Here is a 144179-nt window from a genome sequence, read left to right as displayed (position 1 = left end):
TAATGTAATCCGGCCCTTGAGACTATTTTTAATTGCGACAAACAACGATAGACCTACTGATTAAAATAGACGATAGTTCCAAGTACGGTGACAAATGTCATTTGTACTCTGCTCCACTATGTGCTAGACATCCAGAGCTTCATTCAAACCCAAAATCGCTGCGCAAAGTTTTCAGGAAATACTTGTATTACACGCGCGAAACACAAAGACGTGCATTATGATGCGGAAGCGATGCAGGCCATAGTGTAGCAGAAATTGAAGCAGAAATTAAGCAGAAATAGGCCTACACCAAATGTTGAAAAACGTTTACGTGTAATGAAGTCTTAGGGTAGGCTAATTATTCACCTATTCTAAATCTGAAGGAGAATAGCCTATCCTTTTGGAGATTATGATCGATCGTCTATTGAATGGAGGTGCGTCTGCGTGTATACGACGGTGTCCACTAAGCATACTTATTTCGACCCTCTGCCCAACATAGCTTGGAAGTTGCAGTGGTAATCGTGATGATAGTGTCCGTAATGGACGTGGTACAGACAGCAGGGATAGTAGAAATAGGGCTCTAACCTACAAGGTCATGCACCGCAATATGATGCGAACTTCTGGGTAGGCTACTCAGATTACCCGCGATAGGAACTGATTTGACCAGAATACTTTATTGTAGGCCTTGTGGTTTAGAAACCATATACATCTTAGGTGTTGGTATACATCTTAGGTGTTTTCCTGTTAATTTGTTATGTGGGTAATATGAAAAAAGGAAAGTAAACCTGCTCAAATATGTTCATCCAGTATTTACTGAAAGGTGCATAATTTGGTGCTTGCCATCCAGTGGCAAATTAGATGGGTAAATTTACCCCCTTCATAAACTTTTGTTTTACTCAAAGATTTTTACATTTACAGTAGGACTATATCTCTGACCACTTTCAAGCCATGGACTTTTGAAATTTTGATATAAAAATCCAATGGTGTTGCTTTTTTTTAACCCTGAAGCCTATAGTTTGCCAGGTTTAAAAAAGTTATGAGAGGAAAATATTTTTATTTGGTGTAACACACACATACTTTTTATGCTTTTCATTTGTTTTATAATTTGTATTAATATTTATTTTATCATTATTTTATTTATAAGCTAAGGTTGCAAGCACAGGTGTCTAAAACTAGATAAAAACACTTGCACTTTCTGTTTGCAGTTTTGTGTGGTATTTGAAAAAAAGAACATTGCATTTTCAGAAATAGCCGGCCCTCCAATCAGATGACTTTGGCAGAATTGGCCCCAAGCTCATTTGAGTTTGAGACCCCTGGTCTAAAACAACTGGTTACCCAGGCGGGTTCGTGCAGACAAAGCCAGTTTACATCCAAGCAGCAGCTCTGGGAGGCTATTCTGGCAGCTCTGGGAGGCTATTATTCTGCAAAGACATTAAAGCTGAAACTCTTCAAGAACTCACAAGTTCAATGGATGCAAGAATTGTGAAGGTGATCAATGAAGGTGTCCTACTGTATGTCAACATGTAACTTGGCCTGTTAAGATGTTTTTGATTGAAATAACTTTTGATTTAATTTATACAGTTATGTGCAAAATAATAGTAGTCTAACATCACTAATATGTTTAAGTACTGATTTTGGCAGAACTTATGATACAACATGGGAACAAATTCATGACTAAGTGCAGCAGAGCAATGGCCAACCAACAGACTTAACAGACTTGGTGCATACTGCTGATTGGGGGTAATTGACTCATTCAATGAAATGAGGGCGTGGGGGGGTGTTCAAATTAATAGCAGTGTGGAGTTCAATAGACCTCTGAAGTTCGCCTACAAAAAAGAACCAAAACGGCCATCTTTCCCCATTTAAGGAGATCCGGTTGTTAATTGAAGCTAACTACCTATGGTAAGCATTTGGTTGCATTGCAAGTTAGCGCTGGGGTAGCAAAAATCTAAGACCCCGTTTACACGAGCATGTGTATTTTTATAAACTAAGACATTTCCCTACGTTTGAGCCTTTCATTTAGACGCAAACGGAGAATTCGCCCCGTAAAACGGTTATCCAAAAAAACTCCGGCCAAAGTGTTTTTTTTTTTAAACTCCGTTTATTCGTTTGGTTCTAAACTGTGGTAAACGGAGTTTTGGGCAGCCAACGTCACAGTATGCGACAGAAGTACATCAAATGTGCGACCAATGTTTACATTTACATGTTCTCACGTGCGACTTTTCAGGGTTCTGATTGTTAATGTGAGCTTGAGCTTATCGTTAGACTGCCACTGTGGTTTGGCGTGCTCATGACAGCATGTATGTACACAGGTTCGTGTAAACACATTTTAAAAATAAACAGTCTCATGTAAATGCAGTTTTATTTGCAAACGTAGATGGCCAGATATTCGTTTATAGACAGGTGATATTTTTGAGATATGTGCTTCCTACAGGCATTTTTTAGTAAAAGTTGGGAACAGGACTTTTTAACATAATTAAGGTGTGCTGAATCCAACTAGCCCTGTTCCCAAGCTGAATTTTGAGTTTATGACCATCGAATTAGCATAAACAAAATGGTTGCCAAAATGGCGATTTTGGGCACTTTCATTGGGGCGGATGTCATTATACCATGTAAATTAATTCATATTGTTCACAGAAATCTTCCTTGGCCAATAGATCAAGGATATAGGCTGTGAAAAAAAGAAAAAAAATCTAGTATTATGCCCATGTTAATTACCTGAAAAAACCTTTGAAAAATGTAATTGTTAAAATTTTATAACTGAGCAGACACACGGTATTTGACGAATGAAACTTATGTTTTTTGAGGGTCAAGAAAGATGTGTAGTGATGAAATGTAAAGTTTAAAATTGTGGCCTACTGGTTAGGTCTTCGGGCTTGAAACCAAAGGGTTGCCGGTTCGATCCCCGACCAGTAGGAAAAATGTGGGTGGTGGAAAGGTTGAGCACTAGTCTCCCATGCCTACATCCACGGCTGAAGTGCCCTTGAGCAAGGCACCTAACCCCTCACTTCTCCCCGAGCATCACTGTAGCAAGGCAGCTCACTGCTCCAGGTTAATGTGTGCTTCAATGTGTGACCTGTGTGTTCACCAGTGTTGGTCAAGTTACTTGGAAAAAGTAATTAGTTACTGATTACTGATTACTTATCCAAGAAAGTAATCTAGTTACTTTACTGATTACTTATTTTCAAAAGTAATTAGTTACTTTACTATTTACTTTACTTAGTTACTTAACAAAAACACACTAGCTATACACAACCTGAATACGCTTTTTTAAAACGTGGTTTTATTAGTTTCAATCTTAACTTTTTGGTGTGTATACTCCTTCATTCGAATAGATGTAAATAAAATACAGCAATAAAATATTAAAACCAAAGTCTCTATTAACATTTACATCTTTTAACAGTTGCAGTGCAGAGAGGAGTAATGCATTTACCAAAACAGAAAATTATGTTGCATGCCACATTTAGGCTGTTCTAATGTCAAGAAGAGTATGTGTTTGAACTGTGTGTGTGCAGTGCCGCTGCTGGCTTTTTTGGTGCCCAAAGCAGAACTGTTAGTTTAAAATTTTTCTTAAGAAATACTACTAATTTGATGCAGTTTAACTCGTTTATAAATGGTGCACTGTCACTTTAAGAGCATCTATACAACTCTCATAATGATCAGCTCCATTCAAATATAAGCCTATGGCTAGTCCACAAACTCCACATTTGGCACTATATTAGCAATAGTCATGATATTAAGTTGGTATAAACAGCTAGCTAGACATTTTCTGTTTGCAATTAAAAGTGATAGCCTATATGAGCCTGGTAGCACCTATCTGAGTGGAATGTTTTTCAATCGGCATAGGCTACTGTGCTTCATGTAAATGCTTAGTTTAAGGCAGTGGTTCTTAAACTTTTTCTTTCATTCCCCTCTTTGATCAAGGGGGCCTTTTCGAGCCCCACCTGTCCCTCATTGCTCTAAGAAAGTGGTAGGTCAAGCTTAAAATTGTCAAATGTATTGAAATAATGAAGTTCTAAATATATCCTTTTCAGCAGAGTTAAAAGCAGCTGGTGCTGCAGATATAATAATAAATAAATACATAATGTGCCATTGTAAATTAAACACACATATTTCTGTTTTCCAGCAACATATTAGGAAGCATAAGCCAATATTTTACAGCATTGTACAATATATTCAATGAAATACCAACATGCTGCATTAAATGGATCCATAATCCAGTCATACTGAGCACTGCTGGTTGGGAAATATTTTTGAAATAAACTTTGCAGGGATGTGATGTAGGCCTACTGTTTAATACATGGGATCACAAGAGTGGCTCCCGAAGCAGACGTTTCAGCGATTTCACTCAGATTCTCAAAGGCATCGAGGCGCCTGTCCCATACCTCAAGTTTTTTGGTGAATGCAGTAATCTTATCTGCTAGGTGAGGTAGGTGGATATTTAACTCATTGAGCTTTCCAAATATATCGCAAAGATAGGCCAGCTTCAAGAAATGTTCATTAGTGAACGTGCTTGCAGATTCAAACATGCGCTCACGCTGCCTTGACACGAGCGCTTCCCTATGAATAACACATGCGTCCATTGCGCATCGGTTGCTACCTGGGCCTAGGCTACAGATAAAAAAATAAATAAAAAAAAACTCCTGTTTTTCGTGCCCCACCTGGCATGTCTCCGCGAACCAGTAGAGAAACGCTGGTTTAAGGGAAACGAATTGAAGACTTCAACACTCACCAGCCCCATTACAAAAAGGCAAAGACCACATTATATTTTTGCCCATTTTCCAAACCACAGTGAATGCAGCCAGAATATTATAATGCCCTGGCTCCTGTTATAACGGGCCAGTATAGGCTACAGGGAACCCGCGACGTCCTCTATTTTCACCTATTGCTGCAGCCTTCATGTCGGGATTTGGGGGTGACTCAATGAGTTTCACAGTTCTGTGCCGGCTTGCTAGGTGCTTGCTCAGATTTGAGGTGGAATTTTTCGCTGTAGACAACATGTTTCTTCCCATGAAGAGTACAGTGTTAATGTTTTTTTCGTAATGTCTGAACTGCAATGAATTAAATGCTCCATGTTCGCGCTCTCTCCCGCACTCCATGTCTTGCACACGTGTGTCTGTTGTTTACATCTATATCACGCAGCTATAGCCTACATCATTGTCACGAGTTAGTCTCACAAAATCCATATGGCAAAATCCCAAATTCTTTTACTGTCTATGGCAAAATCACGGTTTAGTAACGCAGTAACGCAGGCTGCTTGCAGGAAAGTAAAGTAATCTAATTACTGTTTTTGCAATTGTAATCCCTTACTTTACTCATTACTTGAAAAAAGTAATTGGATTACTTCTAACGCGTTACTGCCCATCACTGGTGTTCACTAATTCACAGATGGTATACATGCAGAGACCAAATTCCTTGTATACCCAAGTATACTTGGCCATAAAAACTGATTTACATTACATTTACATAATTGAAGCGAATTGGGTTGGTAATGTATGTAGTCTCGGAGTAAGTTACACAGGCCTTTACCCATTTCGGTAACACTTTACGGTAAGGGTATATTAACTAGATGTACCGCATAGCGGTACAAAATATGACCGCCGCTCAGTCCTGTACATCCGTTCCGCGAAAATAAAGCACACTTCAATTTGTCTCCATATTTTACTCCATCCCCCACTCTTGAAACTTTTGTGTATGCTTGTTTGGCATGCCTGAGTGTGTGTGTGCGGCTGCACAGAAAGTAGCCTACTGGTGCTGAAAAGGTGAATAGATTGTAGAATAGCCAAAGAAGATGTAGCATTGTTATAAAACCTTTAAAATCTCTAAACAATCACAAGTAGGGCAGTTCATCACAGTTCATCCATTGCAACTGGATTGATGAAAGGTCACTTACACCTGTAGGCTACATTGTATTTGGGAAAAGCAAAAGGTATCAGCATAATGTTATTTATTTATTTATTTGTTTATTTATTTATTTATTTACAAAAACATCTCAGCCGTTTTCAACAGCTATCAAAAACAAAGGTCATTTTTGGATGGATGGATTTTTTTGTGAATGTTTCTTCTTCTACATAAGATTTTAGTCATCTTTAGTTCATGTAATACTTTATTGTCAATGCACAAATTAAGTAACAGTAGTCTGAAACGTTATTGTTAATGCACAAATTAAGTAACAGTAGTCTGAAACGAAATGCTGTTTTACTAGTGGTGCAAATAACTGACATGTCCAAATGGGCCTTGATGAAATGCGTCGCTAGACTGTTCATACACATTTTAACGGGCCAAAGTTGAAGAGCTGTTGTCCGTTATTGTTCGTGCAAATATAGGCTGATTCATGTTCCCTTGCATTGTGTAACTGAGGTCCATGGCTAGTCTGGCTTTCACCAGACCAAGCTCAATCTTTTAAGAAATCAAAAAATAAATAGCGGGCAGATCAGGCTGGGTTCACCAAGCGAGCCTAGTCCATAGGCACCCGATATTGTTCACGCTCTGGCTATTCTAAATGCAAAAATGACAAAACTGTAACTAACAAACTAGATCCTAATAGAAAGCTGTTAGCTTCCTTAAGCTACAGGTAGGCTTATAATGTAGGCCTATTTACAACATAAATTGTCAATAAGCTATGCTGGCGACACAAATAAAATCTCCTTTGGAAACCAATGGCTTAAGCCTTACAGTATCAAGCGGACTTAAATTGCCATATCGTGGCGAAAAGTTGTAATAAAATTCACGCAGCTCCATGAGTCAAGGAAAGCGCGAATGAAGTAGCCACCTCTAAATGGGACCCACTAGCCTACACAGTAGCTTATGGTGTGTTGCTAAAGCAGCCATAATGAAATGAAGGTGTCATTGTTTGGATACTTCACACACACGTGCTTTTTAATTTCACAGACTACAACTACCAAGCTGGAATCAAAGCACATCGATTCCCCTCTCACACCCTGCACGCACTTCAAACAAAATAAACAGGCGTCTCAGTCTCACGCATGTAGGCAAAACTGTATCAGATCGGTGTAACGTTGGTAAATCTTCCATTGCACAGAATGATTTTTGTAGCACGTGCAACAAATGACAGTCGAAAGATACAATTACAGTGCTGTTATCAATTTGCTTGGTATAACCGCATTTATAGTTTTCTACAAATGCAATCAATCAAATTGGCCTCCATCACTCAACCAACGCTAACGGTAACATTGCCTAGGTCCTTATTGATATTATAAGATTAACGTACCTGCAGTAAAAACCAAGCATGTCCGATAAACATCCTCAGATTTATTTCGGCTTCAAGAAGAAATGGGAATTACATTTCATGTGAACATCATCCTATCCTTATTAGACGTTCTCTGCGGTAAACTATAGTCCTTGTAGGAAGCGGCCATTGTATTCCAACCCACGTTTAACTTCCAACAAAATTACGTCTCACTGCAACGATGCGCCATCTAGTGGACAAACGACTACTTATCGCCAATACTGGAAATGCAGCCATGATGATGATGATGATGAATATTTATTTTGGCTTTCTTTTAATCCTACTGAATTTGTAATTATGTATCAGCCGTTCTAATACCGATAGTATGTGGGTGCCTGTGTGTGTGTGCATGTGTATATGTGTGCACCGCCATCTACAGGCCAATGAGTGTACAGTCACTAAATGTACACATAATCTATTTTTTTAAAGACCCCCCCATGGATGAAATTCTACGAAACTTGGCATACCCCCAGAGAATGCCAGGTCAATCATACACATAAAATTTGGTGCAGTTCTGAGCATCTTAACTGAAGATAGGGACGATTAAAGCAGAATAATATTGCATTTTCATTTTTTACCGGGGGGGTGCAAATCACAAATGAGTGATTATGGGCCAGATTGATGTGGGCCCTTGAGACCAACATACCATAAAAGATTCTTCATCCTCGGTGCCACGGTTCAGGTAGTTATTTAGGAAAAACTGCTTTTTTTGCGGTTCGGGGGGCCCAGCACGGGGGGGGAGTGGACCCCGGGGACGAAACGAAATTTTTCCGTAAAAGTCTAGTGGGGCTACATACCCACCAAATTTCATGTGCCCCGGTGGTTCGGTGTCCCGGGTATCGTTGACCAAAAATTCAGGAAGTAGATGACGGGGAAAAAAAAAAAAAAAAAAAAAAAAAAAAAACTTTCACAATCCCTATATGACCGCTTCGCTAGCTTCGCTAGCGGCGGTCATAATTAATTAATGATTTATGTATTCATTCATTAATATCTAATTAATCATCAGGAATTTACTGAGTTCATAGTTGTGACCTCATACATGAACACATTACTAAAGTATTAGGTACGGTGGGCACATCATTATGAACTAGATGTACCGCGTAGCGGTACAAAATATGACCGCCGCTCAGTCCTGCACATCCATTCCGCGAAAATAAATCATATTAATGAATTTGTCTCCATCTTCTACTCCATTCCTCACTCTTGAAACTTTTGTGTATGCTTGTTTGAAATGTGTGTTTGCACACATTCCGCACACAAAGTAGCCTACTGGCGCTGCAAAGGTGAATAGATTTGTTTCTGGGCCAAATAATCTGTAACATTGTTATAAAACCTTTAAAATCTCTAAACAATCACAAGTAGGGCAGTTCATCACAGTCCATCCATTGCAACTGGACTGATGAAAGGTACACCTGTAGGCTACATTGTATTTGGGAAAAGCAGAAGGTAGCAGCATAATGTATTTATTTATTTATTATTAAACAAAACAATCCCTGTCAGTTCCATGCAGTTTTCAACAGCTATCAAGAAGAGAGGTCATGTCATGGATTTTTGTGAATGTTTCTTCTTCTACATATGCATAAGTTTAGTCATCTAGTTCAAATGATATTCAGCTTTATTGTCAATGCACAAATGAAATACCAGTAGTCTAAAACAAAATGCCGTTTTTCCCAGTGGTGCAAATAACTGACATGTCCAAAGGGCCTTCATGAAATGCGTTGCGAGACTGTTCATACACATTTTAACGGGCAAAGTTGAAGAGCTACTCTCCGTTATTGTTTGTGCAAATAATATGCTGATTCATGTTCCCTTGCATTTTGCAACCATGAGGTCAATGGTTAAGCTCAATCTTTTGACGCAATCTTTTGATTTTCACCCAGCCTAGTCCATGGTAGGCGCCCGATAGAAATATTGTTTAATTTTGCGATTGAGATATCCACGCACTGGCGCCCCCCCTGCGACGTGTTCGCCCCCCGGTTTTAGAGCTATTCTAAATGCAAAAATGCATAGAGGGAGTTATGACAAAACCGTGACTGTTAACAAACTATAAGCTATATAAGGTAGGCCCTATGCTAGGCCTATTACACAACACAAATTGTCGCTAGGCAATGCTGGCGACCCAAATAAAATCTCCGTTGGAACCAATGGCTTACACCTTACAGTATCAAGCTGCCACCTCTTGGCGAAAAAGTTAATAGTTTTGCATATCAGTAGTAATACATTTCACGTAGCTGTGAATCACGGAAAGGGCGAATGAAGTGGACACTTCTAAACGGAACCCAACCCACTGTACAGTAGCTCAAGGTCTGTGGCTAAAGCAGCCATAATGAAAGCGTTATCATTGTTTGGATACTTCACACACACGTGTTTTTTAATCGCATAGACTACAACTACCAAGCTGGAATCAAAGCACATCGACTCCCCTCTCACACCCTAAACACGCACTTCGAACAAACAAAAAGCGCCTCAGTCTCACGGAATAGCCATAGGCAAAACTGTATCTGACCCTTGTAACGTTGGTACTAAATCATTCATCGCAAAGAATGATTTTTGTAGCACGTGCAACAAATATGTGTAGGTACAGCCCTGCCCTGAATACATCTCAACGTGCGCTCTAAAACATCTGGTTTAAATGGAGATTGTAGATCATCACGGGATCATAGACAGGTTATCTTTCAGGTAGCCTATATATTTTCCATTAAAAAACCATCACGTAGCGAACGTGTTGTGGCTAACTCACTTAGCTCCTGTTAGTAGCCTAGGTTATGGTCATAAGCAAATGAGATGACAGTCGAAAGATACAATTAGTGCTGTTATCGATTTGCTTGGTAGCTTATAAACGCATTTATGGTTTTCTACAAATACATCAATAATCAAATTGGCCTCCATCACTCAACCATGCTAACGGTAACATTATTTTACCTACGTTCTGCTATTGATAGGATTAACGTAGCCTACCTGCAGTAAAAAACAAGCATGTCCGATAAACATTCTCAGATTTATTTCGGCTTCAAGAGGAAATGGGAATTACATGTCATGCAGAAATCATCCTACCCTTAGACGTTCTCTGCGGTAAACTACTGTAGCCTACAGTCTTGTCCTTGTAGGAAGCATAGTGTCTTTCCAACCCATTTAAGATTAACTTCCAACAAAATTACGTCTCACTGCAACGATGCGCCATCTAGTGGACAAACGACTACTTATCGCCAATACTGGAAATGCAGCCATGATGATGATGATGAATATTTATTTTGGCTTTCTTTTAATCCTACTGAATTTGTAATTATGTATCGGCCGTTCTAATACCGATAGTATGTGGGTGCCTGTGTGTGTGTGTGCATGTGTATATGTGTGCACCACCATCTACAGGCCAATGAGTGTAGAGTCACTAAATGTACACATAACTTAATTTTTTAGACCCCCCCATGGATGAAATTCTACGAAACGTGGCATACCCCCAGAGAATGTCAGGTTAATCATACACATAAAATTTGGTGCAGTTCTGAACGTCTTTACTGAAGAGAGGGGCGATTAAAGCAGAATGATATTGCATTTTCATTTTTTACCGGGGGGGTGCAAATCACAAATGAGTGATTATGGGCTAAGTTGATGTGGGCCCTTGAGACCAACATACCATAAAAATTTCTTCATCCTCGGTGCCACGGTTCAGGTAGTTATTGAGGAAAAACTGCATTTTTTGGGTTTCGGGGGGCCCAGCGCGGAGGGGGAGTGGCCCCCCGGGGACCAAACGAAATTTTTCCGTAAAAGTCTAGTGGGGCTACATACCCACCAAATTTCATGTGCCCTGGTGTTTCGGTGCCCCGGGTATCGTTGACCAAAATTTCAGGAAGTAGATGACGGGAAAAAAAAACAAAAAAAAAAAAAAAAAAAAAAACTTTGACAATCCCTATATGACATGTATTTACCATGATCATGACTTTATTTTTCTGCCAAAAATGTGGTCATCACTGCTCAAATTCTGATTTGAACATAACTTTGGAGTTCTCTAAACACATGTCATTATTCAGTACTTTATTTGAAGGGGCCATAGACATGATAAATGCATGAGCAATTATCCTAAATCCCATCACACCTAATGCTTTAGTTGATGTGTTGTTCATACATGAGGTCATCATGAATGAGAGTATATGAATTCCTGTCAATTCCTGATGATTCATAGGATATAAAGGAATGAAGTAATGCATAAATCATGAATTAATTCATGCATGAATTCATGATAATTCATGTACCTTTACCATAAAGTGTCACCCATATTTCTTCATAACATTTATGTTAGTAAAATAATTGCATGTCCTGTGAATTAATAGCTAGATGAATAACTTTATAACTAGTGCAAGTTCAAGTTTAAGTTACTTTATTTGCACCCAGAGGTAGATTTTGTTTGCAGTATAGAATGCTTCAAGAGAATTTGCCAGAACAGGAGCACAGAGGATGCCATCTTTACGGAAATTCACTCTGCCCTGTCCCTCCTTGACAATAGCAACACCTATGTGAGAATGCTGTTCATTGACTTCAGTTCAGCATTCAACACCATTATCCCCTCCAAACTGATCACCAAACTCAGTGAACTGGACATCAATACCTCCCTCTGAAACTAGATTCTGGACTTCCTAACCAACAGACCGCAGTCTGTTAGATTAGATAACCTCACCCACTCAACCCTCACCCTGAACACTGGCGTGTGCTGAGCCCTCCTTTGCTCCCTCTTCACCTACAACTGCATACCTGTACATGGCTCTAACACCATTGTCAAGTTTGCAGACAACACTACAGTGATTGCTCTAATCAGCAACAATAATGAGACAGCCTGCAGGGAGGAGGTCCAGCACCTAACATCGCGGAGCACCGACAACAACACCAAGAGGACCAAAGACCTCATTGTGGACTTCAGGAAGTCAAAAGCTAGCACACAAAGCCCCACCCTCATCAACAGGACTGAGGTGGAGCATGTCACCAGTTCATGTTTCTGGGTGTCCACTCTGGACCTCTCTTGGACCCTCAACACCTCTACCTTGATCAAGAAGGCTCACCAGCATCTCTTCTTCCTGAAGAGACTAAAGAACACAACCTCTCTCCTCAGATCCTGGTGAACTTCTAAACCTCTACCGCTGCACCATTGAGAGCATCCTCACCAACTGTGTCACAGTATGGTATGGCAACTGCTCTGCCTCCGACTGGAAAGGACGGCAGAGGATGGTGAAAACTGCTCAACGCATCACTGGTTCCTCACACCCCTCCATCAACCACCCCCCCCCCACCCCCCTCCGGTGCCTCCTTGCCTGTGCCTGTTGAGGTGTCCATGTCGATGCCAACCTTCACAGGGACAACAAGGAGGCGAACATTTTGCCCCTATCCCACCCATAGTTATCTATTTCAGTGTTTTTCAACCTTTTTTGTGCCACGGCACACTTTTGACACTTAAAATGTCCTACGGCACACTAACATCCTGTGTGAAGAAAAAATAAACATACCATAGCCTAAAATCTCAAATAATACACAGATATGGCCTTATTATGGCTTCTATGCAAGACCTGCTCAATAAAACAAGCGCCCTCTGTTTCATTTGTAGGTGACTATATCTAATTTAATTGTTATTATGAACTGGATATGTGATGATTCTGTGAATACTGGATATGGGGCCCCCGTTGTACAATGCCTGCATACCACAAATAGTGCAATCAATGAGAGCATGTGGCTATAAATTCTTTGATGCAACAGTTGCTTTTCTGGACCAGTGAGTGACATTTGGGTAATTTTCTGCGGCACACCTGGTGATCTCTCACGGCACACTAGTGTGCCCCGGCACAGTGGTTGAAAAACACTGATTTACACCGATGTATTATAACTCTTTATTGTAATCTCACAATGAAAAAAAATACAACCTTGAAGGAAAGCAAATTTATTTTGAGAAAAAGAAAAATCTCAAAGAAATAAATATTTAACAAAAACACTTTACTCACAACTATTGCCACCCCTACTTGTAATACCTTCTTAAGCCTCCCTTTGCCAATAAAACAGCTTGTAATATTCTCCTATGACGCCCCATAAAGTTGTAGAATAAAAAACAAGGGATTTAAGACCGTTCTTGGACTGAAGACAAGTCCTGCGATGCTAAATAGCCTTTCACAGGCCGCTGAGGCAGGTAGCGGGGTGTTCAGCTTCACAGTAGCTGCCAATGTACAGAAACATTTCTTGCAAATACGGACACGGGTGTATGACGTTAACTTCACCACGACCCTGTTCACCACTACCGTCGGGGTGGTCGTCTATGATAACGGGAGGTCCTCCAGTAGATGCTCGTACTCATGGCGGTTTCAGTTGTGCGTCCTCCTCCTTTAGCAACAAACACGCGCTGAAATAGAGCGCGCGGCCTGCGGAGCGTGCGTAATGCAATCTAGGAGCAGTGATTCGCCAAACCTCCCTTATTGCAATCGCACACATTTCTTCTAATTTTATGTTTTAGTAACGAGTAACGAAGATGCTTAGTGGAAATATAACGGAGTAAAAGTATACATTTTATCTAGGAAATGTAGTGGAGTAAAAGTGAAAGTTGCCATAAATTGAAATAGCGAAGTAAAGTACAGATACGTGAAATTTCTACTTAAGTACAGTAACGAAGTATTTGTACTCCGTTACATTACAACACTGCCTGCATGGATGCGCGATTGAGGATGCAACAATGGATTGGAATGGACATGGATGCAACAATCATTTGTAAGAGGCCTATAAACGGTAATTTCTGGCATTACTACTAGCATATGAATGCATTATTTATGTTGGAAGACGTGAAAAAAATGACACAGGCTTGCACAAATTCATCATTTAACCCTTACGAGCCCGACCGTTCTAATTTCGTTACAAAAGTAACGACGGCCAATCGTCTAATATCTCAGCTGTCCAATGACTGATTTTATTTCTGAAATCTTCCCCGTAATGCTGACAACATAAGCTTCAATTTGATATGATTGGTTTAAGGGGTTTATGGCGTGAAATGTTTTGGATACTTGAAGATGAGTCTTGAAAAAATATTTTCACTTGAGTCGGTGCATTTGACGTGGACAGCCGGATGCCACCTGCACTTAAGTTGGAGTTTACCTCGACTGGAAACCTATGGCAAGCGATTTTATCATTTACCCGCTAAGTTTGACTATCTGGAATTAACATTGTAGATATCAACAACGTCTTTCTGACTAGTCGCAATTACATTTTGGATAGTTGGAATTGTCATTCAAGATATCTGTAACGTAATTGTGACTAGTCGAAACGTCAGATAGAGATATCTGTAATTTAGTTTTGACTAGGCAAAACTGAATTACAGATATCTGTCATCACGTCATTGAAAACAACATTCAACTCGTCACACATCTTAAATGGCAATTGCAGATATCTTTAATTCAGTTTTGACTAGGCAAAATGAAAGGTGAAGGTATCTCAAACGTCATTATGACTAGTGCACATTATTGTGCAAGACGTTGCTCTTTAGTTCCGTAGCAGAGCCCATCTACTTATTAGACGTTCTCTGTCAGCTAATTTCCCCTCCCCAACATAATCGAAGAAAAAGTGGGCTTATTTCCTTATTTCTATGAATGGAAGAAGAATAAGCAGGCTGTAATGTCTTGTTGACATCTAAAATAACTAAAACTCAGGGACACCGTGCAGGTTTATTAGACTCTCTCGTTATCAACTTGATCTCTGTTTCGTAGCCTACATAAATTAGTAGGCCTAGGCTACTAAATGCACCAGCACCATCTACAGGAAATGGTGTTGGCTGTAATCGAAAAAATCAAAGCAACATTGAATCATCAATTCTTGCTGCCAGCTCCTGTCTTGCATAGGCTGCAGCATTAAAAAGACGATTAAAAACTCCTTCGCCCTCTGGCTGCTCTGACATGGTGCTAATTAGTGCTAATTACAAAGTTAACAGGTGCTATGTGATTTGATGATTTGAACAACAACATGCTCTTCTCCCGCCTAAAGTGGGATGCGGGCCTAATTTGCATAGCAATACAGATATCTCTAACATCATTTCGCCTAGTCAAAACTCTAATTCAAGATATCTATAATTACATTTTGACTAGGCAGAATGAAAGTTATAGATATCTCCAATTTCAGATATCTCTAATCAAAACTCATTCAAGATATCTATAACTTGATAATAGATATCTACAATCAAATTATGACTATCCCTAACTCCAGTTTGAGATATCTACAACGTCATTTTGACTTAAGGTGACCAGATTTCTGAGACAAAATCCGGGGACATTTTCATTTGAGAAGCGTAAAACATGAATATTTTAATCTTTGTCAACTTAAAACGGGGACACTGTCCCGGGCGTCACTAGAGCTGCACTAGTCCACAATCCCCCTAGGGGGGTTCGTGGGCATGCTCCCCCGTAAGAAAATTTGGTATATTTTAACGTTTAAATGCATCAATCTGGTGCACTTTGAAAATAAATTCAGAGGTTAGACTTCATTATCTATGGATGGAAATATTTGTGCTGTAGCCTAAACTTGCATTTCAGAATTTTAACCATGCACATACAGGTGGAATAATTATAATATTGCAGTAAGTTATGATATTGCCCAACCACAAAGCATATTTTCTTCACAGTTTCACAGTTAAAGGTCCAAAATAGTATTGGCTACATTTCAGCACTCCATAAAATGATATCCTAGTGGCCGTGTTGTTCAGATAGTTAATCTAGCTGGTTATCTTGGTCATTGTAATGCCAATTCTTTTTTTCAGGACAGTCTGTGATCTGAGAATGTATGATAATATTTGTCTTAGCCTAATAGGGCCTATGTGTTGTCAGTCTTATATCAAGAAAAAATAACTCTCGTCTCATGATTTTTCTTTCCTTTATATTTTTGTCACTAGGAAGCATACCAGTAGAATATAGGCTACATTGATATTTGTAGGTGATTGTCTGGAATCTGGCAAATGACAACCATTATGGTGGGATAGGCCTACTCTGGCTAAACAATTTACAAAAAAGTTTGTACTGACATAAATAGTTTACATGAGAATAGGTATACATTATAATTTTGGCCCAAAGTTGGAGACCATGTAGAAATTTGTTGCAATTTCAAAACCGGACTACTCAGGAACCGCTTGTTGTAGGCATAGCCTACGCTAGAGTTGTTACATAAGTTCATAGTTAATTTTCTCGCAAACCATTTATCACAGCAACTTGGCGCTAATATCATTGGAAAGCTTAGATTCCGACCGTTCACGTGATATCTGCGTATGATATGTAGCCTATGCTATCTGTGTGACGAGTACTCCGCAATTTTAGTTTAACCTGGACTTGAGCAGCTGGCACGTTCGTGATGAATAGTTTAATAAGTCCCCCGCACAAGTGGTTTCATTTCAAAGATTCTACCTGCGCTGCTATTCCACCAATCGAAATAGCCTACCAGAAATATGGGCATTCTAGAACATCTCTGAGGTCTGAGCTGAGCGCTTGCTTTGACTGGCTTGAGCCTGTACGTGAAGGGTGCGCAACTGTACGTTTGGTCAGTGTTCTCTTTCTTTTTTTTATTCCAATTTCGGGTCTGTCAGTCACAGTGAAAACCGGGGACTTTTCCGGGGACAGCTCCAGCCGGGGACAGGTCACCGAAATCGGGGACTGTCCCCGGAAACCGAGGACGTCTGGTCACCCTATTTTGACTAGTCAAAATTCCATTTACAGATATCTACAATGTCATTTCGCCTAGTCAAAACTTAATTCAAGATATCTGAAAAGGAACATGTAGATATCTTGAATTGAAGTGAATTAAAGATATCTTCAACTGGAGTTATGACTAGTCAGAATCAAATTGTAGATATCTCTAACTGGAATTACAGATATCTACAATTCAATTGCAGATATCCGTAATTCACATAGTGGATATCTGCAACTGAATTGTAGATATCCGTAATGATAAACCCCATAGAAATGAATGGCAAATGTGGCGTCATTTGTCCTAGGAAGAATGTCTTTGTGGATATCTGAAATGACAATTATGGATAGGAAGAATTCAATTGCGGATATCTAAAATGTTCGTTTTGACTAGGCAAAACTGAATTACAGATATCTGCAATACATATCCAGTCTAGCGGGTAAATGTTAAAATCGCTTGCCATAGGAAACCACACAGCTGGATAAACTGAGGTAATATTGTTTTTACATCGGTACTAGTTATGGTTTATCTTAGTTTGAAGTCCTTAAATCATGTTATTTGACAGTAATATGCTTTCTCATCAGCGTCAACATTATGGCTTAGCGGGGGGCTAGTGCATCACCACGTAACTTTAGCTAACTGTATAATTCTGAACTGCTTGCAATTAACGTTATCGTTTGCTTTTGATGTCAGTTATTTTCATTTGAGAGTTTCATTTAAAAACCTGTTAGTATATAACCTGTGGGTAAGTTTCTTTTCTAGTACCAATTTGCTTGTTAGGTAAGCATTATATTGGCAAGACAGTATAGCAAATCAAAGCTGAATAAATCAATGGGCGCCGCGTTTCTAAGTTGCGTTCTCTTACATGAAATAAGTTGAGCGATATTTTTACTCCTCTCAATATGTAACGTTAGTTGTAGAAAATAAGATGTGAAATCACATATTCTGTCAGAAATGTAATTAACTTATTGCCTTTCCTCCGGTTGTTATCTGTAGTGCAGTCTGTAGTGAACTATTTTAGCTTGCTAACTTCTATATGACAAACATCAGACGTGCTTGTCTCAACATTTTCTAAGATGGCATGACTTGAAATAGATAAAGCACAACTCCTCTCAATATTTAGTTATAGAAAACATGATGTGAAATCACATATTCTGTCAGAAATGTCATTATTGCATTTCAGCAGTTTGTTACTAGGTGAAATGTAATCTGTCTTTATCTTGATGCCAGCCAGGCAATCAGATTTAGGGTAGCTAAACCCATGTGTAATACAATGACTTTTCATAGGCCTACTTAGAAATTTTTCGAGTATATTCTGAGGATGCTTCAATAGTTTAGGCTACCTCTTCTTTTGTGTTCATACATGCACAAATCTTTAGTTTTGTGATTTTATTTTTTACATTAATAAAGGTATTTGTATGATTTCGCTCTTGTTTCAGATGGAGGATGACAAGACCTACACAGACCTTCTCGCAACCTGAAGAGGTAGCTGACTGCTCATGAGCTTGCGCTCACAATGCTGAAGACCATGAGGGGATGGAGGAAGAAGGTATAGATTTATGTGCCGTGCGTAGGATGGTGCAGACTAAAAAACTGTGTGAAATAGACTTGTTATGTTCTTTTTTACTCACATTGTTGTCCCAGGCATATGTGGTTTTACCAACCGGAAGGAATGGGAGCTTGTGCTTAGTAGGCCATCGTATGCAAACAGTGCAGGGGCATGGGACAAAGACCCCAGAAGAGTTTTACAGGTTTCTGCGATTGATCATTTACATGGGGTTCACTTCCCTCCCTAATATCCATTGCTACTGGGGAACCAAGTCTTCAGGGATCAGGGGACATTGACCAAATGATGAATACATATTGTGTACTCCAAAAAACGCAGAATACCAGAAAGCACTTTTTCTCCATTGACATTGCCGTTGTCAGTAGCTTCTTGTTATTTCAAGTTTGACAATGCAATGCAGAATCTGGTGTTGAACCTAGGTTTGGTAGCTACAACCAGAAAGAATTTGGAGGAAATCTATCACAACAGCTGGTAGGCATTTCCGTTGAAATTTCAGCCTCACCTTCAGCTGCTCCAACTACTACTCTGTCGTCTTTCCATCAAGTACATATTCCTGTACAGCAGGAGCTTGTTATAAAAAACGTACATAATAAAACTAAAGTAGCTTGTATGGCCCTGGAGTGTAACGGTAGGCCAATTTGTTTTATTGATAAACAAATTGCTGTCAGATTTGGCATTCTGCAAAAGGGGATGCGTTTAGTAATGAGTCATAGCTCTTCTGTGTTCAACCTTCAGGTTCCCCACCCACCCCACCTTTCCCTATCCTCCTCTGTAAGTTTGTGTGTGTGTGGGTATGAGTTTGTGTGTATGTGTTTATTCTCCACAGGCTTGTTCTAAGTATGTAATCCACTTTCAAATGTTTAGAACACATTGAGTTTTGAGTGATGTTGATTGTATTCCTAGCTTTTCATGAATAATAATACATTTTATATATGTATATAATTTTCATATTATACTGATTTATATAAGGAAGTTGTATTTGTTGAATCAAATGTATTTTATGTCTCTTTTCCGAAATGGTCTTCAATGAATACAGTATACTTACTTCCTGTATTACTGGTAAGGTAAAGTATGTTTTTTTTTAATGTCATTCTTATTGACTGTAGCATTTGCTTATATACAAATAAATGGTTTATTCTTATAGACCAAATACATCTAAACCATTGTTTCTGACTTGATTATTAGTTTTTATGCATATTTTTATGTTGTTGGTGAGAAAGTGAATGTGAATTCTGTCAACATTCTAAATCTCGTTTCCTGCATTTTTTTACACTGATCACTAAAATTATCATAACTTGTGAAAGGTTAATGATATTCCAATACAGTCTTTTTTGTTAAATAGCCCACAACTTGCTGAACATTTCATACACTCTATATTTTTCTCTATCTTGTAGAGAAATATGATGAAAATTCATTTTTATGTGAATTAAATTAAATTTTGACAAAGACAGATATACATTTGGAGAGGATTTTCTAATACTGTTCATTACTATATCAACATTACCATATGTATTTTACATCATTTCATAGAACTGATCCTTCTGATTACAATGGTATGTATATCCCATTGATGGTATGTATTATACTCAAGAAATAAGGTTTTTTGTGTGAGGAGGTCATCCAGCACCAAAAATGGAATGTTCGGCACGGGCACGAAAGGGTTAAAATAAAACTTTTCACTTTCGCTATCATTGCGAGAATAGGCTACAATATGGAAAATGTTCCCTTTCGGTCTGATCGGCTCCAAACATGTATGGGATTTCCTTAGCATGTGCTACACCTTTTCAAGAAGTTTTGTGAAAATTGTACCAGTAGCTTTTGCGATATTGTTAACAGCCCTACCTCACCGCAGTAGGGTGCAGTAAATGGAAGCTTTTGATAGCGCACTCCATTAACGAAAAACGGAAAATCACCAGGACAAACCACTCAGGGTGTAGGCTACTCTGGAACCATAGGTCACTAATTTGTGCGTTATTTACGTTTGATTACATTTCAGATACAGTTCGTGTTGGTTTCCTGTAGGCCTATCAGTGTTGTGCGGTCTGCCCGAAATTAAGCGGTTGCCCGCGGATGACCGCGGTCACCCGCGGTTATGAGTCATAAACAAAATATTTTAATGATATTCGGGTCATTTGCGGACGGGTCAGTTAAAATTAATTAAATATATATTTTCTACAAATAGGCCTACTTAGAAAATCACGAGAAGGCTAGCATCAATACAGTAAAGCATCAATACAGTAAAGTCAACAGTAAAGAAGCTTAAGACGCGAGTTAAAATAATAAAGACACCCCTTCAGGGAAAGCGATATAGGCTATGGGAAATATTGGGAAAAGTTCTTAAAGAAGATGACAGTAGTACAAGTTATGGTCTATAGGCCTACTTCTTGCGAAGCCATTTAAAAGTATGACAGCCAAAACGGGCAGCCTGCAGGAATAAATGTTATGGTACAGACTACACAGCCATATCTACCGGTATGTATATGTTCGCGCATGCATAAAAGTTACCTTAGTTCGTTGTGTTTGTGACTTTAAACAGTGGATGTGCTTTAGTAAAGCTTTGTGCTTCATTCAGCATTATAAACCAGTTCTTACGCTAACGTTTTGACCAGCAATGTATCTCTCTTGCCTACCTTGCTCACATTTCTGTTTTCGAAAGAAAGATGTATGTAAGAAGGCATGGCCTTCAAATCTTATCCTAGTGTTCTAATCCTTGGTGGTTGCGTGCGTGCTTGCGCTCTTATTCTCATTCTCTCTCCTGCGCAAATGTCCTGCATGCCTACTGCGTGTAGTTCTACTGCATAAAGTTTCGCAAATAAATTAGTTTGATTTACAGAAATGGCCTATACTGTCACACTGCATGCAGGGTATAACCAAAAGCACACCTTTTGTAAATAAGCGGGTCGGATCGCGGGTCGGGTATAATTTTGTCCTAATTAATATTCGCGGTCTGAGTTGCGGTCGGGTTGATTAAAATATCGGGCGACCGCGGGCCGCTTGTGACCAAACCCGCGCAACACTGAGGCCTATATAGCGCTTTATTCTTTCTTTATTTTTCTATGTCCGAATATTGGGGGGGACATTTTGGTCATATTTGAATATTGGGGGGGACACGTCCCCCTCAATGTCTATGGTGACTACGGCCCTGGTCTACGTGCAGTAAATAGTTCGAGTATTTTTTTTAAGTGGAGTAGTACTACTAGGGCTATATCGCTGCTTGTTGTCATCTTATTATGTAGCCTATGATCGCTAAACTTATGATTATGTTTAATGTCGCAATCGGTTATCTCCATTCAGCAGCGCTTGTGGTTCAGCTGTGGGCACGCAATTAGCGGCAGTGACGGGCGGTCATGATCGATGTTTACGTATATGAAGTGACAGCTTAGTAAATTCCACGCAGTAGGCCAATGGCAAAACACAGCGTTTGCTGCATAGAAAAACTAAGTAGCCTATTAGCGCTTTCTTTGTAGCCTTACATCCAGCCCTGAGTGTTGGCCTGGTTGCTAGCTTCTTCAAACTTTGCAAACTCAGCTGGGTGTTGTTACATTTGCGGCGCACGAGTGTATTTGACCGGCCTAAAATCGGCATGTCTCAGACTGACCGGCCAGTCGCCGGTCATGGCCGATCACGTGAAAATCGTCCGATTCCGGTCACCAGCCGATCTATCGGTGCATCTCTAATCAATTATCAAAAATGACAAGCCAGCCAGAACCTGCCACTCTCTCATGTGTGCTCAGACGCGTTCCCAATTAATGAAGTAGCATAACGTTCAAGTTAGATCTTAATGGAGATTGAGAGAGAACCCAAAAGGTATAATTGTTATGTAGCATGCTGTTGGTGTATATTGCCATTGTACCCTATTCTCTAAACAGATTAAAAATCAGTTTACAGTAAAGCTATTTGCTACATTTTGGTGCCCCCTCTGTCCCTTGGTGCACTGGGCGTGATGCGTGTGGTGGTAGCGCTGACAAGTAGCGTCAATATTTTGGTCGTTAATGACTAGCATAAGCCTCTTTCATCAACCCACGACCCACCTGCAATGAATAATTTAGTTATTTTTCTTTACCCGACCTGCCTAATCCACGGTTTATCCTCAGCCAGTTACAAGTCATCCATGCAATAGTCAAATAGTCCAGTGTAGGAAATTATTTGTCCAGGGGGATTATGAGTTGTCATAGGGCAAGTAGCGGGTCTGGGGTGCCTTTTTGACACTAAATAGGATTCATGCATTATCATACTGGATATGTGGTTCCATGTAGTAGTATAATTTGTTATTTAGTATAATTTGTATGTTAGTATATTCTTTATCTTCTACTGTCCTTATTGCTTAGTTGTGTTTACTATATTATATACTTTTATTACTTTTTCTGCTGTGAATGTTGTGTGTGATGTCTGTGTAGACCTTGAAATTCCTCTTGGGGATCAATAAAGTATCTATCATCTATCTATCTCTATCTATCTATCTCCTATCTATCTATCTATCTAGTTATCTAGTTAGTCACAGGAGGACACAGCAGGATGGTCCATTCCAAAAAAACCTGAGGTGGTTGAAGTTCCACACTGCACCATACGTAACTATGGGAAGCACTAAAGAGGTATGTTTTAAGTCTAGACTTACAGTAAAAATAAGGAGGGTGTCTGCTAATCGAAGTGAGGGAGGGAGATTGTTCCAGAGGAGGGGTGCACGGTAGCAGAAAGCACTGCCTCCTACTGTAGTTTTTGAGATTCTTGGGATTACAAGAAGTCCAGTATTCTGTGATCGTAGCGTTCTAGGTGGGTTATATGGGACTAGGAGGATCTTTAATATATTCAGGTGCCCAGCCATTTATGGCTTTTTATGTTAGAAGTAATATTTTGAAGTCAACGCGACTTTTAACAGGTAGCCAGTGTAAAGATGCTAGGATGGGGGAAATATACTCATTTTTTTTGGTCCTAGTGAGTGTGCGAGCAGCTGCATTTTGCTTAAAGGGACACCAGGCAACGTTTTTGTGTTAATTAATCATCTTCGAAAGTCGGTATATGGTTAAATGACTCATTACAGGGCAAATGAAGACTCTCTCGCCCGCCCCTACTGCCTGTAGGAAGAATATCCCGCTTGCAAATTCGGTGTATCCGACCCGCCGACCTTCAGTCTCACAAAGTCTCAGACATCGCAAGAAGCAGGATCAGTTTACATCCTGCATCCCCAGCACAGATGTCACAGGGTGACTAGGTGGGGAACAAGTTACTGGGGATTTAGTTCTCTATGGGAAAGCTAAGGGTGTGACACCAAGATGGCGGCCCCCGAGCCGTTCATTGTTTACTAATGAGCCACAGGTGTGCTAGCTCAGTGGTGGTGGTGATTGGTGCACTGTTGGTGGGATTAACCTCTTAAGCACTTCATACAGGACCATAAGGAGAGAGGCCCGGAACGAAGACGTGCTCCACGGAAACGGATCGAAGCCAGGGACCCCGGATGCCGGCGTACTGGATCTGGATCGACTGAGCGCTGCTGTTGTGTTGACATACCGACTGGGCTGCGCCGCCGTGCGAAGGGCTATCTGCGTGAACGGATACGAGAGGGGTGGAATCGTCCGCCCCTCCATGAGCTAAGTGAACTCTCTAAAGCCTGTTTGTTATCGTGTAGCTCGTGCTATAACTGCGAGTGGTGCCCGACGTCTTAGGCTCTGGCCATTTGTATTCCTCCCTCTTCCAGAGGCCCGAGCTTCTACGTGGATGCGGACGAGATACCCGGGAGGTTTCAAGTAGCCTATACACTGCTCTGTGGACCAGGAGAGGGGTGAGGACGCTCACCCCTCACTAAGTTAAGTGACTTTTCTATAGCCTATTCCGGCTAACTGGCTCCGAAGCATTCTCTCGCTCGCCCTGCTGATCCCTCCCCTCGATCGTAGACCTACTGCCTAGGCTAACGACTGGACTGTCCTTGTTTAAACCCTCCCGCTGTCATTCTAGCCCAAATAGCGTCATAGTAGTGTGTTGTGTGATCTTGCTGTGCCTTATAACTTTAATAGTGTGCTGTGTAAACGTGGTGAGCCCTATAGCCTTAATAGTGTGCTGTGTAAACATCTGGTGGGCCCTATTACTTTAATAGTGTGCTGTGTAAACGTGTGACGAGCCTATAGCTTGAATAGTGTGCTGTGTAAATTTGCTGTGGGTTATGTTTGCTACTGCATAACTCGTACTGGGCTAGCTGCCCCCTTAATAGGCTTACTGCGAACTTGGATTGTGACAAGTGGGGGTATACTGTAAAAGGGCTGAATCGATGTGCCCCTCCATTCCTGTCGCACAGAAACCAACTCCAGTCGGAGCCCTGAGCCGTGGCTGGGCCAGTAACAACATCTGCCTGGGCCTCGAGGTTGGCGACATCACAACTGGAGGTGGCTCTACCTCAAGCGCGGGCGGGTGCAGCTTGGACTGAGCATTGGACTATGCATTGGACTACTGTTTGGATATATTGTTTCTATTGCATTGCCCTTTTTAACTTGTGTATTAATAAATCATATATTTTTTTATACTGTATTGACATATCCCCGGTTCATTGAAGGGCAAAGTGTACTCCCCTGGGTTCTAGTGTGGGGGAAGGAACATTTATTAGTGACCCCTGGTGGTGACACAGAGGCAGGCTAACAAAATGCTAGTGATTGTTGCAAACGTATGTATAATGGCAGAGCCAGCGAAGAAGTAGCGAAAACCCTTGACGGAAGATGCAAAGAAAAGGAAAAGAGCTTCAGACCGAGCGAGGGCTCGCACACGTATCGACACGTACAGACGCTAGGGGGAGCTTCGTAGAGAAAAAGCATCAGGCTCGCCTGGTGTCCCTTTAAGCTGTATGCTCTTTAGACAGGTATTACTGCAGCCAGCGTATAGAGCATTGGAATAGACAAAAGCATGGATTAATTTCTCAGCATCTGGTAAGGATAAGGACTTCCTTATCTTTGAAATATTCCTTAAATGGTAAAATTAAGTTTTGGTGATCTGTTTTATGTTATTTAGTGATAGGCCTATGTGTAAAGTTGTGTTTGTAGCCTATTTATTAGTTGAGCTGTTGGTAAAACGTTACGAACTTTAGCCTGGGTGAACCTATAACGAACCTGTTAGCAAATGTGTAGCAAACAGATTTTTCAGGATAATTAATTACCAATCACATTTCACATGACCTCTGATAAACGGGTCCGTACCACACACAATAAGCGGACCCGTATTGCATTAAAGTTATTTTATGGAAGAAAGAACAGTAGGCTATGACAGCAGTAGGCTACATGATCAACCTATATGGCTTGTTTGCTCAGAAGTGGGTGTAGTAAAGGAGCAAATCACCAAACAACAACATGATAGCTGACCCATGCAGAAAAAAACATGTAAACAATACAGTACTTCAATATGCCTCTTAGTGGAATTGTGGGATACATTTCAAATGCTTTATTTCTTTCTTCCTGTTTTTGTTAACTTATCAACCTATCCTTGTGGAATAGTGGAATATTAGCCTATAATAAAAACTACAGGATAATAAGAGCTGAAATGTTGCCTTATTTATCCAATTTCCACCACCACTAAAAAAGTGGGCCGATCTTGGGCCTGAAACTCCCGGGCTGAAAAGTGGCCCCACTCCGGCCCTGCTATCAATAGGCCTTCCTTATTTGGTGTACTTAGACATTATTGAACAAACATCTGAATTTCAGTATCTAAGTAGGTTAGGTTGGGATGTCTGCTATACATTGCTGTTAAAATGCACTTCCAGTATAGTGAGTATTGGCAAAACTGGTTATCATTTTTATGTTGAGGCGTTGGGGGTGTTGTCGGCAGCTGCTGAAAGTAACTAATAAAGTAACTTGTAATCTAACTTAGTTACTTTTAAAATCAAGTAATCAGTAAAGTAACTAAGTTACTTTTTAAAGGAGTAATCAGTAATCAGATTACTTTTTCAAGGTAACTGTGGCAACACTGCTCAAAGTCTACATAATAACAGGGGTGTAATCATTTACCCCAGAGGTCAGAGAATAATTAATTTGATAAAGTAGCCTATGCCGCTGGTCACGCATTGAACAATTGACTGAAATACAATGCACAAAATGCATTGTGCTGGAAATTAACTGACAGGAAAGTAGCATATAGATACATGATTAGCTAAGCAAGTCTGCAACCTTATTGCTATAGTATGCAATAACGTTACTTGCAAGCCCATGTCTACTTACTTAAAACAGTTTACTCAAATGGAGTGTCAACTTTAACTTTAGTCTACCCTGCATCTTGTCATTTGTGTGAAATGTAGGCTAACGTTAGCCTCCGTAATCATGGATCAAGTCTCTTATATATTATATAAATGATATGCTGAGTAATTAACATTACTACCCTATTTTACTTAGCCTACATATAATTTCAGTTTTTCCTCTTGAGCATAAAGATAACATTTGTGGCATAACTTCGTAACTTCATAATGCATGCTTCATATCCAAATGTCTAGCCTATTAATACTTAGTGCTAGGCCTATTTCAAGACAGAGCAATAGCCTACTTTATTGGCGTTTTAAATATTTATAGCTTTGAACTGACACATCACAAAAAAATTAGATGTCTCATGTACTACACACAGGAAATTGTCTGCTTTTCTCTGCCAAAAGTTAACCATTTTCAAGCACCTTCTGTCTTCTCTGAAGGAGAACACAAGGCGTTAACCAATGGGAATACATTCCATGATCACGTGATTGCACTGAAGTCCTCTTACAGGACCTGCTAAGGTTCTGTTGGCGCGAAACGGCTCGGCTATAATAAGCCGCTGCGGCCAACAACAGTCACTCTAGCCATTCTGAAGCGACGTAAACACAAGTCACACGCTCCAAGACTAAACGGATAGAAGGGTTAACGCCCAGGATGGACCGCCGCCACCCCTCTGGTGGAGTGTGCCCTTAGGCCGCCCGGCTGCCCGGCTCTTGCCACCTCATAAGCCGCTGCTATAGCCTGCACGATCCAATGGGAGAGCCTCTGTTCAGAGAGGGGTTTCCCTAGCGGTTGTGCACAAAACAGACAAACAGCTGCTCAGTCTCGCGCAGCGCACTCGTCCTTTCCGTGTAGACTCTCAGAGCACCGGACACAGGCTACAAAGCTACGGTTCTTTCTGCTGGGCCTCTGGGCAAAAAGCAGGCAGCTCGATAACCCTCGAGCTCACCAAGGAGAACAGAATCTTGGGCTGATAAAAGGGGTTAGGGTGAAGAACGACTTTCGAGTCATCCACTGCAAATTGTCACCCACCCGCTTCAACGAGGTCAGCACGAGCAATAGCGGCGTCTTATAGGACAGCCATTTCAGCTCAGTCCATACCAATGGCTCAAACGGCGCACCTGCCAGAGCCTTCAGCACCAAGGTGGAACTGTGACCGAGCGCAGAGGTCTGATGCGCTGTGCACCTCTGAGAAATCAAGACGCAAGGGGGTGAGCCCCAGGCGACATCCCTGCCCAACCCACATGACAAGCCGATATGACTGCCAAGGAAACTTTTAGCATGGACGGAGCTCGCCCCAGGTCAAAAAGATGCTGCAGAAACACTAGAATCTCCTCGATCGTGCATGTAAAAGCATGGAGCGCTCTCTCTCGACACCAGTCCGCAAACACTTTCCATTTTAGGGAGTATAGCGAGCGGGTTGACAAGGCTCTGGCACTGTATGTTTTCCACCACCGAGAGTGGCAACCCGGGCTGAGTAGCCTCAGCCTCTCAGGGTCCAAGCTGCCAGCTGCCATCTCTCCGGCGCCGGGTGCCTAATTGCCATGTCCACCTGGGACAACAGATCTTTGCGGGCTGGGAGCTTTCACGGTTCGTTGTGCATTAGAGCCATTAGCTCCGGAAACCGTATCTGATCTGGCCAATGAGGGGCTGTCAGGATAATCTTGTGCCTGCCTCTCCTCACCCTCTCTAAGACCGCTGGTATCAAGGCCTTCGGGGGAAACGCATATAACAGACTTCTCGGCCATTCGTGGGCCAGAGCGTCTACCCCCAGCGGAGCACCGCTATCCGTCAGCGCAAACCACTTTGGGCAGTGCGTCGTCTCGCGTGAAGCAAAAAGATTGACCTGCGCTCTCCCGAAGCGCTGCCACATGGCAGTGTCGGCGGTCCTCGGGCTGATGCTCCCTGGGTGCAAAGGTACGCTGTCAGCGTCTCCTCCACCTCAGGGAGGTGAGCCAGCTCCTGGTCCTCCAGGGCCGAAGCCCTGCACCGGGCCGAATATGGCTTTGCCCAAGACTTCTGAACCTCCGCCAGGAAGTCTGGGAAGGGGTGGGACCTCTTTTCTGGCCGATGCTCATAGAAAGAGCGACGTCGCTGAAGAATGAAAGAGTGATTGTTGTTTGCCGCGGCGGCTTATTATATCCGAGCCATTTCGCGCCAACAGAACCTTAGCAGGACCTGTAAGAGGACTTCAGTGTGATCACGTGATCGTGGAATGTATTCCCATTGATTAACGGCGAGTAGTTTGACTGAAAGAGAACCGGTCTATACATGTGTCAAGTTTGGCTAACGGGGTTAACCCTCTAGGCACCACGGTCGAGTTTTCTCGACAAGATGCAGCACTGAATAAAACGGCCGATTTTGTCAAATAAGGTGTCATATTTTGTATGACCTCCACTCCAGTAGATGGCAGACATATCATACGTCATCCCCGACTCAGAAAACGTCATGCTTCTAAACAAAATCTTTGAGCTAGAGCGCGTTGAATCAGTGCGAGCAATAGCGGAGCTAGTGTACATGTGAGCCATTATCAGGCCTTATCAAAGCGATATTATCAACGTCAGCGAGTATTTGCATTAGATTATCGTCTAATGGCATCAAAATCTGCCTTCAGAAAATTACAGTGATTCGTTTAGTGACCAGGCTTCAGATGCGTCCCTAGTTTAGCCCTACACCAAGCACAAACGTTGAATCCTTTGCCCAATGTAGATGATCCTTTGCCCAATGTCAGTGGTGGGAACAATGTTTCACATGGTCGGAGTGTTCATCGTGAAGTTAGAGTTTTTATTCCTTTTAGAACTGTTCTACAAGATCATGCCCCATGTAGATGTGCTCTATGCACAGCTGCAAAAAAGAGCAATGCAGTGGAGGCACACAGTGTTACAGACGTTACTGTAACGCACTCTATGCTGGTCTAACAAAACAGATGTTAAACAAACTTCAACTTATCCAAAATGCAGCTGCTAGAATACTCACTAAAACATCTAAATTTAATCATATCACCCCTATTCTTAAATCACTTAACTGACTCCCAGTAAAACAAAGAATTGAGTTGAAAATACTTCTCGTCTTTTGATTAAACGGCCTCGCCCCACCCTGTTTTTCCGATATGATCTCTTTTTATGATCCAACCTGTTACTTAAGGTCCTCCAGTAAATGTCTCCTCACGACCCCCAGAATAAATACTAATGCAGCACATGGTGCCTTTAGTTACTGTTCCCCAATCCTCTGGAATAGCATACCTCTGGAATTAAGGTCATCTCAATCAATGCTTTTAATTCATGACTACAGGTATTTGCTTTTAAAACACTCAATTTTATTATTATTATTTTTATTTATTTATTTTCTTTTTGTTTCATCTTTTCTTTTGCTACGTGTGTTTGTTTATTTTAGATAATATGAAATGTGCTATATAAATAAGCCTGACTTGACTTTAAATAATGGTGGCCACACAATAGATTGACTCTTTGGGCACAATTTGGACATTTTCACTTAGGGGTGTACTCACTTTTGTTGCCAGCAGTTTAGACATTAATGGCTGTGTGTTGATTTATTTTGAGGGGACAACAAATATACACTGTTATACAAGCTGTACACTCACTACTTTACATTGTAGCAAAGTGTTTCTTCAGTGTTGTCCCATGAAAATATATAATAAAATATTTACAAAAATGTGAGGGGTGTACTCAGTTTTGTGAGATACTGTATGTTGTCCTCATGAGTTTTACATTTTGTTGCTCACCATCCACCCTCCATGCTGGACTTGCTCTCTATTTTTCAAACATACACACACACACACAAAAAAAAAAAAAGCAGAAAAGAACAGATCTCAGCTTGTCAAGTTTTGCTTGCGTGTAACACACTGGTGCCATAATCACATACCTGACATCATACCTGCTAACCGTTTTTCCCGGGTTTCTCCCGTATTTCAAGGTCATCTCCTGGCATCCTGCCGTTTTGTTATTTCTCTCGGAAAATTCCTGTAATTTGCATGACCATCAAACTTAATTTTAAAATCACTGATTCGTTATTTTTTTTCTGTTAGTCTGACATTTCCTAGGTTGCCAAATTGTGTATGAAATACACCCTACACATACACAATCACTTACTTTCAATTTAAACCTTTTTGTCATAAAACCTGGCAACCCAAAACTCAAATAAGGAAGCAGGTGCGCACTGCGCAGCCACTAAGACTTGTAAGCTGTTGTAAAATTGTTAGGTAAAAAGTGTATGTACAGGGGCGGAGCTACGTGGTGGCCAGGGGGGGCCACGGCCACCACTGGTCAAAGCTTGGCCACCCTGCTGGCCCCCCCAGCTCCGTTCAGTGAAAAGTAAAAAAAAAAAAAATGCTGCCGTTTTCGATGGCACTTTGCCAACACTTTGCAAAGCAGCGACTGAACCAATTACTGCACTCTATCTACTACCATTGGCCCAGTCAGGAAGTGTAGCCCACATTTGTGATCAAATCGTGAGTAGGCTAGTGCAGCAGCAGGGACAATTCAAGTCATCTGAACACTTAGTAGACTAGCCTATTACTTAACCTCAGTAACAGCTGATGAGTTGGAACATTAATGCTAATAAGATGTTAGAATGTGTCACGAATCATAGCCAAGTGAGCTGCGTTGGGCTGTCCTTAGGCTCTGACATTGACGTGTGGGGCTGATCAGAAATAATCGGATGCCTGCGGTAACGCTTTACAAAAATATTTCGATAAAATTCGGGTGAAATGCAAGCATATTAGGCACATATCTCCGGATGGCTCCAATAGGCTAATAGGGCCTAGGCTAGGCTACTTTATAAAAAACATAATTTGCTGACTGCGTGTGGTTCTTGCCATAGCAGCTGGTCAGGCAGAGGCAGGCTGCTTTGCCTGAGTTCTTTGTTACATTACTCCAGAACTGTTCATCGCAGCGAGATGAAACCTTAATTGCGTGACAGGGCAGAAGTGGGGCTTTCCAACGAGACTAAACTCTTGCCTGTGCGATCAAGTATGAAAATAAAAAAAAATCATGAAATTAAATCAAATTGATTCATATTTATAGTTTACCTGCGCCCATTACTACTCTCGTTTGAATTACTCGCGAACCCGTGATCGCATAGATATGGCAAGCATATCAGAAGAAAGAGGAGACACAGGGCTATCTATTGGTACATCGATTGGTATATCGATGCTTCTGCGCTATAAAAACAGACAACGTGACTGCAAAATAACATCATGTACAAAAAACAACTCGTTTTTAGGCTACTCACGAACCCGTGATCGGATAGATAGGCTATGCCACGCATGTCAGATGAAAGAGGAGCTACCATTTGATACCAAGTACATCCTTCTGGGTTATAAAACTGAGAAATGACATCAAAATAATAACTTCATATAGCTCGACTTACCCCACGTTTTTGTGTGTTGTGGTGGCAAGGCATGTAGCCTACATAATCCAACGCTATCATGTGTTTCTCTATGGCAAAGTTCATAATGCGGTTTTGAGATCCCAGCAAATTCCTGCGTGGCATCCAATTCGAGACACACATTGCATCTTAATTTATTCGACAAAGAAACACCTTTTTGCCTTCATATGTTCATGACAGTAAAGTTGTTTTAGAATCATCATGAGTGTACACACATAATAAGACTGATTAAGTAAGGTGCATTATCATAATGTACTTTTTTATAGCATTGGCCTATTTATGGAAAACGATTTGGAGTGGACAACAAACTGACCTGTGTATCAGTGTTGGCTTTACACAATTTATTGCCATTATTAAAATAGGCTATCCTAATCTTCAAAACTTTTTGAGTAGTTTTCAAATAGTAGTTTTGATTCCCAAGTGCCACCCCAATAAAAAGTCTGGACCCAGCTGGCCCCCCCTATAAAATAATCCTGGCTACGCCCCTGTGTATGTAACATGTTAAATATGCAAACACTGATCCAGTGCCCAGTGGTTGTGAATGTGTTTGTGAGAGTCAATGTGCATAGATGAATGTGTGTGTGTGTGTGTTGACGGTGAGCAACAAAATGTAAAACTCATGAGGACCACATAACTACTATCAAGCCTGAGAAACTGCCTCCGACTACAGGAGGTGCCGCACAGCACTCTCTACGGGCATATCTCCAGACCAGAGATTGGCTACTGCTACAAAGTCCATCACCGGATGTCCCTGAGTATGGATAGAAACAAGAAGAACAAGGTTATGCACCAGTCCCTCCAACAGATCCCATTGCACCAGCTGAAGTCTGTCAGCTACTGTGCAGGGTACTGTAACACTCTCAAAGCAAATAGTCAAGTGTACTTGTGGGAACTGTCATGGTAACTCTTGCCAAAACATCAACCAGCCAGATGATAACAGGGAGATGCAGGGGAGTTTGATGAGGTTTGTTCAATTTTAAACTGATTAATGAATTGGAGTCATTTTTACTCAAAACTATTGGCTAGGATAGATTCAGCACCCCTAAAAAACATAGTTAGACATCTCAAAAGCTAATATTGGTTAAACAATTATTTTCTCCCAGACCCTCTGGGCACCCCAAACTTGATTGGCTCTCCAGGTGTTTCCCAGAGGATTTGGCCATGGATAAAATGGAGGTGGTAGACACCTATAGAAACACGTAGTAAAATAAAAAAAAGTTATTGATAAGATTTTTTTTGCAAAACTTTCCCTAACTAACAGTACGTCCTTTTTGAAAATAGCAGTAAATAGCAGTTTGACTCTGTATTAGCATTTCATGTGTTAAACATACTTCCATAACTTAGTCCTTATGACTCATGTATATTAATCTTACATCAGTTAAAGCATTAATGAGTGATTATTCATGCACCAGTTCTGTAAAGTGTTACCCAACGTTCTTTGGACACACCAAATGTCTTCAAATTCTGCCCATAGGTACAGCTGCCACGTGTCAATATCTCATGAACCATTAAAATCACCCATAAACACATGAAATTTGGTACACCTGGCATGATTTCCTCACACTTCATCACATTTCCTCATTTGTCTTTTGATTCAATCTTCAAAATGGCCGCCAACGGCCAATCAAATACAGTTGTCATATGCCATTGTAAATAGCCACTCATAAATCTTATGGTTTCTTCATAATAACACAGAGAAACAGTTCATCAAATATGACACAAATTTGCCACAAAAGGGCACAATAACATGCACATTTACATTTTAGCTCATATTTAAGGAACTGCAGGATATAGCACAAAAATAGTTTCCTGCTTCATTTCCTATTCTTAACTTCTAAATCTAACACATTTTTTTCCATTGGCATTGCAATTTCGCACATACTGTAGGGGTGGAAAAACTGCCACATGTCAATATCTCATGACCCAATTCACGTAGACATACAGATTGGTGTGCTTATACCCAGTGGCGTAACTATAGTAGGTGCAGCAAGTGCAGTCGCACCAGGGCCCGTGATCTCCCGGGGCCCGTCGCTACCCCCGCCCTGTCTCTTTAGAACTTTAGAATGTTAGAGCACGGAGAGTGAAGCGTCACTTTGACGATCTATCGGAAGATGAGCGCTTAACCAATGCAGAGAGATACTTCAAAGTGCAGGTATTTAATGCAACTCTGGACATCATAATCAGTCAGCTCTCCCAAAGATTTGCAAGTATGCGGGAAACTTGTCATGTGTTTGAGTCTTTACCTCCTATATGACCCTTCAACTCGCAGGTGATTGCACCGACATTCCCAAAACCAGCCTGATCTCACCAAACGGCGTAGAATGACACGCCAATTTCTTATGTCATTTAGCGTGTTATTCATACGCGGTTTTGCGTTTTCGCGTGTCATTTCACGCCTTTTAGTCCCAATTGATTTGTGCCAGCAGAAAGGTAGCGTGTAATCTTACGCGCAATGGGGATTTTTTCCGGGCTTTTCCGGCAAAAACGAAGACCTACGAAGGTTGGTTGCTCTCAGAGCGCTGTTTTGATCAATGGAATTTGACAAAAGGGGGTCACACAGAAAACTGCTTTGCCACCTTTTAAAACAAATTGTAAAACAAATATAACTGAAATACTGCCAATTCTACTCCATTAACACCTGTAGAAAATGAATCAAACAGGTGAATAGCGTGTGATAGGCCTATAAACTTTCGTTTGCATTAAAGTTTAGTCCATCAGATTAATTTAGCTAGAATAGAATAAATGAGTAGCCTTACACTGACTGACTTTTCAAGTCGTTAGTGTGAGCCTATACAATCAATGATGTGATCGATTATACATGTCTTGTGTAGGCTACAGTAGGCTACAATTCGCGCGGGAATGCCGTCATTGAGTGCAACAATTTTCATTCCGTTTGATCCGTCATCCCGGTAAGTCGCATTTATTTAGCCTACTCTTAGTCCAGTGTAAGCATGGGAAATATGACAAATTAGCATGACTAATGGCATATAATAAACTTCTAACCTTAATCGTAAATGTTATTAATGCTATGGACTGACAGTCTACATTTCTTTGTCTATGTCAGGCCGCTTTTTGTTATGAAACCGACTTCGATCTGTTTTATTATCCTCTTTGTAGACTAGGCTACTTATTTGACTTAGGCCTACTTATTTTCTTACAATAGCCTAGGCTACTAATATACTGTAATGACATTGCATTGTCAGTTTTAACAGGAGAAGTGTTTGATCAGGTGTGCCCAATTTTGCCGCTGGAATTTTTGTCCTGGCGGCTTTTTAGTGGTTACAGTTCATCATCTGACCACAGTTTTAGGGCAATTGGGATTAGGCGCTGTGGAGGCTCATACAACGTTATATGAGATGGCATGGCATAAAATAGGAGGTATGTCTGGTAAACCAGTATGTACATATACTGGTTTTACAACTAATAATGGTAGAATTCATGGCAATGAACATAAAAAAGTATAATTATAGGATACATAACAAAGAAAGAACTCAGGATTTATGGGCAATTGTTTTTAGCAGGTTACGAAATATCCCTATTTGACTAAAACTCCCATTTTAAGAGAGAATAAGAATGTTTTTACAGTTTTGGAGGGCTATCATTTTATCTTTGTTATCCCCCTTTGTTCTCTTTTAGTTCTCTTACACGTGTTGGATATTTTGGTCTTTTGAAGGAAAAAAAATGCTGGTGGGAGTTATAAGACTAAGTCTGTCTGAGGTGTTTATAGGGAATCAAAATCTGACAAGGATATTTTGCTTTCTGGACATGGCAATTGCATCAAATTTCATGGGCATCTTCCTTGCCATCCAAACATGTGCCACATGTGTTCAAGAGATATAGCTATTTGATGTGTGTGTTAGAGATTAGATGAAATCCCTATTTGGCTACTTTTTAACGCCCTAGCAACCATCTTAATTACCCTAGCAACCATCTTAATTACCCTAGCAACCACTTGTATAATGTCAAGCTAGCAACCACCATAGCAACCAACATAGCAACCGTGTTATTTTGCATAGCAACCACCATATCTACCCTAGCAACACCATAGCAACCATTCAAATTACCCCATCAACAACCTAGCAACCACCACAATATGACCATAGTAACTACCATAGCAACCACGGTATTTAGCATAGTAAACGCCATATGTACCCTAGCAACGCTATATATTTACTGACCTGACCAACATATGTGTGTTTTTTGGGTGTCTCAGAGATCCCACCTTTGGAACAGTTGTCAGGGGCCTCAAGTCGGTGTTGTGTGTCTTGGTCCCATCCCTCTAGCACCTAGCGTTACCACGCCAGAAGAGGGAAACCTTGTACGTTTCGAACCGTTTATCTCCTTCCGGGAATAATCCACCGACTCCAAACTGAGCCTGGCTTGTTTGTGATGTCCCGTTGTTCAACATATTCTGATTTCATACTGATCGGACCAACATAAGTGAGTTTTTTGGCTAAAAATGTAAAAATGGCTAAACGTTAGCAATTCTACTGCTTTGTTGTTTTGCATAGCAACCACCATATGTACCCTAGCAACACCCAAGCAACCACATTAATTACCCTAGCAACGCCCTAGCAACCATCTTAATTACCCTAGCAACCACTTGTATAATGTCAAGCTAGCAACCACCATAGCAACCAACATGCTTACTCTGACAACCACCATAGCAACCATGTTATTTTGCATAGCAACCACCATATCTACCCTAGCAACACCATAGCAACCATTCAAATTACCCTAGCAACAACCACAATATGACCATAGTAACCACGACAGCAACCACGGTATTTAGCATAGTAAACGCCATATGTACCCTAGCAACGCTATATACATTTACTGACCTGACCAACATATGTGTGTTTTTTGGCTAAAAATGTAAAAATGACTAAATGTTAAATCGCCAAAAAAGTAGTTTTTGCCAGCACATTGCTTTGCATTACAGCTAGAGGGATGAAACTTTGCATGCTCCATGTGGGTCATGTGCAGAAGGTCTGACTTGAATTTCAGCCTCGTAGCTCCATGCTACCACCCACAACTCCACCTCTGAAGTGGGAGTGGTCAACTTTTTTTATGTTTTTCCTTCACAGTTTTTTTTGTGGGTGTCTCAGAGATCCCACCTTTAGAACAGTTGTCAGGGGCCTCAAGGCGGTGCTGTTCATCTTGGTCCCATCCCTCTAGCACCTAGCGTTACCGCGCCAGAAGAGAGAAACCTTGTACGTTTCTAACAGTTTATCTCCTTCCGGGAATAATCCACCGACTCCAAACTGAGCCTGGCTTGTTTGTGATGTCCCGTTGTTCAACATATTCTGATTTCATACTGATCGGACCAACATAAGTGAGTTTTTTGGCTAAAAATGTAAAAATGGCTAAAGGTTAGCAATTCTACTGCTTTGTTATTTTGCATAGCAACCACCATATGTACCCTAGCAACACCCAAGCAACCACCTTAATTACCCTAGCAACGCCCTAGCAACTATCTTAATTACCCTAGCAACCATCTTAATTACCCTAGCAACCACTTGTATAATGTCAAGCTAGCAACCACCATAGCAACCAACATGCTTACCCTGACAACCACCATAGCAACCATGTTATTTTGCATAGCAACCACCATATCTACCCTAGCAACACCATAGCAACCATTCAAATTACCCTAGCAACAACCTAGCAACCACCACAATATGACCATAGTAACCACCATAGCAACCACGGTATTTAGCATAGTAAATGCCATATGTACCCTAGCAACGCTATATATTTACGGACCTGACCAACATATGTGTGTTTTCTGGCTAAAAATTGAAAAATGGCTAAATGTTAAATAGTCAAAAAAGTATTTTTTGCAGACACAATGCTTTGCGTTACAGCTAGAGGGATGAAACTTTGCACGCTCCATGTGGGTCATGTGCAGAAGGTCTGACTTGAATTTCAGCCTTGTAGCTCCATGCTCCCACCCACAACTCCACATCTGAAGTGGGAGTGGTCAACTTTTTTAATGTTTTTCCTTCACAATTCTTTTTGTGGGTGTCTCAGAGATCCCACCTTTGGAAGACTTATCAGGGGCCTCAAGGCTGTGCCATGTGTCTTGGTCCCATCCCTCTAGCACCTAGCGTTACCACGCCAGAAGAGGGAAACCTTGTACGTTTCGAACCGTTTATCTCCTTCCGGGAATAATCCACCGACACCAAACTGAGCCTGGCTTGTTTGTGATGTCCCGTTGTTCAACATATTCTGATTTCATACTGATCGGACCAACATAAGTGAGTTTTTTGGCTATAAATGTAAAAATAGCTAAACGTTAGCAATTCCACTGCTTTGTTATTTTGCATAGCAACCACCATATGTACCCTAGCAACACCCAAGCAACCACCTTAATTACCCTAGCAACGCCCTAGCAACCATCTTAATTACCTAGCAACCATCTTAATTACCCTAGCAACCACTTGTATAATGTCAAGCTAGCAACCACCATAGCAACCAACATGCTTACCCTAACAACCACCATAGCAACCGTGTTATTTTGCATAGCAACCACCATATCTACCCTAGCAACACCATAGCAACCATTCAAATTACCCTAGCAACAACCTAGCAACCACCACAATATGACCATAGTTACCACCATAGCAACCACGGTATTTAGCATAGTAAACGCCATATGTACCCTAGCAACGCTATATATTTACTGACCTGACTAACATATGTGTATTTTTTGGCTAAAAATGGAAAAATGGCTAAAAGTTTAATAGTCAAAAAAATTTTTTTTGCAGACACAATGCTTTGCGTTACAGCTAGAGGGATGAAACTTTGCACGCTCCATGTGGGTCATGTGCAGAAGGTCTGACTTGAATTTCAGCCTTGTAGCTCCATGCTACCACCCACAACTCCACATCTGAAGTGGGAGTGGTCAACTTTTTTAATGTTTTTCCTTCACAATTTTTTTTGTGGGTGTCTCAGAGATCCCATTTTTGGAAGACTTGTCAGGGGCCTCAAGTCAGTGCCGTGTGTCTTGGTCCCATCCCTCTAGCACCTAGCGTTACCGCGCCAGAAGAGGGAAACCTTGTACGTTTCGAACCGTTTATCTCCTTCCGGGAATAATCCACCGACTCCAAACTGAGTCTGGCTTGTTTGTGATGTCCCGTTGTTCAACATGTTCTGATTTCATACTGATCGGATCAACATAAGTGTGTTTTTTGGCTAAAAATGTAAAAATGGCTAAATGTTAAATCGCCAAAAAAGTAGTTTTTGCTGGCACAATGCTTTGCGTTACAGCTAGAGAGATGACACTTTGCATGCTCCATGCGGGTCATATTATGATATGGACCACCTTTGCCATTGTGGATTCCACTATTAAGGGACAGGTAATTCAACCACCTAAAGCATATATTTTCTAACAGTTTTGCCTTTACATCCTGCAGAAGTTCAAGAGGGATCTCTCGTATGCAGTGCTGCTCCTTTGCCTCATCAAGGTGAGACATGTGTAACCTACAGTATATTCCACCCTTATGTTTGCTTAATCTCATCCTGGCATATGGTTTTATTAAGCACTAAAAACTACCTGCACTCGTCACGTCACTCTGAACAGTGATGTCATCCTGGCATATGGTTTTATTAATCACACAGAAGGGAGGAATATAACTTATTATACTGTAGCTTAGATCACATCTCCACACTACAGGCGTTCAAAAAATATATCATTTAGGCTATCTACGATTATGGTAGGTATGGTTATGGATATGGTTTGCATGGCTGAAACTGCTTTGCCTTTGAGTTGGAGCTCAAAACGTATCATATGTGTACCTTGTTCGTCAATATACAAAATAGTGCCATGTATAGATTTATGTCCTCCAATGGTTGCAGGAAAGTGGGATATGTCCTATTGTATGTTAAATCATACCTACAACTGACCAGCTTTCAGAAAATATATGGTTTGCATGGCTGAAACTGCTTTGCCTTTGAGTTGGAGCTCAAAACGTATCATATGTGTACCTCGTTCGCAAATATGCAAAATAGAGCCATGTATAGATTTATGTCCTCCAAAGTTTGCAGCATGGTGACACATGTCCTATTGTATGTTAAATTACACCTACAACTGATCGTATCATATGCAAAAGTCTGCAGGAAAGTAGGTCAGGCTTTCAGAATATATACAGTGGGACATGTCTCAATTCATGTTAAATGTTCATCATTTTCTTCATAATTAAAGGTTTGAAGAGACAGAGGACGGTGGTGCAAAAGAGAAGGAGGGCCAGCCGGGCCTTGTGGAGTTCAATCAGTGGCAGGTTTTTTTTTAGCCTGACAGTGTAGCTGAAATGTTAAAGTTGGTGACTTTTTGGAGAGCTAGACAGTAAAGATGTGCACCTGCTAATATTGGGTGCAGTGAAGAAAGAAAGGGAGGGAGGCTGCTTTTAAAAGAGAGGGAAAGTATAATCTTTTTTATATTGTTTTCAGATGAAGAATTGGTGCAGTGGTGAGGCTGGAGCACCCCTGGCTTTTGCCGTATGGGTTGATTTCAGCAGTGAGTCACCCACCTTAAATTTCACAGGTATATGTAATATTTATTCAACAACATTTCAATGATGAGATCTATCGAAGATGACATTCAATGGAAGAACAATTATTTTAGTATGGTCACAATCTGGCCCTGAGTTTTGATAAAAATTATATTGACATGGCACCACAAACCTAATTGATAATGGATTTTAAGGGGGGGGGTTTCGGTTACGGTTCATTTAGGGCCAAAGTATCTTGAGGCCTTTTGGACCAATGACAGGAAGGCTGAGCTGCTGAACATGTACACTAATAGGGGTGTGTCAAGTGGTATGTATAAATGAAAGTGGTGTTAAGGTTTGTTTCTGTGTCAATCCTTTCTTGAAGTTCAGAAAAGGAACCTTAACATTTGTTTTTAATGACACTGAGCATACTGTCTTACAGATGCTTTGGGGGGAGAGGCCATACGTTGACCCTGATATCAGTGGCACACATTGCCGGATGGCAATTGGCCGTCTGATAAAAGAACATGGTATGACTGGCATTCTATGTTTTCAATTTCCTTATTTAAAGATCAAAATTATGCAGACTACTGAATCTGATTACACTTTAACACCCTTCTATCTCAGCACTGAGTCAAGGTTTGTCTGGGCCTGAATATCTGCCACAACACAGGCCGCCTTGGTGGCCTGAGGAGTTGCCCTTTGCCTCAGTCAGTGACGGTACGTTAATATTGAATAACCAAGTATTACTGTTTCAACTGCATGCACACAGCTGTTGCAACCAGGGTAGGAATTTCACGGCGGCCACGACGGCCATGGCGTTGGCCGTGACGCCCCTTTGAAAATCAAAGGTTTACAGGCCACGGTGGCCTTGGTGCCCCCTTCTTTAAATATTCTGCTTTGCGTCCTACTAATAGCGATATATATTTAGCCTATGGCCTGTCAAAATAATCTTAGCATTCACAGCGCAAATTACGCAGTGGAGAAAGTGACAGTGCAAGAAAGAAAGTGCGTCCAAATTAACCCATTCTTCTCAGTTGAACTACTCGCGAAGTAGCCTACTCATCACACAGACATCACAAGTATCACATGAAAGAGCTTTTTCTCAGCTTTTAAACGATGTTAGGCGGTAATTGCTGTGGCGAACAGTTCGCGAGAAAAGTAAATAATATCATTCAATTTAATCATACATTCTACTGAAGGTTTTGCGTCCATCTCCCTACCCATTCATCTCGGTGGAATACTTCACGAACCCTTCGTTTAACATATGACAAACCATATATCAGAATAAACAGCAGACCTTACCGAACAGAAAGGTGTAAAGCAGTCCACTGTACAGTTAGCCGTTCCAGACTAATCCCGTTTTGAATTTGCAGTAAATTTCAACATACATGGATGTCTCCAAATGTGGGATTTAAGTTTTACACTGTGTTTAAATTGTTCCACATTATTTCATAACGGGCCAAATACAAAATAAATATTACAAATGTCGCCTAGATATCGGTAAATCAGAGGCTGACTATAAGAGTTTGTGAAAGTAGCCTTAATGATCACAAAATGCTAACCATGCATCTAGGCTATTTGAGTTTCTCAAAGCTGAGCTGTGCTTAAATTGTTCAATACATGATTTCATAACAGGCCAAATATAAAATAAATGTTAAATATAGCCTAGATATCTGAAAATATTAGATGATCAGATGATTTACAGTTATATATAATATGTCATGTTTTATGTTTTTGTAATGTTTCATACAGTGATGCAGGTCTACTGCAGTGAATACAACTTTGATCATTTTTAAAGCATACTACTGTATAGTTAACTTTGGCCTTGGTGCCCTGACATGTGGCCTTTGTGCCCCCCACCAAATATGCCAAACTGAAGGCCAAGTGGCCTTGCCCCTAAAATGGTGAAATTCCAAGCCTGGTTGCAACATGATTTGACTTTAACTTTGTTCCTCACTATGGTCATTTTGATACACTTTGATGCATTGTTTGCCATTTTTTAAAGGAAAAGGTGAAGGGCGTAAAGCTTTCACTGCTGAAAAGCTGAGGCTTTTACAATACAATGCGTATTACAATCTCCAGGTATATATACAATTGTATGAACCTGTCTAAAACCTTTTGCATACCAGTGTGTTTTACAGACTAAAACAGATTTGTACATACATATCCCCCCTCAACCCCCACCCCACCCCATGAGGTAAAGACGCTGGGGCACAGCGCCTCTCACCCCCCCACCAGCCACCCCTCTCCCCCATGAGGCAAGGACGCCCGGGCACAGCGCCCCTCACCCCCCCCCCCCCACAACCCACCCCCATGAGGCAAGGACGCTGGGCACCAGCAGCAGCCTCACTACCAGCAGCAGCATCACCACTACCAGCCTTTAATGCAGATTTCAATCTCCAGGTATATATGTACAATTGTATCAAGCTGTCTAAATTGCTGTAGTTTTGCTTCATTCCTTAAAAACACAGAAAATACTTAAAAAGAGAAGGATGAATGATTTCAAGTGCAACCATTGTGTTTAAAGACATTTGTACATACATATCTAACAACGATGCGCTTTTCCCTTAGTCAGAGAATGTGCAGCAGTTTGTTGAGGCACCACCAGCAACAGTAGCAGTACCAGCTGTGTCAGTGGCAGGAGCAGCACCAACAGCAGCACAAACACCATCAGCACCAGCAGCAGCGGCAGATTATAAAGAAGGATCACAATGAATATTATGTCATTTTCTTTAATGTGTCAACATCTTTTGGAAAAGTAAAGCATATCATCCTAAAGCAATCTCACTTTTCTTTGTTTGTTGATAAGCTACGTGTTTTTCATCGTAATTGATTCAATATCCAAGTGTGACAGTTTTGGTGTATCGTAAACAGAACAGGACAATTGGAAATAGTTAGCCACCTACAGAGTCTAAAAACAAGCAGATTAGCACTAGCAGATTTAGGCCTACTTCTTTCCCAATGCAATAACATAAAAGCATTCATTCATTTACTCATTAGTCATTTCAGTTTGTATTATTACATTCATTATTATTGTTGTAATCTCACATGTACTATGACTACCATAATTAAAATTAGATACATACATAGATAATGTGTCCTAATAGGCCTATAGTGAAAATACATAAATATAGCCAACTGTTCCAGCAAGGAGGAAGATGGGGTAGGCCTATGGATATCGGGCATGCATATCCACTCCTAGGCCTATTCTCCTACACTCCCCCTGTAGTAGCCAGCATTACATTTAAATCTCTCACTTTGGCCTATAGGACACTGACTGGATCTGCTCCTTCCCAGATAGCAAGCAGAGGTTGGCCCAACGTTGGCTCAACTGCGTCAGAGACGTTGGCCTTACGTCACCCGCCAACAATGGGCCAACGTCACTTTGGCCGTCGGGGACACGTTGGCCCAACAGTATAGCAGCCGTTGGCATGACTTTGGGCCAACGTCATTTTTGACAGTCATTAACTCGGTTGGCTTATGACCAATTGCCAACGTTGGCTTATAACCAATTGCCAACTTTAGCCATGTTTTTTCCTTTTATAGTTATAAGCATGATATTTGAGCTTCTAGGATCTTACAGAAGTCCATTCATAGCTTAAATGTCATAAGGAATTAAAACAGACAGCAGTTATAACCTACAGGTAACAATATAATTTATTATAAACAATACAAACAAATAAATAAATAACTTAAAAGTCGTCATCATCCATGCTGCTGCTGCTGCTGCTGTCCCTGGACACTGTATCATCACCTGAAGTAAAGAAGATGTTCATTAGACCTACAGATCGGCAGACATTTGGCTGCAGGTAATGTTTGTTTATGCCTCCTAATAAAGGGAGTCAATTGACCTAATTTTCAATTGTTGGATATGTTTGCAACACCATGTTTGTAAAGACTACTGAATGATAAGGCTGCCATGATGCAGAGCTAGGGAAGTTGAGGACAGAAAACAATCATATTTGATTAGAATTTCTGTGATAAAAAGTAAAAGCGCTGTAGTTTTAGCTCCTAATGCAGAGCTATTAGACAGTCAGCGTGTGCATGCGTCCTGATCAGACCTGTATGATTCACTCATTTGGATAGCCTATTCAATTGAAAAATAATAATAACAATAGTCTATAGGCACAAACAAACAACTAAGTAATAATTGAATAATTGTTTTTGTATAATGTATTATTGCAGTGTCAAATTGTTTAGTTTTTTATTCAAATAACCAGTGCAGGAGTAATGCATTATCAGTAATTAAGTAATGTACTGCAACACCTGCATGTCATGACTCATTGTGTCTTCATTTCTTAAAAGCTGAAGGATCATGAAGCTTTGGCTGTGCATACCTCCCTGCTGTCTCCCAGCTCTCCTCTTTCTCCCTTCACTCCTGTCACCACTGTACTTTAGCCAGTTTTTTATGACTGCCTCACACTCACTGGCGGTTATTTTCTGAACCGCTGATGCACCTGAACAGGTAAGAGGATTTTTTTAACTCTTGGCAATGCAGTACAGCAGTACAAAACTCATTAGATGCACACTCACAAGATGCTTATGTCAGCAATAGAGTGATTTGGTTACACACCTCATATCACAGCAGTGATCTTAAAGGCTGAAAAAGCCTTCTTTCTCCCCCCTCGCCCCAGCCAGTTGAATTGCTGTGCGAATTCGTCATGCAGGATGTGGCGCAGCATTCGCCTTACCACATCCCCGGGGTTGCAACCTCCCAGTGTTGCGAGGTATGCAGTCTACAGATGAGAACAGAATGGATACTAGTGTTTTAGAAAGATTAGATTAGATTAGATTAGATTCAACTTTATTGTCATTGTGCAGAGTACTAGTACAGAGACAACGAAATGCAGTAGACAACGAAACAACTTAATGTGATTTACAGAAAATTAACATTGTTGGTCATTTGGTCTTTTGAATCAGGGCCCAGGGGGCTAATATTTTTGCTTATAGTGAATAATTATTGATAATTATTAACAAATTGTGACCATACCAGGGCTTTCTTTTGTGGTTTATCCAATAACTCCTCAACTCTTGTGAGGTCCTCATCACAGGTCATTGGGAATTTGTACTCTTCAGACAACTGGCTGGTGTTCTGGACCGGTTGTCTGCTAGTAAGAGCCTGTAAAAGCAGGGTGTTCTGTCGAACCTGCACCTTCAGCTCCTCCAGTGCCCGTAGTATGATGTGATCCCGGTCTGTAGGACGGAAACAATTCACAAGTTATTGTCTTTATGCTTAGCATACAGATTCTTAGTATTCTTGCTGAAATCAAGATGTTTGTGTACCAGATTGCACAGGGGTAAGGGCCCTTGGTGGTGTAGCCGATGTTGATGGCTGGACGTGGACAAGTACTGTGGATAAGAAGAGAAATGCTTTATTGGACAGTGGACATACTTGGGTCATTGTCTTGCTGAGTGGTTCAATGGCAATAACATGTAATGTTAATACACACCGCCTGAATGGCGGTTTTGTTTCATCAGACCAAAGGACAGACTTCCATTGTTCACTCAGTAACACATCATAGATTTAGTTTTGTCTTAGTGAAATTGCAACTGTTTTGTACCTGTGTCTTCATTCTGAGGCATATGGCGGGGGAAAACAGGAGGTGGCTGGAGCTGGGGCTGTGATTGTGGACGGGGTTCTGCACGGTTTTTTGCAGAGGGCCTGCATTGGGACAAAAAAAAAAAACATAAAAAGGCATAAACTACTGCAATGTTGGAGTTGTTGGAGAGGCTGTTTTCTAGCCTGATTATCTCTGTTATCTAGTGTGATATTAAAGAAAGAACGCTTTTGAACACCTCTTTTTGGACAGGTATGGAGACAACTCCTTCAGTTTTGTAGAAGGCCTGCAATAGAACAACAGAATTATAAACTATGTTGGACTTGATTTCTTTTTTGTCAGTGTACATAATGTATGCTGCACAATTCTTACATTCGCACTCGTTTGGCTCCCTCGTCCTCCGATGTAAGGGAATTTTTCCTCATAGCTTTTGGCAGATGTTGCCTGGCTGCTTCGTAAGTACCTGCATTTAAGAGAAGCATAAGTAAGTTACCTTGTTGAAGGCAAAGGTGGGAAATTTATTGCAAAATCACATACAGTAGGCCTACATGTAGGCTACTTCCAATGAAGCTATACATGGATTTTTTACTAGATGTCGGTACCCAAGCAGTCCACATAATAAAACATGTTTTGAATTATATCCATAAATTGAGTCATTTGTAAAAACACAAGGTGGGAAATATTGAACGTGTTAAGAAAAAGCAGTGTCCCAAGGCTACTGAAGGTAAAGAATCAGATTAACCCTTACCTGCCCTACCATTCTAATTTCGTTACAATTGTAATGATGACCAATCGTCTAATATCTCAGCTGTCCAATCACTGATTTTATTTCTGAAATCTTCCCCGTAATGTTGACAACATAAACTTCTATTTGATGTGATTGGTTAAGGGGTTTATCGCGCGAAATGTTTTGGATACTTGAAGATGAGTCATGCAACAATAAAGTCAGTCAGTTACAATTACAGCATAGCCTACATTTGACGTGGGCAGCCTGACGCCGCCGCACTTCGTTGGCGTTTACTATGACTGAAAACAATACAGCTGGATAAACTGAGGCAATTAATATATGTTTTTACATCGGTTATAGTTATGGTTTATTTTAATTTGTAGTCCTAAAATCACGTTATTTGAAAGTACGATTTCTCATCGGCGTCAACATACTGCAGGTTAGTGGACCGTCATGTTTAACTTTATAGCTTCATTAGCCTAGGCCTACTCTGAGTTGCTTGCAATATTCTCGTTTGCCTTCGATGTTCGTTATTTTCATTTGAAAGTTCATTTAAAAAGTTAGTTTAACCTGGAAGTTTGTTTTATAGTACAAATTTGCTTGTATTGCCAATTGTCAGCATACCAAAGCTGAATAGCTTAGCATTATCCATTGGGGCCTCGTGTTACGTTCTCTGACATTACAAAAGTTGATTGATAGGCTATGTTTTACTTTTTATATTAAAGCATCCGGCGTTTGATTTCGATAATGTGAGTGCATGCGTGCGTGCGTGTGTGTGTCAGTCAATCTAGTAGGCTACTCTGCATATTTTTTGCAGCCAACGTTATAATGTATCTCTGTAAACATTGTTGCAATCCCTCTTCATTTCTGCCTCGTTAAGGCTATGGGCTACACTACCACTTCAACACCATTGATTGTAACTGTTCAAACTGTAACGGTTCAACTGTTCAAATTGTAGCATAACGTTAACAGTGCTTAATGTGCGTGTGAGTTGCTACGGGAACATACACAGACACCAATTTTAGGAAAAGGGCTGATGCTGACAAAAAATAGGGTAGCCTAGCTTAACCCATGTGTAGTAAAATGACTTTTCATACTTACAAATATTTTGAGTTACTCAGAATGCTTCAATCGTTTTTAGGCTACCTCTTTTTGTGTATGTATGTGCATACACGCACACATCTGTAGTTTTGTGGTTTTATTTTTTATTTTAATAAAGGTATTACATTTGTATGATTTTTCTGTTGTTTCAGATGGAGGATGACAAGATCTACACAGACCTTCTTGCAAGCCTGAAGAGGAAGAGGTAGCTGACTGCTGATGAGCTTGTGCTCACAATGCCCAATGACCATGAGGGGATGGAGGAATAAGGTATAGATGGTGTGCGTAGGGTGGTGCAGACTGCCACTAAAAAAACTGTGTGAAATAGACTTTTTATGTTGTTTTTTACTCACATTATTGTCTCAGGTCTATGTGGTCAGTGGAACTACACAGGATGCACTTCCTTTAAGCACCAGTGGTACCATTATCCCCTGTGAGAGGAACATCACTCACCATTGACCAGCAATGCACAGAGCTCAGGAGCAAGATTTCTATTCCTTGCCTTCAGTAGCCCTGGAACACTACTTTTTCTTAGCTTGCTCAATACTTTCCCCCTGTGTCGTTATAGATTGATTGATTGATTGATTTGATTTAATGACCACACAGCCAGGCTGGTGGAATTTGTTTTCAGTACAGCTCTTTGGTATAGGTTCCAACATTACATTAAACATATACTATACTATATAAACATATAGTATATACTTACAGACAGACACATTAATACATTTTCTTGTTATTGGTTGCATTCATCGACAACCTTTTACAACAGCCCATGTCTGTTAAAACCTGAGTATATGGCACTGTATGCTGTTGTCTCACCATATTTTTTGATAACCTTCACCAAATATTCCCCCCAAGTCTCATCTGGCTCCTCCACAGTTAACACGGCCGCCTTCGCCTTTTCAGTTCTTTTGTATGGTGGCCAGTAGGCCACCTTTTCATCCACACTCAGCCAACATGATGGTATCACCTCCACCTCATTAGATTCACTGAATAAAACGACTGCAAACATCTAAATAAAAGGGTTAAATGTCATTGTACATTTAGAATTAAAAGATTGATTGATTGAATGATTGAATTAGGGCCAGATTAAATTTAATTGAATTAGGGACATGATTTTATAAGTGATTAAGAGGGTATATGACAAGTCTGGTTTTATATGGTATTGCCACCATCTTGCAGTCAATATCTTTTTCTGTTATTATTGATGTTTCTGTACACATCTCTTCTACAACAGCTGTTCCCATTTGAAGAGAGTTCACTGGGTAGTTGAAGAAGGGCTGCTGTTGTACATATTGTCGCACCACAAACGAGGTAACACCAAGAGTTGTTTGTATCTTCTCAATTTTGAAAATGGTACTGGCACACAATATTATGTTGTTACCCTCTTGAACAGAGAGGTTGAATCTGTCACAGGTGTAGTGAGACAGTGAGGCAGTGAGACGGGATGGAAGGGAACCTGATGGCAGACGGACTCTGCTGATGTTCGATTGTTCAGTTAGTCGTCTGACAACCTGTTGCAGTGATTGGTTTGGCTTCCTAATTTGTCTTTTCAATTTGTGTAAGAAATTTTCAAAGGGAAAGGCAGAAATTTGGGGCAATGGGCCAAATTTTCTAACATCACTTGCCAGGTGAATCAAATTATGGACATTGTAAACAACAAAATCACCATAAATGACTGGGAAATTCTGCACAAAAACCATCAGGACGTTCTCAGCATAATCGCAGTAATGCTTATGCAGACGGGGTGAACATAATATAGAAATAGCAACATGCAGCAGGAGGAAGTGGTCATACATTAGCTTAGGCAGTGTTTTCTTTAAAGCAATGGGGCCAGTGTACAGCAAGAATGTTCTGAACTCGGTGGCTTTCCACCGATCAACCTCCCTCAATGACCTTCCCTTTCTGCCAAACTCTTTAGGGAGATTTTTCCCCAGTCTTATCAGCCTATCTGATATGACCGTTATCGACTGGTTTCCTATTCTTGTTGGGAGTGGGCCTTTCATCCATAGCCATATTAGCTTTCGCACCACTCCCAGGCAGACAAGGTGCATAAAGTCCAAAACAAATTGAGAGACCATGCCTATATCAATTTGGAGCAGAGCACTCTCACCCTCTTTGTGATGGTCAGTTTGTGTTTGTGCTCTAAAGTGCTCATCTGTCCTCAGGACAGAATTGGTATCTGGGTAGTTGAGGCGGTGGTTTAACCAAGCACCCTCTTGAACACATCGCTCACATCCGTAGTAGGAGTTGTGGGCTTTTATGTTTTTAACAAAGGCTCTTGCCGGTGCATCACACACAAATGCTGAAATTTCGATCCTATAGAAATTGGACTGGTACTCTAAGCCAGATGCAAGCTTTCCCATCTCTGTGACAAATTCAGAGAGATACTCATTTGCATCTGATGGCTTGGAATATCCACAGTACAGAGATATTACGAATGGAATTCGGCAAGGGTCTTCTTCAATTAGTCCTAATATAGGCCAAAATTGTTGATTGCTGCTCTTGAAAAGAGGCAAGCCGTCAATATTAATTTGGAGATGAAGTGTGTGAGTGCTCTTTAGTATGGCGTTATCATCTATTCTTGCCCTGACCCCATTTGCTACCCCAAAATAGTGCATGGAGCCCCCAGCTTTTGACTGCACCTCTGTGGAAGTTGGAGTTGAGAGGAGAGTGCGGCCATCCTTTGGAAGGTTTACATTAGGCAAGTGCTTCCGAAGCACAGAGAGAAGACTTGAGAGGTGACTAATTAGGCTTATTCGATCTACGTAATAATCAGGTAATAACGTTCGCAGCGGCCATTTTGTTGATATAGAAAATGCATAGGTGGTTCTATTTAATGCAGCTGTCAATTGACAAGCGCGACAGCGCCGGTATGATCGCTGTAGGCTATTTATTTATTTGTACAAAATTTAACGTGATGGTAGGCCTATGTTGCAATAGGCCTAGGCTACAGGGCATGCCGTTCTAACAACAGCAATACAGGCCGTTCTAAAAACAGCAAATAGCCCTATAGAGTCACCCACTGTCAGAAACATACCTGTCAACTTTTTTCCAGCTGTCTTCCTGTTTTAATATTTTCCCGTAAAATATCCCATATTTTATTACTTTCGTAACATTAGCCCCATCAGACTTGGCCGTCTCTGTACTGTTGTCCTGTACCCCCTGCCCTTCCAACGAAAATATGTTTTTAAAGCATCGTTTTGCTTGCCTGAAGGCGACCTACACAGAACAGTGTGGGAGAGAGCACGATTTGACGCCAATCTCATTAGACCTGGCTTAGCTTCACACCTCGTTTAATTAGTGCAGCAGTTTTGTAGTAGGCCTACGAATTCTTGCTCTCAGCAGAGGGATAGCAACAGAAAGACGAATGTTGAAATTTAACCCGGAAAATCTCCCTTATTTTCGTTGCTCAATGTTGACATGGTCAGAAAACGAGAAAAGAATGAGACTGAGAAGTAGTCAGCGCAGGAGAGACTTGTGGCTACATAGGATAAATAGCCTAGGCCAGTGTTTCCCAAAGTCTGGGTCGCGACCCACGGGTGGGTCGCAGGAGATTTTATTTGGGTCGCCAGCACAATTTATGTTGTGTTATAGGCCTAACTGATACCATTTGTCATTTGATACCAGGAAAGCTAACAGTTTTCTATTAGGATGTAGATTGTTAACTACCACAGTCACGGTTTTGTCATAAAAGCTCATGAAACTGGCGCATGAAACTGGGGGACGAACGCATCGCAGAGGGGGTGCCTGAGCATGGATATCTACCTCTCAAAATGAAACCGTTCTGTGGGGGGCCTGCCATGTACCTCGCAGTTGCAAACTGCAAGGGACATCCCAGATAGCAAGCATACGTTGGCACAACGTTGGCACAACGGCATATCATCCGTTGGCATGACGTTGTTTACTGACGTTGTGCCAACTTCATTTTGTCCGGTGGGGTAACGTTGTTTTGACGTTGGCACGGAGAAAATCGTCGTGCGTCACAATAGGCCTACAAAAATCCGTTTATTGCAAAACGTTGGCTTATAACCAATTGCCAACATTTTGTTTTTATTTTCCATTGCTAGTCCATACCGTGAAAATGAATGAACATTATACTTTTATTATCATGAGCAATGACTTGTTCTCCAGTAGCCTACAAGCCTATATGGAAATGATTGCTTCCGCAATTGCGCATCATGCCTAACAGCTGTTCTAAAACCAGTGGCCTCTCGGGGCTTGTTGCTTAATTCAAGACAGGCAGGCAATATGTTATAAATGTTAATATTATTTATAATATTTATTGACAATAACAAAAATAACAAAGAAATAAATTAATAAAAAATGTTTAAAAAAAACACCAACAAGGAATTGGGGGGTGGGCTGCTCCGGTTCCTCCAGATCATGGAACTATTCTGGAAAAACAAAAGAGTTTGCTCATCGATCCATTTATCAAAACAATGCAAAGTATGTGGGGTTTGCCATATGTGCTACTTACTCGGAGTCAGAATCGCTGGAATCCGAATCACTGAATTCCAATTGACGCAGACGCTGGCGCTGAGTAGCTGTGGAGAAAAGGAGACAACCATCAGTGACAGATTGCCCATTTAGGAGGTTATCACTGAAACTAGGCCTAGGAGGTAAGAATGTTTTTTTTTAATTATTTTTAAAAAAATGTTTACTGTCCCCATCTATTATATGAAAATGCGCTTAACGTTGTAACGATCTGAATTGCGTTGTATTGAGGCATGCTAGGCTATATTTTTAGTTGAAAATGCATCTCCATTTGCAAATAGCATTTTCATATTGCAATCAATCGTGAAATGCACAGCATGCACAGGCCTAAGCCACGCGACAAAATGTTACCTGAGAATGAATGCACGTGATGTTTGCATGAACCACGCGACATTAGGTCAGTTTGGCCTAGGATTAGCCATAGCTAGGGCACTGGACACTTGGTGACTGTTTGACATGTGATAAGGTAAGATTTTTAATTATTGTCTTAAAATAAGGTTAGAAGACTAAGCTAAACTTGGTTACTTTTGTGTGAAGAAATGAAGAGTTTGGTTCCAAAACGCTATTTCCTTTTTTTAAAACATTCAGGTTATTTAATGTGTATTGTGTTGTTTTGATTGAGTAAAGATATATAAAATAACAACACCCAGTTACAGTTCAACTGAAATTATTTGGAAAACAAAATGTAAAAAAAAATATTTATGAAAATTCATTAAAATGGTGGCGTTTTGAAACTCTTCAAATGTAGCACATAGCTCGACATATTTTGTAGCCTATGCTACTTTGGAATAATTAAAATACATAGATATTTATGTTTTTGGTATAATACAGAAATATAAGCAACTGTTGTTGAAAGTCCCGAGTACCGCCATGTATAGGCTAATAGAAAATCGGAGAGATTTCTATTTTGGGTAGGACTTTTTGCCTCAGTATTTTCTGTCAGTCTAAAGCACAACTGATATTGCCATCTATGTACTGTAGGTAGCCTGCTTTGTTTAAAGATCGTTGTCTTTCAAAGAAATGTAGCTGGGCTTTGGATGATATAAAATCACGGTGTCTCTGCAACAAATGCGCATTAAGATTAAACGAGGTTGCATTTTTTGGTAATTGGTGGAGTAGCCTAGGCTAGGAACACGAACATCAGTGGGGCTGTTAAAGCGTAACTGGCCAGAATGCATCCTAGGGTGTTTTTGTGAATGTACCCTAGTCAAACTTTAGTTTAAAAGCATAATTATAGCCTACGTCCGAAGCGCCACTTTTAGCTTGTCGTCGTTTTCGGGTCAAATGGCTTTTTTAATGGAAATCGTAGGGGCACTACTATTTTGATACATGATGGCATCAAAATAGCTATTTTTAAAACACCAAGAAGGCTCGACACAACATGAAACTTTGATCGAAGTCATCTGTGTCTCTACACATGAACTTGAGCATTGTTTGTGTACACAGAGTTTACTAAAAGAAAGGTTTTTAAAAACTTAGTTTTTCTGCTCGCCGCCATCATGCCAGCCAAGGAGTGAGTTGTCCAAAACCTTTCTTTTTAGTAAACTGTGTACACGAACAATGTTCTCAATGCTCGAGTTCATGTGTAGAGACACTGATGATTCTAAATAGCTATTTTGACGCCATCATATATCGAAATAGTAGTGCCCATGAATAATACTTATCATAAATGCTCAAACATTGCTTCCTAGATAATGTGAATTCCAAGCTACAAAACTGAAGTAATTCTAAGGACTGACAATTATATGAATGTGATAAAGACAGGATTTGAACAGAAATATTTTACAGGCTTTTGGTTTTGGGACCCATTCTTGATTAAGACAATGTTTTAACAAAATATGAGATGGTGCAGCAAGAACCTTAGATGATTTAACCTGGAATGACCCATTGCATATACTTAAATGTCTGCCACTATGTCTTTGGATTTCCCTCTTCTTATTCAGGTCTGTAACATACCGATTACAGGGCTCTGCGGTTCTTCAGCTCTCCTCTTCCTTCCTCCACTGCGGTCACTGCTATACTTAAGCCAGTTCTTAATGTGGCTGTCGCACTCGCTGGCAGTGATATTTTGCGCTGCCGCAGCACCTGAACAGGTAACAGTTCTTGATCATTGAAAATACAATGCACTATTTCCAGGAGAATCAAAAAGTGTCTATTAAGCACACTGTATTTAATTTTTCTTTTACAATGACAGCAATGCAGTGGCATTCAGACACCTCTTATAGCTGCAGTGATTTTTAAAGCTGCAAAAGCCTTCTTTTGGCCTCCTCGGCCAAGCCAATTGTATTGGGTTGCCAGTGTGTCTGTGATGAGGTGACGCATTATTCTCCTGACCGCGTCCCCAGCATTCATCCCACCAAGTGCTGTAAGGTGTGTTGTCTACAGATAAGAACAGAAATGTACAGATGTATATAGATTTTATACAGTTAAGAACAAAATTATTCATACCCCTGGCAAATATTAATTTAATGTTGATTTTCTCTCGACCAATATGTTTGTTCTGACTGAAAATGAAACTGCCACATGTCAAAAGGTTGCTTGACAATGTGGTAGAAACATGGAAATAGAAGCATTTTCATCTTTTTTTTTACATATGTATGAATTTTGTGTCCAAAATTATTCATACCTTTTTTTAGATAATGACTGGAAAGCCTTGTTTGGCTGTATGTTTTGGATCATTGTGTGGTTTAATGGCCCGATGCCGCCTATTGGGACGGGTTTCTCGGCAGACTGCCTGATTTTTTTTCCTCCAAAAATCTTACTGTAGCCCCTTGTTTTAGTGTTACCATTTACTTTGAGAAGGTCACCAGGTCCCATTGTCTGGAAAAAAACACCCCAAGCTAATACATTTCTATAATAGCTATTCTGCACTGTGGATATGGTGTTTTGATGGTTGACATTTGCAGCACATCCCAAAATGGACCACTTGGTCATCATGGATGCTGATCATGGATCACTCTTCTTAAAATGCACAACTCTGCTTAACCTTTTATAAGGACACACCTGAACAAAGAATATAGCTTTTGCTTGATTTTTAAATGGTTATGAACTAGGTTTCCAGACTAGATCTCCCTGAAATAAGATCTAGGTGGGCGGGGCTAGGCTAGCTGTCTAGAATCATTGTGAAGACATTGAGAGGCTTGGTATGTATTATGAGAACCATTTTGAGAGCTGTGATGACAAATAAACATGCTTCCAGTGATTATTTAAAAAGGGTATGAATAATTTTGGACATGCCATTTTTCATAAAAATGTTCAAAAAATATGAAAACTGATTCTACCACATTATCTTACAACATTTAGCCATGTAGAAGTGTCATTTTCAAACATATTGGTCAAGAGAAAATTAACATTAAATCAATATTTGCCAGGGGTATGAATACTTTTGTTCTTAACTGTATAGAATGTGTACTGTTGACAAAACATAATGCAGTTGGTTCCAAAGTATTCAACCAACGTGAAATTTTTCACCATGTTGTGGTCATCAATGTAGTCAAATACATACCATAGCTTTCTCCTGTGCTTTCTCTAATAACACATTCTCCACTCTCCTCAGATGTTCTTGTGTCTGAATTGGGAATGTGAATTCCTCTGGTAGAGAGGGCGCTGCTTGTGCTGGCTGCTTCTTAGCCAGGGCCTGGAGAAGGAGGGTGTTCTGGCGCACTTGCGCCTTTATCTCCTCCAAGGCCCTGAAAATTAGCTGGTCACGCTCTATAGGTAAGAAAGGTTTAATAGAAAAACAGAAACATTTCACATTGCTTTAGAAAGTGTTGTGACTTAAATGATTATGTTACACAAATGATATCATCAGTCATGTTGCAGACCAGCAAAATGTTTTGTACCGAATGTGTTTGTCACAGGCTGTGAGTAGGAGGTAGTGGGAGCACTCAAGACCGATGAAAACACCGGTGGTGGCTGGAGTACAGGCTGGAGTACAGGTAGCTGTTTGGAGGAGCCTGGTTTCGCAGGTGGTTTCACTGGTTGTTTCGCTGGTTGTTTTGCTGGTTGCTGGTTGGCGATGGAATGGCGTGGCTGAGGTAGAGCTTCAAACTGCTCCACCACTTTGGCAGAGGGCCTGCAGTATGACAACAGGACAACACCACAGGTATTAAAACATCAGTGAATCTTAGACTTTTGTTAATTTGTGTACTGTACGGTTCTTACATTCTAGGCCTTCTGAAACTTTCATCCTCAGAAGTGAGGGAGTCTTTCTTGGTGGCCCTCACCAGTTTCTTCCTGGCCGCTTCATAAGAATCTGTATTTGAGGGAAACATTTGTTAAACAAGGAACCATATTGCAGCATGTATAGAAATGAAATGAAGTTGCATTATGATGAATCATGTTATCTCTCTCTCTCTCTCTCTCTCTCTCTCTCTCTCTCTCTCTTTCTTTCTCTCTGTGTTTGTTTACAGGAGGGTCTCACCATATTTCTTCAGTACCCTGACAAAGAACTCCCCCCATGTCTCATCAGGATCCTCCTGATTCTGGACAGCCACCTTACCCCGTTGCATACTTTTGTATGGTGGCCAGAACGACACTTTTTGGTCGACACTCAGCCAGCTTGTGGGCACCACTTCAACCTCATTCTTTTCCGTAAATAGTACAATTGCGAACATGATCTGTAAACTGAAATGATGAACAGATGAACTTAGCTTTAACTAACTAACTTATTTATTTATTTATTTATTTATTTATTTATTTATTACTAACTAACTAACTTATTTATTCATTTATTTATTTATTACTAACTAAATTATTTATTTATTTATTTATTTATTTATTTATTTATTACTAACTAACTCATTTATTTATTTATTTATTTATTTATTATGTATGGTTCAGTCGGTATATTGCAAAGCCATGTTTGACAGGCATTGCAACCATTTTGGCATCAATGGTTTTCTCTGACAAAGCCACCACCTCTACAGACAGTCCTTGAACAAAAGCAATATTCAAATTGAGGGAGTCAACTGGGGATGTGAAAAACGACTGTCTGTTTAAAAATTTCCGTCCCAAAAACTGTGTGCAGCCATCAGCATTGAACATTTTTTCAATTCTGAATATGCTGTGCCCACTCAAAACTATGTTGTTAGGCGCATGGACTGATAAAAAGAATTTGGGACAGGTGTAGTGAGAGAGTAGACTGTGCAACACTGGACTGACATTGACTGACTGACTGACACTGCTGTTTAGTTTTTGTTCAGCGATGCGTTTTACAATTTGCTGCAAAGGTTGGTTTGGCTTTCTGATCTTTCTTTTCAGTTGATGCAGAAAGTTTTCGAAAGGAAAGGCAGAAATTCTCTGCAAGGGGCCAAATTTTCTGACATCGTCTGCCAGGTGGATTAAGCTATGGACATTGTACACAATGAAATCGCCATAAATCACAGAGAAGTTTTGGACAAAGACTCTGATCACCTTCTCGGCGTAATCACAGTATGTTTTTGACAGCTGTGGGCTGCATAGAATGGTTATGCCCACATGCAGAAGGAGGAAGTGATCGTACATAACATCAGGCAGTTCGTTTTTGAGAGCAATGGGACCCGTATACAAAAGAAATGTCCGAAATTCAGTTGCTTTCCAACGGTCCACCTCTGTTAGGGATCTCCCTCTTCTATTGAACTCTTTTGGCAAGCTTTTTCCAAGTTCCACTATTTTTTGTGATATTGATGTTATTGTTCGGTTGCCAATTCTTGTGGGTAGTGGGCCTCGCATCCACAACCAAATGAGCTTTCTCACTACTCCCAAACACACTAAGTGCATGTAATCGAGCACAAATTGGGAGACCATGCCAATGTTGATGTCAGTGAGGGGACTTTCACCATCCTTGTGGTGATCACTTTGTAATTTGGCCTTAAAGCTCTCGTCTGTACGTGGTGCCGCCATTGTCTCAGGGAAGTTTAATCTGTTATTGCACCAAACACCCTCCTGAACACACCTCTCGCAGCCGTAATACGAATTATGATATTTTATGTTTTTGAGGAATGCTCTTGCTGGTGCATCGCATACAAAGGCCGAAATGATTATTTTGTGATTTTGTTGGTACATAACACCACTTGAGGAGATGACTGACATCTCCACAAAATCGGAGAGATACTCTGCCAAATTTGATGGTTTTTTAAACCCAGAGTATAATGCCACAACGAAGGGAATTTGGTCTGGGTCTTCTTCAATTAATGCCAATATTGGCCAGAATTGGTTATTGCTACTTTTAAAAAGTGGCATGCCATCAATATTGATTTGCAGGTGGAGTGTTTGAGCGATTGTTAGGGTGGGACTGTCCTGCATCCTCACCAATACACCTTTAGCTAATCCAAAATAGTGCATGGAGCCCCCTGCTTTTTCTTCCACCTCTATGCTTTTAGGAGTTGACAAAAGTGTCCGACCATCTTTTGGGAGATCTGCATCGGGCAGGTGTTTGTTAAGGACAGCAAGAAGACTTGAAAGATGGCTGATTGGTGTGTTTGTTTCCACTGCCCACGCCTTTAAATCGTCACGTAATTTAATGTTGTCATATTCCTCATCAGGACTGTCAATGTCAATGTCAAAGTCCTCGTCTTGCATACAGTAATCGATATTTTGGATTTCCTCCAGACCACAGGTGGCGCTTATGTCCTCTAAACTAGAGCTAGTACTAACGTTACACCAGTCTCCTCCATCACAGCTGTCTAACGTTTCCGTCCCTGACATGTAGGAGTCGGAGCCATGGTCGGAGCAGTCGGAGTCGTGAGTAACGCTAACTTTTTCCACATTAAGTGATTGTAGCATAGAGACAATGGCCTCTGTATTTTTTTTTGTATGCCGTCTTAAAGACCTTTTTGATAGCAATTTGTTGCTCTCTGCCATTATTGTGACAGACAATAGCGTAAAGTTTACTAGATAACTGTTAGCATCAAGCAAGCTATAGCAGCTAGCGATATAGCTAACGTTAACGTAACCGTTTTCAGCTAACTTTAGCGAGCGAATCCGACTAACGCTAATTTACACAGTTATCGTTCTTGGTTTATGGTGTTGCGGTCTTGAAAGTGACCTTATAACCACTACTTTACCTGAATGTTGACCAAAACACCACAGTGTCTAATGTTAGACCAAAGTCTGTCGTTGGCGATCCCAGGTGAATTGAAAATCAGTTGATTTCAGTTAACTTTTATTCATACGCGCGCAGGTGTGTGTGTTACATCATAAGCACGAGAGCAACCTATATGTTCTATATTGTTGATGAACACAGTGGACCTTTTAACCTGTAATGTGTAGTGTAGCCTACAGTTTTTTTCTCCTACTCTCTCTGTGTGTGTGTGTGTGTGTGTGTGTGTGCTTTCAGACTCTGGAAAAATGTACTTATGAGGGCTTTATTTCCTTGAAGGTAACTATATTACACCCCCAGACACACACACATCAGTAGTCCTATGAGCTATGAGATGTCAGATTGTGTGTGTTGACACTGGAGGCACACTCACCTGTCTTATGTTCTTCAATGGAGGCTGAGGATGATGAAGACACAGTCTGTATGCTTGGAGTTGTGAGGGGAATTCTTGTAAACATGCACTACCAAAGTTTTAGCCTGATGAGCCAGACCTCACATCTTGATGTAGGACCATTCGCAGTGCTCAGTCCAAGGGGCGGGATAAACGGTTGTCTTTCAAATTCCCTCTGCACGCAATAGGATAGTGCTACAACCATGCATTTTCCCACCAGCGGAGCTAGTTGTTCAAACTTTTGCCAATTTAAACAAAGCTTAACTCGTGTCACGCTGTTCGCCAGCAGCAGCATCCATCTTCTTTGTTTTCAAGTAGCAGGGAATTCACGCAGAACAGTCGCAACTATGCCATCATTATGTTAAGTCCGCTTACTGATTCTATACACGATGTGATTGGCCTGACTGAAGTTGAATTTTTCCAACTCGCAAGCCAACGGAGAGTTGCTAGACTACCCTGGCAGCAAATTACATCACCTTGGCCGCTAGGGTGCGTCTAGATTTCTAGGCTACCAAAGTTTGGGATCACTTAGAAATTTCCATTCCACTCCATTATAGACAAAATACCAGCTGAGATCAATTACATTGTTTTTTTGTTTTTTTAATCAGTGCAACAGTTTTCAGGTTACACAGTATGCGCTTACATAATTGCAAAAGTGTTCTCTACTATTGTAGAAAGAAATGTCTTATCTCTAATGCAATATTTACATTGCCCATTATCAGCAACCATTCATCCAATGTTCCAAAGGCACATTCTGTTTACTAATATATAATTTCTCTGTTTCAGTAGCATCTGTTTCCTGTTACCAGCGTAACACAACACAGACTGTTTTTCTGCCGTGTATTCAGGGCACAGGCAGCTAGCGGATAGTGAGGCGATGTTTTAGCTTAGAAACTGCGTGACATGTCAACAACGTTTGTATTTACTTGTCACAGCCTGGCATACTGTGTTCATTATTCCATACATCTGATGTGTAGGCTAACTGCTGAACTATGAGGTCCGACAAGGGACCAGGGCTATAGGCTACAGTCAGGGCTACCCTGCTGAAAAAAAACAGCCTGACCAGCTTAAGGTGGTTTGCTGGTTGACCAGCTTGTTTGACCACCCTATGATGGTTGACCTGCTAGACCAGCAAAACTCATGCGACAACATAGCTTCGGCTGGTTTACCCAGCTTGCGATGGTAATTCAGCTGGTTTTGCTTGTCGTATCATCTCAAGTCATTTTAGCTGGTGTTGCCGGTCTACATTGCTGATTTATCTGGCCATGCCAGGTTATGTTGGTCATTCTAGTAAACCAGTATGACCGCCTTACACACACAGTATGCACTTACATAATTGCAAAACTGTTCTCTACTGTTGTAGAAAGAAATGGCTTATTTTTAATGCAATATCTACATTGCCCATTATCAGCAACCATTTATCCAATGTTCTAAAAGCACACTCTGTTTACTAATCTAATATCATTTCTCTGTTTCAGAAGCATCCATTTCCTGTTGTTACCAGCACCATGCCATGTATGTCGCTCTGCATTATCCACATGTACACTGACCAATCACTGACTTGTTTCTTGCTGGGCATTTTTTATAACAGTGATAAACATTAAAAACATGAAAAGCATGAATATTTCTTTCAAACAACACAACTTGTGGTGAAGTCAGAGTATGCTTCCAATCAATCATTACACAACAGTGAAAAAAGTTCAAAATATAGTTTTCAATATAGATCGACAGATAGATACTTTATTGATCCCCAAGGGGAAATTCAATTCAATAAGAACCTAGACAAGATAAATTCATATATTGAAATTGGTCAATTGTTATTTCCATTGAATATTTTTATTTAAGTACACCAAGTAAGTACAGAAACCACTGTAAATGTGCCTTTGGCCTATTTGATCCATGCTTGCAAATACACACACCTTCAGCTGTGTTGCTGTGTGTGTGTGTTAGAGGGTGATTGACTAAATAGCACCACTGTACATTGTAAAATGAGTGTGACAAACATGTAATGCAACTTTTTTGTTTGTTTTTAAAATCCATGCTATCTATTTCTCTGTCTAATGTATATTTTTTTGTTTCTATCTGGTCCATTCAGGTGCTCTCTGCAGCTCAGAATGAGATTGGCTGGGACTTAATGGCACGCTACTGGGAAAGTGATTACTCACTCATGAGTGAAATAGTGATCTCGTATACTGTGAAATGCCAGTATTAAATAAATGATGGGCTTGTAAACATTGGGTTTGTGTCATGGTTTTCAGCAACAAACATACTTTACATGAAACTGTAAGATGACATTCACTTAAATTGTGAGTTATTAGGGGGAAGGCTGAAATCATTTGACAAATTAACTTTGTCTAATACAAAGATTTACTTGTTTGTATTAGGTGTAATTGCAGTGGCACATTATGATACACATTTAAATAATGCCCAGTCAGACATAAGGAATTTTCTATCAGAAAAACTTTATTGGACCATGGCAGTCATATTTTATGGTGAGGTCACGGGCAACTCCAACTGAAATATCTGATGTTACATGATTAGTGCTTGGATCTCATCTAGCCTATAACCAGAAAGTTGGACATCAGTTCCACCATGAATAGCCTAACTGCTTAACAGTTATACCCATTAGAGTGGAACTTCTAATGGGTGAGCTATAGTATACTTTTTGTTGGAGTTGCGATAGCTTGACCTATTTGGGAAATGCACTCTTTTTCAGTGACTTCTGTGGGTATACTTAGTTACTTATTGGTCATAGGAATAAGTTGGCTACTGCTTTTCTTGATTGCATGTGGGAAAACAAATATCCTAGTCTTACAAACAGAAGCAGGTATGTATAATCTACACACCTATGGCTGAAAAAGTTAAGGTTCATTTAGCAAATGTTATTTTGTAGTATTAAAAAATATTGTTTTATAATTTATCACGTAATTAGCACGTTTAAGATAATCACTGCAGTTGCAAACAGCCGGTCGGTGGACTGCCGTTGGCGTGACTGTGTTTCAACGTTGTAAATCCTCTTGTTTTAAGAGGCCTTTAAGAGGTCTTACAAACTTCTAAAATTATCTCACAAATGCAATAAATAATAATAATAAATAATAAAACCCGAAATCTTGCGTTTCGCTGCAGTTGCAGCCAGTCGGTGGACTGCCGTTGGCGTGACTGTGTTTCAACGTTGTAGATCCTCTAAATATTTTTGTTTGACGCAGCTTGTCGCAGAACAATCCAACATTCTATAAACCAACATTCTATATACAATTGCTTGAGGCGCTGCGGTTGTTGTGACATTGTTTCAACGTTGAAATTCCACCTCCGACACTGCCAACCAATGGCAACGTTGTGACAACGTGTGCTTGCTATCTGGGATGAATCCGCCTATTTGCAACATTAATAGATACCAGTTCCTCAACTTTACCGATTAAAATCTAGTGACCGTGCTGTCAACTAAAGCAGACATCCATAGACCGGACATAAGGCCATTCAATTTGCATAGTTTTGATTGCAGATGCAATCTTTAAAGTTAATAGCAACCTCCTCACATTCTTATTTCTGATTTAAAATTCACAACAGTGCATTAATCTTAGTTTACAATTTAAATGGGCATTTTAAACACTATTCCTCTCGTTTTCTACCTCGCAATATTGCGCAAACGCCTCTTGTTCTGATATAACGACTATACAATATAATATAATACAACAATACAATATAACGACTTGAGTTATTTGCTGTTTACATTGGAATTGACGTCCACAGTGTTATGGACCCATTTGTCTGCAACGCAATGTAGCCTACAACATTTTTTTTTTTAGAAATACAGGAACAGCTTACTATGCTGACGAATGACGACTGCGCAACATGCGAGAATTTCCCCTACTCTCGGATGCGCATTAAAACGTATTTTCAGTAGTCATTTCCAACTTTTCACGCTGATGGTGCTCAAAATGCAACACAACCGTGTTCAAAGCAGAGATCCTATAGCAATGTATGGTTGGGGGAGGCATAGAAAAGTTGGAGAACCTGTGGCCTTAAACAATATTGGTGGTTGCAGGGTAGATTTGAAGTGAAATGGGTCGCGATGGTCTGTCATTTTTAAAAAGTGGGTCGCCAGAAAATAAGTTTGGGAAACACTGGCCTAGGCTAAACTTACAGCCAACTCCTCACATCGCCATTATTATTTGTATTATTAATACTATATTATATTGTCCTCTGTGGGCTTAAGTTAAATACGTTTTAGACAGCGCAGACAGCTGCCCCTATGCAATGCGGAGACATCAGCAGTAGCCTGATGTAGTCGCCTACCGTAGATTACCTTTGGACATATTGCATTTGCATAGATAGCATTGCTAGGTAGGCAATGTTAGCCAACTTTTACAGTAGCCTATACTATATTTATTCATGATGCGCCCTTTTCAGCTTGTCTTAGTGGCACGGCAAGTGGCAAATAGTAGGAACAAACTCAGCGGAGAAAGATATCAGTAGATACTTCTGATTTGTATAGTGTTTTGTTCACTTGGATTTTGGAAATGTTACAGAGAAATATGTTAGCCTTTTCTGCCTCCAGACCATGTAGTTGCATCATAGACAGACAAAAACGATCACTGGCTAACCCACTTTAAACTACTTTAGCAAAGTCCTTGGCTGCAGGTTGTGAGCAACAGGCAAACGCAAGATACAATTGCAGTCCAATGAGATGCAACTTTATTCTCTGCGATCATGGCAATGTTAGACGATGTCGTTGGTGTAACAAATATAAGTTCGCCGACCTTGACTCAGGCGACTTGTCCCCTTCAGCTGCGACGTGTGCCGATGTATGAACAAGACAGGCTATAAACAAATATCGGGGTAATTTACAGTTGACAATAATGACGGATCTTTACTTAATGCTATTAGATATGGGTCCATAAGTTTATTTAGGCTACTTATATTGACGAGATGAAGCCGTTATGCTATGTGCTCTGCTCAGCTCAAATCTACGCGCTACAGGCGATTGTCACATAGAATAGCCTATAGAACTGGAATGTCATATCAACAATATGGCCGCGGCGGTGTTTGCGAATAAGCCCTATAGGTGTGTTGGTTGCAATTGCCCATACTTTTATGTCATCACGCAAGTTGCTGTCATCAATTGAGTTAGTGTCACTGTCTCCCTCTTGCTCATCGGAGCTATTATAATCATTAGTCATGCCAACGTCTTCCTGACCAGAGGTGGCGCTCATATCCTCTGAGTCAGAGGCCATAAACCAGTCCCCTTCTTCGTCACACTCGCTCTCAGTGTCAAAACACGGGATATGCGCAGTACAAGAGCTAGAAGGTGGCAACTCTGTTACGGTGGTAGTTACTTCGAGGTCGGTGGTGCAAGTATGTAGCCTTGCCATTGCGCTGTCTGTTTTTCTTAACGTGTCGTCGCAACGACCTTTTAGATAAAATGTTTTTGCTGTCGGCCATGGCTAATAATAATGTTGTTGACAGCTAGAAGAATCAGCCAGGCGAACTAGCGCCGTAACGTTAGCTAACCGATATAGCTAACTAGCAAACTAACATTAGCGCCGTAACGTTAGCCAAATCGCGCTAGCGTAGAAGGCGCTTGATAACTTTAACGTTAGTCGATAGGCTACGTCTTACATTGATGAGGTTAATTACCGAGGTGGTTCTTACCTTGGCTGAATGTGGATCAAATGTATTTTTAACTCGCTTAAATGGCAGTCAGAACAAATCACGTCTGGGCACTCTGGCAGTTGACATTAACGGTATTTTTTATTTATAATAATCGCGTGGCTATTGTTATTGTTACGTACAAAATGTTCTCTCTCGCGCTATCTTTCTCTCTCTATCTGCCATAGCCTAAATGTAGTCTACAATCTGTTGTTAGCATAGACTGTATATATAGAACTGGACAGTGTGCCGTCTGTTAAGAGTGATGCGAGCGCTAGTCCAGAGCCCCCTGGTGGCTGGTTGCAGTACAATGTGTAACTCCGCCCATCCCCATGTATTTCAATGGCCAAGTAGCCAACTTTCCGTGTCACTTTTCTCACCTAAAAATATTTTTGTATCTACAACTTTTTATTCGAAAAAATAGTTTTCAAGATGCTTCAATACTCACAATTTTTCTTTTCTCGCTGAAATTATTTTTTTTAATGTTATATTAACAAATCTAAAAAGGGCGTGTTTACACCTATGATTGACAGCTGCCTGGCTGCAGACACGACGCTTTGTCCATTATGTTTTAACGTCTAGGCTGCAGACACTACCACGTCATCGCTCACTTATTTTAACGACACCTGATTTCGACACATAATCTAACCTAAATAAGTGTTGCTGTCATTATCATTAGGCTATATCTTATCACAGTCTGACTAAATACAAAATTGATAGTCATACATTGTGTAGTTGTTTGTAAGAGACATCGTTAGTTGTGACAGATTCTTTGTGAAAAAAGATATGTGCTGTTCTTTCGTAGATGCTAAGTATATTAGCTCATAGCATGCTACATCATGCTAGCAATAGCCAGTTGATAGGTAAAGTAAAAGGGCTCTGCTATATTGAAGTGACGTTAGCCAGTCACCATCATTTACAGTCCTACTTGTTTCAAATGGTTTAACGTAACCAGTGATTCCCGCCATCATCGTTGCAACTTCATTTGAATACACTTAAGTCACTGGAGAAGGCGATGTTAAGTTTCATTAACGTTAACTCTTGCTTAGTTTTGCGAATGGCAATAAACGCCACCTAGCCTGCTAGGTCGACAACCTCGGTATGCCCATTTATGAATCAGCCCGACAAATAACGTTACTTGTGTTTTAGTGAACACATTATTGGACCATAGCTTAACGTGAGGAGGGATTCAAAGTTACAAATGCTTAGTATGCTCAGAACAGCGGTATCTGAAAATGCTGTTAAGGTATCGTTGGTACCTGCGATTGCACTGCTGGAGAAGCATTTTGCATTGGTATGATTTGATCAGGTCTTGTCAGTGATGTGTAATCCTCTCGTAGACGTACATCATTTCAAAATAATACGTCTAAATGTAAAACTGTGACAACTCATTGATAGGCTCTCTCAATATGTCTGTAATCGTATGCCTCTACCACAGGCTTGCTAGTCAGAGAGGGTGCTCCATTATAAATCAAAAATGTAATATTGCAGCCTTCATGTCAGCTGTAAAAATATGAGAACATGGACCTACTACATCAGGATACTCTGTAAACATTTTACACATAATCAGAAAGCTACTTTGCTGTTCAGTGTGTGATGTGTTTAAAGTGGTACTACGTTTAAAGAAAGATTTTTATTCTTTGTTTCAAGTGCATAAGAAAATACCACATTATGATGATGGTTATGGTTACCCTTAACAAATACAAAACAATATACTTAAAACAGGGATCAATCAATAGCCTAATGAAATAAACAATTAAAATGAGGGGGGAAAGCAATAATAAATAATAATGCCCATTCAATCAATAATATAATAACAATAACATGGTAAGACTACATTAAGGAGAATATCAATAATAAACAATGTCAAATTAATCAACAGCCTATAATGAAAATAAAACAGTACTACTGCATACAAACCATAATGTATAAGAAGTGCTTAAAAGACCAAAAACTATCACAAGAACGAAGAGCACTGGGCAACTCATTCCACCAACATGGAACCACTGAGGAAAAGAGTCTTGAATTTGACCTAGCGTTTAAGACTGGTCGACACAACAGACGCTCATCAGAAGACCACAGTGGGCGGTTGGGGATGTATATCTTGATCATTGAATTAAAATAACAAGGAGCAGATCCAGTCAGTGTCCTATAGGCCAAAGTGAGAGATTTAAATTTAATTCTGGCTACTGTAGGGAGCCAATGGAGAGTAACTAGGAGAGGAGTTACGATGTGTCCTCTTTGGCTGATTGAAGACCAGTCATGTTGCAACATTCTGAATGATATATCACACAAAAGAAATAAAAAAAAAACATTCAATATTGATTCAGTATCAACCAATAATTATTCTGATATTAATATTCTTGTAACGTCTACATCTTTGTGTAGGCTACAGTTAAATACTAAGCAATGGCCTGACTTAAATACCAAGGCAGTTAAATGACCGTGGTATGGTATAGTCTACGTGATACACAGGACTACACAGTAAACCTATTTAAAAAGCATCATCATCTCAGTATACCCATTTAAAATAGGCAAGGATACCTATTCAATAACATTTGGGGTTGCTCACAGTATACCCACCACTGCAACTAACTAACTAGACTACACCACTGGTTAAATGGCGCATTGCAATTTAAAATTTGTGTGAGTTCAGGGGCATACAGAAAGTTGAAGTTTGGGTGACATCAATAAAGAAAATAGAAACAAAGGGATGTGTACAGCCTCAAGTATGAATGATGTCACATTAACAGAAGGTTCAGAGCAGCGGCAGACCTTTCTTGGTGCCACGCAAGTTATTGAAAGTCATGTGTTTTCAGAACGTAGTGGTGCTGTGCCATGTCCCATGTATAAGGGGCTTCAGGTTGATCCAGTGACGGTGGGTGATGTCAGGGAGATGGATGTCAGGGGACTTGGAGAAAGGAGGAGGACATGCCACCTCAGACCACCCCACCCAAACCACTTCACGTAGGCATTCCCTTGCTTGCAGACTAATGTAGACCATGGAGACCACCTTGCCGCCACCTCCAGTACATTCAGCCATCTTACCTGCAAAAAGGAAAGTTACAATAAAGTTAGTCAGACAATTTTACAACATTACAAAGCATCTAATCAGGCACTCAACACCACTAATACCAATTAATTAAATATATGTGTGCAATAAACTTCACAGCCTACCTAATGTTAACTACACATTTAAATATGCGGTGGGAATGTTATTAACTTGCGTCAGCTTGAAAAATAACGTTATCAGTATGACTGATCATGGACGTTAGATGACAAACTAAGGTCTTTCTCAAATGTTCACCGATATCCCTGGGAAGTGACTGGTTCTTGGCGTAGTGTTTAATGCAGGCGTTTCATTTATCAATCATTCACTTATGCGGTCTACAACTATCGACCTACCGATCTATTTTTTACAGTCTATGCTACCGACCTACCATCACAGAAGTAGCTCTAACAGAGGTGTCTGTCGTTAACGTTAGAAAAAATGCAACGCTGGCAAACTGGCTAGTAGTTACATTAACATGACTGGTTGATGAGGTCCATGCTTCACATTACGTTAACGTTAACTTGCGTTGCTTTATCACATCATACCGTTGCTTTATCACATCATATACTGTACTGACTGTCTAGTGTTATTAATCCCCATGTACAGTCAATGGTTACTCCATGTTGAGATGGCATACATTAAGATTGAGATATTTGAAAACAGCAACAACTAATAAAACCAAGTATATCATGCATCGACTGTTACGGGAGCTGTGTGCTAATCTTCACTTCAACGACTAACTTAGCCTTGTAGCTGCTAACGTTAGCATGTAATTCGCTGTCCGTATTTCTGTTGTTAGCTCATTAGTATTCACCATACTAAATTGTCACAGTCTATAATCAACATAATAAGCTCTCTTAGACGTATTTAAGAACAATAGACAAAAAAAAACTTTTCAGTTGATGCGCAACACTTACCAGACAAGAACAAACCGATTGTTGATTGTACTCTTTAGCTAACTCACAGCCGCAAAAAATTCATCCAGCCAGCTAGCCTTCGGCGCCAAGTCGACCTGCGTTGTGGAAAGGAGAAGGGGGCGGGTTTCACTTGACAAGGGGCGTGTTTAACTCGCTGAGTGGCAACTGATTGGGCGTGCCTGACCGCGACTCCTCTTCACTGTGCATGCTTCAACTTCTGCTGCGCAGCCGCACTTCAAATTGGTTGCAAATTTTCCAAGATGGCGTCGCCTCGGCGGCTTCAATTCCATAGAACACTGCTGAATGCAACCACACTGTCCAGTTCTATATATACAGTCTATGGTTGTTAGAGATGCAAGATACATACCTGATCTGTGATGAACTGTAGGTGGAGATGTCCTCGATGTTTAGCCAGTTTTTCTTAGGAGAGCCTTCGTCCAGTATCTTTCCAGGGTCTCACTTCCAGACTTTTGAATATTTTTTTTTTATCGCCATATGATGTACTGCACTGCACTTTATGGACTGTCTTCTTTTAGCTACTTATTATGATGTAGTAGCAGGAGACCCATTCACACAAAGTTAGTCATTCTGTTTGTTTCATCTTGCTACTGTGCATGTACCTTTGTATCACTGAATAAAGTGGCCACTATTACATACTGTATCTTGTCTGATTTTTTCAATAAGGACAGCCAGCCAAAATGCATCTACATTGCAATTTCAGATAGTGATTTTGGTACTAAATAGTGTGCATCACCCAACCATTTCAATTATAATGTAAACAAGTTATAGACCGTTGTATTGAAAAGGAGGTTCTAAGTCAGGGGTTCTCAAAGTTTTGATTGGTGAGGGCCAATTCAGGAACCCAACATTGAACTGAGGGCCGCCAAAGGGGCGGGGGGAGAAAAAGAAAGAAAAAAAAAACTGGGGAAAAATCCCATTTGTAATCATTTTAATGACCAGGTTGCATCTCTACAGTTTATATTTATTGCATTAAACACATTTTAATTTATAACTGGGGCCAAACCTGGCAAAACTTGTGAAAATCTTAAGAAAAATTTCAATGCACACACAATCCCTGGGGTTCTCTACCCTCAACAGACAAATTTGGGATATAACTCTTCTGGTTGCAGTCCATTTCAGTCTCAGTGTGCCTTGCTTTTAAATACTCATGTTTAAAATGATACACAATGTAAGTGGAAATCAACTTAATGACTTGCTCATCTTGATCGGTTGTCACTGTCTAATATCACTTCCTGGGTTAACTTCTTTCTGGGTTGGGCCATTTCTAGGCTTTCCCCCCCGACATTGCACTGTGTCCCAGCTCTTTTGGCCTACCATCAAATGCTAGACCTCTTTAGAAAGAGGCTAGAATATTGTTTTTTCTTGCTGGATTACAAGCATCTCTGAAGTGACCACATTTCAGCCCTCTAGGTCACTTGATAGGACTTAAAAAACACAACTGAGCCCTAGCAACAGGTCTTGTGAAGCTGTGTGCAAAAGTAGATCAATACAGAATGGAAAATTAGTACTTTTAGACCATTATTTGCTACCCAAAATGCATACTGACAATAAAAGCCTTGCTGTGTGGCAACCTCTTGCTGTAGAAGCATAATCCTGGTCTCTAGTGAAAGGTAACACTGAGGTTTCTTGTAGACTATTTGGATTGTATATGTCAGAGGTTCTGGTATAGAATGAGTGGAATAATTACACAAAAGTCTATTTTTGTATGGTTGTGTATAAGATTGCCTATACATCTGCACAACTACTATTGGATAAAACAACATGAATATTTAATTTCTATGGATTTCTGTGAATATTTCAAGACCCAATATGCTGCATCTACTTATTGCTAAGGATATACATGGAAGCTAGAAGTTAGGAAAGCACCAAAGGCAGAGGAGGGCATTTTTCTAAATATATATATGTCATAGTAAAATTAATCTGACAATGTACAGCACTATTCAGATTGTACATGAAAAAGGTTGTCATGTATGGATTCCCAAGAGTCCAATGTTTCAAATGGTGTATAATATTACTATGCGACATAGCAATATGGTGCATACAATTGATTTAGAATGTTACTAATATGCAAGTTGTTACGCCAGAATAAATCCAGATTCCAAGCAATGTCCAAGCACATTCTGTATGTAAAATACAACATTTTATACTATTGAACAACAAAGCACAAAATGGGTAAAAAAGATGACGGCGCACCATAAATGAAACAAAATCAGAGAAAAAAAACAGGATTGACCAGGGCCCGTAAGCAGTTGAAGTTTAAAAAAAACACAGGTGTAATTCCAACGTTGGGCCAACACTGACCCAACGTCACCTGCCCAACCAATTGCAATTTGATATTATTGGTTGGGCAGCTGACGTTGGGTCAGTGTTGGCCCAACGTTGGAATTCCAACTCTTGACGCTGCCATTTGTGGGTGTAATTCCAACGTTGGGCTAACACTGACCCAACGTCAGCTGCCCAACCAATTGCAATTTGATATTATTGGTTGGGCAGCTGACGTTGGTTCAATGTTGGCCCAACGTTGGAATTCCAACTCTTGACGCTGCCATTTGTGGTTGTAATTCCAACGTTGGGCCAACACTGACCCAACGTCAGCTGCCCAACCAATTGCAATTTGATTATTGGTTGGGCAGCTGACGTTGGTTCAATGTTGGCCCAACGTTGGAATTCCAACTCTTGACGCTGCCAACCATTGCCAACCATTACCAACGTTGGGCCAACCTCTGCTTGCTATCTGGATAATCTTTGCTGTTCAAAGCAACATAAATAGATAACAAATATAACACTTAAATTGAACAGGTAATGAAGATGTTGGTCAGACTGTAATAAGGACAATAGCAATAGGCTAATAAACAAATGCCCATTCAATCAATCAATGATATAATAAGTTATAGCTTTACTGCTTAATGGACTAAGTGCACTTAAATTGAACAGGTAACAAATGAAGATGTTGGTCAGACTGTAATAAGGACAATAGCAATAGGCTAATAAACAAATGCCCATTCAATCACTGATATAATAACAAGTTATAGTGCTTTACTGCATAATGGACTAAGTGCATGTTGAACAAATGTGCCTTTAGACGCCTTTTAAAAACACTGTAAACTATCACAGGAACAGAGTTCTGTGCAACTTATTGCACCCACATGGAACCACTGAGGAAGAGTCTTGAATTTAGCGTTCATGAGTAGGCCTAGTCGACAGAACAAATGGTAATCAGAAGACAGCAGTGGGCGGTTGGGGAAGTACATCTTGATCATTGAATTGAAATAACAAGGAGCAGATTCAGACAGTGTCCCATATAGGCCAAAGTGAGAGATTTAAATGTAATGCTGGCTACTAGGCTACAGGGGGAGTGTAGGAGAATAGGCCTAGGAGTGGATATGCATGCCCAATATCCATACCCCATCTTCCTCCTTGCTGGAACAGTTGGCTATATAATGTATTTTCACTGTAGGCCTATTAAGACACATTATCTATGTATCTATCTAATTTTAATTATGGTAGCCATAGTAGGCTACATGTGAGATTACAACAATAATAATGAATGTAGTAATACAAACTAAAATGACTAATGAGTAAATGAATGAATGCCTTTATTGTTATTGCATTGGGAAAGAAGTAGGCTAGTTCTAATCTGCTAGTGCTAATCTGCTTGTTTTTAGACTCTGTAACATAGGTGGCTAACTATTTCCAATTGTCCTGTTCTGTTTACGGTACAACAAAACTGTCACACTTAGATTTTGAATCAATTACGATGAAAAACACATAGCTTATCAACAAACAAAGAAAAGTGAGATTGCTTTAGGATGATATGCTTTACTTTTCCAAAAGATGTTGACACATTAAAGAAAATGACATAATATTCATTGTGATCCTTCTTTTAGACTCTGTAACATAGGTGGCTAACTATTTCCAATTGTCCTGTTCTGTTTACGGTACAACAAAACTGTCACACTTAGATATTGAATCAATTACGATGAAAAACACGTAGCTTATCAACAAACAAAGAAAAGTGAGATTGCTTTAGGATGATATGCTTTACTTTTCCAAAAGATGTTGACACATTAAAGAAAATGACATAATATTCATTGTGATCCTTCTTTATAATCTGCCGCTGCTGCTGGTTGTGTTTGTGGTGCTGTTGGTGCTGCTCCTGCCACTGACACAGCTGCAGCTGGTACTGCTACTGTTGCTGGTGGTGCCTCAACAAACTGCTGCACATTCTCTGACTAAGGGAAAAGCGCATCGTTGTTAGATATGTATGTACAAATGTCTTTAAACACAATGGTTGCACTTGAAATCATTCATCCTTCTCTTTTTAAGTATTTTCTGTGTTTTTAAGGAATGAAGCAAAACTACAGCAATCTAGACAGGTTGATACAATTGTACATATATACCTGGAGATTGAAATCTGCATTAAAGGCTGGTAGTGGTGATGCTGCTGCTGGTAGTGATGCTGCTGCTGGTGCCCAGCGTCCTTGCCTCATGGGGGTGGGTTGTGGGGGGGGGGCTGTGCCCGGGCGTCCTTGCCTCATGGGGGAGAGGGGTGGCTGGTGGGGGGGTGAGAAGCGCTGTGCCCCAGCGTCCTTACCTCATGGGGTGGGGGTTGGAGGGGTGAGAGGCACAGCAGGTGTTTCTGCTGCTGCTGGTGTTGCTGGTGATGGGGGTGATGGTGGTGCTTCAACAGACTGCTGCAGCTCAACAGATTAAAGTAAAAGCGCATTATTGTTAGATATGTATGTACAAATCTGTTTTAGTCTGTAAAACACACTGGTATGCAAAAGGTTTTAGACAGGTTCATACAATTGTACTGTATATATACCTGGAGATTGTAATACAATACGCATTGTATGAGCGTACCACCTGCCTCAGCTTTTCAGCAGTGAAAGCTTTACGCCCTTCACCTTTTCCTTTAAAAAATGCATCAAAGTGTATCAAAATGACCATAGTGAAGTTATTCATTTTAACGTACCGTCACTGACTGAGGCAAAGGGCAACTCCTCAGGCCACCAAGGCGGCCTGTGTTGTGACAGAAATTCAGGCCGAGACAAACCCTGACTCAGTGCTGAGATAGAAGGGTGTTAAAGTGTACTGTAATCAGATTCAGTAGTCTGCATCATTTTGATCTTTAAATAAGGAAATTGAAAACATAGAATGCCAGTCATACCATGTTCTTTTATCAGACGGCCAATTGCCATCCGGCAATGTGTGCCACTGATATCAGGGTCAACGTATGGCCTCTCCCCCCAAAGCATCTGTAAGACAGTACGCTCAGTGTCATTAAAAACAAATGTTAATGTTCCTTTTCTGAACTTCAAGAAAGGATTGACACAAAAACAAACCTTAACAGCACTTTCATTTATACATACCACTTGACACACCCCTATTAGTGAACATGTTCAGCAGCTCAGCCTTCCTGTCATTGGTCCAAAAGGCCTCAAGATACTTTGGCCCTAAATGAACCGTAACCGAAAACCCCCCCCCCCTTAAAATCCATTATCAATTAGGTTTGTGTTGCCATGTCAATATAATTTTTATCAAAACTCAGGGCCAGATTGTGACCATACTAAAAGAATTGTTCTTCCATTGAATGTCATCTTCGATAGATGTAATCTAGAGGCGATTGCTCTATGACTACAGGGGAAGCACAGCCTCCTCTAAAATATCACGGGAAATCACATCAAATAACACTATTACATTAGCTTCTAGCCTACTATATTCCAACTAGAACATGCTGAAAAATTGTTCATCTTCATGGCTAGTTTGTTCAGCAGTAAGGTTTTGCCGGTCATTTATCGTGATTTCGCACCCGTAATACATTGCTGTGACGACACGATCCATCAAAAAACCATGCAAAAAACCCATAGACACTCGGCTTCACTGGACTTTCAATGGCACTATAGAGTGGGCTGATCTCAGTGCAGAAAAGCTACACGTTTATTGGACAAGCGCCACAAAATCGTCATTTCCAGGGAAGCCCGGCTTCTCTGGGAGTGAATGGGACAGTGGGATGGCCCGGACGCCGAGCTTCTGTTTGATGATTGGAGGAACCGTCATAGAGGCTGGACACCATTAGTTGGCGTGCTATGTAACGGTGTAGGCTACATTATGCCATGTCTGCCATGCCAACTCTAGCCTACTGTTTGGCCTATTCTGGGTTTTGGGATAATTTTTGCCCTCAAAGAACAATATAGCACCTTATTAATAATATTAATTTAATAATTGACCATTTTTATCAGAGCTTCCCCTGTTCCAAAGAGCAGCAATCGCCACTGATCTAATCATTGAGATGTTGTTGAATAAATATTACATATACCTGTGAAATTGAAGGTGGGTGACTCACTGCTGAAGTCAACCCATACGGCAAAAGCCAGGGGTGCTCCAGCCTCACCACCGCACCAATTCTTCATCTGAAAACAATATAAAAAAGATTATACTTTACCTCTCTTTTAAAAGCAGCCTCCCTCCCTTTCTTTCTTCACTGTACCCAATATTAGCAGGTGCACATCTTTACTGTCTAGCTCTCCAAAGTCACCAACTTTAACATTACAACTACACTGTCAGGCTAAAAAATACCCTGCCACTGATTGAACTCCACGAGGCCCGGCTGGCCCTCCTTCTCTTTTGCACCACCGTCCTCTGTCTCTTCAAACCTTTAATGAAAAATGAAAATGATGAACATTTAACATGAATTGAGACATGTCCCACTGTATATATTCTGAAAGCCTGACCTACTTTCCTGCAGACATTGCATATCATACGATCAGTTGTAGGTGTGATTTAACATACAATAGGACATGTCCCACTGTCCTGCAAACTTTGGAAGACATAAATCTATACATGGCTCTATTTTGCATATTGGCGAACGAGGTACACGATACGTTTTGAGCTCCAACTCAAAGGCAAAGCAGTTTCAGCCATGCAAACCATATCCATAACCATACCTACCATAACCATACCTACCGTAGATAGCCTAAATGATATATTTTTTGAACGCCTGTAGTGTGGAGATGTGATTTAAGCTATAATAAGTTATTGCTTGGGTGTTGCTAGGGTACATATGGTGGTTGCTATGGAAAATAACAAAGCAGTGAAATCGCAAACGTTTAGCCATTTTTACATTTTTAGCCAAAAAACTCACTTATGTTGGTCCGATCAGTATGAAATCAGAATATGTTGAACAACGGGACATCACAAACAAGCCAGGCTCAGTTTGGAGTCGGTGGATTATTCCCGGAAGGAGATAAACTGTTCGAAACATACAAGGTTTCTCTCTTCTGGCGCGGTAACGCTAGGTGCTAGAGGGATGGGACCAAGATGAACGGCACCGCCTTGAGGCCCCTGACAACTGTTCCAAAGGTGGGATCTCTGAGACACCCACAAAAAGAATTGTGAAGGAAAAACATAAAAAAAGTTGACCACTCCCACTTCAGATGTGGAGTTGTGGGTGGTAACATGGAGCTACAAGGCTGAAATTCAAGTCAGACCTTCTGCACATGACCCACATGGAGCGTGCAAAGTTTCATCCCTCTAGCTGTAACGCAAAGCATTGTGTCTGCAAAAAATACTTTTTTGACTATTTAACATTTAGCCATTTTTCAATTTTTAGCCAGAAAACACACATATGTTGGTCAGGTCCGTAAATATATAGCGTTGCTAGGGTACATATGGCGTTTACTATGCTAAATACCGTGGTTGCTATGGTGGTTACTATGGTCATATTGTAGTGGTTGCTAGGTTGTTGTTAGGGTAATTTGAATGGTTGCTATGGTGTTGCTAGGGTAGATATGGTGGTTGCTATGCAAAATAACACGGTTGCTATGGTGGTTGTCAGGGTAAGCATGTTGGTTGCTATGGTGGTTGCTAGCTTGACATTATACAAGTGGTTGCTAGGGTAATTAAAATGGTTGCTAGGGTAATTAAGATGGTTGCTAGGGCGTTGCTAGGGTAATTAAGGTGGTTGCTTGGGTGTTGCTAGGGTACATATGGTGGTTGCTATGCAAAATAACAAAGCAGTAGAATTGCTAACGTTTAGCCATTTTTACATTTTTAGCCAAAAAACTCACTTATGTTGGTCCAATCAGTATGAAATCAGAATATGTTGAACAACGGGACATCACAAACAAGCCAGGCTCAGTTTGGAGTCGGTGGATTATTCCCGGAAGGAGATAAACTGTTCGAAACGTACAAGGTTTCTCTCTTCTGGCGCGGTAACGCTAGGTGCTAGAGGGATGGGACCAAGATGAACAGCACCGCCTTGAGGCCCCTGACAACTGTTTTAAAGGTGGGATCTCTGAGACACCCACAAAAAGAATTGTGAAGGAAAAACATTAAAAAAGTTGACCACTCCCACTTCAGATGTGGAGTTGTGGGTGGTAACATGGAGCTACAAGGCTGAAATTCAAGTCAGACCTTCTGCACATGACCCACATGGAGCTTGCAAAGTTTCATCCCTCTAGCTGTAACGCAAAGCATTGTGTCTGCAAAAAATACTTTTTTGACTATTTAACATTTAGCCATTTTTCAATTTTTAGCCAGAAAACACACATATGTTGGTCAGGTCCGTAAATATATAGCGTTGCTAGGGTACATATGGCGTTTACTATGCTAAATACCGTGGTTGCTATGGTGGTTACTATGGTCATATTGTGGTGGTTGCTAGGTTGTTGCTAGGGTAATTTGAATGGTTGCTATGGTGTTGCTAGGGTAGATATGGTGGTTGCTATGCAAAATAACACGGTTGCTATGGTGGTTGTCAGGGTAAGCATGTTGGTAGCTATGGTGGTTGCTAGCTTGACATTATACAAGTGGTTGCTAGGGTAATTAAGATGGTTGCTAGGGTAATTAAGATGGTTGCTAGGGCGTTGCTAGGGTAATTAAGGTGGTTGCTTGGGTGTTGCTAGGGTACATATGGTGGTTGCTATGCAAAATAACAAAGCAGTAGAATTGCTAACGTTTAGCCATTTTTACATTTTTAGCCAAAAACTCACTTATGTTGGTCCGATCAGTATGAAATCAGAATATGTTGAACAACGGGACATCACAAACAAGCCAGGCTCAGTTTGGAGTCGGTGGATTATTCCCGGAAGGAGATAAAGTGTTCGAAACGTACAAGGTTTCTCTCTTCTGGCGCGGTAACGCTAGGTGCTAGAGGGATGGGACCAAGATGAACAGCATCGCCTTGAGGCCCCTGACAACTGTTTTAAAGGTGGGATCTCTGAGACACCCACAAAAAAAACTGTGAAGGAAAAACATAAAAAAAGTTGACCACTCCCACTTCAGAGGTGGAGTTGTGGGTGGTAGCATGGAGCTACGAGGCTGAAATTCAAGTCAGACCTTCTGCACATGACCCACATGGAGCATGCAAAGTTTCATCCCTCTAGCTGTAACGCAAAGCATTGTGTCTGCAAAAAATACTTTTTTGACTATTTAACATTTAGCCATTTTTCAATTTTTAGCCAGAAAACACACATATGTTGGTCAGGTCCGTAAATATATAGCGTTGCTAGGGTACATATGGCGTTTACTATGCTAAATACCGTGGTTGCTGTCGTGGTTACTATGGTCATATTGTGGTTGTTGCTAGGGTAATTTGAATGGTTGCTATGCTGTTGCTAGGGTAGATATGGTGGATGCTATGCAAAATAACACGGTTGCTATGGTGGTTGTTAGGGTAAGCATGTTGGTTGCTATGGTGATTGCTAGCTTGACATTAAACAAGTGGTTGCTAGGGTAATTAAGATGGTTGCTAGGGTGTTGCTATAGTAATTAAGGTGGTTGCTTGGGTGTTGCTAGGGTACATATGGTGGTTGCTATGCAAAATAACAAAGCAGTGGATTTGCTAACGTTTAGCAATTTTTACATTTTTAGCCAAAAAACTCACTTATGTTGGTCCGATCAGTATGAAATCAGAATATGTTGAACAACGGGACATCACAAACAAGCCAGGCTCAGTTTGGAGTCGGTGGATTATTCCCGGAAGGAGATAAACTGTTCGAAACATACAAGGTTTCTCTCTTCTGGCGCGGTAACGCTAGGTGCTAGAGGGATGGGACCAAGATGAACGGCACCGCCTTGAGGCCCCTGACAACTGTTCTAAAGGTGGGATCTCTGAGACACCCACAAAAAAAACTGTGAAGGAAAAACATAAAAAAAGTTGACCACTCCCACTTCAGAGGTGGAGTTGTGGGTGGTAGCATGGAGCTACGAGGCTGAAATTCAAGTCAGACCTTCTGCACATGACCCACATGGAGCATGCAAAGTTTCATCCCTCTAGCTGTAATGCAAAGCAATGTGCTTGCAAAAACTACTTTTTTGGCGATTTAACATTTAGGCATTTTTACATTTTTAGCCAAAAAACACACATATGTTGGTCAGGTCAGTAAATGTATATAGCGTTGCTAGGGTACATATGGCGTTTACTATGCTAAATACCGTGGTTGCTGTGTTGGTTACTATGGTCATATTGTGGTTGTTGCTAGGGTAATTTGAATGGTTGCTATGGTGTTGCTAGGGTAGATATGGTGGATGCTATGCAAAATAACACGGTTGCTATGGTGGTTGTTAGGGTAAGCATGTTGGTTGCTATGGTGGTTGCTAGCTTGATATTAAACAAGTGGTTGCTAGGGTAATTAAGATGGTTGCTAGGGTGTTGCTATGGTAATTAAGGTGGTTGCTTGGGTGTTGCTAGGGTACATATGGTGGTTGCTATGCAAAATAACAAAGCAGTGGAATTGCTAACGTTTAGCCATTTTTACATTTTTAGCCAAAAAACACACTTATGTTGGTCCGATCAGTATGAAATCAGAATATGTTGAACAACAGGACATCACAAACAAGCCAGGCTCAGTTTGGAGACTGTGGATTATTCCCGGAAGGAGATAAAAAGTTTGAAACATACAAGGTTTCTCTCTTCTGGCGTGGTAACGCTAGGTGCTAGAGGGATGGGACCAAGACGCAAGGCACCGCCTTGAGGCCCCTGACAACTCTCCCAAAGGTGGGATCTCTGAGACACTCACAAAAAAACTGTGAAGGAAAAACATAAAAAAAGTTGACCACTCCCACTTCAGAGGTGGAGTTGTGGGTGGTAGCATGGAGCTACAAGGCTGAAATTCAAGTCAGACCTTCTGCACATGACCCACATGGAGTGTGCAAAGTTTCATCCCTCTAGCTGTAACGCAAAGCATTGTGTCTGCAAAAAAAATATTTTTGACTATTTAACATTTAGCCATTTTTCAATTTTTAGCCAAAAAACACACATATGTTGGTGAGGTCAGTAATAGCGTTGCTAGGGTACATATGGCATTTACTATGCTAAATACCGTGGTTGCTATGGTGGTTACTATGGTCATATTGTGGTGGTTGCTAGGTTGTTGCTAGGGTAATTTGAATGGTTGCTATGGTGTTGCTAGGGTAGATATGGTGGTTGCTATTAAAATAGCACGGTTGCTATGGTGGTTGTTAGGGTAAGCATGTTGGTTGCTATGGTGGTTGCTAGCTTGACATTATACAAGTGGTTGCTAGGGTAATTAAGATGGTTGCTACGGTAATTAAGATGGTTGATAGGGTGTTGCTATCGTAATTAAGGTGGTTGCTTCGGTGTTGCTAGGGTACATATGGTGGTTGCTATGCAAAATAACAAAGCAGTGGAATTGCTAATGTTTAGCCATTTTTACATGTTTAGCCAAAAAAAACTCACTTATGTTGGTCCGATCAGTATGAAATTAGAATATGTTGAACAACGGGACATCACAAACAAGCCAGTTTCAGTTTTGAGTCGGTGGATTATTCCCGGAAGGAGATAAATGGTTCAAAGCGTACAAGGTTTCCCATTTCTGGTGCGGTAACGCTAGGAGCTAGAGGGATGGGACCAAGACGCACGGCACCGGCTTGAGGCCCCTGACAACTGTTCCAAAGGTGGGATCTCTGAGACACCCACACAAAAAACTGTGAAGGAAAAACTTTTAAAAAGTTGACCACTCCCACTTCAGAGGTGGAGTTTTGGGTGGTAGCATGGAGCTACGAGGCTGAAATTCAAGTCAGACCTTCTGCACATGACCCTCATGGAGCGTGCAAAGTTGCATCAACAAACTAGCAATCACAACCCTATTCTCAACCAAAATGATTACCCTAGCAACCAGCATAGCAACCACTTTATTTAGCATAGCAACCACCATATCTACCCTAGCTAAGTAGCCTAAATCATATATTTTTGAAATGCACTCAGATATATTTTACATTCAAAGATCAACTGGACAGCTGTATCTTACCATGATATGCGCATCATTGACCACATGGGAGACATTGCGATTTCTCCTAGTGGCCTCCGCCCAGGTGGAACTCCTCTCTCTAAATTTAGAGAGTCGTTTGCTCGTTCTTGCTTGCATCTTAAATTAATTCACATTAAGTATTAACACACCTAACACTCACTCTCATCTTTAATGTACTTATCATCATTTATTGGAGAGAATGGGGGGGGGGGGGGGGGTCCCAACAGCTGCTATTAATTAAGTTGAATTGGGACATCAGGAAAACGTTATTACTGTATTCACAAAACATTACATGTAGTTGTATTAACTCTGTAACAGATTGCATAAAGCTAGCTCAAATACAAAAGCACTTCTTGACTAAGGTTATTATATTATGCGCATTCATCTGCGGATTACATTCGATTGCACATGTCTGTTTTGGACAAGCATACTATCTAATCTAATCAATAGCCTTACCATGGCTATTGCTAACAAAGTTAAAATTACAACACCTTAACCTACCACCTATAATGGCACTTTATTAGGATATGTATACAATCTATAGATTAGCCTATATAGATCATGCTATTCAACAACTTCAACATTACTAATTATGTGTGTTGTAGGGTAACGTTAGGTTATATGGAAGCATATGAGTAGCTTTATTCAAATGAGAATGCAATCTGCAATATGCAATTCAAAATGACATTACATTATGCAATTGACAATTCATTATGTAATTTAATATTGCAATTTGCAATAATTTCCAACAAATTGTATTTTAATTTGCAAAGTGACAATGCAATCCTAAAATCAATTTGAATAATTTTGGTTAAAAAATAGAATAAACATGGATTGAATTGCATTCCATTTTGCCATGGTACTTCAGTCTCAAAATTCAAATGGCAATTCCTTTTGCATTTCAATTTTCAATATTCAGTTTAATAATTTAACTGTCAATTCGTTTTGCAATTTAATATTTAAAGTGCAATGTAGGATTGCATTTTTAAAACATATTTGGCAAAACTGTCAATGCCAGCTTGAAAAGATTTTGGATTATTTTGGGCAAAACGTTTTGCCATCGTTTTGAGGCATTTTATTCAAATGGAAAAGAAATAGCGCCCCCCGTGATTGCATTGCACTTTGGTCACGCTCTTTGTGTTGCAAAATTCAAATGGCCATTCAATCTGCCAAACGCATTGAAATCTGTCAAGTCTCTCGTCAAGGCGGGAACTAGGCTACGTCACTTCCGTGTTTACGTCTTACCCAGTTAGTGCTTGCAGAAGTTTGCAGCTGCACTAAGGTCTCTGGCTGATTATGTACAACACCACCGTGTCAACGAGTCTGACTCAACGGACAGATTACTGAAAATGGACGACAGAGTGGGCTATCTAGCCCTACTTGTCCGATTTGATGTCAACCTGGTCCGTTCAAAGATTTCTGAGGCCTTACAGCTAATGGGCGCTAGACGGTGGGGAGACCTTCTGTGGATACCACTGGAGGGAATAGAACAGGGATGGGCAAACTACGGCCCGCGGGCCGGATCCGGCCCGCCAAGCACTTTCATCCGGCCCGCCGAGCATTTCATTTAGGCTAGTTATCAGGCTGCTCGCTATTTTTTTCCTGCGATAGACGTTGGTTAGCTTTACTGCAAACTGCTTTTCACTCTCCTTAGATAACGTTTACAATGTCAATGTCAAAACATCATGTTAAATAGAGATAACATCATGTTAAACTAAGTTAACTCTTAGTTATCTCCTTTGCAGCAGATCTAACGTGAACATATGCAATCCATTTAATTGGGAACGCGTCTGCACTCACGAGAGGGAGAGAGAGCCGCAAGTTCCAGCTGGCTTGTGATTGTTGATAATTGATATCTCCTCCTTATAAGAAAGTTTTAAAAGGAAATCATGAAGGCAACAGTAGTTCCCACTACTGACCATTTAAAAACTGTGAGAGGGCCCAGCCGTAGGTACAGCACTAGCCATAGTGGAGCAGGCAGAAGATCATTGAGAAATAAACGTGAATTAAAGCGACTGTCTTAAAGCGATAGTGTTGTTAAACAGCATAAAATTAGCAGTATTTTTAAAACAAATTAGCAGTATTTTAAAACAAATACTTTTCATACTAAATTATAGGCTATAAAAAATGTATTTTTTTAGGCGTGTGTCGTGGGGGGGGGGGGGGGGGTTGTGTGGCCCGCCGGCCAATTTTCAAAACCCAATGTGGCCCTTGAGCCAAAAAGTTTGCCCACCCCTGGAATAGAAGGTTACCTCTCCTATTAGGGAGATCGCGGAGCTCTTTGGAGTTCACAGGACAAGTAGGGCTAGATCGCCCACTCTGTCGTCCATTGTCGTTAGTTAGGCTAAAACTCACAGCCTTTCCTTGCCCTGCTCTCTCTCTGTCTCTCTCTCACACACACACACACACACACACAACGGAGACTCCCCTCCGTGGTCTGGCTAGCCTCATAAGCAAACCGGGGGGTGCGGTCGCTCCGGGCCCACGTTTGGCCAAATCTATCTCGCTGAATTGTTGTATACGATGCTTATTTGTAGGCTACTAATTGCTGGGGGGAGGGGATGCTACTAAAGATGCCGCTGGTTGGCAAAGTTATCAGCAGCAACATAAGAGCCTTAATAATGTAAGAACACAGCTGGGTCTCGCGGACACTAGGCCTACTCGCGGTCACGGTTAACATTATTCATCAACTGTGACATGATATGTTTGCGCCGCCAACACCCCCCCCCCCCCCCCCCAAAAAAAATGTGCCCCCTTGAAAATCGCAAATGCCCCCTCTGTTACTGTACTCTACAGCCGGGTCTGTCGGCCAAAGACTGCAAACTCCTCCATTGCAAACGCTAACTGGTTAAGAACAGCCCGTAGACGGGCTCTGGTAAGAAGACGTTAACACGGAAGTGACGTAGCCTAGTTCCCGCCTTGACGAGTGACTTGACAGATTGCAATGCGTTTGGCAGATTGAATGGCCATTTGAATTTTGCAACACAAAGAGCGTGACCAAAGTGCAATGCAATCACGGGGGGCGCTATTTCTTTTCCATTTGAATAAAATGCTTCAAAACGATGGCAAAACGTTTTGCCCAAAATAATCCAAAATCTTTTCAAGCTGGCATTGACAGTTTTGCCAAATATGTTTTTAAAATGCAATCCTACATTGCACTTTAAATATTAAATTGCAAAACGAATTGACAGTTAAATGATGAAACTGAATATTGAAAATTGAAATGCAAAATGAATTGCCATTTGAATTTTGAGACTGAAGTACCATGGCAAAATGGAATGCAATTCAATCCATGTTTATTCTATTTTTTAACCAAAATTATTGGAATTGATTTTAGGATTTCATTGTCACTTTGCAGATTAAAATACAATTTGTTGGATATTATTGCAAATTGCAATATTAAATTGCATAATGAATTGTCAATTGCATAATGTAATGTCTTTTTGAATTGCATATTGCAGATTGCATTCTCATTTGAAAAAAGCTACTCATATGCTTCCATAAGGTTATTTGCAAGCAAGCATAGGCTAACGGTTAACGTTTCCTAACTTTAGCTGATACACCAAACAACGAATAGAGGCTAACAAACCTAACGATACTAATCTTACAATTTTGCAAAATTATGGGGGAGAGAAAATGGAAATATGATGTAGCCTAATATAGGCTAGTACAATGTAATTGTAATCATTACAACCGATTGACGTCTTACCTTGAAATGTCCCTCCAAGCTGGATGGAAGCTGGGTTGATATCTTTTTACTAATTCGTCAAATGACACGCCGTAACAGGCTGTCATTGATCCACAATGGGCGTGAAAAGACACGCTAAAAGACTGAAAGGCGTTACATGACACGCTAAATTGCTTTAAAAGTGGCGTGCTATTTTACGCCATCTCGTGAGATCACGAACAACTCCTCTCATTCAGGTCTTGCTTTAAAGCAGAGATTTCACAGAAGTCATCTATTTTTCAACTTGCCAAAATGCTGGTGGTAGATTATGACAGTGTAACATCCACATTCGGGGAAGTGTGTACTCATGTTGTTTCTGACAATGCCTGTGACTGTGGCAACAGCTAAGCGATCTTTTTCCAAACTCAAATTTATTAAGACCTATACCTAAGGACAGGGTTTCCGTTGTCCGGTAATTACCGGACATTGGCCGAAAAAAAATGAAATGTCCGAAAAAATTAAATCTCTCCGGTCAAATTGTCCGATTGAAATTGGCTAATAATCCCGTCCCCTAACGCAATCTGAATTTGAGAATAAACCATAATACGTAAGCCTATATTATGCGTCCTCTGGCTATGTTTTTAAATGAACAGGCTCTACCGTTTGAAAAGTAAGCTATTAAACAACACGCATAGCCTAGGCTATGCTGCATTTCAAAGCACACGCTTAAAACGTCCATGTTAAACAACGAACAGTGAGGCGGTTCAAACATGGCCAGGCCCAGGCAGACTAGCCTTAAAAGTTTTTTCAGAGGCCAGACGCGATGGATGATGATAAATTGGTAACGTCTAAAGCCTCAGATGTCCGGTCAACTCCAACACCACCAGATAAAAAGCAGAAGTGTCGGGCGTAGCCTATCTCCCAGTCAGCAAAAGAATGTCTGCAAGACGTCTTGGAGATGTGTTCTAAAGGTCTGCTGGACAGCTGTAAGACGTATTCTAGAGAGCGTTTGCTCATCTGGCAGACGTATCTGAGACGTCTTGTTAAGATCTTCAAACAGCGTTTAGCAGCCGTATTCCAGATGCTCATGAATACGTCATAATAGGACATCCATCTTCCTAACGTCTTACAAAGATCTTATAACGGTATTAAATATGCCGTTTTTACGTCTCGCAGACATCATTTTTATTCCTTTACCCGCTGTATATAAGATGTTATACTAATTTCGTCTTGCATAATCTTTGGCGACATTCAGCCGCCTAATTTAGCCTAACCTAATTATCTTTAAGCTACTATAAAGAAATACGACAAATGGGAGCTATTTAACATATAAAATATTTATTAAATATTAGAGGGATTTGCGCCCAGGCGCCAATCTCAAAAAACCCTGCAGGTGCTTCTCTGCCTCCGCATCCGTTGATTGGAGCATCGGATTTCTCACAGCTGCGCCTGGACAAGAGAGAGAAACAGAATCGGTGTGAGAACAAACAATTTCGTCATTTCCACAACTGGACAAAGTTAGTTAAGGAGCAACCTTTTACAATCTATGGGAGCAACACAGCAACAGTGTCTGGTGGACGAGAGCTTGGGTAAGTTAAGTTAAAATAGGCTACTCTTATTTTAGGGTAAGTGTAAGCTAGTGTTACTTGCCTTTGGATCAAATTGTGTGATGAGTGTAAATGTACAGGCCTCATTTATGTATTTAATAATTATTTGAAAGACAGCTGCCGTTTAGGCTACAATCGCCCACGTGGCCGTGTACTTGCCTGCATGTGCACTTTACTGTATGTTTAACTCAGCGATTTACTGTAAACTGATTATTTTGTGTGTGTTAGACCAACTGCAATGCTTGATTAATTGATATTCCCACTTGTTTCTTGATACTTGCTTATTGTTTTGTAAATTGGTTTGGCGTGTTTCCTAAATAACATAATCTTAAATTAGCACAGCCTACATTTCGCAACTAGGCCTACCTAGCACAATGTGAATTCTCATAATTTTTTTTCGTTTACATGTTCAAATATTGGTTCTTGTTCTACTATTTGAGCTCTCCACATAAGATGGGCTTGAATATTTTAATATATATTTTCATAAGAGTGAAATGGTATGTGGGCTAGCTATAGGCATTGGAAATCTGTGTGAAAGTAGCTCAGTGTATGGGCAGTGAGTGTACAAAGTGCCAATTGTTGTAGCTACCCTAGATAAATAAATATAGTCAAAAGATGCATTCAGACACACAGGAACACCGTTCTGTGGACTCTGAGGACTTAACACACTTTAGTTGCCTAATATTATATGAACATAAAGTATTGAAATAGACAGAATAATTTCGAATATCTAATGTAATGTCTCCTTTAATTATCAAGTGTAATTTCTTAATTATTCAAGTCTACTCAGTCTTACCATCTTTTTGTTGTCAGGGTTTTGGAGGTTGTCCTCAAGCCTGTCAAGGTCCTCCATCGTCTGAAGGGGAAGTGAAAAGGAGTCTCTCTCCACCATGTTTGTGAGATGGCGTATTTGGAGGTCCATCTCTCAGGACCGCTTGTAGAAGCACCCTTTCAAAGGCTGCATGAACAAGATGTGAGTATTAAAACACAGATTCATGGTTAAGAACAACAGTACATTCTAGTTAATAATATTGTAAATATATTGTTAATAATAAATATTATAGATGACTTAAAGTTTGTGATTGTCAAGCAATCAAATTGCACTGCTCCCAGACTGAATGACGAATGGCAATAACAGCAAACACTTACGTGTACAAGGCATGTTCATGCTACGCCGCCACCCCTGCTGTGTATTTTCACATGCTGAAAGAACACAACAAAAGGGCCAGTTTACATATTTTTAGAATGTGTATTGGGTGGTCTGATCTCAAATGGTTGGCCGAGACACATTGGCACAATCGCATGTATCCAAGGCAGAAACATTGCTGACCATTTGTTTTTATGTTCTAGTTTTTGAGTCGTTTTACTGGTGCAGGCTTACCATTGTTAGTTGACGGCTGTTCCCATTCGCCAGGCTGAGGAAACTCTTGAAAAATGTAATGCAGAAAAAACGTTAACATCAATTTTGCTGTGCTGATCTACTAAGTTATCCTGATGAAAATGACCTATTTTTTAATGATATTTCAATAATGTACTGCTCAAAAAAAGGAGGGTTGCCGGTTCGAACTCCGACCAGTAGGCACGGCTGAAGTGGCCTTGAGCAAGGCACCTAACCCCTCACTGCTCCCCGAGCGCCGCTGTTGTTGCAGGCAGCTCACTGCGCCGGGATTAGTGTGTGCTTCATCTCACTGTGTACTGAGTGTGTTTCACTAATTCACGGATTGGGATAAATGCAAAGACCAAATTGAGTATATATACTTACTATACAGGCTGGTTGTCTGGATTCTCCTCTGGAGTGGAGGTCTTGATATGTTGCTGTGAAGAGCAAAAGGGAGGTAAATGTCTTTTTACAATATGACAACTCTAACTACCACCACTACCATTAATCTTTGTAACCCCCTCACTTAGCATAATTGATATACTTTAACAATGCAGTGTTTCTATTCCAGTTCCTATGTGGTTTGTTTCTCTTATAACTTACGCATGCTTTGATGTGGAAGTGACAAGTTGGGACGGTCAGGGGGTGTGACATCTAATGCTGTTACACAGAAAATTAGTTAAAAAAAAGTTAAACATTTGTTTTCTTTTAGTCAGAAGATGGATATTTACATTTATCACCCGGAGAGAAGAAATACTCTTTTTGAAGTAGATCTGATAAAAAAAAAAAAAGTTTAATCACCGTTCCATATCAATGCTTATGAATGGTAACCATAACAATCATAGTAGGACAACAGTTAAGCCTGTAAGCAGGCTTTCACAACAATGGAATCAACTGTAAACAAGCTAACTGTCCGTGCTATCACTGTTAGGGCTAAAGAAAGTTGTACAACAAACTTTTTTTTAAATGGAACCGCTTGTTTCCTTTCTGTAGAACAGGACACCTCGGCGGTCGTTATCCCTTACATGTTGCGTGAGAACTACACAAAAAACTTGATTCAGTTACATATGAACTTACCTTGGGTATTGGTCTGCCACTCCTCCTGTGTGTTATGACCGTATGTGGCTGGTGGATTAGTTATGGAAGGAAAGACATACAATATCAATATAAGTCACACATTTTAAATTGCAGAGATATTAACGGAGATACCGAGCGGGAATGTCCTAAGATGCCTGTTGTCCTATCAGAAATTATTGAGTAATATGAGGAAAGCTAACTGTTGTATAATTTATTGTCTACAATACAGTGTTTCTGTTCCAGTTCCATTTAATCTATTCCATCTTATGACTTACGCATGCTTCGATTTGGGAAGTGGCCGGTTGGGATGTTCTGGGGGTCTTGCATCCAATGCTGTAATACAGAAAGTGAGATGTTTTCCCTTCATCCAGAACACAATAAGTTTCCGAGTTACACCCAAACAGTACATGTATTCAATGCATGTATTCGATTGGAAACTGTGTTACCATCAGGACAGTGCCAGTAAGGGATGTTTGACAAGACTCGCCTTCTTTTACTCCAATAAGATGCCATTTTTGTGTGTATTGGCCACTATTGAATAAGAAATTAGGCTGATACCTTTACTGTGAGCTTGAAATGGTCTTCAGTGTCCCATATACATGCAAATGGAAGGAAAAAAAACAAACACAAAATTAGTTTCAATGGCATAGTGTGGCAACGATTGACAATTACATTTAATTTGACACAGTGAAATTAGGATGAATTTAAGTGTTAACATTAAATAACGTGTTGTGTAATATATTAAAATGGTATTGCCCTAGTCCCTCCACGTCGAAAAAAGCCTATGCATTCTTATAAGGCCTATGCCAACAAAGTAATCAATGAACTGTGCTCAGGTTGGTTAAAAGCCAGAGGCTGCCTGTAATTCACTTCCGGTTTAATGCCTTTAAAACGGAGGGAGGGCGACACAGTGACAGTGCTGCTCAGTTGCTGCGCCGCGGCCAGCAGGTGGATGCTGTTGGTGGTCGATGGATTTTCACGTGGCATAGCAAGGTTAGCAGAATTGTTTCCTAAGCGTAATGTAAAAAAATTAGTTGCAGTATTGGGTACAATATTATGTAGAATGGACCGACATGTCCACCGGTCGATTTCCCGTAGTAAATCGACCCTTTTAATGACTTAAATTTATTTTAGTATAGATGAGTTTAAGCACAACATTTACGTTATTCATGACATTTATCTACATGTCGTGTTATTGGATAACGTTAACGACAGGTGAAGTTGTTGACATTATCAATGGAGATCAAAGGCGCTCGCGTTCTAAAGGTTAACGTCACTGTTGCCGTTGGCTAATAACGTTAGCATGCTAGCGTTAACGTTAGCACACTAAAGTGACTTTAACTTTGTAGTCACTATCATTACACTTACCTTTTCAACAGCTCAAGGGGGGGAAAATTGGTTTAAACTATCTAACGCTATCTAATATTATCTTAATTAATCTAAAACGCTATCTATATATCTATCTATATACAACAAAGATTCTCTCTTGCCGTTATCACCACCAACGTCTGCGCAGATTGTTGGTAGTTGGGGCTGGTTGGCAAGCACGCGACTTTTAGATGTGCAGTATTCTGTTAAAAAATCTGATAAGTGAAGTGCTCGCATGGCACTGAACTCTTCAATTTATTCCCCCATCATTTCGCTGAATTGTAACGGGCTACACCTCTGCCTTTGCTAACTTAGTGGGTTAGGTTGACCTAGCACCTAAGCAATGGAAGGCAATACCATCAAATGCATTACAACCATTTGTTCAGTAAATATTTATCTTCGTCCAGAGGTGAGGAAAATGACTTGCCTTTTTCATGCATCTCCTTTGTCCATCTCCTGTGTTCGGGGAATGTCATTTGAAATCACTCTTCAGGTCGTGATGTGATTAGAAAATGCATAAATTAACCTTCATAGTTATTTTCAATTGACTCGTTCAGTTCATATTTTTTAAATGAAGAAAGACAGTGAGTGCTTCTGGTTTCTCTCTTCAAATAAACTAGGGCTGCAGCTCAGTCTTTTTGGAATCTATTATTCTAGTGATTATTTCTTCGAGTAACAAAATATTTAATGTATTTAATTGGTAAAATATATTTTGCTTTAAGTGCAAATTGATTAATATGCACAATAAATGTTAAGCTGTAAACTAGCCCTAGTCACTAAAAAGTAACTTTATTTATTTTATGTAGATTTGTGCATCTGCAGCATCTACCTTTCCTACCAAATAACCTAATGTACAAAAAAACTGCTGTTTTCACAGTGCAGTTATTCTACAATACAGTGCAGTACTTAAGTATTTTCATGTTTAAAATACAGAATTTTATTATTTTGAGTTACTCGAGTAATCAATTCAGCCCTAACTTAAACCTTTAACAAGTCCTTTAATAATCAGCTTTCCATCACTACCATCTCCAGTTGTTGTGGATATTGTGTTACCTATTTCAATCACAACTAAAACAATAATCATGTGTTACCAAGCTGGACCTAAATTGATTCCGAGTCTGAACTATCTGAGCTAGATGAAGTTATTATGTTAGGAATGTGTTAAGTTCAATTCACGGTTAATAGAAAATGAAATTGGTTCATGCATAACACTGCTTTTGAAATTGTATCCTTAAAATTATTATCTTTTATGATTCCTTTTAGGAGTATTTGTGATGCACACCACACTACTCTGTGAAGTGCTCCTGACCTTCAGGAGGAACAAGGATCAACTGGAGGTCAACCTGGGAAGAGGATACTTGAAGCTGTTGCTGCCACTGAATAGCGCAACCCTGTTGTAAGAATTTTGCTTTCAAACTCATCTTTCATATACCTTGTTCACTTTCAGCAGCTTAAACACGTTTTAGATTAAAACTTTTTATTCCACTGCTTGGCTGGATTTCCCATTGTCCTACGTAATTCAGAATGACCATTAAAATTGTTATTTGAACACGTATGAGGTAGATCCAATTTTTTTTTTTTTGAACCGATCACACTTGTATATTAATCACTGGGGGGGGGGGGGGGTATACCATGTCTCATTTTTTTTTTTTAGTGGTTAGGATGGCCAAATGTATATTTACTTTCCATTATTTTTTATTTATGCTCCATACAGAAAGGACTCGAGCTAGAAGTCAAGTGTGCCGATCTTGGCAGACCTGTGCCACTGTGAGGTGTTGAGTGCGTCTTGGGAGAGCTGACATCTCTTCACAGCAAGAACATTGATTGGTGCAGAGCTGAAGCATCACACATAAAGGAGCACACAATCACCTTTAGATGTTTACCTCTGGTCACTCCATAGACTTCTGAAAATAACATGGGGACACTGGTCCTGGTGTTAAGATGTTATGTAAACTCCCATGATTTCATTTCGTCTTTGGAAATGTAGTCGCCGACTGCAATTGCTTGAAAATCGCATGGTGTAAGCTCACCATAAGGCTTTTAAGGATAAATCATGAAAAAATATTTTCGAAAGTGCTCTGTAGAAGGGCCCCAAGATGCATACTTGGAATACTAATTTTCTGTTATGCCCATCAGACAATGAATCTTAAATGTGGTAGTGCTCTATCCACCCTTTCATGTAGGTACCTAGATGGTGTAGTGCCAGTCCTATTTGTGTTCTCTACATGAGTGGCAATCCTCAGAAACATTATATGTGAGTTTGTGTTGCCTGGACAAACCTGACAAGCCTTAACCAGCCCTAAAAAGAGCTGTGTGTGGTAATCATCCAGGCTTAGAAAACACTGGCTAGAGCAGTGATCCTCACAATTTTTTTCACGAGCCACTTTGGCAGTGCAAAATCAAAAGGAGAGACACTTTTACGACAACATACTAAGTCACCTTTGCAAATGTGCATTTCTACATGTAAATTGGACATCCCACAAAAAAGAAATAACACAGCCAATACATTTTCATTTAAGACCAGATTTACTTTAATACTGGGATGAGCGGAAGCTGGCATGCATGTCCTTGACTTTCTTCATGCTGTATTTTTAGTATTAGTAGTAGCATGTTTGACAATGCCCTCTTTAGGAGGCACCATTAAGGCTTAATAACTTCCTTTCACCTTCATTACTGTATTTGGGTGAAGGGGGAAGTATAATTTAGATGTTTGTGTTTTTGTAGTGCAGTATTCTATGTTTATTAATCACATTTCAAAAAATGTATTGACTGTTACCACATGCAGTGGGTCCCATTTAGAAGTGGCCACTTCATTCGTGCTTTCCGTGAGTCATGCACCTGTGTGAAATTATTACAACTTATCGCCACAAGGTGGCAGTTTAAGTCTGCTGTAGCATTTGTAAACAGGGCAGCGGATTGCATTCAAAGGCGTTGCAGTGGCAGTGAGATACTGTAAGCAGAACGAAACTTAAGATCACCTTGTTGAAGTCATACAGTAGACTAGGCTAAATCAGAGCCTACTTTTGTTTTTATCAAGCTGGGGCCAGAGGTGATGGCCTTTGGCGAACAGTTTAGGCCTACTCAAAATGAGTAAAACCAAATTTGCCGAAATCTTGCCAAAGCTACCATGCGAGCCACCAATTATTGCTTGACGACCAACTGTACTGTAGATTGATTTACTGATTGTGTTTGTTAGATACATTGATCATGTATGTACATCTCTCCCCCCCCCTCCCCCATTTACTACTGCTATGAGAATGTTCACATGGCCATGCTGATCAAAATCATTGTCATTTTTAGGGATGCACCGAATCCAGGATTCGGTTTCGGATTCGGCCGAATATTGGATTTTTTGACGGGGTTCGGTTTCTGCCGAACCTTAGAATTTTCCCCCACCAAACCGAACCCTACGCTTACACTATGCGCGCTACGCTGGTCGACGTCATGACGCCGCCGTTGATTATAGGAAGGTGTTTACGTAGGTGGCCCGTTCGAATGCAGTAGCTCAGGCTGTGTGAGTGAGAAAGTGAAAATGGAACTCGTGAGCAGAAAAAGTGTTGTTTGGCAGTACTTTCAGTCCAAAGAAGGTGATTCTAGTCGAGCTACATGTTCAATTTGCAATGCCGATTTGTCTCGTGGTGGTAAGGACCCTAAACAGTACACAACATCGCCGCTGTTAAAACATTTGCGTATGTGAAAGACTTTTCAGTACTGCTGGGGACATTCGTTCCCACACTCGCAACCGGCTGTCACCTCTTAATGCCGAGCGTCTTGTTTTCCTGAAAGGGAACGTTCATTTCATGTAAGAGGTTGAGGTTAGCCTACAGGTTAAGGTTATAGGTGTGTGATTAGGCCTACAATTTTGTGTTATATTTGGCTACTGTTAATCGTAGTTTAGCTGTTCCAACCAAAACAACAGCAGTTTTTTGAGTAATTGTTCAATAGCCAACCATTAGTCACCAAACATTTTGATTTAAAAAAAAAACGTTTATTTGCATTGTTGCACTTTGGTGAAAACTGAAAGATTTTGGTTTGTAGCCTACTTGGTTGCACTTTGGTTTGTACTTTGTACTTTATGGGATTAAGACTCATATTTTGTATAGGCTATTGGTTGGATCTTGAGATGGCCTAATTGTCAAAATAGTCATCCTGGCCTAATGTTGCCTTTTTTACAGTTAAAATTAAATTAAATTAAATTAAATATACACTGCTGTGGATTTTATTTACTTCATAAATGTGTTTACTGTGTTAATGGACTGAGGATCAAGTAGGATTCGGTATTCGGTTTCGGATTCGGCAGAATCTTAACCAGTGGATTCAGTATTCGGCCGAACCCCAAAAATCTGGATTCGGTGCATCCCTAGTCATTTTACAAATTCGTAAGAATTTGTCCTGAAACTCCCCAGATTAATGTTGAGCTTGTTTAAATGGTCTGTTTATTTGTCTATTATTTTGTTTTCATAAATGAAACATATTGCTAGTTTTGGAATTACAGGATGTCTCAGTGGGGCAGCCATGGCCTACTGGTTAGCACTTCGGACCTGTAACCGGAGGGTTGTTTGAGCAAGTCACCTAACCCCTTACTGCTCCCCGAGCGCCGCTGTTGCAGGCAGCTCACTGCGCCGGGATGAGTGTGTGCTTCACCTCACTGTGTGTACACTGTGTGCTGTGTCTGTTTCACTAATTCACAGATTGGGATAAATGCAGAGACCAAATTTCCCTCATGGGATCAAAAGAGTATACTTATACTATACCATAAGGTGTCAAGCAGTGTTTAACAAATGTTTGATTAATGTGTAGTAATGTTTTTTTTGTAAAAACTGTAAAATAATAAAATGTGTTTGAGTTATTGGTTTGCTCTGTAAATATTGTCAAAAGCATCTATGAAAAACCATGACCTTTAGGCTACTTGCATACACTTACAAGCAACTATACAAAATGGTAGGAACCTCTAAAACTCTCGAAATTTAGATTGATTGTATGGTGATAATGGCTGTTTTGTAAGAATTAAAATCACTGGATACTTTGCTATAGCCTGCACAATTGAATTTGCCATGTTAAACTGGTATAGCATTCAGGATGTGTGCTTGCTTATATCCATTCAACTTGCTAGGATGTGTTACATCAAATCGTTAGCTATGTGCGAAGTGCTGCTGTGATGTCAAATGACAGCCTTTTGAAGGTAAGATGGTGATCAGCCAGCACATAATATTTCTACACCTAGCAGATGACGTAGGCTATACTGGAATAAAGCGTATTTTAGACATACAGATTTCCAGCCGATGTAGAACTAAAATGCATCTTGACGGGGAAATAGCGCCGACGTTTGTAAGATCAAAATAAGACGTTCTAAATGGAACGTGATCATATTTAAGACATTAAGATCTCCAGGAGATTTAGAACTATTACACACATTGACAGTGAGATGCCGCCGCTGTTTGTAAGATCAAAATAAGACGTTCTAAATGGAACGCGATGTAATTAAGCTGTTCAGATCTTTTCCAGACGTCTTGGAGACGTATGTGTGCTGACTGGGCTGTCGGAATCAGTGACATTGGAAGTGGAGTTGCGGGGGAAGCGGCCGCTCCAAGACACTATTCTCCGTGTACACTGTCACTGGACATGCAAAGTGTTCTTTGCCCAAAGCATACAGTAGGCCTATGCGTTCTCTGTCTATGATCTAGGGCCTCCTCGACGAGGAGATTAGGCTACTGGTCCGCGAATAATTTCTGCCACAATTAAACGGTATCATTGAACCGCGGCCGAAAGAAAAATAAACTAAACATTTCCCAGAATAGGAAACATTTCCTAATTTATTGTTATCAAATAGAGGCATAGCATTAGGGGGTATGGTGTGAGCTCTCATTCTTGTATGTGCGCATCTGTGTAAGTTACTATAAACAGTCACCACTGGAGATAACGTAGCAGCAACAAACAACTTTTTAAAACAACGAACGAATAGTACAGTACGCTGTGTTTGGAAAATAGGGTCCCGCTGGATTTTCATGTAAAAATGGATTTTTTTGCATATTTTGCTAATATAGAGTCTAAGGAACAAGATTTTTTTTGTCTTCAAATTTTCACGATCCATCTTTAGTGTTTTTATCTGTATGTTTTAAAATAAGCAATTATATCTAGTCCGAAAAGTGATTTTCACATTTTCTTCTAATTTTTTGACAATTAATTCCACTTTTTGCACACAAAACCCCCAGATAATGTAGAAAGGTTGTTGGTTCTAAAACAATATCCATAGTTTTCAAACTTTGAGTGTCTGAAAAGTGTAAAAACACCTCTACTCTTGTTGCCTATGTTAAAAAACGATTTTTTAATCTTTGCTTTTCTTGATGCTTTCCTTGACCTGCCATGTCATTCTATTGTCTACCTTAAGATAAATTTGTCTTGTAAATAATCTATAATAGTACAGGCAACACAGTACACCATAGGTGTCATAGGCATGGGTAGTTGAGTAACAGTAGGCAAAATTAACAAACAAAAGAATATAAGGTACAAACAAACAGACAAACCACGGATGGCCCTCTCACAGCCTGAACTAATACAAAAACAAATAACTCAAGGGAAAACATTGCTCAGACACTAAACCATGTGCATTTGCTCTCTTTAAAATCAACGGGTTACCCACAGCCAACAGGCCGGGCGTGCGAGAGAAGCAATGAAGTCTTAGAATTAAGAATAAAGCCATGTTCTTCCAACAACAACAACCACAAACACCCATGCGCCAACAATTTAAAATGACCGGCATTGTTCTCCCAGAGAGGAAGCTACGTATATGATCACCACCCACGGGTGGGCGTGTGCGCCAGCGCTGCAGGTCAGCCTTTCCACATACACACCTGGCTTTAAAGTTCACTGTCCTGGTAGCATACATATCTACTGCCAAGGCCTGAAGGGGACGGGGAGAATATTTACTTCTGCTACATCTCAGAGAACTCATGTGAAACAGACTGTGGGAGGTGGAAGGGGTTTGAATGCTGTACGGCAGTATTATGAGTGGAACATCTTAAGGGGGCCCCTCTTCCCCATACAGCCTCTTATAGTGTGTGCCAATTCCATCAAGACACTGCACAATTTCATACTTGGTAGACACCCATGTATCCTGGATTTTGTGGCGACCGTGGAAATGGTTCTTGCAAAAGAGTTTGCGTACATTATATTTAGCAAACACTTCTTGACCAAAGTCACTTACATACTGTATGTCAGCTATATTGCAAGGGATCACATTGTCCCCGGAGCAACTTGGGGTTAAGTGCCTTGCTCAAGGGCATAACAGTGAAAGCCGGGAATTGAACTGACAACTTTCAGGCTACTGCACCCTAGCCCAGCTCCTTAACCACTACACTACCACTGCCCACTAGAAAAAGACTTGTACCAGGTGGTAATATGTGTACAGTGTCAGGACCGCACATTGCAATCTCCCAGAAGAACTAAATTTATTGAGTTTAAAACATAGTGGGTCGAACCCAGGTGGGTCGAAACGTTGCGTTATGTGTTATGATTGCTGTGTGCGAACAACTACTCTTCTTTCCTTGATAAGCTTTTTTGTCCTGCACCTGGCCTCAGTGAGGTGGGATGTGCATACAACCACTTTGAAGAGGACTACAGTGTTAGGACCACCATGCCTATGATATGCCGCAGCCTCTTCTAAGTGTCTCCTAGCACTAGCATAGACAGAAGTCTGGTACTCTTGATGTTGCACCACCCAATCAGTCGGTGTCCTGTTGAAATGTTCACATTGACCATTCCCCTCTGGATGATAAGTGGTGGTTCTAGTCTTTGTTATGATGACTATGAGGTGTCACACAGGTGCTTTAACAGCTCCCCCTCAAAGCTGCGCCCCTGATCAGAGTGGACTCTCCTTGGCACGCCATACACATAGAACCATCTCTGTTAGAATCATTCCATCCCCTGATCAGAGAGATGGAAGCTCTCTGATCAGGGGTAAGGCCTGGGTAAACTTTGAGAAAACATTTGTGACTACCAGAACATTCTCTTGTCCAGTGCTAGCCCAATCCAAAAGAGTAAAGTCAATGGAGATTATCTACAAAGGCTTAGTGGCTAACATATTTCCCAAGAAGGTTCTGGCTTGGGTTGTCTTGCTTTAGCAACCACACAGTGCTCACTCAGAACGCCACTTTTGCACTTCATGCCACATCTGGGGCCAGTAGCACATCTGTCATATCAAATCTGTGGTCCTGTCCACCCCCAGATGGCCGTGGTTGTTGTGTAGGCTAGTGAGCACTTCGACACCAAACACCTTTAGCAGTAAAAGCTGCAGCACTGGATCCCTGGAACCTGGATTGCTCGGTACAAGGTCCCATCCACAGGAGGAACCTGTATCTGGAACCACTGCTTTATCAATTGCGGACTTCCCTTGGTTCACTCCACTTGTCTTAACGGGTATGTGGTCGTCCCTGTCACCAAAACCACAGGTATCTGGAAATACAGGGATCAGTCCCTTGCAGGACTTTCAGGCCTCTTTTAGTTCGACCAGGGATGGTGTCCACCATACAAGATTCTGTCATCCATACCACCAACCATAGGTGCACTCGAGGCTTGCATGTTGGCTATGGCAAGCGACATGGGGACGTCCAGGCCGTGTTACACAGATGGCAAAGTGTTAGTGGGGCTTGTGGGAAGCCTAGAAAGGGTATCGGCATTGCGATTAGCTGTCCGGGGACGATATTTGATGTTGTAATAAAGAGGGCAAGCTGAGAAACCCAGCAATGTTCCAGAGCGCCCAGTTTCGCTGACTGCAGGTATTGGAAGGGATTGTTGTCATTGTACACGGTGAACATGTTGCCCAGGAGATACCTGCCGTTTTTTTCCGTGATTTCCCACTTGACTGCAAGGAGTTTGAGTTTCATGGCACTATAATTTGACATGTTCCTAAGATAAAGGGACGACTGAAATCGGCATAACCTAGGACTGGCGCTTGAACAAGCCATTATTTTAAGGCTCTGAATCCAGAAAAAGTTCTGAAGGCAAACCTGAACGTGACTTCATTCAATGTTAACTATCCAATATTCAGATGTCTGTAATTTAAATGTATGCAAATGAGTGCATAATTAATGAGATATTGTTAAATTACATCCATAAACATATATTTTCAGAAAACTTGTAATGCAAAAAAATATGGCCTTTACATAAATAATCAACTAGTAAAGTTTCATAAGAATATAAAGGAGTTACATTTTTTACCCTATTCACCCGTTCTATGTTGCCTATGGAGGCCAGTTTTAGGCCGCAAATGCTAATTAGCAGGTTTAAAACTAAAAAATCAGCTAAGTAAATATGATATTCAGAATCAGCACCCAAAAATTAGGCAGAATACCCTCTTTACCAGTGTTTTCTCACATTTGACCCCCAAGTGATAGTAGTCCCAGTCTTAATTATGCATTATATAAATGATGATGTCATCTAAGTGTGAAAATGGATCGTGAAAATTTGAAGACAAAAAAAATCTTGTTCCTTAGACTCTATACTAGCAAAATATGCAAAAAAATCAATTTTTACAAGAAAATCCAGCGGAATTACACAAGACACCGTACTAGAAGCGGACTCTTGCTGTCCATGAAAATATACTGGCTAGATCTTGTTCGGTAGGTTTATGTTAGGCTAATGAACAAAAGCATCTGCTTAATCCAATAACCATAAAATGTGTTGCATCGCACTGCTTCGTGTCGCATGCAGTTAGTCTTTGTGGAGCACGGTGCTCTCGATTGGCCTCATAGTTAGCATTTTGAAATGTAATTGAGGGAGTAGAGATGGTAGAGTGTATTGCTTGGGCATGTGTGCTTCATTTTACATTAACTGGGAAGTACAAATAAAAGCTGTGTGAAATGCTGTCTGCACACAGTTTAATGTGTTTGTTTGTTCACTACTTACCATGTTTGTATGTACGCAAGGTTTTCATATGAATTCCACGCAAGTATTTGTATGTGAAACCAGAAAAGTGGTGGATGGGTAAATGTTTAGTCACTCTACCACAGTCACATGTCAAATGGTTGCTACTTTCTATTCATTTTGTGGATTTGGTGGATAAAAATATGGTTCTCCTTGAAAAAAATGTCTGATCTTATCCACATTTTTAGGTTGTTATCTCCAGTCTTGTCTTTTAAAGGGTAGGTCTAACAATATTTGTAAATGTGAAGTCATGTTTAGGATTTTAAAGTCATCTTTATTATCCTGATTTTTTGTTCAACTTTCTGAGGTTCTGTTTTAAATATTAATCGAATATTGGCCATGAGGAGGTGTAGTAGGGTACAACATAAAACAGTAAATGTAAGAATCAGCAAGGGGACAGGGAACAGGCAAAAAGTCTGTCAAGGAAAATGTATGTAAGGACACTTTACTCGTCGCATGCATCAGAGTGAACATGACTTGATGTGAAATAAAACAGTAGTCATCTTGATTTAACATATACATATATATATATATATATATATATATATATATATATATATATATATATATATATATAGTGTGTGTGTGTATATATATAGTTGTGTTTGTGTGTATCTTTTGTATACATGAACATGAAGCTCTGCCATCAGTCAGTACAATTTGAACAAAGGGAGTGTGATTAGCATATCACATTGTACACTTTTCATATGAATACAGACACATTGAGAAGACAGCTGTGAGTCATTTATGTGTGCAAGCAACCATTCAAGGAATAACACAAGATGGGACTCTGGTGTGGAAAGGCTGGTGGTATTGCTATGAATCTCTGTAGTTAACTAGTCCTGGGAACCCTGTGAGTCATTCTCCTCAAACTCCCACTGGAAATTCTGCCCTGTCATTTGGTAGAACATCATGTTAAAGGGCTTGTAGAATTTGTGCAGTCTGTGAATGACATCAGGATCTATTCTTGGGTGAATTCTACCTTTTGACTTTCCAAGACAACGTGGGGCACTGCTGTCCTCTGGCTTCTTCAAGCAAGGAAATCCCTTGGTTTTATTGAAATAGAAGTGTTTGTCTGAAACAATGCGCTTTAGTCCCAAGAAGTCTTGCACTTTTGTCATCTCACCAGCTGGATCAACAATAAGTCTCTCTCCACTAACAAAGTGCATCTGAGAGAGGGGAAAGTACTGCATCCAACTCTCTAGGTGCAATGCATAGATACCAATCCGCAGGGCACTCCATGAGGCATCAACAAGTCCTAGTGTTCGGTTCTTGAAAGCTAAAACCTCAAATGTTGGGATCTCTGGCTTTTTGGACAGGGTCTGGGTGTAGTCTGAAATGGCTCTGGTGACAGGATTACGCACAACAATGATCAATTTGATGTCTTTTGCCATTGAGTATATCCTCTTAGGTGCATTACTTGTTACAAAGTAGCTTGGCGTCTTTTCCATTGTCAGCTGGCCATCCAATGTAGAGGGCATTAAGTCTCTGTAAAACACAAGTACATAATGTTGAAAACACCATACAACAATGCAAACAATGCAACAATGTATAATTGCAAACAATAAATTACTTCTTTCAGTCACTCAATGAGTCAACAGTGAAATTAAAACATTGCATACAATTATGTTTATATTGTGGTAGTGAATAAATTGTGAAAAGACAAAAGATGGAAATTTAATCTTTTGATTTAGCTTAGATTGATCTTTTGATGATTTTACTAAATCATCTCGCTTCACTGACTTCATTGTGAGGACCATGTATAATTACAAGGCTAATTTTAAGGCACTTTTTGAGTATCAAGTCGGTATAAAATACTTTGGTGTAACTCGAATTGTGTTGATGGCACCAGCAACTGTAACAACGGTATTCTTAATACAGCTACATGATGCCCCACAGACCGTAACGACGCTGTCAACATTTCAACCCTCTAGGTCACTTATTCTACCTTTGAAACACAACTGAGGCCTAGAATGAGGTCTTGTGGAGCTGTAACTAAAAGTAGATCACTGTAGAGTAAAAGACAAATTCTTTACACATTTATTTATGTGGAAATACCCATGTGTTTTGGTCATTGGAAAAAATAACAGAAATAGGAACAGTAACAGAAATAGAGATTCATTTGAAATAATGCTTATTTGATTCTATGACAGTCACTGCTATACAATCTAGATACAAACAAGAAATTCCAGAGGGTTAGCTATCATTTGACACCAAGGTTCATTTAACATTTGACACCAAGGTTATACAGTACTTCTACCCAGTGTTATACTTTCTACTTCTACTATACTTCTGATCGTCCAATTGCATAGGGTGATTTGTAGGATTTGTACGGTAAAATTGTCATTGGAAATGTCTCTTCGTTGGCTACAAGGATATCTGGGTGTCATTTTCCAGGCTTGCTGTAGAATCGAGTTATTGCCAATCAAAGCTGGGGTGCCTGATTGACAGCTTGCTTGCCTAATTTGCTGTGAGAGCATCTCAAAAACCATAAGTTGCTCAGACACATGATAGTTAAGTTGATTTTGAAAGATGTCAGGCCGAAACCAAACTTGGTAAATTAGGAGGAGGCTCAATACATCTGGAGATCATTGACCTTGCTGCGTTTAGCAAAATTACATTTTGACTTGGTACTGTTGATCTGTTTGGAATTACTCTGTTAATACTGTGGGAGGTCCTAAAGCCTACACATGCCAACTTGTGAGGTCAACATAATCAATCTGGCCAGCATATTTGATTCCATCCAAAACACAAAAAGGTTTTCACAGGTCCCAATTTTTCATCTTCAGACCAAGCATCACAAATGCATTGCTTTTTGGAGCAATATTCAAAACGGTCACAGCCAATTGAAATCGGTGGCGAAGCCGCCAAACAGGAAGTGAACTCATATCTCAGCAAGGCTTTCGTGTATCGAAACTAAACTTATTGTCAGACTTGTTTTACTTAAAGGTTGTTGTGAGCTAGCATAACAGCCTACTGTAATATAGCCTATGCTGCAATGGCTAATTGTTTCATACAATTAATGAGCTTTAACAATGTCACATTTTGACATTCTGGTTGATTATATATCCATGGAGATTGAGCCATAAGTGTTTTGTGTTATAATATGTTACAGGATTCATGACACTATTACATGATGCTGACTGACGCTGGTTATAACTGTAGCCTACTAACATTTAAGAGTCTACTGCATCAAAGCTGTACCAAACCTGTCCCTGTTCAGTTAAATTCTTAACAAACTATAACTTATTGTTTAATTCTGTGTCAACATTCAGAGAGAAGACATGTATGACTCCTTTCTTGCCTAATTTCACAGCTCATACCGATCACCACTCCAAATCTATTTAGCAATTCTAGCTAAATAACGTTCCTGGGACAAGTTATCAAATACTGAACAATAGGATAATGTTTCATCATTACCTTTATTGGTACCTAATATGTTGACATTGATGAAATACAGAGATGTAGCCTACCGAGAGGCAACTGCAGACAGCAACATTCATATAGGTACAACGCATCTGTACCTATAGAACCTAATACATCACATGGAAAACCTTAATAGGCGTTTCATATTCAAAAGCGTTCACTCAATAAGCCAATCAAATTCAGTGGCAAAGCCGCCAAACAGTAAGTGAGCTCATATCCCAGTCTTTGATGTACGAAATCCAAACTTGCAGTGTTGCACCTGATGTGTGACGAGCAAAACACCAGAGCCTGAGTGCTGTGGTCCTCTTGAAAGCAACTTCATTCCTAGAATTGATCTGTATTGATTTTTGGACCACAGAGGATGCAAAGAGCAGAACCGTCGACGTCTTAGTGGTGACTGATCACTACACAAAGCTGTCCCACACATTCTACTGCCCAGACCAGACAGTGAAACAAATCGCTCGGAGCTATGGGATTTTTTTTTTTTGCTTCTATGGCTTTCCTGAGCGCATACACTCAGATCAGGATGCAAACTTCGACAGTGATCTAATTCCTGCCTTTCTCGGGTGTGAAAATATCCCACACGGCTGCCTATCACCCTATGAGTGGTTCAACCGTACCCTTGGTAATATGATCAGGGTGCTTCCACCCAGAGAGAAAAAGTCTTGGCCTCAGATGCTACACACACTGGTGTTTATGTACAACAGTACTATGTCTATGAAACAGCCAGTTTTCCCCCATTCTATCTAATATTTGGCCACATCCCACAGCAATCCGGTGGATGTGTTGTTTAAGTCTGTACTGAGGGAAGATGATGATGCTGTTTACTCTAAGTTTGTGGATTCCCTCTAAAAAGATCTCAGGGAGGCAATGCTTTGTCAAAAAGAATACAATCATAGGGCAGAAACATCAAGCTTAAGTCTACAACCGGCGGGTAAAAGGTGGTCAGATTGTTAGTGGGGACAGGGTCTTGCTCACTAACAAGGGTGAGAGAGGCCAAAAGAAATTGGCAGACAAATGGGAGACTGTCATTTATACCATGACTGAATGTGATCCTAAGACCCACATTTTCAAATTTCTCAATCCAGTCACTGGACAGACTAAAGTTGTTTATCGTAACATGCTCCTATATGTCAATTTTCTTCCTGTCATGAGTATCTTTGTATTCCTCCTGCGGTGTTGAAGGTGATGGTAAAACCAATACTTCTTCTAACCGACACTCATAGTGCGTAGACAAAAGCTGTCCGCACTAATGACTGGGTTTCTCAGATCCCTGTTGAGGAAGGAGCTTAAACGATTGTACTGTAAGCCCTGATGGTGAAACCTGTTGACATTGCTATGCAGGATCAGGAGACCTGTGCTTCTGATACAAATACTGGACAGGCAGTCCATACTGGACAGGCAGGACAGTTTTGGTGACATATGTTTGGGCCAAACCACCACACACACAAACAGAGCCCTTACATTCCCTTGATTCCACACAGGCCCAGGCCCGCCTTTCTGACACTTCTATACATAGGTCCAGGGTAGGTTGTATTATTATACCTGTAAATAGGCTTATTTACAATTGTGTCAGCCCAGAACATTTCACCAGCACATACTTAGGAAATGGGCTAGTTCAGTTCTCAGTGTAAGAACTATTGGTTAGAGTAAACTCTTACTTTATTCTTTCTCTGTTTTTTGTTTGTTTATTTGTTTATTTCCTTATGTTTTGTTTGGATACAGTGGCTTGGTGCTTTTGTGGCACTGATATGGCACATGTAATGTGCATACTGATGAGTTGAATATGTGAAGTGTAAGTAGTACTTTATAGGTCTTCATTGAAGCGCTACACTATCCCCCATGAGTTCTTTGGTGAGCAGCCTATTGGTTGACAGAGGTATGCAAGAGATACCTATTTCAATTCAAAAATGCCCTGTGACAGTCATTTATGATCTATATTAGGTGTCGCCACCTGACGTCAAACTGGGCGGCGGCCATGTTGGGAATATGCAAAAGAGAACTTTTCAAAACTTAGAAACTCATCACATATACACTACATTGCCAAAAGTATTGGGTCGCCTGCCTTGACTCACATATGAACTTAAGTGACATAGGGTTTAATATGACGTCAGTCCACCCTTAAGTGACATAGGGTTTAATATGACGTCGGTCCACCCTTAAGTGACATAGGGTTTAATATGACGTCGGTCCACCCTTAAGTGACATAGGGTTTAATATGACGTCGGCCCACCCTTTGCAATTATAGCAGCTTCAACTCTTCTGGGAAGGCTTTCCACAAGATTAAAGAGTGTGTTTATGGGATGCTATGGTAAGCAGATGCATGGAACTATATTCTCATTCAGGCAAAGCACAAAACACAGGAGCTTGTCAGGTGCTGCGTGCAAATCACTCAACCCAAGTAGCAGTGCTTCGCCTCAATGCAAACTTTGTTTAAGGTTATAAAATCACTGTGCATTTTACATTGGTATATGTTGTCACAAGATGTAAATGAGAAAATGCTGGAGTTCTTTTGTGACTTTGGGTGCTATTGGCTAGTTAGAGCTGCCTACCTCAATGAGCTATGCTAAGATATGCTAACGGTGGGTGCTTCAGACTGAGTTACTGCATGCACAGAGATGTGAAGGGTATGCATAATCTTATCTAACTGGGGGAGACGGTGAATAAGCTAATTTCCCAAAGTGTTGGTGTGTTCCTGCTATTGGGTCTTTTAGATATGGGCCCACACAAATCAAGCTTATCTTCTCTTGATATCAACGAGATGAAGCCATAAGGCGTGCTGTGCTTAGCAGCATGAGGATGTCATGTCAACAGTATGGTCGCGGTTAGCTACTTCCGGCGTTTGACAATAAGCCCTATATAAATTTGCATTAATTTTGCTCAGTGAAAATTAACCTTGGTTTTCGTTCACCCATCAACACAGTTGCCTTGGGTAAAAGCAAGCTGAACCGGTGGTTTGGTTCATAATTACTCTGTGATGTTTATTGGTCAACATCTGGCATAAACAGGCAGCTAAGAGTGCAGTGGTCATGTTTAGAGAGTCTAATCTGTTCCATTAAGGTCTAAGCCTATCCATCATTGCAACCTTTACTAATCCAAATGGTGCTTTTACTTCACTGGCACAGATTACTCAGATCAACTCTGTCTCTGCCCTTGCTGTGTATTGCAGCACTTCATAATAGTTGCTCCACTTACACTTCACTGACAATGATATGCAATGAAAAACAGCAGATTCTTAATAGTGATAAAAGATTGATCAGTAGCCATATGATCAAGGGCAAGTGGAATGGGGAATTCCATATAACCACAAAGGCTACATAGGTGAATGGTATGTATGTGTAAGTGAGCAGAAGACAAGGCCAGAGTCCTGTTAGCAATGGGGTAAAAGCTGTTTAAAGGGAGTTTAGTTCTTTTTAAAAAAAAGTCAGGTTTCTAGGCCAAGTATACTTGCGTATACAAGGAATTTGGTCTCTGCATTTATCCCATCCATGAATTAGTGAACACACAGAGCACACAGTGAGGTGAAGCACACACTAACCCGGAGCAGTGAGCTGCCTTACTACAGCGGCACTCGGGGAGCAATGAAGGGTTAGGTGCCTTGCTCAGGGGCACTTCAGCCATACCCATTGGTCGGGGATCGAACCGGCAACCCTTCGGTTCCAAGCCCGAAGCCCTAACCAGTAGGCCACGACTGCCCCAGTCACCAGTGAATCTAGTCACCAGTGGCCTTATGGCACCTCCCTAATGGAAGGAGAGATGATGAGCAGGAAGTAACGGGTCAGAGGAGATCTTCTTTGCTCGCTTTACAGTGAATGTACAGAGATTAGACTGAAGGAAGTGGAATGCCTATAATTTAGGATGACTTGTTGACAATCCACTGTAACTTTTCCCATTATTGCTGCTGTACTATAATACTGTAATAGAAGATATGATGATGGACTCAATGATCCTCAATAATCGATCCAGTAATTTTTAAGCTGTCTAAGGAAGTGAAATGACTGATAATCTTTTGCAATGATGTTTTCAGTGTTAAAGAACATTAAAAGTGATTACTTGGGTACTCAGAACAGTTACCTGTGCAAAGTGTATTTCGAATTTTAGGAATTCAACAATGTCTCTCCGCAGAGACAAAAAAGGAAGTATTACTACAATATTTCCACATTTCTGCATTTGACCAACTAACCTGAACAGGTCAGATGGATAATTTTTAAGTCGTAGTGGTAGTGGTAGAAGATCCAAAGGATCAGTATTTTGTAACTGATAATGAAGGTATTCTTGGCCACACTGCTTTGGCTTGATCTATGTTTGTTGTATCTGTACTCAAATGAAATTGTGTTGAGATACACATCAAGGTATCAAGGTACATATTCCTAGAATCTCAGCACAACTCTTAGAGGCTGTGAGCAAATGAACAGCTTGTTTAAGCACATCCAGACATTGCACAATGTTAATCTCCTAAACAGAGCTAGATTGACACTGTGACAGAATCTGACACAAACACACATTGCCAATGTAGGATAATGTTTTACAGATCTAAAGATTAACTCTTGTAATCCTCACTACCAACGGGAAGGCTTAAAAATAACATGTCAACATTCATAGATGAAATAAATCCCAGATATTAAATCTTTATCTCCAGCGGGTTGTCTCTTGCGTTACTATAATCTCAAAGATTGCTCTTTTCTATGAGTTTCTTCCCCATACGGGTAAAAGACCCTATTTCCCTAAAGTACTCAAAATCATTCTAAAATCCAAAGTTTCATTCAAATGCGTTTTCCACACAGCGGGACTAGTTAAAATGTGTATAAGAAAATATTTGTACGTATTTGCTAGTTGATTAATTCATTAGTACAATTCATCTCTTGTAAATTAAGCTGGCAGAAGATTGTCATTGCCCTTGGACAAGGAAAGGATCACTTCTTAACCCCTTAGACTACTGAGTATGCTCTTAAACTTCTTTAGGTTTACATGTGACAAGTTATACATAGGATGAGGTTTATTGAACAGTTTTCTGTATGTATAGGTTATGACCCTCACTATTTCATTATTGTATGTCCTGAGAGAAGAATCAGAATTTTTAGAGCATTGTCTGTCGATAATAGAACAGTTACTAAAAGGTAAAATGGTAGACATTTATGGAACCAGCTCTGTTCATTTTATGGAGGATTTTGTGAATTCTCCTTGAAATGCAAACATAAGTTTAGGATGAGAGGAAAAACTACAGACACAATTTATTTTTTAATTTACCTGTTTAGTTTACCTGTTATTTACCCTGGTCAGTCCCATTGTAGGTACTACTGTCACTCTTTTTTAAGAGAGTGACAGCAGTACAATTTCAGACTCAACATTAAATCACAGCCTGTAGACAATAGTCACTTCAGAGTCCAAAGTGGAAAAATATGACATCATCAATTAGAATATTGCAATGACTTCAGTGACTTTAAATTCACTGAGTGAGACTATGTCTTGTATCTTGACCTTTTTCTGCATGCTAATCCAAACAGATTGTGCAGAAAACATAAATGTCCTCCTGCTCAACTCCGTTTGAGCTTCAGGAAATCATAAGGATAACATCCCGGGACATTAACCTATACTGTATGTGCTATGTTTTTGAGTCAGAAAAACAGTTTAGTAATAGCCTTTAACATAAAAGAAATGTTGACTAGATGAATTGACAAAGGCCAGTTGACTTTGGAACACAATGTACAGTTTTTATTTATTTTTGTATTTAACCTTTTTTAACCAGGGAAAAGATCACATTGAGATTGCAATGTCTTTTTCAAGTGGGCCCTAGCTAAGAAGGCAGCACACAATAAGACAAGACAACATTGAGACAGCAGTGACAACAACGACATCAGTAACAACAAAGTGACAACACAGACATACAAAAATAAAACTCAATAATAACAAATTTAAAAACAAGAACAGATAGATTGATAGAACTGATTAAAAAATGCTTTGAAATCCAGCTCATTTTAGCTCCAGTCGCCAATTTTGTTTGGCTGTGACTGGCATACGCTTTTGAAAATCAAAAATCCTTCTGGTAATTTCTGCTATGACAGAAATTGGGTGTGATTTTATTGTACTGTTTTACTGGTTTATTTGACAAATAATCTATATGGACCTGGGGCCATATTCACAAAGCATTTTATCTTACCACTAGGAGTACTCCTAAATCGCAATAAAAGTTTTTAGATAGGAGTTTTCTCTTAAAACCTATTTACAAAGCCGCTCAGACCTACTCTTAGGGCCCGTCCCAATACCTCCTCTTCTCCTAGATTTTTGCCCTAACCCTCGTTTTTGTGCATGTATGTGTAGGGGTAGGGTGTCCCATTACTTTAGGGAACAAGGGGAAGTGCTATTTTCCCCTTAAAATCAACCCTCAAAATATAGCCAGGACCGATGCAAGCTTAAAACAAAGTGGGAGATGAAATTACCCAGGATACCGTGCAAGCTCAGCGAGCCGGCCAAATTTTTCAACCAAGATGGCTGACACCGCTGGAAAGGAACAATTGCATTGCTCATATATTTTCTCAAATAAGCATATTAAAATTTTGAAATATGTTGGAATATGTTAGTTTGATGCACATCCAATGGATTGTTGAGTTTTGAACACTAATGTTAGAAAATATCTCACGAAGCTATCTGACAATGTTCATGATATCTGCTGAATGCTTTGAGAGAGTCTGCCCATCAAATAACGTTATATATCTGATCTGGGTAGTTTCGGCAATATTTAGGATGTGTGTTCCGGCGTTCACATGAACACGAATATCTTTGTTGATTAACCAGACAATAAACCAGCACAGCCCACACAACAGTCAACATGACCGCTGGAACCGGCATGTTCCTGAATGAAAATAGTAGCAGGCTACTACCGGTAGACACTACTTGACGTGCGCATGACGTAGGTGAACACGTTCGCTACGCTAATTTGCATATAGTGGTGTCCCAATTCATAGGGAAAGATCTTCACCCCCACTTCCCTCGTCGAGGGAATTTAATGTTGAGGGCAATCAAAACCAAGTGGAAGTTTTAAGGGGGGAGAAATGGGACGGGCCCTTAGTATGGAAAAATGACAACTCCTAAGATAAGAACTCGGTTGCTATGGTTGACGTCATTACTCATGCACAAGCTTGATTGAAGTGACCACCTTGATTGGCTGATGATGGATTCCAAAAACCTCCCCTAAGATGATGAGTGACAGGTGACAGGTCTTTTCTGGTGAGAATGTGTGTGCTACTGCGTACTGCAAAGGATGGAGGATGATGAATAAATAGCCTAAATGAATATGTAACACAAAGCAAATAGTCTAGTAGCCTAATGAAATACATGAGGGATTGATTCAGTATCTTACAAATGAATCTGTATGAAGACAAGTTTGCAAAGAGGAGAAACATTTTAATTTGATTTACAATGAAACGTTACATATAGTTTACATGTTGACAATAAATGGTTTTGATTGTTGTTGGTTATTGCATCACTTAGCTACAATGCACAATTATTCCCTCGTTATTGGGAGCTCTTGTTAGCTACATTCACATTTCAAAACATTGTAATGTGAAATGCCACAAAAGTGGCTTAGGATTGTTTGTGAATAGGTCTTACTGAGTTAGGAGTCATATTGATTTATTCATATTCTAAGCTGTCCCAGACTTTTAGGGCTAAAATGCTTTGTGAATTACTCTTAGTTAAAAAAATTAGGAGTCCTAAAGTTATGAGTGACACGCCCATTATTTTTAGGAGTTTCTCCTAAATTCCCCAGTTAGGAGCTACTTTTAGCCTTAAGATTCTTTGTGAATACGGCCCCTGCTCTATAAGCCTTATGTCTGCTTGGAATTATTTTGATAGCCTATTGATGCATCTCAGAATAAAGGAATGTCCACCACATCCAGTGTTTTTTTGTGAATATATTTTACTGAAGTCATTAACTGTAGCTGATACTCATGAACACATGTCTCTTATAGCAACAATAGAAGCAATTTTAGCAACACCGTATTTTGGGTGGCCCACAACGACCCAGTGGTTTCCCTGTCTGGCCCACTTGGTAATGAAGTTGAATAGCCCAGCTCTAGGAGCAGGTAATAATTGGAGAGAAATTGTTATGACCTCTAAATTTGAGGTTGCAGTTAACGCTGGTCAGATGCATTTTATCTACACATTGAGCTGTCATTTACACAACATCACAACAAGTGATTTTAATCAATTTCAAGGACATGGTTTTAACTTTGTATGTGTAGGCCTACATGAGGATGTATCCTATCTGCATAACATTAAATATAGCCTACTGGAAAGACTTTTTAATTGTGAACTGTCATAGAAAAAATCAGGGTTTGAGGATTTGACCATTCACAAACACAATGAATCTCGATCTCATAAGGTAAGACAGGATACAGAACCTATACTCTCGCTGTTAAATGGGTGAAGCATTAGGAATAATGTATGATGGGTGTCGATTAGAACACAAACAGTAAATGAAAACCAATCTGGAACTTTACTCGAGGTATTTGGAGGTAAGGTCACACTATTTTGTATGCAACCTACAGTATTTAGGTATACATGTGTATACATATGTATGATTACAAATGGATGTGTGTGGTTTGAAATAAGAATAAACAAGAAATAACATTTCCATTAATTTCCCATTAAAAATTACATAATATTTGCACCTTCCTTACAGTAGTACTTATGAAACTCACATTTCTATAGGCTACCATACAATCTCCTAACGATTTAACCATATTTAAATGTGAAATGTAATACAACAGTGCCACCTAGTGTCCACATGCATTAACATTAAAAGTGCTAGGGGAAATATTTTCAACAATGTGACATCTAGGCTAATTATGAACATGCCACGTCTTTGCACATGGTATAAATCGCCAGAATCATGTGTAATAAAGCCAAACCCACAAGCAGCTCGACTGGGATTTCATTCCTGACACTCCTGTTAGTAAACTTGAAGAGCTAAAAATAGAAACGTAATGGTCGCCTAAATCACACAGATAACTCTCACACCAACCTTATTTTGTGCCTTTTATTGACATTTGCTCAAAGATTTCATCTCATGGACTCATGGAGGGTGTCTTTTGGACTACTGTCAAGTCAGCAGTCTTTCCCATGATTGGGGTTGTGTGTACTAAACCATATTGAGATATTAAAGGCTCAAAACACATTTCTGTGTTATAAATATACTGCTCAAATACACTGGATCGGTACTCTGACACTGTTTGGTTCTGAGCACAAGTAAAACTTTTGAGGCGAGTGTTTTATTTAGCAAGAACTGTCAGACATTCTGTTAATGTAGTTTGAGAATGGAGAAAAGGGTGGAAGGTTTCAAAAATGTGTTTTAACAATTGTGGAAAACTGTTAGCGTTCCCTTTTTTTTTTTTGAGCAGTATAGCTTATTCTAATATGTTGTAATGCTGGATTTTTTTATTTCCATACACTGTGAGCGGTAATCATCAAGATTAAGATAAAAAAGGCTTGAAACATATCACTTTATGTGTAATGAATATAGAATATATGAAAGTTTCACTTCTTGAAAGAAATTATGGACAAGATTCACAATATTCAAATTTTTTAGATGCACTTATATGTGTCCTATTGCCCGGTTGTGCACTGGGGCTTCCTACTCCTCTTTCTATTATGGTCACTTTACTCTTTTCTGTGAAATCTATAGTATGAGGACTTATATGAGATCTTCAGTCTCTTGGCCATTTCTTACATAGAATAACATTCATTTCCAGATTGGCATATTTCAGAATAAAGTTTTGTGTTTCTGGATATATAATTAGACCCACAATAGCTGATACTCCAAATATCCAACTCATTTAAAAGAAGGCCAGTTGTATAGCTTCTTTAATCAAGGCAGCAGTTTCCAGCTGTGATAACATAATAGGGTTTTCTAATGATTAATTAGCCTTTTAAGAGGATAAACTCAAATTAGCAAACATAAAACGCCATTGGAACACAGGACAGATGATTGCTGATAATTGACCTCTGTACGCTTATGTAGACATTACATTAAAATGAGCCATTTCCTACTAAAATAGTAATTTACATTATTTATAATGTCTACACTGGATTTCTGATAACTTTTCCAACAAAAACAAGGACATTTGTAAGTGACCGCAAAACTTTTGAATGCAAATCTAGGTTTATCTTTGTAGTAAATTTTGGAAAAAGTTGCCTTTAAGTCATGACTCATCAGTAGGCAAATCAGCTTTATTCATCCTCCTATGTGCTCTAGGGCATTAATTAAGCTGGGCTGACAGTGATGGAAGATTGGACATCTCTTGCCATCTGAAGCTGACTCTGCAAACAGAAAGGTCAGACTTGCTGTGTGGGTAGATTAACATTCACCCCTGTTTGCTTTTCACATATCTCTGAGATTTTATTCTGTTTCCTTATGGACCAAACACTTGCACAAGCAACAATAACTAGAAACACATTTCCTGAATGACATATTAGTGCATGCAAAGTGGTTGCTAGAAATTTGCTCAGATGGTTTGCTAGGGCAGTCATTGTTGCTATAGCTATTGCTGGGTTGACCTTATGGTAGTGGTTGCTAGGGTGTTGCTAGGGTAGACATGGTGGTTGCTATGCTAAATAAAGTGGTTGCTATGCTGGTTGCTAGGATAATCATGTTGGTTTCTAGGGTGCTTAGGATCAATATTCCTAGTTCAAGTAACAAGTTTATATGTTAAACGGTTCTTTTGTAACTGAATACAGAAAAACCCTGGAAGAGAGTGAGGAGAGATGAGTAGAGGGACGTTTTGCCCTTTTCCACTGACAGAACCTTGCCAACTAGAGTGAGCGTGTCATTCTACCATTCAGAGAGTTCAGTTTTCTCTCCATATCAGCTGTTGCCATGAATAAACAAACTAGTCAACCAGCATCACATTGCAGGCATTAACTAACATTAAACAGCCAATTTCTGCAGTTTTTTTATGGGACAACTGTCAGATTATCTCCTGAGTGTCAGAAAGAAGAAAAAAGGGAATAGAGAGAAGAAGCTAAAGGGAAGTGGACAGAGTGTGAAAACAGATAAGAGGTACAGTGCTACACTCTGTGGGGCATATGTGAGCCCCCTGTACATGCCCTAAGAGTGTAGCGCTGTAGCTGCCTGGCTGCGCTAGGTAAAACCGATTGTTTTCATTTTTTTCGTACCGACAGTACTCTGTGAACTCGAGAAACAATAATGTTAGGTCTTCAATTTATTTTTGTTGGTTGTTGAAACTTACTGCAGATAGACATTGTTATAATATTGATTTCACATTTCACAATCATTTTGGATGAGATGGACATCTTAATGGTAGATAGACATTGTTTATGTTTTCATGGACACCATATTCCGGTTTTATTCGGAATAATGACAAAATTTTCAGCTTGTGCATGTAAACATGAGTCACGAGTCATGTAAACACCTTATTCCAACTGCCAAAACCTGATTAAGCTCATATTCTGAACACTAAAAACTGGAGTAACACCCCTAGCATGTCTCTTTTCACCAGAATATTGTGGCATGTAAACACATTAATCGCAAAAATTCGGAATATTAAATTCCGTCTGCACATGTTCATGCAAGGATTTTGGTAGTTTGGTTTGTAACACCCACCAATGTAATAACTTTCCACCGACTTAATAAACCACCAACCACCATAATAAAAATCTCCACAAAATCTGCACATTTTAAACGTAATAATCCTGCCAACGTAATAATTTCCCACCAACGTAATAACCCAATTTCCCACCAATGTAATAATTATTACATTTGCAGGAAGTTATTATGTTGGTGGGAAGGTTAAAAATGTGGGGGCCAAGTAGATTACTGCATAGGATATCATTGTCTTTCTACCTTTAGTTATTTTCATCACCAGGTGTCCCAATATACAGAATTAATGGACAAGGCGGAGGCAGAGCTCCACGACGCCCAGAGGAGTGGAGTTTCCTCCACCAAGTCCATTCATTCCGTATATGTACTGTGGCTGTGGCTTCGCTGCGCAGCGGTCATAATAAGCTGATTTGTTCAGTTTGTTGTAGGCTTACTACTTTCTTTGACAGTGACTGTGCCAGTGATAACGATAGGTAGCTTGTTTAGGGTTGATTCCATTATTGCGAAGCCTGCTTCCAGGTTAAACCTTTGTTTACTGTGGTTGTTAGTTAGTATAGTTATAAAACAGCATTGATATGGAATGGTGATTAACTTTTTTACCAGAGTGTTAAACTTCTCAAAGACTTCTCAAAGATATTTTGCTTTAGTTTCCAGCAGAATCAAGAAGGCATCTATCATAATAATATGTATGTTTTAAAGTATGTTTTTTATTCTTACAGCCACGGACTTGTGAAAATAATGCCTGCTGTGTTCAACCATAGATTTTCTAATGAGGAGACATGGCACTCAAATAATCTCCCATAGAAATGTATGGGGTTAGTTCAAAATGCAAACATGGCAGTCGTCTACCCATATCCCATCCATTCCGTCGTCAAAAGTTGGCATGTGAATACATTGTGCCAATCATGTGCTATGTTGTGAATACGTCGTGCCAATCATGTGTTGTGATCTCGCAGCTGGAGCGAGGTTGGTGTGTCGTGATTCGTGAATCCTTGCGCACACGCAGTTCTACCCGATATAGATGTAATAGATGATATAGATAAGTGCTCAAAAAGCATTACAATATGGCCGCCCAGTGGAGGGACTAGTTCAACACAATGCAAAAGTTTTAAAATGTTGTGTGTTCATTTTACATTAAAAGTGTTGAAAGAAATTTGCATTTCTGTTTGTCTCAATTCACTATATTAAAATTAGGCAACATAATTCCTTCACTCTTTTACCCTTTATGACATGGCGCTTTGCGTTTTGTGGCAGCGTGAACTGATGTGTTTTTTCAGTTGATGGTCCAAACGGTCTCCCATCCACTTACTGACCGCAATAGACACTGCTTAGCATCTGAAATAGGACAGAGTCAATCAAGCTCAACACGCTATGGCCAAGAATGAAAAGTGAATGGCCAGGCACCTAATTAAAGCACTGCCTTTTGCTGGACATTGACAATTCATAAATCTATTTTGTATCAATTCGCCCGAGTTCCGCCCGAGCCCGAATGAAACATTGTATCAAGGAAAAACATCAAAGAAACACCGCTGCACTGAATATGTCTGATTACGGCCTACCAGAAATTATCATGTTTTTGGAAAATATGTCGATTTCGACACCTGGGCCAAGGCAGAGTTATGGGGAGGGCAGAGATATTCCAGAAAGCCAAAAGCCATCCATTAAGAGGAAAAGTTGGCCTACAACAACTCCAAAGGACAGCAAGAGGCACAAACTTATCAGCGAGGACAATCTGGACTTAATTCTGAGCCAAAAGCATGAGAAAAACACCACAAAATCCACGGCTTGGGCAGTAAGTCTTTTTACCGATTGGCTAAATGAAAAACAAATTAAATTGAACTGAATTGGACGAAGTCAACTTAAATTTACAACTACGGATGTTTTACGCAATGGTACGAACAACAGTGGGCAAGGAGTATTTGGTGCCAAGCCTCAAACCTCATACCTGTCGACCAACACCGCAGCCGGGCTTGTCGTGAAAGTTTGGTTCGACGTCCAGCCGAATTTGGCACGTAGAGGAAGAGAGGGGAACCGACATCTTCGCCAAGACTCTTTCCAGGTAAAGACAGACGAGGCTGGGGTTGAATATGTGTGCCTGTCATACAACGCCGACACCAAGAACCACAAGAAGGCGACTGATCCGCAAAAGCAACTGTACAGTATTGGGGTTTCATGTTTGCGCAGCCTGGCGAGCCGCTTTGCCCAGTTGCGAGCTTCAAGAAATATGTTTCAAAATGCCCACCTGGTGCAAAAGCATTTTGTCTGCACCCACTGTGTACACCGCAGGAAATTTTAGAAAGAAAAAACTGTTGGTACTCCAAAGAGCCGCTGGGAGTTAATCATCTTGGACTGATGCTGCCACGCATCAGTGAGGCTGTTGGGCTTGAGAAGCGTTTCACCACTCTTTGCGTGCTACCGCCGTTCAGCTGCTGTCCAAGGCTGGACTGGGGAGCCGGCAGATCATGGCAGTGACTGGACAGACGCGAGACTAGTCTCAACAGCTACTGGGCACCCACGGCAGTCGAAAGAAAGCAGTGGAGTGGGATACTGTCCGGGAAAAAAGTTGCAAAAGTCGCAAGTCCAAATGACCAAAGGAGTGCGCTTAGCTCAACATCTTTTGATATGCCGTTCCCCATGTCAAACTTCACCATCAATGGGAACGTGCAGTTCAATTTACAAAAAAAATGTTGATTCCATCAATGTTTTGACTGTTTTATATGTAGCCTAGCTGGTATACCCGCTGGTTAGTGTTCCAGCGTAGCAACCATTCATGCGGGACTATAGTAACAGTTTGAAATAAATACTTATTTAACAGCTATCCAATTAACTAACTATCCAAATAAGTAAAAATGTAAAATTAACTTAATATTTAACATGTTGTTAACAGTAGAATAAGCGGGATAATGGACGACGACACTCCATTAGATTATCCAAAAAATAAACGCACTACGAGGTTGAACGACCACAGCCTCGAACGTGCATTTATTTTCGGATAATCTAATGGAGTGTCGTCGTCCATTATCCCTTACTTGTTGTGCAAGGCATTGTGAATTAGGGACATTTCAGAAAATAAAGTAAATTCACGAAAAAGACAAAGCATCCTATATAAAACAAGGTTATAGAGACACACATTTCGCCTGACTCTTGTAAAACACAGCACAATACAACACTACATGTGTGCCCTGTTTTGCGCAATTCAAAGCCTTTGGCTGAATCCCAATCTCATTCCTAAAGTCTAAGCCAGGGGTCTCCAACCTTTTTGGGAATGAGGGCTACCTGAAGACCCGAAATCATATGGAGGGCTACTCATTTGAAACAAACAGACCCTCACCCTTTTTTGCGAGGGTAGTCCTCCTAAATAATAGGCCTATGTGATTTTTACTTTTAAATTATCAATATTGTGTAGGCCTATAAGTCTTTATATATTAAGCAACTGTATTTTCATCTGATTCTTCAATACTTTAATATCAATATGCTACCGACACTACCGACATTTTTGTTCAGTTTGTTCATTTCAAAGTTTGTATGGGGAATCTAATCTTAATTTTTTCACACAAAAAAAAACAATCTTTTTGTGCAATTAATAATTTCACAATGGAGCGTGTTTTTAGAGTGTGATCTGCAGGCGACCTGTTGGCTATTTTTAGAAGGCTCATAGCCGTTCCGCGGGCTACCTGATGCCTGCGGGCACCGTGTTTCAGACCACTGGTCTAAGCCCTTAATCCTCACACACTTAACTGACATCTGTTGTAAGTGATCAATTTGCAAGGGTGCAAGGTTTCAAAACTCTAATAACAGGAATGGGACAACACCTGTGACCTATCATTAAAAAAGCCCTATGCAACAATTTTAGCAAAAATGACCTTAATTATGCAGGTTGAGAGTCGTTCTGACGATTCTACAACACTTTTTGGGTCGTTTGGTGGGTGCTTTGTCTCCCCCTAGTGCTTCTCCGCGGAAAAAACGAATATGCAACTTTCTGGTCCCGTCCCGAACAAATCCGGATGTGACTCAGCGGAAGTATCCAATCTCGTCTCGAAAATGTAGTCAGATTGTAGTTTCTAAGAAGAGTGCAAAACGGACTCCGACTTGGCTTTGTTGCCGTTGAAATTGTAAGTAGCCTACCCTTGGGTGAACTTCGTTTTTGTAATGTGGTTTGATGGTCTCTTGAACAATGTGTTTGCTCGACTGTTTTATTGTGAGCCCTGTATGTGTTTAGCTTGGTCTCTTGATGGCTAGCTCGCTAGCTAGTGGGGGTTTAGCGTAGCAGTCACTTGCTACCGAAGCTGCAGGGGGAGCTATGTCATGAAAAAAGCGAGCCCAAATCAGGCGAAAACCCAGAAACAGCAAGGAATAACCAGACCTGATAGGGCTTCTTTAAATTGACAGCACAAAAATTACTCTTAGTCAAAAAAATTAGGAGTCCTAAAGTTATGAGTTTCATGCCCAATATTCTTAGGAGTTGCTCCTAAATTCGCCAGGAGTTACTTTTAGCCGTAAAATTATTTGTGAATATGGGCCCTGATCAGTACACAAAAAGTAAGCTATATATATACTTTTTAGGTTAAAATAAGTATACTAACAGTACACTTCCATAAACTTCCCCCGCTCCAGTAGGTAGACCAGAGGCCTCATTTAAAGGCTAATAAGGCTGCTATGCACAAAAAAGTTGCGTGAACGGGGCTGTACGTATCTTTCACCGCCAATGTTGGGATTTATAGAAGAAATCTAAGCGGAAAAAAAAATTGCATTTACATATCCTTTCACCCATCCGTAAAGCTTACGCAAAGTATTTCAGACATGTAAATCAGCAACATCTAATGGTGAAATAACAAAATAAAGCTCAGTCCCTAACAAAGTGCACAAAATATATCCCTGAACACTTCAACATTTCATAGTGTTACTACCTTTGTTTGTTAGTATTGATAAGCAGCCGGCTGCGTAAAGGTGTGCACCGCATGGTTTTATAAGTCAGAATATTTTTGTGTGTACACAGGTTGCAAGGTTTGGCCGTATGCAATATTTTAGGATGGAATCTATGCTGAGTTTTATAAATAAGGGCCGCTGAGGCCCAGAGGTGAACCTACCGACCCCTCCTCATTCCCCTCCTCAACAACCACAGTGTGTGAGACCTTCTTGGCAGCTAGTACACGTGCCTGCATAGAATACTGTATATAGCGCCCTCTCCCCACACATATGATATGATTGACTTGACGTACAAATGAGCGATAGAAAACCGGTTGGCGCAAATGAAAGCTAACAAATACTGTACTCGCGAATGTTCATGCCGCCCTATAAGAAGATGCCCATATAGCCCATATGGAGATCTGCCACTGATTGACACACACACATACAGCAGACACTAATACAGCAATGCAGTTACTTAATTTAGGCTTAATTCAAACTTAATTTAGGCTACGTTTACACCATTAGTTAAATGTGACCCAATTCCAAGTTTTGCTCATATGTGGCATAGTTTCGATGTACAGCATGAATGTGTAAACAGGAAAAAAGCACATGGATTCTGATATTATTAGATTGGTTTCAGGTCTCTTTCATATGTAGAAATAAATCAAATATGAATCGGATATGTGCTAATGCTGACCTGACAGTTGGTGAAACTACACTTTAATGATCCTCATGGGTTTGTGTCCAGGAACTGCTTTAGCGCAAGGCAAACTTTACGCATTGACCGATAGCTTGCCGATATGCTCTGCATCTCCAACACTACAAAAATTCCCAGACGGAGAGCAATTGTTGATGCACATAATTTTGAGAGAGGCAAAAAGTGTAGCCTATTAAAAAACTATTTTATTCAAAATGCCATCAGCATTCTTAACCAAACTTATCGACAACACGCATACCTGGCTGAGCTGTTATGTAGTCTATATTTAAACTTATTTATTCGTTTTCTATATTTTCCCTTTTTTGTACTGTACTTGTTTTAATTATATCTTCAATGTGTCTGAGATTTTGTTTGTCCATCTGTCTATGTCTGGTGACTCGTGAGCCAAAGACAAATGTCCACTATGGTGTAGGCTAGCTAGCCTACATTAAAGATTTATTTTATTCTATTCTAATCCACCATGCGTAATGTAGAAATGGAGAATGCTTTTCAAGTAGCCTATATTTAGGATTCAGCTGAAAAACTCGCTCTTAATAATAAAAATAATAATAATAATAATAATAATAAGCTTTATTTGTATAGCGCCTTTCATACACAGAATGCAGCTCAAAGTGCTTTAGATTTGTAGCATGTAACACAATAAGTCATCATCAATCACTTTTCTTCATTGCTGGGGCCGTTTATGATCCACTCAGCAACATATCAAAAATATAGAAAATAACATGTCATAAGACTGGCAGCCTTAACCCTTTACCCCCCACAAGCACGCCATATGGCAACTGTGGCAAGGAAAAACTCCCATATTCCAGGAAGAAAACTTGAGCAGAACCTGACTTAATAGGGGGAGCCCATCTGCTTCTGGCTGGCTGCGCCCTCCAATGGCAGCAGATGTAGAATAATCTGAAAAAGTAGTCTACAGGATAAGATGAGTTAACTAAAAGCTTTCCTGTACAGGTATGTTTTCAGATCTTTTTTAAAAATATTTACTGAACTCGCCTGCTTGATGTACAGAGGCAGGGTGTTCCATAATTTTGGGGCATAATGGATAAAAGCAGCTTCTCCACTTTGTTTGTGGAGCACTTTGGGTACGATTAAAAGATTAGAATTGGATGATCTAAGTTTCCTTTGTGGTTGAAAAGATATTAAAAGCTCAGAGATATATGAAGGTGCTATGCCATTCAGAGCTTTGTAAGTAATTAACATAACCTTAAAATAGTTAATTTCTTACTTAATTTCTATAGGAAATAGGGAGCCAGTGCAGTTCAGCCAACACAGAGGTGATGTGTTGTCTCTTCTTGGTCTTAGTTAAAAGTCTAGCCGCAGAGTTCTGTATGAGTGCCTCTTGAAAACCCGTTTGGAAAAGAAAGGATAGGCTATCATGTGATGTCGTGGTTACTGTTTTACTGCTACACTGTTTGCTATATTAGCACATATGCACAACCCCTTCCTCCCTCCCACAGCCTTGATTGTGGTACTTAATTCTTAATACCTTATACTTAATACTTGACCAATGGCTGTAACCCTATTACCTCAACCTATTCTTGCACTGATATTCTCTTATATGTCCATATTTATTTTATGCTGGTCTCTAGACTTTATTCTTCCACTGTTGCACTGTTGGACTTACTTATTTGCACCATCACCATGATACTCACTCTCATAGAGCACCTTACCACGCACACAGAATTACAGACTCAGTCCCTGCCCTGTCACTGCAAGCGCCTCATGCTTGCTTGATCATCCTTAAGCACACTGTGGATATTTGATTTAGTTTATATAGTATATTTAGTATTTAGTATTTTTTTTATCTTCTACTGTCTCTATACAGTTGAGTTTTTTATATGTATATACTTATATTATTACTTTTTCTGCTGTAGGTGCATGTTGTGTGTGATGTCTGTATGCTACTGAGACCTTGAATTTCCCCTTGGTGATCAATAAAGTAAGTATCTATCTATCTATCTATCTATCTATCTTATCACCCTCTCACGGTGAATTGCACGGATGAATATTACATGATTTTGTGCTTCTTTGTCAATCAGACCGTCAAAATGAAACGCCATTGTGTGGCATTGAACATAAACTGGGCTGGGGCCCCTGCACTGTACACCGGCGACCCGGGTTCGATATCCCGCCCCGTGGTCCTTTCTGGTTCCCACCCCGACTCTCTCTCCCACTCGCTTCCTGTCATTCTTCACTGTCCTGTCATTAAAAGGCATATAAAGGCCCCCAAAAAAATAATAATTGAACATAACCTGAACAAAACCTACCCCCTACCAGGCTAAGTTCAGAGCCTATGTTACCATAGTTACTTACATAGTCTGATCATTTTTAACGTTTTGGAACTGAAATCCCAGGTTTACATCTTGAGTTAACATACCCAGTTAAGCCTGCTTTCTGGAATACCCCCTGATCTGATATGGGCAAAGATGGTAGCTTTTTTGTAGGCAAACTTCAGAAGTCTATTTGCATGTGGCTTCTCTCCTTGATCCTCAGTCTTCTAGCTTATGCCCCTGAAATAGTTCAAAGCTCAACGTCATTTGTCCAATTGTAGCCAGAGGAGGTGATAATGAGGGGAGAGATGGAAGGGCCGATATGCAAGGAAACACAAGAGTAGGGCTGGGCGAGATGGCTGAAAACTATATCACAATTTAAGTGTTTCATATCAGTTTATATAGATAATTATTGATTTTTTTTAACCTATTTCAGATAATGACCAGAAGGGAAAAAAAGTTCAATTTTAGCACTTTTATTTTAAACTTAACCTTCCTGATTTTAATCACTTCAGTTATCAATGAAAGCATTGGTATGTCCTCAGTAAGTGAAAAAAAGCCCTGAAGAATCCCAATAGGGGAAAGTTTAGAAAAAGACCTATTCATGCGCCTATACAGTATTTTTCTCATGCAAATAGGGAAAAAAAAAAAAACTCATTACTGAGTTGATTACTTACATCAAGACAAACAAAAAATATATTATACGTTTTTTGAAATTGTTTGTTAACATGGGCAAACAGGGCATAATGTAATTACGGATACAAAATCAGTTAAGTTTTCTTCTGTTGCAATTTGTTCAACCTTTTTTCATAAAATGACTGGACTAATAGTAGGCTAATACTTTTTCTTTTTGATATGTGCCCAGTTCGCTGGGGCCGGATGCACAAACATCTTCAGTTCACATTTTCGTTAAACTCTGATTCACTGACAATATTGCTGATGTTTGAAAAGGTGTCAAATATCAAATTTAGTAAACTGATATATGGTCCACCACTTAATATGTTTGTGTGGGAACTTGAATTTGAAACATAGTAATATTCTAATAAATTACCTGAAAGTAAAATTGGTCAAATGTCTTAGACCCATTCTGTGTGTGGTGTACAATGAAATGAAAAAGATGACTTAGTATATTATATATACTTAGTATATTGATAGTATATTACTGATACTTTCAAAATAGTTAAGTATTGTTTAATTTTGGCCGGTAAATAATATGCCTGGTCTGACAATGTTTTTATCTACCAGCCACATTGACTAGGCCAAAAAGTTCATTACGATCCCTGGTCATATGGTTTGTACAAGGTGCTAATACTAAATACAATGGGAATTAATGTAAGAAACCCTAGAAAACTAGTCATACTTTACAACTGTGGAAAGCTGTGCATTACACACATATATGTAATGGAACACTAAAACACACATTACTACACTCTTTCACCACCAAACACCAAAACAATGCTGTATGAATGCACATCCCTGCCTATTCCATTTAGGAGAAGTTCATGTTGGAATGTGGCTGCTTTGAAGACAATGTAGCAATCTAACGCGGCAAAGTAATGTTTGCTAGCAACAATAGCCACCACAGAAGAAACAAACCAACAAGGCCAAAACAAAAACAGACTTTGAGCCCTCTATTTAGCGATCTAAACGCATAGTCTGAAGTGTGATACACATGAATGTTTAGGCAGTGTCTGAACCCACTTTCACTATTTTGACAACAGGAAAAATGGTCTCCACTATGCATGGTTAAAAATCGTTGTTCTTGGGTTTCTTAATTAATCATGGGTGTGTTTTGGATCCATTAAACCAATGAGAGTAACATTTGCCATTCCCTTTAAGAGTAAGGAGTGCCAAATCAAACAGCGTGTTGGTATTTGGATGACGAGTGAGTACATCTCTGCAGAAGGAATCTGCTTGGACGTGAATCCACATGCAAAAGCAGGATTTGTGTGTGTGTGTGACAAGCATAGACACGTCTGCACTCGCCTAGTATCTGAGCTCGTAGGCAACAACAAAGTCTTGCACTGACCACATTATGCTTCTGAAAAGCCATACCTTTGGTCAAAATCTTACATTTATTGTTGTATCAATAAGATAACATAACTGAAACGTGTCCAGGGACCCTACAACATATAATCTAGTGGGGGATTGTCATCTGTACTGCATATATGATCATAATGTATCGTTAAAAAAAGAGGGACAAGGTTTGTCAACATAAAAAAAGAGATTGCATACATACAGTGATGTGTATACTGTGTGACAATACATTTCGAACTAAAAAATGTACTCAATCTTGTCCATGTGAGTGTTCCATTACAACTGCTATCACAACTGCTATAGCATCTAGCACTGGCATGATTGACAACATGGCAATTCTCAACCCCTTCTCTCTAGAAGCTGTACATCTGTCTTGTGTGCAGCATCATGTGGTCTTAAAATATGACCCCTTCTGTCATAGTTATGAAGAGTGGGTATTTACATATGTTACTTTTATTTCAGCAAACAGCATAAGTACTTCCACACTCTTGCTACCCAGTATAATAACAATGTATTAATTTAACACCACATTCATAAGCAAACCGCATCTTAATGGTTAACAGTATAAACATCTCTATTTTTAAAGGCAACACCATGAGCTAAGCACCATCATTAGCGCTAAGATGGTACCCAAAAAATGACTGAAAGGGTCATAATCCTACCCAATCAACAACGTTACAGTGCAATATTAAGCGTTTCAGGCATACATTGGCAATGTCAGGGACTTTATTCTCTGTATAATAGGCTAAGCTATTGTAGTATCAAAATTAGTTTGAAGCCTTTTGTGTTGGTTTTGTGTGTAATCAAAATCAAATATGGGGTTGTCAGGAAATCAAAAAGTAAAAGCAGGTGAGATATACTGATGGCTACTGACAAAATCTCTGTTTTGTGCAGACAAATAGCTAGAAGCATTTTCAGTTGGCCTACACAATGGCCAAACTTTAGTTGGGCATCTTTCGTAATTAGTAAGGCATTGAGAAAAGAAATGCTGCTACAGTTTATGCCTCTAAAAGTGATGGAGAACCACCAAAGAATGTGTGGTTATAGAGGTAGGCTATAGACAGAAGGCCATTCAAAACTTGACAGTCTCATCATCTGGCAATGTTTTCAAGCTTGTGGCGGAACATCTCACTGAAATGTTCATCTAAATCACAGTATCAGATATAATAGCCTACAAAAGACAAAAGACACATACCTGTACCAGTCCAGCCCTTTCTCATAATTCCGATCAAAGAAATGGGGCTCATTGCCCACAGCTCGAACGTCAGGGTGAACTCTTAAAGCCTCAAGTAAAGCTCGAGTACCTCCTTTTTTCACCCCTATTATAATAGCTTGAGGCAGTTTTTTTTCCCCATACTCAGGGGTACTGTTCATAGAGGTCCTGAAGACGCTGTCCGTAGTGCTGAATCCTTGGTGCTGCTGGTCCATAATTGCCGTATGTACCATCGCGATGGTGTTAGTAGGAGCCGTGTCAGTTCTAACCCATTCTGCTGTCCTCCCTTCGATTTTAACATCGTTTGGATTTGTCGAAAAAATAGTTGGTTCGCTGCTTGTGCGTTCTATTAATTCGCCCTGGAGTGACGTGGAATAAAGTTTCCCCCTTAATGTCATAAAAGTCGTTTCGTCAGTCACCGGCCTGCCTTGATATACATAATTTTCTTGCGCTGGGAATTGTAGTGAGGTATAACAGTTAACCAAGCTGTAGAAAAGGTAGGTGACAGAGAGGGATAGGGTAAACATGAATATGATCTTCCGGGGTACTTTAGAGGTAAAAACCGTTGTACTGGACCAAAATGCCATCTCTGATAGCAGTGATCCGTTTAGAGAAGTAGCCACACATGTTTCCACTGCAAGTATTGCATGGACCCTCGACAACAACGTTCTGTCACAACCAACACAGAGCTACAGCTTCGTGGAGCTAGTCAATTCTAAGCAATATCAAATACACATTTTAACAAATCGTTCAAATTCGACACGAATATCCCTTCGTTTTCTTCAATAGGCTATCGATTCCTTAGGCTATTTCGACGCTGACATCATATGTGACAATATATGCCCTGATTCTGCAGGCTGCGGTCTGGCGTGATTCCAAATGAGAAGCTCCATCAAATAAAAGAAGGGTGCGATGGACGCCGTCTTGGCGATGTATGGAAAAAAAGAAAGCCTTTGAAGTAGTCTGGGAGACACGTCTTCATCCACTAGATCAGTTAGCTGTTTGAATGCAGCACGGCTACGTGGCTTCGCTGTCCTTCACGCCGTTGGTTTCTATCATTGCTATAATAGGCTATAATAATGTAACGTAGCCTAATTCGTGTTATTTTACACTAAAATAGTTTACATTTACCCTCCCAATACACTGAATTCTGTTCCGGAGGATGAAAAAATTTAGAGGCCCATTTCAATTCTTAACTCCTCGGCAGCTATAACGGTTCCATGCAGTCTCGACGCTTTTTCTTGATTGGTGGACTCGTTGTGCGCATCGGCATATGAGCTCACACCGGCGTAGCCTGGCTACTAGGCTACTTTAAATGAAGCGCAAATGTTTGAATAGCCTACACCATTTCTCTACCAATGCTAAGTTATACCTAGAAGAGGCGTAGTAGGCTATGATATTAAAATTCTTCCCCTGCTACTTCACCTTCCTCTTCTTTGTTGTTGTGACTAATATTATTTAGTGTAGCCTAGGCCTAATTGTGGACCATCACAGGGTCCTGAATAAAATATAGATTTTGTAGGAGGTTGTAAGGCTTTACCCATACAGAAAAATAACATATCCACATGCAGCTTGAACATATTCCAGTATAAGCACATCTAGGCTATGTTAAATAAGTAGGCTATATTTCCATGTATTCAGCAATAGGCTATAGGTCTATTTCAAAATATAAGTAAATATTCAATATTGGCCCTTTCTTATATTCTCTGCATACAATTGAATATATTTAAATATATTACACTAAGAAGCATGATCACATAACCCTTGATAAAAATTCGGATCTCATGATCTATATCAGACATGTATTTCATATTCTTCTATGGTTTGATATTTTCAGCATTGATCAATTACTTCACTATTGTATTTACTTAAAATCAACCATAGTATCAGTATAAAGAGGAAGAAACACACAACACGTCTGTTATCTTTTATTCTATTTAATTGACAATCTCAAATTTATGTTTTTGTTATGGGACCTCAGTTTTGTCACTTTGGCATTTATTGCCTGGCCCAGCAATTCGGGAACTACTTCAGGGTGGCCCCTGAATAAGACAGAACATACAAATAAAACATGCAAAATATTAGTGACACAAATACAGATGCTAAAGTGCAGAAACACTGTTGTACATCACAATAATGGGAGATTAATACAAAGGGAATTGGACAGAAAAACATACAATTAAAATAAACTCAGCAATGGCCAAGTCCTCTCAGGGTCCAGGCATTCCCTCTACTTGCCTCCCAACAAATAGCACAATCAACTAGAAAATGTAATTTCGAGGAAATTACCAGAGCATGAAAATATAAACATACAGTATATTAACATAAGATGCCAAACAAACTTTTATTTGGAAACAGTTGGCAGGAGTCATAGTCACTGACAGTTGAAATGGCTGAACAGTTAAATAGTTGATTAGTTTAAATACTTAAATTATTTAATAGTGAAGTATTGTAGTGAGGACATTTATTTTGAAACAGTTGTGGGCAGAGGAAATAGTAGTCTTAAGAGAGCCAGATTGTATGCTTAAAGTGTCCTTTTCAAGACATTACAAATTTTGAACAAAGTTTCTACATTAAACGGTTGAAGCTGAATTAGACACAGAAATTTGGTGGGAAGAATAAGAATAATAATAATAAGAAAACTTCGGATAACAGAACAGTGCATTTTCATGCACTGTAATTAGGTCCTGAAATAGTTACAGTGCATGAAAATGCACTGGACTGTTCTTCCTAGACAACAACTTCTTATTATTATTCCGCTTACCACTTTTTCCGTACGCAATTTCTCTTGAACAGTTTAACTTAGAAACTTCGTTCAAACTTTGTAACGTAGGTCTTCAAACAGACCAAGCTGCTATGTCTTTTCAACTTTGAAACTTTTATACTTTTTAAACTATTAAAGAAAAACTTTTTTAAAATCCCCATAGACTTAACATTGTGATTGTGACATCACAATACGGCTATTAAGCAATTAGAATCCTATGCCAGGTGTTCAGGCCACCTGCAGCCTCAGGCTTTAAGCATACAATCTGGGTCAATTAAGACTACACATCCTATTCAACTGTTTCCTCTGCCCAAAACTGTTTCAAAATAAAAGTCCTCACTACAATAATCCACTGTTAAACAATTTAACCCATTAAACTACTGAACTTTTTACATTCAACTTTTAAACAGTCTACTTTTAAACTAGCATTAAACTACCTATCTATTAAACTAGCTGTCTATCAACAACTTTTAACTTGTCATCAACTATGTCAACACTTGTCATCAACTATGACTCCTACCCACTGTAGCTAGTTAGCATTGTTAGCATAGTTAACATTTTAAATTCTTTAGCAAAACTTCTAGAAAACATTAGCTAAGTAGCATGGTTAGCATAGTTAGCATGTTTAACAAAACTGCTAGAAAATATTAGCTAAGTAGCATGGTTAGCATATTTAGCAAAACTGCTAGAAAATGTTAGCTAAGTAATATGGTTAGCATGTTAACATTGTTAGCATAGTTAACATTTTTAGCAAAACTGCTAGAAAACATTAGCTAAGTAGCATGGTTAGCATAGTTAAAAATGTTGGCATAACTGCTAGCAAACATGAGAGCCATTCCAACTTTCAGTTATCGTCAAATATCTACCTATACACAGCCATTAAACTATTTTAATATCAACATTCATTAAACTTCTAGTCTGTCAACAACTTTTAAACTATTTACCTTCAACTTTTAAACGGTCTACTTTTAAACTATCATTAAACTATATATCTATTAAACTAGCTGTCTATCAACAACTTTTAAACTATCTACATTCAGCTTTTAAACAGTCTACTTTTAAACTATCAACTTTTATTAAACTATGCAACCACCATGTCTGTTCTAGGATCACCGCAGAAACCAGCTCTGTATTATCTATTTTAACTATACATGATATTTTACATCACAACTTTTGCATTTTCATGCACTAGTAATTCTTTGGGAATTGCTTTTCTAGTTACAGTTTACTAACACAGAAAAGATCTATGGTGAGGCGAAATGTCATTTTCATTATAATATTGAATAAACTAGTCTAGTCATTTTATTTGTATAGCACATTTAAACGAACAACAGTTGACCCAAAGCGCTTTACAAGTTAGGGCAGGGAAAGCAGAATCAATATGCCTTGAAGCAGTGGCGTAACTATAGTAGGTGCAGCAAGTGCAGTCGCACCAGGGCCCGTGACCTCCCGTGGCCCGTCGCTACCCCCGCAATGCATTTGCTGGAAAATTCTATGCTGGTCCTTTCTGACTACCGGCGTGCCTTTGACCAGGCCAAGGCTACAGCGCAGACCAGTCCCTCCAGGATTTCGCGAGGATTTTTTGAGATTGTTGCAATCTAAAATGCCTGATTTCGCGACAACTTTTCTAAAAAATTGCGATGGAAGTTGCGGTGTTTTTAGCTGTTTGTTGCGAAGAAATTGCGGGAGTAGTTGCGATTTATTTTTTTTAATTATTTTTTAATTGAGGGCAATTAAGGTTAGTAAGACGAAAATCACACTGATCATCTTGATGCTTATTAAAAAGGATAAGTAAAGGTAAATAGTAAGGGTTACAGAAAATCAAGGTAGGCCTACTTTATTTGTGTAAATACTTTGACTGGGGTAGGCCTAATTCACAAAGCAGTATAACCTTTCGTAGAACTGTCCAAAAAAGACAGCCCCCTAAAAAGATGTTGTAATTCATATTAAGTTAATATATTTGTAATAATTCATATTCTGTGACTTGCATAATTACTAATAGCCAACTAAGTATCTAGTTAATTTTATATTGATTTAAACTATTAGACTACACTTTTCTTTAATGTTATTACATTGGTGGTGTGTACGTCTAATTGACTGCCTGCCACTTTAAGGACGTGAGAGTAGCGTAATTACATTTCTAAGTGGATTGGAAGGCTTGCATCTCACTGTGTTCGGCTACGAGTGGAAATAACTTTTTGCATAGTGCATTACGATATGTGGATGGAATTCGGGATGTTTCTATGTCATTAGTTAAAATAAATGTTAAAAAATAACTCGAATGAAATCATTCTTGGATCACAGAAGAGGTAAATGTCTTGCAATGTTATTAATTTCTATGATTTTGGTAGCACTACACAACTGAGCCCACAAGCTAGCAAACATGACACGAGCTAAAAGACATCTCCAGGTGTAAACGTTTGCCAATGGGTTGCATACTGTAGCCTACTCAAATGTCAGTAAAAGTAGGCCTTAATTAACTTACTTTCTTAGCCTAGGTAGGTTAGCAACACCAGGTTGAGAGATGCGCAAGTAAAGCAGATCATTAACGTTAGCCTTCTATCATTAAAACTGCAGAGGAGTGAACATAGGGCAGTCTCTGGTGTCTGCGGAAGTGAGTGTGGCATCTGACTTAATATTCTGGACGAGGGACTGTTGTGGTAGGTGAAATATTTCACGGGGAAACCATGATGATTGGTCAAATTTGCGAAAAAGTTGCGGTGTTTGGACAAAATTGCGAGGTCGCCCAGAATTCACGAGGATTTGCTGAATTTGCGTTAATTGTTGTGATCGCAACATCGCGAATTCCTGGAGGGACTGGCAGACGCTCGCAAATAAATGGGGGGTTCAGAGTACATTTGAAAATGTGAAGAGTCACTTTGACGAACTATCGGAAGATGAGCGCTTAACCGATGCAGAGAGATACTTCAAAGTGCAGGTATTTAATGCAACTCTGGATATCATAAACAGTCAGCTCTCCCAAAGATTTGCAAGTATGCGGGAAACTTTTGTTTCTGACGTTTGTCAGACCATTATAGCAGGGACATTGCACCGACATTCCCAACACAACTCTCATTCAGGTCTTGCTTTTAAAGCAGAGATTTCACAGAAGTCATCTATTTTTCAACTTGCCAAAATGCTGGTGGTAGATAATGACAGTGTAACATCCAAATTCGGGGAAGTGTTGCTCTCATGTTGTTTCTGACATTGGCTGTGACAGTGGCAACAGCGAGCGATCTTTTCCCAAACTCAAACTTATTAAGACCTACCTAAGGAGCAGCATGGGGCAGGAGAGGCTCAGTGGGTTAGCTATCCTGTCCATTGAAAATACGAGAGCCAGAGCATTAAATATTGGGAACATCGTTAACGATTTTGCACAACGAAAGGCTCATAAGATGGCCTTCTTCTAATGGCCTTCACGCATATTGGGGATTGTATGCATATGAATGATTTTATTTGGTTTCTGCACGGTTAAATAAGTTAGGCTACATTAAGTTTTGTTTCTGCGCAGTGTGAGTTTATAAGCAAGCAATCTACGCTTGCAGTATCAGCAGAGGGTTGAAGAGGCGCATTGAGCGCATTGAGTGTTCCCATAATTCCATGCGAGTTGATGTTAATGCAGTAATATTAGATTACCCTGGCCTGCAGTCTGTTAATAAAATTATTTTTAATGTTTTCACATGTAATGGATCCTATGTAGTCGTGTGTTACTACTATGTAGTCGTGTGTTACTACTACTAAACTACTTCGGTGCCTCAGGCTCTTTGCATTAAACAATTGAAGTCACCCTTAATGTGTATTGCATGTATCAGAGTTAATTCATCCTGGGCCTAAGAATGTCGGATCGGGGCCCGTGTAGCGCTCTCGCACCTGGGCCCACTATTGGTTTGTTACGCCACTGCCTTGAAGATACATAGCAGGTGTGCAAGACTCCATGAAGAATATAGTTAAATAACGTGAAATAGAGTAAAACAAAATGTAAAAGATTAAGTTTAAAGAGGTAAAACAAAGCATAAATAAAAATTAAAAGACTGCAAAATATAAAAAACAAATGATAAATACCCAAGGGTAATAAAATAAAATAAATAAATTCATATATATATAAACATTTCAAACAAATGATAAAACAAAAAGGCATAAAAGGGAATTAAAAGGACAGGAGGTCAGAAATATAAAAGCATAATTACGTCTGAAGCGCCACTTTCAAGCTTGTCCTTGTTGTCATTTTTGGGTCAAATGGAGTTTTGAATGGGAACTATTTTTTTTGATACATGATCCTGTCAAAATCGCTATTTTTAAAACACTAAGAAGCCTCGACACAACATGAAACTTTGATCAAAGTATCATCAGTGTCTCTACACATGAACTCGAGCATTGAGAACATTGTTCGTGTACACAGTGTTCACTAAAAGAAAGGTCTTGCAAACTAAACTGAAATAACACGTTCAGCAACTTTGTGGTCTATTAGTCCTAGCAAAACTATGTTAGGTTAGGTTGTCAACTGTCTCTGGGTGTAGAAACTAGAGATCAAGTGAGCTGGTGACAGATCACGAACAAAGTTATTTTTATTTATTTCCTTGGAAAATACAATGTCAATGTTGGACTGTTAGGAAGATATTACTTGTAGAAAATGGGCTTGTAACTTACATTGCTGAATGTAGGGAAATTCTGCAGATGAATCCAAGCTAATGTTTTTCTATGCATGCAGACGCCAAAGACTGAGCTGTATTTCGCATAATATTATGTCCCTTGCGGCGAGTCGACACCGCGCTATGTAAATGTAAATGAGGATTTCTAAGCCAATAGGTATGCTTTGAGTTGTTGTTGGTGGTAATTAAACATGAATGGGGCCACATTTATGTATGGGAAATGTTGATTTTGTTAAGAAACAACTGAAAACGTTACACAGGGGACCTTTAAAAACAAAAAGTACAAATTTCACTGGTAACCAATGAAGCTCAGCTAAAACTGGAGTTATGTGCTCAAACTTTTTGGTGCCAGTGAGGAGTCTTGCTAGCCTGACGTTGTCATACTCAAATTCTAGTCAGAATATGAGTCTGATACTACTTCATTGAGACGTAATTATGGGGTGTGTTTCAACTGATACATGCGGGGAATGCCTCTGCACTCAATTGGATAGACCTAACCAATCAGAGCAATGATATTACCTTGAGATGTAGGAAGAACACATGAACCAACCATCTAACCTGACTCTCGCCAGATGAATTTCGTTCCGCTTAGCTCCGCCTAGCTTCGCTCACATTCATCTGGGACCTCTTCCATTGAGAGTGATTTCTGCACCAGATTTTATGGTACAGCCAATCAGGACGCAGGGCGGGAGTTTCATAGATGTGACATAGCATAGAAGCGACTGTGAGACGTGTTATCAGCGTCACGGGTTGGCTTCGATGTGAGTGGTTGAAGTAGTACATCAATAGATGACGGACAAGTGGCTTATTCAATCATATGCAAGCATTTTTTGATTAGGCTCAGCCTTCTGAAGCAACACTTCAATGGATTGGTCCCAGATGGATGAGTGGAGCTAGGCGGAACGAAATTCATCTGGCGAGAGTCAGGTTATGAACCATCCTCTTCTCCACAAATGCCTTAACATTGTTTTCTGGTCTTTCGTAAAAGTTAGTGTGCTGTCAATATCTCCTACAACACTCATTAGCGAAATCTAGGAGATACGTAGTAGGGTAGGCTATTAGGAAAAAACCTATATCTCCTCCGTTTTTAAAAATAATTCTGTTGAACACTGATATGCTACAAACATTTTATAAACAGCTGGGAAAGGCTGTCGCAAATCCCTCGAACAGGAGGTCAATCAGAGATTTCAAACGAACGAGGGAACAACATGTCACAATGCAACACGCTGTTTTCCCTTGATGAAAGTGAAACCATGAGTTTTCCCACATCTCAACTTTGGCCAAAGTTTTCAGAAATAATCGTTTTCAGTGATAAAACCTCATTGAAATATATGCATTTTCCATATGGGGTCTTAGAAGCCATCTGTCTCCTTCTAGCCACAGCGGCAGATGACGTGATAGACGAGGCGGTGTTGCTCCTGTCCATCATCGTAAAGCCCGATTTGATTGGTCCGCACAGCTCTGGTGCGAGCATAGTTGAGCGGAGCAATTCACCTTATCAAAGTCCTTTTAGGCAAGTCCCTCCACTCGGCGGCCATATTGCAACGCTTTTTGGGCACTCATCGGGCATCCTATTCGGCAGAAATGCGTGTGCGCAAGGCTTCACGACACCAACCTTGCTCCAGTGGCGAGTTCACAACACATGATTGGCACGATGTCTTCACAACACACCATATGATTGGCTCAATGAAGGAGACTTGAATTAACACAAAAAGTGTGTTTTTGAAACTATGCGCCATTTTCGTAGTGCAGTATGTAGGAAAAACTGCCGTTATGGATGTGACGGTTTCACGTTATGGATGTGACGTGTCTGACCCAGTCCTCCACAAACTACATCTCTCGACGCTACAACGCCAGATCGCTATCCAGTGCCTCACATCCAGGATTTTTCAGCACACCTGGTGGGTAAGGTTATCTTTTTATTTTATTTATTTATTTATTTATTTTTATTGCAAACACCATTGACATTACAGAAAATGCAACACTACAACAACATGCACAAGAATACTACATCAGACAGACAGATGTACATTACACAAACACATCACATTAACATGGCTTATTAACACAACATAACATTAATAACAGAAAGGCTAAGGATGATTTGTGTCCAGGATGATCACAGATATGATTATCAGGGATGAAATTGATGACCGGAATGACAAGAAGGGGGGATGGGGGGGGGTGCGGATGGTAGCTCTGAGAGTGTGAATGAGGTGGTGTTGGGATGGGGGTGTGGGTGGGGGGGTACGGGGTAGTGAGTGTGAGGATGTATGTGTGTGAGTGTGTGTGTGTGTGTGTGTGTGTGTGTGTGTGTGTGTGTGTGCATATGTGTAAGGTTGGTTTGCTGTTGGGCCAGGAGGAGAGTAGCTGGAACACAGAGAGGGAGGGTTTCAGAGGAGAGGGGTTGTAATTATTCTGTTAAAGATGAGTGTAATAATAAGAATAACTGATTGCCTGACTGATTCACAACCTGGGCACCCATTAATGGCCACAGTTCCACCCAGCCCCGGCAGTTATGGCAATGAGCTGACAGAGGGGAGGACCTGCGTGCCACCCATCCCCCCAGGCCCCCAGCATATGCACACGTCCCCCACTACCACGACCAACCACACCTCGCCCCCAGACCTCCCAACACGCCACTCTTGACCTAAATATGTATGTGAATGGCTAGGTTGAGAGCTCTATCTAGTGTGTAGCATTAAAAGAAGTGGGCATGCATGGTGAATATCTGTCAGGATTTCCCCATGCACACCACACTTACCCAATGTAAGATGTATGCCTCCTCTGTAATGTGTGCATTAAAATAAGTGAGGCATGCAGATAGACACCTAAAGAGAGGTATATACCTGCACTCCACCCTTACCCTAGCCTGTTTTGTAGTTTTGTTAATGTTTTATGAATGTCACCTAATATGTAGTGCAATTAAAAGAGAGTAAGCGTGCTGTGTGCTTCCAGGACAAGGCATGTGCATGAGCGTATGAGGGGGGTGCACAACGGGGGGCCAGGGCCAATGGATAACCCACAGGACCCAACCAATGCCAAACCCACACAGCGACCCACCAGGGCCGAGTCTCCCAAGCCATCCAATGGGGCCCCGGCAGAATAACAATGAGAGAGGCAGAGAGAGTGAAATTAGAAAAGTTATCAGAGATGTAAATAAAAGGGGGAGGGGAAGAAGGGGATTCTATTTATTTGCTATTAATAATAATAATAATAATAATAATAATAATAATAATAATAATAGTTCCAGCTACCATCCCCTGCCCAGTGTTCGAGGAGAAGTGTATCTGTTGATGAAGTGTGTTGGTGTGGAGATGGATCTCAGGCAAAGAGGGTCAGGACTGTAGGTAGGTGATAAAGGGGTACCAAGGAGAGGTTGTATCCTGAGTATTGATTACGTTTGTAGTTGATAGGTTTTCTAATGATATATAGTCTGTTAACAAGTTTTTCCAATGAGTGATGTGAACATTGTTCCTAGATTTCCAGTTCATGAGGATTGTTTTCTTGGCGATAGTCAGCGCTGCCAGCAGTGTTTTATTGCAAGAGTTGCTTAAATTGACTGTGGATGTATCACCAAGTATGCATAAGGAAGGGGATGCTGGGATGTGACAGCCAAAGATGGAAGAGAGAGATTTTGTGACACTCACCCAGAAGTGGTTGATTGGGGTGCAATGCCAAACCGCATGGATGTATGTGTCTGGGTTATTTTGTGTGCAGTGAGAGCATAGATCCGAACCAAACCCCATTTTAGCCAATTTATGTGCAGTGAAGTGAAATCTGTGAAGAACCTTGTATTTTATTAGTTGTAGATTACTATTCTTTGTCATGAGGTAGATGTTTTTGCACATTTTGGTCCAGAAGTCGGCACCGGGAGTAATTGATAGGTCTGATTCCCATTTGTGATATGGCAGGCCAATTGTTTTTTCTGAACGAGATATAATTTTGTAAATTTGGGAGAGTATTTTTTTGGGAAAGGGAATATTAAGCAGCTCTGAGATTGGTGGGGAATGTCAAGGTTAGCTGTCTGGATGTTAATTTTTCCTAGGATAGATGATTTAATTTGCAGGTATTGTAAGAAGTGTTTATTCTCGATGCCGTGCTTCTGGACCAAACAGGAAAATGAGGCCAGATTATTGTCTTGAAGAATGTGTTGAAGGTGAGTGATACCCTTTCCCATCCATGTGTGAAAGTTAAGTGGTTTTTTATTGACGGTGAAATCTGGGTTATTCCAAATCGGGGTGCGAATTGATGGTGCTATAGATGAATCAGTGATGTGGTAGAATCTCCACCAGGCTGTCAGAGTAGATGAAATTGTTGGGGCTTTCAAGGATGGATGTTTTTTGATTGACTGGCTGCAGAAAGGGAGATCTGAGATTTTAATTTCTTTACAGATTGTTTGTTCTAGGTCTAACCAGGTGTTGTCTGAGGGGGTGGGGTGTAGCCATTTGTAAATGAAGTGGAGCTGATTGGCCAGGGCATAGTGCTGGAAGTGTGGGGCCTCTAGTCCTCCCAGTGCTTTTGGTTTTTGGAGAGTGGTGAGTTTGATCCTTGGGGTTTTATCTTTCCAGTAGAATTTAGTGATTAATGAATCGAGAGACTTTAACCAGAGTGGGGTGGGCTGGGTTGGAATCATAGAGTAAATAGTTTATTTTGGGCAGTATTGTCATTTTGATATATATATATAGCATATATGGAGTCTGGACACCTTTGATGAGGGGGTTCTGACGGATGGCAGCTGCTAGGGGTTCAATGAAGATTGTAAATAGTGAGGGGGAGAGTGGGCACCCTTGTCTAGTCCCTGGTGAAGAGTGAAACTTTGTGATGTTAGTCCATTGGTGATTACTGTGGCTGAAGGAGAGGTGTATAGAAGTTTAATCCAGTTAATGAACCACTCCCCGAAGCCAAACCTCCCTAAGGTGGAAAACAGGAAATTCCAGTTCACCCTATCAAATGCTTTTTCTGCGTCTAGAGTTGCTATGATGGTATTATCTTGAACATTTGTGGAGTGATACATTATATTAAACAGTCTGCGGGTGTTGGTGGATGAGATTCTGCCTTTAATGAAGCCTGTTTGGTCTGGGTGGATAATGGATGGGGTGACCTTTGCTAATCTGTGTGCTAGCATTTTTGCGATTATCTTATTGTCCACATTGAGGAGAGAGCTTGGCCGGTAGCTGGATGGCAATGTTGGGTCCTTATTGGGCTTGAGGAGCAGTGAAATTGAGGCTGTGGTGGAACTAGTTGGAAGGCGTCCTTTCTGTTTTGATTCATTAATCATTCTGGTGAAAAGTGGAGCTAAGATGGTCCAAAATTGTTTGTAGAACTCAGCAGGGAAGCCATCCGGACCTGGTGCTTTATTATTAGGCATCTGTTTCAGGGCATCAAACAGTTCTTGTTGAGTTATAGGTGATTCCAGGTTATTTATTTGGGTCTCATTGAGTAATGTGGTAATTTTATGCTGTTTAGGAAAGAGTCTATGAATTCCTGGTTGGGGTTTATTTCTGAAGAATATAGTTTATTGTAAAACTGGTAAAAAACATGATTTATTTCTTCAGTTGAACTAGTTAGCTTCCCTGCTGAGTTCTTTATGACTGGGATTGTTGATTTTTCTTTGTTACGTTGAATTTGATTAGCTAAGTATTTACCTGGTTTATTGCTATGGTGGAAGTTTTCCTGCCTTAGACGGTGAATCATAAATTGAGTGTGTTTATTGAGTATTTCATTGAGTTTGAATTTATGTTTCCTAAGTTTTGCCTGTGTTTCTTCAGTTGGGTTGCTTGCATTGGTTTCTTCTAACTGTTTAATTTTATTGTTGAGTTTTACTTCCTGTTCTTTTTCCTTCTTTTTTTGTATACTGAATATGAGATGATTCTTCCTCTGAGTACTGCTTTTCCTGTTTCCCACAGAAGGGAAGAAGATGATTAAGAGGAGTCGTTCACTTCTAGAAAGAATGCCCACTCTCTCCCAACAAAGCTGATGAAGTTTGGGTCTTGTAAGAGGGATGTATTAAAACGCCATTTGCTAGATGGTTGCTGCTGGTTAGTTATGTTCCATTTAATTGTAACTGGGGCATGATCGCTAATGACTATGGGATGAATTGTTGAATCAGAGATATTTTTCATTATAGAGTTGCTGATTAGAAAATAATCAATACGGGAATAGGAGTGGTGGACCGGAGAGAAAAAAGAGAAGCATTTGGAGTCTGGGTGCTGAAGCCGCTTAGCCTGGCGGGCCATCCTATATCATTGAAATGTATAGTCTGGAATCGAATCATTCACCTGCTTAATCCAAGGGGCGGGCAGAGAATTGTCTTTCAAACTGCCTAGGCATGCAATAGGCCAGCGCTACGACCATATCCGTATCCGGTCGGCAAAACGGCAAATACATCCTTCTTCGAAAGGAATGACTTAAGTGCATTGTGTTGCTCTACTTTCAAAGAAAAGCACAAGTCCAACTCCTCCAAAGTTGACGCCAACGCCGATTCAAACAACCGCTCTTCGTTCGCCATAGCCACCTTCCTTGTTGTTCACCGTCGCAGGACTGTCGTTATCCTGTTAAGCCCGCCTTAAGACTCTCTAACAAAATAGAGCGCTGTGATTGGATGAGGTCCACGGCGTCAACCAATCGAAATTCCTATGGTTCGATACTAGACGTACAGGCTGAGCAAATTAATTTGCTGCCGCTAGGGTGCGTCTAGATTTCAACAATCGCCAAGGCCAGAATCACTCATGAACTGTTTTATTGTTTTTGTGGATTGCCAGATTTGTTTGCTTTTAGAGTGATCAGATCTGTCAATTGTGGGGTCTAACACTGTATTGAAGTCGCCTGCGATTATGATGGGACAGCCAGATAGAGTTGAGATGGAGGTGAAGAGGTTCTGAAAGAAAACTGGGTTATCTGTATTAGGGCCATAAACATTAGCAATTGTTACAGGGGTATTGTGAATAGAGATGTTTATGATGACAAAACGTCCTTCTGGGTCTGTGATAGTGGTGTTATGGATGAATGAGATTCTTTTGTTAATCAGAATGCAAACTCCCCTTTGTTTTGTATTGTAATGAGCTGAGAAAATGTGATTAAATTGTCCTGATTTGATACGGGTGTAGTCTGATTCTGAGAGATGAGTTTCTTGTAGGAGACATATGTCAGCTTTTAAACTATCCAAATGATTTAAGATTTTGAGCCTCTTCGCCTGAGATCCAATCCCACGGATGTTCCAGGTCAGGAATGTAAGTGGTACCATGTTGTAATTGTGCAGTTATGAAAATGTTTGATAAGATGGGTATTGTGTATGTGAGAGTGTGTGCAGATGTCAGTTAGATAGGAGAGGGAGAAGGGGGGGTGGAGGAATAGGTATGTAATGTGGTGTGTGAATGAGATGTAAAGGGTAGGGGCTGAGAAGAATATAGAGAATAAGGAGGTGGGAATTTGGTTCTGGAGTGGTGACAGCATGAACATTTCCTGTTTAGCATTGAAAACATACAGATCATAGTTTGACTTTAGCCTATAGACATAATAAACAAACACAGACAGGACACACAAGCAAACAGAGGCCAGGCTCTTCCGGTCAGATGATGCACTGAACATCGCAAGACTTTGGGTGAGATCCAAAATGGCAGCGCACTAAACACTGACACAATTACTACCTCTCTACATCTCTCATCAAAAACCGGATTATATTCTCCACCTGTTCCGACGGCAACCTATTCATTCCGGACGCTATGGCATCTGAACCCAGCAGGAAACGCACCCGTGACGGCTCAACAGAGACTGAACCAGAATCACCTCCCGCTTCTACATCCATCGAGGTCAGTTTATTACAATCCATAAACAGCAAACTTGCAATACTGGAACATCTGCACGCAGATATTAAGGACTTAAAAGCCAGCCTCGAGTTTTCCCAATCACAGATCGACACACTCGCACTAGAAAACCGTGAACTCAAAGGAAATATCACAAACTTATCCGACCAGGTTAATCAACTCACCCGCGAAAACCGGATCATGAAAGAAACAATCCTAGAACTCCAGTGCCACAGCATGCACGATAACCTAATTTTTTCCGGAATTCCCCTGCCAACTTCTAAAGATACACCTGACGACCCAGAGAAAGCAGTTAAAGAATTCTTGCAGTCATCTCTCAAACTACCGCCAGAAACAGTTGACAAGATTACCTTCCACCGTGTACACCGTCTCACTTCCAAAGACAATAAAAACCTCCTCCGATTATCGCCAAGTTCGAACACTTCAAACACAAAGAAAAGGAAAAGAACTGAAAGGGACTTCATTCGGACTAAACAACCAATTCCCACAAGAAATACAGGAAAGAAGAATAGCCCTCTTGCCCATAATGAAACAACTCAGGCAAGAGGGCAAACGAGCAGCTCTGTCAGTCGATAAACTATATGTCAATGGAACTCTGTATAGCAACCCCAATATCACCACCTGGCTATAGCACATTATACCTCACGCCAACACTCATCTTGATCATAACATTGTCACCCTCAACTCTCTCTAACCCACTGTAGCCTACTGATGCTTCGATTACCTCTCTCTTCTCTCTTCTTATGTTTCACTCCTTTTGCTCCCCCTACCCACCCATTCTCTTTTGCTCTCTCAATGCTTAATGTTATTCATTGTGTTTTTTGTCTATATATGTTTGCTTGTGTGTCAAGGTTATCTTTTCTAAGGTAGAAACTTGTCCATGGATACCACCAAGTTCCCGTCCACCCGCAGGATGTCCCCAAAACAGCAGTGATCACCCCTTTTGGCCTGTTTGAGTTCCTGAGGATGCCATTCAGCCTTAAAAACGCTGCCCAGTCATTCCAGCGCCTCATGGACTCTGCGCTACGTGACCTGCCTTTCCTGTTTGTGTACCTGGACGACATCCTAGTGGCTAGTGCCTCCAAAGCCGAACACCTATCCCACCTGCGGATCCTTTTCGAGCAGTTTGGATCAACCACCATAGACTTCCTGGCACATCGAGTCACCAAGGACGGGGCCGTGCCACTCCCGTCTAAGGTTGATGCGGTCTTAAATTTCCCTCGGCCGGTCACAGTAAGGTAAGTAAAGTAAAGTAAGCAGGAGTTCCTGGGAATGGTGAACTTCTACCACCGATTCATTCCCACAGCTGCTGCTCTCGTGCGCCCCCTGCACAGGGCCTTGACGGGGAAAGCGGCCAAACACTTGGTGGATTGGTCCTCGGAGAGAGACACAGCATTCACAGACGCTAAGTCTGCTTTGGCCAACGCAACAATGCTGGCACACCCATCACCTGATGCGCCAATTGCCATCACCACAGACGCTTCGGACTTTGCAGTTGGCGCTGTGCATGAGCAGTGGGTGGATGTGCCTGGAAACCGCTCGCTTTCTTTAGTCGCCAGCTACACCCCAGTGAGCGTAAGTACAGCACCTTTGACTGTGAGTTGCACTTTACCTTTCCATTCGACACTTCCGTTCGCTGCTGGAGAGCCGACAGTTTACAGCTTTTGTCGATCACAAGCCCCTAACGTTTGCCATGGCTAAGGTGTCTGAGTCGTGGTCTGCCCGCCAACAGCGACATCTCTCTTACATCTCAGAGTTTACCACGGACATACAACATGTCGCAGGTAAAGCCAACCTCGTCGCGGACTGTCTCTCTTGCGCCATCGTAGGGGCCGCCCACCTGGGGCTTGACTACACCCACATGGCAGCCGATC

At 40.3% G+C, this 144179-nt stretch overlaps 2 protein-coding genes and 2 long non-coding RNA genes across 5 annotated transcripts; 1 reads left to right on the top strand and 3 right to left on the bottom strand.

Annotated features, from left to right (window-relative positions):
• Positions 1 to 44130: 44130 nt before the first annotated feature.
• On the bottom strand, positions 44131 to 46678 carry LOC143101648 (uncharacterized). 2 transcript variants are annotated; one of them, XR_012982506.1, is made up of 8 exons: positions 46521 to 46678; positions 46387 to 46434; positions 46152 to 46252; positions 45874 to 45939; positions 45581 to 45783; positions 45164 to 45326; positions 44928 to 45047; positions 44131 to 44344 (listed from the first exon to the last, which is right to left on the bottom strand). XR_012982506.1 is itself a non-coding variant. In XM_076264774.1 (7 exons), the coding sequence occupies exons 1-6, from the start codon at positions 46628 to 46630 to the stop codon at positions 45165 to 45167; spliced, it is 690 nt and encodes a 229-aa protein (XP_076120889.1). In that variant the 5' UTR covers positions 46631 to 46678; the 3' UTR covers positions 44796 to 45047; position 45164. The 2 variants fall into 2 exon arrangements, 1 of the variants encoding a protein (XP_076120889.1); XM_076264774.1 differs by lacking the exon at positions 44131 to 44344 and having other exon boundaries at positions 44796 to 45047.
• A 27941-nt stretch (positions 46679 to 74619) lies between these two features.
• LOC143101647 (uncharacterized) lies at positions 74620 to 75994 on the bottom strand. The gene is made up of 3 exons (XR_012982505.1): positions 75904 to 75994; positions 74755 to 74842; positions 74620 to 74652 (listed from the first exon to the last, which is right to left on the bottom strand). It is a non-coding gene; the product is annotated as an uncharacterized LOC143101647 (long non-coding RNA).
• Positions 75995 to 90547: 14553 nt separating this feature from the next.
• LOC143101646 (uncharacterized) lies at positions 90548 to 94619 on the top strand. Its single transcript, XR_012982504.1, has 3 exons — positions 90548 to 90578; positions 92217 to 92349; positions 92668 to 94619. It is a non-coding gene; the product is annotated as an uncharacterized LOC143101646 (long non-coding RNA).
• A 7091-nt stretch (positions 94620 to 101710) lies between these two features.
• hs3st4 (heparan sulfate (glucosamine) 3-O-sulfotransferase 4) lies at positions 101711 to 127653 on the bottom strand. Its single transcript, XM_076264773.1, has 2 exons — positions 127049 to 127653; positions 101711 to 102362 (listed from the first exon to the last, which is right to left on the bottom strand). The coding sequence occupies exons 1-2, from the start codon at positions 127651 to 127653 to the stop codon at positions 101711 to 101713; spliced, it is 1257 nt and encodes a 418-aa protein (XP_076120888.1).
• Positions 127654 to 144179: the final 16526 nt, after the last annotated feature.

Source organism: Alosa pseudoharengus, unplaced genomic scaffold, assembly GCF_046254945.1.
Source record: "Alosa pseudoharengus isolate Yale_2024_CS ecotype anadromous, Long Island Sound unplaced genomic scaffold, YU_APseudo_1.1 YU_APseudo_1.1_scf_4, whole genome shotgun sequence".
NCBI classification, from domain to species: domain Eukaryota; kingdom Metazoa; phylum Chordata; class Actinopteri; order Clupeiformes; family Clupeidae; genus Alosa; species Alosa pseudoharengus.
This window is presented reverse-complemented; position numbering and strand designations above follow the sequence as displayed.

Excerpts from the sequence above, each read along its gene's own strand:
- LOC143101648 (XM_076264774.1), bottom strand. The coding sequence starts at position 46,630 with ATGCTTCTCTTAAATGCAGGTACTTACGAAGCAGCCAGGCAACATCTG. Across the intron at positions 46,253-46,386 it reads CCATACCTGTCCAAAAAGAG|GCCCTCTGCAAAAAACCGTG; the intron begins GTGTTCAAAAGC and ends GTCCCAATGCAG. Across the intron at positions 45,940-46,151 it reads GCCTCAGAATGAAGACACAG|TACTTGTCCACGTCCAGCCA; the intron begins GTACAAAACAGT and ends TCTTATCCACAG.
- hs3st4 (XM_076264773.1), bottom strand. The coding sequence starts at position 127,653 with ATGGCATTTTGGTCCAGTACAACGGTTTTTACCTCTAAAGTACCCCGG. Across the intron at positions 102,363-127,048 it reads AAAGGGCTGGACTGGTACAG|AGACTTAATGCCCTCTACAT; the intron begins GTATGTGTCTTT and ends TGTGTTTTACAG.